The following is a 144,179-nucleotide window of genomic DNA, read 5'->3' as shown; positions in this document are numbered from 1 at the left end:
GAAGCTTATGATAGAACATAGAAATGCGTGAGATTCAGTGAGTGCTAGCCCTAGCAAGCAGAAATAGGACACCTGATGCAGAGAGGGAAAGAGCACTAGAAGGAAACCTCACATTGAGTGAGCTTCTTATGAAGCAAGTGCTAGAGAACTCGTCAATAGAGCGGAGCGATGCTGCAATGGCAACCTCATTGCTTGTAGGTTTAGGATTTAACCAGCACTCTAAGAGCCAATCAAGAATCCCTATCATGGCTAAGCAACTAGACAAGTACCAGTCAAACAATGACCCATATAGCTTCGTAGAGCAATTCGAGCACGTCTGCAAGGCCAATGGCCTCAGTGACCTTACTCTGCACTTGCAAGCTTTTGGTAAGGGTAGGAGCTGGTACACAAGCCTGGACGCTACTGAGCAAACTAACTTCAACAACCTCAAGAGTCGCTTCATTAAAGAGATTCTCTGAGTTAGGGTACTCCGATAACCTTCTAGTGCGATTATGAACATCAAGCAGAAAGATGAGGACATCAAAGACTAGGTCACCAACGTGCAAAGTCTCTTCAAAGAATCTCAATTGGTGAGCGACCTAGCGAAAGAGCGGTCTCCACAGTCTTTATCAATGGGATACAAAATGAAAAACTCTATAAGGCCTTGGCAGGCAATTCAAGCTTGTAGTGAGATGTGCTAGCTAGGGTCTTTGATTAGGCAATCAGAGTGGATGACCTACTCAAAGAGAGAAGCTCCAAGAGGTTGACTCGAGAGGAGACTAACACTAGAAACTTTGAGAGATTTTCAACTTCAAGTAAAAAATCAAGCCCAATTACTTAGGATAAAGGAAAGGGCATTGACACAAGTCAGAAGCTAGTGGAGATGAAGATGAAGCTAGCCAAATTACAAGAAATGATGAGACAACCAATACGCCCTCATGTCCAATGCATGTATTGTAGCGGAAACCACCTACCAGCCAAGTGTCAGGACTCAAGGTTTTGACCTTGCGCCAATTACGGTAGGTTTGGCCATGATACTCTACATTGCAGGGGCTACCAAGGAGACTCCTATACTTGCAACCATATGGACAGCCTTACCTAGCAAATAGGCCGTAAAAATTTTTCGAGAGGGGAGCCCCATTGGCTCTCCTGGCACCTAATGATGCCAAACTGGCCATTCCTAGGATGGAGATAAACCCCATAGGCATACCTAGATCATTTTGACCCTACGTAACCCATCCATCGAGTGATGGTCTAGTCCACTATGTGGAGGAGCCAAATGAGAAGAGCCTTATGTGCACCCTTACATGTCATATGACATAGAGAGAAATGCAATCCTTATGGATTACCAACTTGTACCGATGATGGAATTAGGAAGGGGTAGAGGCAGAGGCCTAGGGGGCAGAGCCAAGAATCGATTTCTTGTTGGAATTGTGGTTACCCACCAGAATATATCTCCTCCTGCTACCCCAAATGGAAGCAGGCTAATCAGAATCTTAAATATCCAAAGTGTGGAATCACTCACATGTTTGCCAAATTCCCTAGTCAAAGGCCACCATTTAGTGCGGCAAACAAGCCATATGTACCATTGGGGCTATTTGGAGTTGAGACATTTAATGGAGATGACACACCCATTGCGTTGCATGTCATGACCTGCGCACAAAAAAAGCAAGCAGGCATATCACTACCTAGACCCAACAACTTAGATGCAGCCTCAATAGAAAACAAGAGTCATAGATGAAGGAGAAAGAAAGCTAACACAAAGGTCACATTAAAAACTGAGATTTCCACTGCGCTACTTATCGAAAAAAATGTCACTTTGAGTATGATTCCTTCCCTTGGGCTAGCCTGGGAATGGTGTGCTACCCCTTGTGAGAGCCTCATATAGACAGATTTAGCTTATAATTATACCTTTTTGACTATCCGATGTCTTTATTGTCAAGGTTTCAAAGCCTTAGATGGGGAACATACATGATTATGTACACATTTAGGAAGGGCTCGTGTGTTTGTTGCAAGCTATGTGTTTGTAATAGCATTAAGTGGGCTATGCGTTGTCGTGCCACTATGCGGACACATTGTGAAAAACTCTAGAGTGCATTGTCATTCAGCTTTCTTATTGATCTAGAGAGTCAATGCCATATTAGTCATTAGTGTCAGTGTCTGTTGTGTGTGCAAAGGTCGGGGAGTACCCTAACCCAAAGTGCCAACTCAAGGCCATCGAAAAGGTCAAGGAGTGGGTGAAAGAATCCCAGGAGCACTTGAAGGATGAGATTGATGATCTCTCAAGCATAAGCACACCAGCCTCACCTCCACAACCAAAGTCGAAGAACACGGCCAAACCACAAGCACTACTGCTTAAACAGAGCCTACACACTATGGGCCAGCAAACCAATCGAGGCCATTGGTCAAGAAATGTAGAGTTGAGAGAGAGATAAGCAGCCAATGACCTCCTCACCATGCTAATGACCACCCCAGTGACTCTAAGCTTAGGAGATCTACTTAAGCAACATCCAATACTATGGTGAGAACTAAAGCGGTGGGTTAAAGGACCAATAGAGCAAGGGGAAACTAATCTACACGATCATGATGTGGTAACTCAGATACCCGATTTGATGTTGCACTCAGTGTCCAAGTCCTTGCACATCAATGCTTTTTGGAAAGGCACCAAAATGCATGCAGTCTTACGGGTCCTAGCTCTAGGAGACACCACGAGGAAGGGAATTATGGATACAGGAGTAGGAGTCAGTGTGATGAGCCAAGCAGTACTCCAAGGCTGGGGTAACCCACCTGTTGAGAATGCTAATTTCAATGTCACCCTAGCCAATGGAATGAAAGTGCAGCCATTTGGAGTATTAAAGAATTGGACATTGAAGATCACAGGGATCCAATTCTTTGTTGACTTTATAGTCCTGAATGGAGTGGACTATGACATCCTATTAGGCCGGCCTTGAATGCGCAATGCACGGGTCATAGAAGACTAGGGTAAGAGGTTGATCTTCTTAGGCAATCAAATAGAGGCAGTAAAAGTAGAGATGGATACATGGAAGACCACATCTAGTCATCCTAGATGCCATCTCCACCATGCTAAAGGGTGATGTGCAAATTAGAAAATCTAATGGGCCACTAACCAAATATATCCCCTACCCTGAAGATGAGTGAGATTGGATGCACGTGCTCGCCATGATCGATCTACCATTCTCACATAATGAGGAATACAAGCAAGCTGTAAGGAGAGCCGATAAGCCTAAAAACACACCCTCAATGCCAATATACATGACGGCCAAAAGCTCGGGCCAAAATCTTGAGCAAACAATCCAACCTCATCGAACTCCACATTCCGAGTAAGAAGCGAGAACTCTTGGAGATCCTAGAATATCTGACAAGCAAGCTAGCTGGAAATATAGCCACTAACCTTAAACCTCTCCAAGATCTCTTGGATGAACCTAAGTGGCAATGGAAAAAGTACACGACTTAAACTTAACATACAATTGGGCCCTATCAAGACCTAGGAGATGATGAGTAGTCAAAGGAGGATGGTTCTAGCAAAGAGTATGAGGATTGTTGTTCCTTCAGTGATGGAAGCGAAGGAGAGATGGACATGGTAGAATATGACACTGAGGGAAGTGTGATAGAGCAAATTCAAGCTGACTCCAACCCATGTGGGAAGAATACCTTTAGAATTGAGAGAGGAGTCATGCACATGGATTGCGATCAAGCTTGGCTGGAGAACATAGGGGCAATTGACTACAAACAAGCAAGCATTTCTCAGCCAAGCGCTTCACTAATACTTAGGACAAAGTCACCATCCGAACTATGACCACCGGGCAAGACTCCCTCTTCTAGCGAGGATGGAGAGTTTCATTAGGAATTGGAGGTAAGTTCAGATAGTGATCCTGAGGTGCCACAACCAATTAAGACCAAATGCACTAAAGGGGACCTACCAGCCCACCGGAGGCACTGAGAGCGGAATTTAGGAGACGGAAAGTGCTTAAAAATAGCTAAAAATTATGAATATCAAGGGAAAAATATTCACTGTCAAAGGCGGCGGCTCGATCTAGGACGATTTTAAGCGCCAAAGTGCTTTAACGGCGCCCGAGCGACACTTGGTGATTTTTCATAATTTTTCAGACAGTCGTGTGGGTTGACACAAGCTACTGGCCAATGCGGGATGCTAAGCCAGACGCCCAGGATTTTTCAGAGCTCGATTCCGAGTCCGGATGGGGAAATGGCCAACAAACCGGTCAAGATTTGAAGAGGTGGACAAAATTTGGCCAAAATGGGCAAGTGACCCTTGGGGCCCAAATTTAAATGTCACATGAAAAGTTTGGGAGAGATGGCATGACAAAAAAACGTGGAGGAAGCGTGGAGAAACTGCGCCCGAAATTTGCGCCATCATGTTGATCTTGCAATCTTCAGCCTGCACACAACCCCCCCGAGTGATCATTGGCAGTGAATCCCCTCCGTATGCTGATCATATCGCCGCCCTTCGCCCGTGGAATGGTGGCCTGGTTTGAAATTTCTGATTCTAGTCTTTCTCTCTCCTCCCTCTCTCTCTTCTAAGAGGCAGTTCATGTGGGAAGAAGGAGCAATGAAGAAAGAATGATGGAGACTTGTCCGGCATGGACCGGATTGCTACACGGGCTGAGAATGGTGATTTGGGATGTTGCTGGACATGAAGTGTTGCTGTTTTCCAAATCTACAGCCATGGACACAAAACCCGAAACACGCGTTTAAGCGGTAAACTAAAAATTACAAAGAAAATTTAGTGTTTTATGCTTTTGATTGATGGAATGCCGTTCATATGGACTAAGATTTGATTATGCTGCTGATTCTTCTGAGTTCTTACTGTTTATAACCAGAAATTATGAAAAACATGCATTTCATGGCTCGAAATAATGTCAAGAAACCCGAAAACGCATGAAAAATGGGAAAAAACAAGGGTTTTGGGCATATAAATGGGGAAAACCGTCGATACACATCAACTAATCTTTCAATTTTGTTGCAAATGAACTAAGGGCCACAGCCCACAAACTGGTTTTCATTTTCAGCAATTTAAAAAATACAAGAAAATGAAGAAAATGGGGAAAAATGATAAAAACACCATGAAAAATAGGGGAAAAATACATTTGGGGCTACGAAAACTATAGAAAAATAGGATTTATGTTTGTTGATGTATAGCAAGGCTGGGGCATGAAGTTATGCTTCAGTTCAGCCTTGTTTATATGTTGTAGTGTGTGTTTCCTTCCTTTCTCCACATAAAATGACAAGGAAACCCTAAAAGAAATGAATGCAATGATGCACCATCAACGGGGAAGGGTAGAGTTGTGGAAAAAATGGTTAAATGCCGCTGGGCATGAGGAATAATTTGCTGATTTTATATGCATTGCATCTAGGACGGAATAATAATGATAAAAATTAAAACCTAGTAGCACGAAGATCACTTCGGTGCTAGGTGTTGCAACGAAGCACAAAGCGGTTAGAAAGAAAAGCATGAAAGAGATGTTTTGCACTTGCACGCTGGTGGTTTTTAAAATGTTTGAGCACTAGGCATCCACCTCTTTGCATGATCATTTAGAGGAAATTAAAAGTATCAGAGTTAGCTCCTGGATATGCATAGCAATTGTTTTCAGTAGGCCTGTGACCCACCGTTGAGAGTGTGAGGTTCCTATGCTGTAGGCTAGTCGTGGGATCCTAAAGGGGAAATTAAGTAAGGACAATGGTACATTCCTGGATACGTTTATTTGGTACCTTGAGTGACGTTTGTGCGAAATGTCTAAATGTTGAGCGGCGCATCGAGGGGCCAATCCCCAAGGTGTAGGAGAGTCGCAGAGGGTTGACGGCATTCAGCCGTAGGAGGAACCCCATGTGTATGTGATTCGAGCCTTTTGGCTATGTGAAAGGGACTCCCTCTGAGGAGCAATATTGGGTTAGGATCAGTTGGACTACAACGTATTACAAACGCAATGTTTAGGAAGGCAGAGATTTTGATAGACGCTCCTGGCCGCGAGGCCGAGGGGGTTGTCTTGCGCATAGTGACGAGGTCCGGCTAGTGCATGAGCCAGTGCCGGCCCGTTTTTAGGTCCATCAGTGGTGCGTCTGCCGGGAGCTGCTTAAAAGTGGCGGTTCTCGAATCCTGGTTTTCTAGGGACCAACTAGCAGTTTATGCCAAAGGATACTGAGATCGATCCGTTATTTATTGATAAGCATCGTCTAGCAGAAATCCAAAAGCAGGAAAGAGACGAGAGAGCTAGGCGACGTGCTGAAATCTTTAGGAGATATTCCCCTAAGTGTAGCGGTGCTGAACCCTTACGAGGGAGTGGATCTAGTGGTCTTAGGACCCCAAGCAATAAGTTAGGAGAAGGTGGAAGCTCTAGTGCTCCCCTTTCTGCCATAAGCCAATCCACGTCAATTGCGGGAGGTGTAACCCCACCATTCCCTATTCCTAGTGCAAATCCAATCCCCGTCATGGCGCAGCCTATTGCAATTCCAGCAGGAACGACGGATTTGCCGGCTCTAGGTTACCCGCTACCCATTTTTAATGGGCTAGTTGAGGAAGATGCGGAACTCCACATTAGGGAGTTTCAAAAGTTGATGTTTAACTGTCGCATTCAAGAAGAAGGACGTTTAATGATGTTCTTCAACATGACTCTCAAAGGAAGAGCCGCTATATGGTATCATGGTTTAGAAGCCGGAACCATATTGAACATTGATGCATTTTATGGAGCTTTTCGAAGGGAGTTTGCCCCTGAAAGGGGTGGGCAATATTGGTTGCGTGTACTCAACGTGACCCGCCAAGATCCACACGAGGATATTCGTGCTTATGCGAAGAAGATAAAAGAGGTCTTCCGTAAGTTGGACACCTCTATTCCTATCCCCGCAGCTGCCCAATTGCAATATTTCCTACATGGGTTGGACTTCAATATCCAATTGCAGTTGAGTAGTGTCCCCTTGGGGGATATAGATACTGCCATTACACGAGCACAAGAGGTGGAATCCCGACTACAAGCAGCCTATGCTTCTCGCGGCAATTCGAACATGGGTTTAGTATTGGGAAACAATATGGCAATAGCCAATGGCAGTAGTGGCCAAGGGATAGCGATGGCTAACCCTAATGGGAGAGGGAACATGATGCCGAGTGTCCCTTTATTACCCGCTCCCCCTAGCATGTCGATGCCTACGGGCAGCCAAATGGCTCCAAGTGGTGGAGGCCAGGCGGTCAATTCCAATACCATGCCTGTGACTCAACAGCCTGTGCCTAATCGAATTGTTAGGCCGATTGAAAGACACGGTAATGACCAAGGTTATGAGTCGAGTTCTTCCAATGTTCTTGGCGAGGTTAAGGACATGATGAAGCATTATACCGACATGATTACGGAGCAGTATCGACAAATAGCCGTTGATGTCAACTTCCTTAAAAAACAACAAAATTTGATAGGAAGTAGATACCCAGAGGAGGGTGCACCTTCGAGGTTTAGTTGCAAATGGTGTGGTGGGCAGCACTATCCACGAAATTGCCCAAATGTTAAGTGCGACATTTGTGGAAAATCTGGCCATCTAGCAGCTACTTGCTGGAGTAAGATCAGTTCCCTCCAGCGTGGTAGTCGGCAACCAGGGCCTGTTAATCATCGTGCCCAAGGAAATGACTCCCAGCCAGAAAATGGGCCTAAACAAATACTTCAACGACCAAAGACGACGGTGGAAGAACTACCAAGTGGTAGTGGGGTTAGTTTGATTGAGGCTGTACGCGTTAATGATGCTGAAACCTCTAATCTACGAGCTGTCCTTACAAGAGGTAAAAAGGGTAGAGAAGCCGACATGGATAAGCCTGTCGACGGAAACCCTAAACAAGGCGACAAAGGAACGCAAGTTTTGGATCCTGCCCTAGAAGGGGGACCTTTGAAGCCCGTAGAGAGTAAAGCCGATAAGGAAGCACCAAAGAAGAAGGTGAAAGTTAAGAAAGAGGCAATAAAGCCAGTTCAGCGACCTAAAGAGCGGATGATTTGGCGTGAAAAGCGAGCTCTTTCGAACTATCATGAATTCGATTTGGCGGGCTCTCTTTGCGAAGTCAAGCCGGATGTGAACCTTTTGCAGCTTATTAAGCTTTCCCCAGGAGTACGTAAGGAATTTAGAAAGATCCTACGTACCGGGTATATTGTAGAACCTTTGGGTATTGCGCGAGTTGGTGATGACTGGTTCGAGCATGCTGAGAAGCATTGCCCAAGGGTTGCAGCCTATGTCGATGGGATATTAGTAGATTATGCCATTGTCGACACAGGATCATCTGTTAACATTATGAGTTCTGAACTGATGGAAAGGTTGGGCCTTGCGATCCAAAAAGATACCTCCACAATTCTCAGAATGGCAGATGACAGTTTGAGACAGCCGGAAGGCTGCATTACTAAGGTCCATGTCACTGTTGCAAATGTAGAATGCCTGTTGGACTTTAGGGTGATTCGTTTTGCAGGGCGGCCAAGTTACCAAGTATTACTTGGACGACCTTGGATCTTGCAAGCGGATTGCCAAGTGGATATACATGCCGGTCGATTAATATTCGGCAGAGGTGCCCAGCGTGTGGTGGTTGATGCTTATCCTGAGTCCCCGCAGAGTGAGAGGGCTCCTCTATCTTCTACAGAATTGGAGACATTAGAAGATTTATCTGGCAGTGAGACATCATCGAGTGATGAGTCCAAAGAGGAATCCACCACGGAGGACATCTATCAGATCACTTTGAACGAGCCGATAGAGGCCCAAGATCGTATAAGAGATGCAGATGTTATCGAGCTAGACCTTGGTACGCTTGATGATTCGCGGCCAATCAAATTAGGCTCTATGCTCAGCTCAGCAGAAAGGGAGGACTATGTGGCCTTGATCCAGGAATTCCGTGATATCTTTGCCTGGAGTTATGATGAGTTGAGAGGCATTCCTCCCAGTCTTGCTGTTCATACAATTCCGTTGAAAGAGGGCAGTCGTCCTGTACGGCAGAAAGTAAGGCGTATGCCTTTCGAATTGAGGGACGGGCTGTTTGAAGAGTTACAGAAGCTTCGAAAAGCAGGTTTGATTTTTCCTGTGCAACACACAGAATGGTGTTCGCCAGTTGTGATTAGAAAGAAGAAGAATAATCAGATCCGTTTATGTGTAGACTTTAGGGAGCTGAATAAGCAGACAGTTAAGGACTACTACCCATTACCATTTATTGACCAGATTTTGGATCAATTAGCGGGTAGGGAGATATATTCGTTTATGGATTGCTTTGCAGGATACAACCAAATGGCAATTGCAGAAGAGGACAAGTTGAAAACAACTTTTATCACTGTATTTGGCACTTTTGCTTACCACATGATGGCTTTTGGTTTATGCAATGCGCCTGGTTCGTGGCAACGAACAGCCGATAAGACATTCGGTGACATATCCCCTGAAGAGTTGAGGGTGTTTATTGATGACTTAGGGGCCGCCACCGTGAGAGAAAGGCAGTTGATCATTTTGAGAAAATGCTTTGAGCGCTGTAGACAATTTTGCATCGCCCTAAACCCACGGAAGTGTGCTTTTGGAGTACCTTATGGGCTATTGCTGGGTCATGTGGTCAGTTCGGTAGGAATTGCGACAGACCCCGAGAAGGTCAAAGTTATAGTTGCCATGGGTCCACCACGCACTCCGAAAGAAGTTCATAGCTTTCTGTCTTCGGTTGGTTACTACCGTAGATTCATTAACGCCTTAGCAGAAAGAACGTTGCCGCTTACAAATTTATTGTCCTTTAGCTGTTCGTTTGTATGGGGTGACCCTTGTAAGGTAGCATTCGAGGATGTGAAACAAGAGCTAGCAAGAGCGCCCGTTTTAAAAGCACCTAAAAGAGGTGAGGTGTTCTATATATTCTCAGCAGCCACCATGTATAGTATCAGCTGCTGTTTAGCCCAAATTTGGGAAGAGAAGTGGTACCACCCGATTGCTTTTGCTAGTCGGAAGCTGGGGGTATCCGAAATCAATTACACCTACATGGAGAAGCTGTGTCTAGCGATGGTCTTTGGGACCAAGAAATTCAGGCACTACATTCTCTATGAGAAAGTCGTACTTTATACGAAGGCGGAGGGACTTCGACTATTGATGAATAAGTTACAGCCGCCTGATCGTTTAGCGAAGTGGTTGATCACTTTGCAGGAATTTGATTATGAAATCAAGAGTAAGCCACCAAGGTTGCAAGGCATCGTGGAATGTCTAGTGGACTTTGGGGAGCCGAAAGAATCTGTGGCTGAAGGTAGTGACATGGAGATGATATTTAAAATAGATACGGCATCTATTCCCTCCTGGTATGCTGCAATAACGCATTATTTATCAACAGGAGAGGCGGGATCCGAATTATCTAAGGCTGAGAAAAGGAAAATTAAGCAGCAAGCATTAAAGTTTGCCTTGATCGCAGGTACATTATATCGGCAAGGGGTTGATGATATCTATCGCCGATGTGTGACGCCTGACGAGGTGCCATTCATTTTGGAAGAGTGCCATGATTCTGCTTGCGGTGGCCATTTTGCTGGACGGCTTACAGCACAAAAGGCTTTAAGAGCAGGTTATTGGTGGCCTGCCATCTTCCAGGATGCGTTTGCGTATGTTACGCGATGCGATATTTGCCAACGACATGATAGTCGAGAGAATAGGAAACGACCACTCACCCCTATTATGGCGATACTTCCATTTGAGAAGTGGGGAATAGACTTTGTGGGTCCTATTACTCCGTCATCGACTACGCAAAAGAGGTACATCATTGTCGCAACTGACTACTTCACAAAGTGGTCAGAAGCACGTGCAACAAGGAAAGATGATGCTAAAGAAACTGCTAGTTTCCTTTTAGAGCAGATAATATGCCGGTTTGGTCCACCGAAAGAATTAGTGTCGGACCGCGGAACTCATTTCCTGAATAAGGTGATCAAAGGTTTGACAGAGTTGTGGAACATCAAGCATAACAAGACAACCCCATATAATCCGCAAGCCAATGGGCAAGTTGAGAGCACCAACAAGCAGCTTGTGGGCATCCTGTCCAAAATTGTGTCGGAAAAGAAACGGGATTGGGATAAAAAGTTATACGTGGCAGTGTGGGCTTATAATACGACTTTCAAACGAGCCACTGGCCATACCCCGTTCAAGTTAGTATATGGGGAGGAGTGTGTCTTGCCTCTAGAAATTGAGCTGCCGACTATTCGGTTTGCCATCAATCATTCTTTGAGCGATGAAGACGCTCAAAAACATGTATCTAAAAATGCATCGAGACAGGATAGAGATGACAGATGGTACATTGACTCTGGAGCGTCAAACCACATGACCCCGCATGGAGAGTGGTTTGATGAGATGGTGGCAGGTACACATGGTCATGTATGTACTAGGGATGATACCCAACATGACATAAAGCATAAAGGGATTGTTCCATTGATGATGCCTGATGGCAAGAAGAAAGGCCTGCATGATGTCTTACATGTACCGACCATAACAAAGAATTTGTTGTCTGTGGGTCAAATGGCAGAACAGAATCTGCAAGTGAGGTTTAACAAGGATGGATGTTTCATTGAGGAGTATGGAAATGGCTGCAAGCTAATTGCCAAGGGCAGAAGGGATGGCAGGATGTTTACTTTGGAAGCGACCATTCCTGAACTTAAAGCAGCTATGTTTGCTCATGATGAGAGTGCCATCAGAGATGTAGAGATCTGGCACAAGAGAATCGGACATGTCAATGTATAAAAGCTGAAATCTATGCAGCAGAAAGAAGTAGTACTTGGATTACCTAAATTCAAGTATAATGATTTTGGTCATGTACGCCCTGTATGTTAGTTTGGGAAGCAGGCACGGTTTCCTTTCATGAGACATGTAAAAAACAGCACTAGGCCTTTACAGTTGGTACACTTTGATGTCTGGGGTTCTTCACATAATGCTTCCTTTGGCGGTGCACGATATTATGTCTCATTTATTGATGATTTCAGCAGGTACACTTGGCTTTATATCTTGAAACATAAGGATGATGTGTTTGATGCATTCAAAGACTTCAAGAAACATGCTGAAAATGAATTGGGCTGTTACATATCATGTTTGAGAGCAGATGGAGGAGGTGAATATGTCTCAAACTACTTTGACAGGTATCTTGCTAAACGTGGGATCAGAAGACAGCTCACATGCAGTTATACACCGCAACAAAACGGTGTTGCAGAGAGGAAAAACAGGGTTTTGATGGAGTCAGCTAGAGCTATGCTGAATGAAAAATGTCTGCCAAATGGTTATTGGGCTGAAGTAGTGGTGACTGCTGTATATGTGCTGAATCAAACCCCTACAGCAGGGATTCATGAGGTCACTCCGTATGAACGGTTGTATGGTCATAAACCTGATATTTCACACTTGAAGGTATTTGGCAACATTGCATATGTGCATATACCGGATGAGAAGAGGAAGAAATTGGATCCTAAGGCAGTGAAAAGTGTGTTTATTGGATATGCACAGGAACGGAAAGCTTATAAGTGTTATGTACCTTCTACGCATGAGACACTCATAAGTAGAGATGTGGTATTTGATGAGTTAGCATCTTGGTATGGGAATCTTGTTGCAGTGCCTACTGATGGCTCACCCAGTATGAGTCATGCTGAAAATACTCCTACAGAGAGTACTTCCATGACTGGTCAGACAGGTGATGTATCATCTACAGTGAGTCCTTGGATAGGATGATTACGGAGTTGCACTACTGCATCCACTGACACGGATATGTCAGTGAGGGGGAGAACAGATAAGGGAAAAGAAAAGGTTTTTGAAGATGTAACAGGTCCACTCACTACAGGTTATGATTCATCTAGCAGTGACAACTTAGATAGTGAATTGGGGATTCTGTCTGTTATGACGCTAGGTGCTAGACAGAGCCGTTATGTGCCGCCTCATGAGAGGCAAGCTCACAGTGAGCCACAGCTCAGGAGATCAAAGAGGGTCAGACGACTTGTTGACAGGTATACTTACACTGGATATTCAGCCCGTCATTATGCTTATATGACGAAAGTAACAGGTTTTAGAGAACCAAGTAAGTTTGATGAGGCAGTTTCAGATGAGAATTGGTGTGCTGCTATGGATGAGGAATATTCAGCTTTGGCTGAAAATTGTACATGGGATTTGGTACAGTTGCCTGAGGGCAAAACACCTATTGGATGCAAGTGGGTGTATAAGGTAAAATGTAAATCAGATGAATCATTGGAAAGATATAAGGCCAGGCTGGTTGCAAAAGGGTATGCGCAGCAGTATGGTCTTGATTATGAGGAGACTTTCAGCCCTGTAGCAAAGATGGCTACAGTTAGAACTATGATTGCTTTGGCAGCAGCTAGAGGCTAGAAACTATGGCACATGGATGTAAAGAATGCATTTCTCAATGGAGAATTACAAGAAGAGGTTTACATGGAACAGCCTGAAGGCTATGTACATCCAGAATTTCCAGCACATGTATGTTGGCTGAAAAATGCATTATATGGGTTGAAACAGGCACCCAGAGCATGGAATGCTCGCATCAGCAGTTATTTATAGCAACATGGTTTCCGATTGGGAGATGCTGATCATAGTCTGTTTGCGAAGAAGACAGATAGTGGCTATGTTTTTCTAGTTGTCTATGTTGATGACTTAATCATTACAGGAGATGATGAAAATGGGATTGCAGAAATAAAGACATGTTTACAGGCTGAGTTTAAGGTCAAGGATCTTGGAGAGCTGAAATATTTTTTTGGGGATTGAGGTTATTTCTACACCTCAAGGCATATGGATGCTACAGAAGCAGTATGCTCATGACATGTTACAGAAATATGGTATGGCTGATTGCAAGCCTATGGATACACCTTTGGAGCAGAATGTCAAGTTGTAGATTGATGTTGGGACAGAGATTGAAAATGTTACTATGTATAGACAGATGGTAGACATCTTGATCTATCTCACGATCACTAGACCTGACTTGAGTTATGCTGTGGGGCTGATCAGTCAGTTCATGCAGAAGCCTCGCAAACCACACTTGGATGCAGTCAGAAGAATTCTGAGATATGTAAAGGGTACCACAGATCATGGGCTGTTTTATGCATATGGGAAAACCCTTGACTTGATGGGGTACACTGATGCTGACTAGGCTGGTTGCACATATGACAAGAGGTCAACCAGTGGCTATGCATTTGGATTGGGTAGTAGCATGATAAGTTGGCAGAGTAAGAAACAGCCTACAGTTGCATTGTCCAGTATGGAAGCAGAGTATCGTGGTGTGGCCTTAGCAGCCTGTGAAGCTAAGTGGTTACAGAAGTTACTGAATGACTTGGGAGTACACTTGGACAGCAAAGTCAAGCTGTATTGTGACAATTTGAGCAGTGTTATGTTAACAAGCAATCATGTTTATCATGCAAGATCAAAACACATTGAGGTTCACTACCATTTCATCAGGGAAATGGTTTTAGCAGATCAGATTGACTTGGAGCATGTGAAGACTGAAGACTAGGTAGCAGACATCTTTACCAAATCACTTGGTAAAGATAAGTTCATTCACTTTAGACAGCTACTTGGAGTGATGCAGATGATTTGAGTTTTGTTTTTGAGCTTGAGGGGAAGTGTTAGAAATCAAGCTCACCGTCAGTGTGTCTTCATCTATGACCGACATCTATGACAGCTAGTGTGTATAGCTGTCTACATGTGACTACATTAAATAAGTCGGGTTAGTAGTCCTGACTAGAGTTAGTCACTCTAGTCTACATTTACACTAGGTCACTTTATCTTGTAGAGTGTGTGTGCTTTTCAATTTAGTGTGTGGAAATGAAGGAATGAGCTTGAGAGCCTGAAGTCTCATGGATATGGAGTCTTTCCCTTTCTCTCTCTCTACTCTTTGAACAGAAGAGTGCAAGTGCTCAAGCTTGAGTCCTTTGGTCCCAGCAATGGGACCAAAATGCAATGGGAGCTCATGCTCAACCACTAAGACTCATGGACCGCTTATTGCTGAAGTGTTTCAAGAGAGCTCTAATGGCTATCTCTCACCTAGCCAATGTGCCTTCAATCCCATGGGTGTAGTGAGCTTACCTTGATTCCCGAATGAGTTGCCTCCTCCCACAACAAGCAGTCTGGTGTCGTGATGCTATGCAACCACCACTGCGAGCCTGAGGGCATTCACTTTAGATAGCTACTTGGAGTGATGCAGATGATTTGAGTTTTGTTTTTGAGCTTGAGGGGAAGTGTTAGAAATCAAGCTCACCGTCAATGTGTCTTCATCTATGACCGACATCTATGACAGCTAGTGTGTATAGCTGTCTACATGTGACTACATTAAATAAGTCGGGTTAGTAGTCCTGACTAGAGTTAGTCAGTCTAGTCTACATTTACACTAGGTCACTTTATCTTGTAGAGTGTGTGTGCTTTTCAGTTTAGTGTGTGGAAATGAAGGAATGAGCTTGAGAGCCTGAAGGCTCATGGATATGGAGTCTTTCCCTTTCTCTCTCTCTACTCTTTGAACAGAAGAGTGCAAGTGCTCAAGCTTGAGTCCTTTGGTCCCAGCAATGGGACCAAAATGCAATGGGAGCTCATGCTCAACCACTAAGACTCATGGACCGCTTATTGCTGAAGTGTTTCAAGAGAGCTCTAATGGCTATCTCTCACCTAGCCAATGTGCCTTCAATCCCATGGGTGTAGTGAGATTACCTTGATTCCCGAATGAGTTGCCTCCTCCCACAACAAGAAGTCTGGTGTCGTGATGCTATGCAACCACCACTACGAGCCTGAGGGCAGAGTTTTTTGCCAAGAATGTGAACTCATTAGTTAGCATCATTAGGAATTTGTTTTTCATTGTGTGCATCTTTTTTGTTTGTTGTTTTTTTGAGCTCTCACTTTGAAAATTTGATTGCTTGGTTCCATCCTAAATTTTTTATATTCATTGAATAGTACTCAGCCATAAATAACCTACAAGTATGTCTAGTTTGTAGCACCCTTGTGACAATGTATGGTAAATGTGGTAGCCTTTTGGAAGTAGAACTTGTGTATTTGCTCATGGATCCCAACCATGATCGTACTGTGGAGTGCTCTACTTTTGATATATGTGGAATAGGATCAGGGAGAAAAATCTTTACGCCTCTTTAGGAAAATGGTAGAGGAAGGTGCAAGTCCAAATCTACAGACATACATACTCATTTTGCAAGCACGTCTCACCCTTCTAGGAAAGGGGGAAACTCTACTTAAGAACCTAGAAAAAGTGTGTGATGACTTGGTGCAAGGAGCAAAGGATAAGAGGCTGAAAGTCAAAGGTCCTGTAAGGATGCCAACTAAGGTCTTGCACATTACTACCCGTAAGTCTCCATAAGGTGAAGGTACAAACACATGGGACAGGTTTGAACTGCCTGTCCATAAGCAAGTGATTGATTTGCATAGTTCTTCTGAGATTGTGAAGCAAATCACTTCTATCACAATTGAGCCAAGTGTTGAAGTGGAGGAGGGTGCTGCTATGAAGGAATCTCCTCCCCTTGATTAACATCATTGACACAGTGCCAACTTTTTGCAAGTGAAAGCTACTATTAGCCTTAGAAGACTATTATGGAAAAAAGGTGCTTATTATTGAAGGAAGGATCATCAAAACTGCGTGCTTTTTGGGATGCCGCATGCTAAAGAGTATGAGACAGAGATTTGAGGAGGCGGTTATTATTGGGGTGCTAGAGAGTAGCGTGGAGAGAAAGGTAATAACAGGAAGGAGCCTTTTTCTTTGGGCAACATCTGAGGTGGCTAATTACAGAGCCAACCATAACAAATATCACATGGACTATGCATAGGAGCTCATGAAAGTCACTCATCGTAGGGATGCTTTGTGAGATGGGAGCAAAGGATGATGAAGAGAGTACTCATCTCAAGGAAAATACATGGAGTAGAAGAATTGTTAGGTTTCACATTCAATCAAAATCATATGTGGGCAAGGTAAGGCGGAAGAAGTCATGTAAGTGTTCAAACTTGCTTTACATTAAGATACAAAGAAATTATCTTCCAATGTAAGAGATCCACTTCATGGTATAAGCATTAAAATATGGAAATAAAGTGGAATTATGGAGAAGCTGTGGATAGAGGATATCACAATTTGTATGATAAGTGGTGAATATGGAAGAAATTTTTTTTATGAGTCAGTTGGATGATTAGCACAAAGATGAAGCATCTTTGTTTTACTGCTTTGGTGAAAGTTTTGAACTTGCTAAAGCCTTGGTCTTGTTGTGGCCTTATGTTGTCTTCATGTCCTTCGTTTATCTTCATAAAGGTGACAATCTTCATCTACAAAGCCTTTTTGAAATCATTTGCATAAAGGTTTGGGTTGGTAGGCATTCCAAGAACTCCAGGACCCCCATGATCCAAATAGAATATGAAAATATGATCGTTGGGGCCACTATTGACTACCTTTATATTGCCTCTAGATAGGGAACAAGGCACGGATTAAACTTGTTATCTGCTATGTCATCATACATGAAGACAATAATATTGGCATCCTCAAGACCACCTCGTTTTAGTACTTATTAGGCATGGCAAACATCAGCCTCGAACTGACGACTGCAATTGTTAGCATCACCCCCCCCCCACCATATCTAGTTGCCATCTTAGAGTGTAATAATCATTGTAGCTTATCTGACTTTCTCTCATGTTCCTCCATGAACACTCTCTCCTGTGGATGCCCAGCTATGTGCCTTCATGAAAATCCTGCTGAAACACAATATTAGTGAGTTTGGGAATCTCCCAATTCCCATTTTTCGAATACTAAAAGGTGGCACCTGGATAACATGCCCATAAGTTACTTAAAACCATATGACATGACCTATCATTGAAAGTGTTTGAAAAATGGAATATATTGAGATATAGAGCACTCAATTTGGAGTTATAGTGTTCAGGTTATGACAAAGCCAAATATTTGACCACGTGTCCCAAACTTATGGAAAATTCCCATATTCCCCAATATAGTGTTCTAAAGTATTAGCACCAGATGTACGTGAAGAATAGTAGCAAGGTCAATTGTAGTGTAGCATTGGATCCATTCAGGGCAACTACAGATGGTATCAACTATGCTACTTTATCTTCACAACAACTACTACTCATTATTGACCATAAGCACTTCCTCTAGTCAATTGTCGACTGCTCTACTGATGATGATCAACAGGCCACCTCCTTTAGAGCAAGTGAAGAAGACACGTCTTCTAATGATGAAGAAGGAAAACAACTGCTTGTAATCAGTGTGTTCATGGCATTATAACTCCACACGTCTTCTTCAACAACTGTCAAAACTATAGTACACAGAGAAGGTGTGGATGATATTAGCATTCGTTTGGAGAGTGCTTTCTTTCTAGCTATTCGAACATGTAGAAGTCGTTCTCTCAGTAACAAAGTTTAATTGTAAGTCAGTCACCTTCATCTTGTGCTCCATTTCCCATGCTGATGGTGACATTGAATGGTGTTATTGTTTACCTTCGAGTTGATGTAGTGTCTCCCTCTGATATCACATTGAAGCAAAGGCAAGTTTGCACTCAAAAACTCTGCTGCTTCTCCCCCAGTTAGTGGATTTTTGAGTCATTCACCCTTATCATGATCAATCAACAAAAAATTGCATACATCATTCAAGATATGGTGATCCGAAGGTCTTCTCTGTCGTCTTATTCTTGCTTTGATAGTTTTGAAATATTAATCGATCTCCTACACAATGGATGGTCGCACTTTTGGTAGGCTTGAGTTTCAACAAGTAGCTCACGGTAAAGTAATGATCTCAGCATAGTCACAAGCTGTGAGTTTGTAGCATGCTACACTTGCACGTTCCCCCCATCGGCTTTGGTGCCTCTTTTTTAGCCTTTACCTTCTTTCTTGGCAATCCTTTATCCTCCTTGGGATCAACTTTACTACCAATAGGTCTTAACGGTCCACCTTCCTTATCAGGATTCAGGACTTGCTTTTCCCTAGTGTCTTGCTTAGGGCTTCCCTCGACAGGTTTTACAATTCCTTTGTTACCCTCTTTAATATTTTAACCTCTTGTTACGGCTCATAGATTAGAAGTTTCAGCATCATTGACACGTACAGCCTCAATAAGGCTGGCTCCACTGCCATGAGGTAACTCCTCTACAATAGCCTTTCCTCTTTGCAGCATTTGCCTTGGTCCATCATCTTGCTGGAGATTATTCCCTTGTGTGCAATGGTTAACTGGGCCTAGTTGTTTACTCCCTTGTTGGAGAGAACTAATCTTACTCCAACAGGTAGCAGCTAAGTGGCCAGACTTCCCGCAAATATCACATTTGACATTCGAGAAATTCCTAGGGAAATGTTGGCCCCCACACCACTTACATCTGAATCTTGAGGGGCCACCCTCTTCATGGCATCGGGTCCCTATCAAATTCTGTTTCTTCTTAAGAAAATTGACATCCACAGCTATTTTTCGATACTGTTCAGAGATCATATCGGTGTAATGCTTCATCATGTCCTTAACTTCACCAAGGACACTAGAAACACTCGACTCATAGCCGCGATCGTCAATCTATCATCCCATGGGCCTAACCACTTGATTATGAATTAGCGACTGACCAACTAGGACAACATTAGGATTCATTGTTTGATTTCCACCACTATTTAGTGAGGCCGCCTGACTAGCCATGGGCATAGTCATGCTAGGAGGAGTTGGTAACATAGGCAGATTCGAGATAATACTGCCTCTGCCACTCGTATTTAACATGGGGTCCCCTTGGCTCCCATTGGTCAAGGCCAAATTACTATCATTCCAATTTATCCTTCTGCATAAGCCGCTTGCAAGCGCGACTCTACTCCTTCTACTTGGGTAATGGTAGTATCAATATCGGCCAAAGCAACACTACTCAACTGCAACTAGATATTAAAATCCAAACCATGTAGGAAATATTGCAACTATGCAGCCGCTGGAATGGGAATACAAGCGAAGTTTGCGAAGAACTTGCTTTAGTTTCTTGGCATATGCCTGGACATTCTCATTTGGCTCTTGGCGTGTTACATTCAAAATACGCAACCAATATTGTCCACCCTTCTCAGGGGCAAACTCTCAACTGAAAGCCGTAAAGAATTGGGCACTGCTAGTTATGGTTTCGGCTTCTAGACCGTGATACCACACTATCGCTCTTCCTTTTAATGTCATGTTGAAGAACATCATTAGGTGTCCTTCATCTTGGATTCGATAGTTGAACATGAGCATTTGAAACTCCTTAATGTGGAGTTCTCCATCTTCCTCTACTAACCCATGGAAAATGGGCAACGGTGCTCCTAATGCCGATAAATCTAGTGTACCTACTAGAATTGCGGTAGGTTGTGTCATGGCTACAACCGGATTGACAATGGGAGTTTGTGTAGGCAACACTACACCCCCACTTGTTGTGGGTTGATTAATTAGAATTAGGGAAGTACCAAGACTTCCACTTGCACTCAAAGAGCTAATCATAACACCTACCACTTATGTGTAACGGGCTGCTCCTTTGAGGAGAATAGCATCTTACAATCTCCAACCACCGTCTAGCCCTCTCAGTACATTCTGTTTTTTGTATTTCGGCTTGATGGTCCTTGTCAGAGGACATAAACCAACTATTTGGTCCCTAAAAACCCTAGATTCGAGAACCACCACTTGTTGGCGGCTCCCAACATATGCACCATTGATGGAACCTAAAATGGGCCGGCTCTGGCTATAGCACTAGCCGGACCTCATGCATACGACAAACAACCCCACCACATGGCCTCGCGGGCTAGGAGCGTCTAAGACTCACTTTGCACTAAATGCTTATGAAGATTTTGCATTTGTATCCAATATGTAGTCCAACGTTCACCTTCCCTTCTCCTCAAAGGGAGATCCCATAACATATAGGCATAATGCCTCGTAATACACACTTAGGGAAGCACCTCTCAGCTGATTGCCATGGCTCCACTGCGACTCTCCTACACCTCGGGGATTGGCCCCAAGAAGCGTCGCTAACACATATAACATTTGCACAAACTCCACTCTTTCATAATTCAGCATTCCATGAGATTTTGATTTGCCTCACAAAACTTTCCCCAACGGAAGCGCCCGTCTAATCGACGACTTAGGTTTCCTGTCCTCTCAGTGTTGGTCAAAGTTTATCAATCAATTGCAATGCATTCCAGGAGATACCATGTGGCATGCTTGATGCAAGGTGTATGCCGATTGTGCACAACCATTTTATGATTAAAAAACCAGCCATGTGAGGTGCAGAAAATAGCCCTTTCATGAATTTTAACTAAGCATTACGTGTTACGTTGCTTTAGGGACTAGCACTGGAACTTCCGTGCTACTCGCCTATATTTAATTATGGAACGATCCCTAAATGCTATGCACAAAGAGAGAAATCAGAATTTGTATATTTTCAGCAATTAGATTGTCGCACAAACTTCATCCCCCCCCCCTCTCCGTTTAGGTATTGCTACCTTGCATAGGTGTAAATGGTTGTCTTGTGTCATTTTTGTATGTAAAAAATAATAAATACGTACTGTAACACAATGTATAAGGCCAAACTGAGGCTTGACCTCATACTTTAACCTCGCCAAACATTCATGCATATAAATCTTATTTTTCCATATTTTTTAGCATAAAAATCCTAATTTTCTCTATTTTTTTACTTTTTTCTATTTATTATTCATGGAAAATAGGTATTTATTTATGTATTTATGTTGCTTATTATTTTGACTAAAAATTAACATTTTCTCTGAGTTTATCCCATTTCCACCCCTTGTTTCCAACTCAAAATCGGAAAAACCACTAATTTCCATTGAAAAATGACATTTTGCAGGTTTTTAAAAATTAATAACAGCTCTAAATCATTACAGGTTCTGCATTTCTATAGTTACAGCCCTCATACATGATGCAAACAAGATTCAAACAAACATTCATTGCATATAAACAACATTTGGACCGTGAAACAATAAAAACAAATAAATTTCTTCATAAATTTGGAGCATACCGTGTGTCTTGCGTGTTGCAGGTTTTTTAATAATTATTCTGGGCAGCCCACAGACTGACCAGCAACTATTCTTCAGTTCTGAACCTCTTTCCTCAACCTCCTCTTCATCTTGAAGCAATCCGGACAAGCATCCTTCAACCCCTCTTCTTCTTGATTTCTTGCACATGAATTGCCTCTATGCAGGAGAGAGAGGGAGAAGAAAAAAAGACTGGTTTTTTATCTCTTTGCTCAGTGCATCATTCCTTGATCCATTTGTGGCGATGGAGGGCAAAGGATAGAAGCATCTTAGGGCAAGAGGATTCCTCCTGCCTCAGACCGATCAGAAAATGATAAAAAATGGGGAAAAAATGGGTCACCAAAAATTGATGCCCCCTCCTCCCCCACAACGTTTCATTTTGTGAGCTTCTTTTAAGCTCTCAATTAGAGCTTAAGCTTAAAACCCAAATTATCTAGTTTATGACTTTTACTTTCACACTTTCGACAAGTGGTTTTTTCATTTTTGGAGGGGCAAAAGACATCGAATTCGAGATCCGTCTGGATGCATGGTTCCGTGGCATCGAAATCTACAAAGTTGGGTCCCCCTCACCCTCTTCTCAACTTCTAGATCCAGTAGCCGCTTCACAACCGTGAACCTTGCGGGGATTAAATGGGAAATCAAACAACCTCAGAATTGAGATGTGAGACTTGCATTGGATTCCTGGCATCGTTTTGCATCTAGGATAACTCCAGCTCGGCCATCCGCCATCATTCGATTTTCCATGAAAATTAGCACTAGCGCTTTAGGGACTTGCCGCTTAAAATCGTACTAATTGCCACCGCAACCTTTGACAAAGTCTATTTTTCCCTTGATGTTCGTAAATTTTGGCTATTTTTAAGCACTTCTCAGCATCAAAAATCATCTATCAAGGTTATGTGCAGACGTTTATACCACCCAATTTCACACATTGGAAAGATTCCCTTGTCCTTGCATGATGGCCAAAAAAAGAGTCTAACAGATGTATTACATGTGCAATCAATCACAAAGAATCTAGTGTCTATTGGCCAAATGGTAGAGCAAAGGTTGCAGGTTCAATTCAATGCAAAAGGTTATTTTGTAGAAGACTTTGATTATAAGTGCAGGTTGGTCACAAAAGGAAGTAGATTTGGCAATATGTTCACTTTAGATGCTGGAATTCCTGCAATGGATGCTGCTGTGTATGTTAAAAGAAAAGGAGTGGTTGGAGACATTAAAATATGGCATAAACATATTGAACATGCAAATGTGCAAAGGCTGAAACTAATGCAGTCCAAAGGATTGGTTACAGGGTTGCCTTCTTTTAGAGTTGCAAAATTTCATAAAGTCTATGAAGCATGCCAATTTGGTAAGCAAGTGAGACAACCCTTTTCGCATGACGAGAAGTGAGGACTCATGAGATAAAGAGGTAATTTACTTGCAGGTATATGCCACATCAAAATGGGGTTGCAGAAAGAAAAAATAAGCATATTACAGAAGTTGCACGGACATTGATGGCTGAAAAGAATATGCCTTTTTTTTTTGTCTTAAGTTGTTCATATTACTATCTATATTATGAATAGAACTCCCACATCTACAGTTCATGGGATGACCCCCAAAGAATGCTTTATAGGCAAGAAGCCCAAAGTATCACACTTGAAAGTATTTGGCTATGTTGCATATGTTCATGTGCTAGATGAGATGCAAAAGAAGCTTGATCCAAAGGCTAAAAAATGCATTTTTATTGGATACTCTTTAGAGCAGAAAGGGTGTCGTCGTTATAACCCTGTCATAGGTGAGTTCAGAGTGAGCAAGGATGTTATTTTTTATGAGATGAGTAGTTTGTATACACTTGTTGGTGATGTATTAGATGATAATAATGATCATGATAACTATGTGCAAAAAGAAAAGTAAGAATCACGGAGTCTTAATGGACCAGAAACATCATCTGGTGTACTACACCTACAATGAGCCCTTGGTCTAGGAGTCTAAGGAGTAACCCCACATCTTCACATGGATCTATAAGTGTTGCAAGCAAAGACAAAGGAAAGAAGAAAGTGTTGGATGGTAATGATGCATCTACTAGTCATTTGGGACTTGATGGAGATTCTAGTGGTTTGGAGAGTTTAGATGATGAGCTTGATATTTTTTCACTCAGGCACGGGCAGCTAGGTAGAGGCGCCTTTACCCCCAACAACCTCCCACTTAAAGGCAAATCTTCCCTAGTGAGGAGTGAAAAGAAAAAGAAAAAGACACTACAACATGTACACATGTACAACAAGATGAGGAAAGATGTCATCTCATCCCACGCCCATCAACCTCCTGAGGAAGGCAAAGCGCTCTGTAGAGAGGCTTTTCGTGAGCAGATCTGCAAGATTCTGGTCAATCGAGATCTTGACGAGATCAACAGACTTGTCCTCAACGACCCCACGTATGAAGTGATACCTCACCTCAATGTGTTTCGTCTTCGCATGGAAGTCCGGATTCTTGGCTAACTGAGTAGCACTCATAGAATCCGAATGCAGTGTAGGGATAGCATCAATACTAAGGTTAGCAACCAAACGACCCAACCAAATGGCCTCCTTGCAAGTCTCAGTGGCTGCAACATACTTGGCCTCTGTAGTAGAAAGGGCCATGCATTTCTGCACCCTGGACATCCAAGAGCAGCACCTCCAGCATATGTGAATACATAGCCAGAAGTGGACTTCCTACTATCTGCATGTCCTGCATAATCAGAGTCGGTGTACCCCACCACTCCTATATCCTGGCTGCCATAGCATATGCATATATCTGCAGTGCCCTTCAGGTACCTCATGATACCCTTTACGGCATCCCAATGCTTCTTGCCAAGTGTAGCCATATAGCGTGCCACAACACCAACTGCAAAGGCAATATCTGGACGAGTGGCTATCATGGCATACATAAGACTGCCCACTGCGGATGCATAGGGAATCTTGGACATCTTGGCCCTCTACTCATTTGTCTACGGACAATCAGCCTGTGATACCTTCACATAAGAAGGCAATGGACAACCAATAGGCTTTACATCCTACATGCGGAAGCGCTCAAGGACTTTATGAATGTATTCCCTCTGTGACAAGTAGAGGAGTCCCTTATGCCTGTCGTGTCTAATGCGCATACCAAAAGTGTGAGCGGCCTGTCCCAGATCTTTCATCTCAAAGCTCTTCTTGAGCTGAGCCTTAAGAGCATCTAGCTCATCATGAGTTTTCCCTGCTATCAGCATATCATCTACATAGAGGACCAAAATCAATAAAGAACCATCACGGGCTTTCTTCGTGTAAAGACACAGATCCATAGCACTCCTGCTATAGCCCTGTGACTACATAAAGGCATCAAACTTATGATACTACTCCCTAGGTGCATGTTTCAAGCCATAAATACTTTTCTTCAATTTACACACTAGGTGCTCCCTGCCAGGTTCTGCAAAGCCCTTAGGCTGCTCCATATTAATCTCATCATGCAAGTCCCCATGTAAGAAAGCCGTCTTGACATCCATTTGGTATAAATCCAAGTCAAGCTGAGCAACTAAAGCCAAGACTAAGCGCAGGGTGGTCATCTTAACCACAGGAGAAAAGGCCTCATCAAAGTCCACACCATGCTTCTGCTTAAAACCCTTTGCTAGCAATCTAGCCTTGTATGCCGGCTTGGGGTATCCAAGGGTACTTTTCAGCTTGTACACACACTTGCATGGCAAAGCCTTCTTGCCCGTAGGCAAGGAAACCAAATCCCAAGTGTCATTCTTATGCAAGGAGTCTATCTCAGACTACATAGCCCTCTCCCAAGAGTGACTGTCACCCATGCGCATAGCCTCATCATAAGTGAAAGGCTCTCCTACATCTGTAACCAAGACATAATGCATCGAGGGCTAAAATCTATTAGGTGGACGTTTGTCTCTAGTAGACCGTCTCACGGCAGGCTCTGCTGCCTGTCCAACACCCTGACCATGAGCATCTGCTACAACTGTAGGCTATCCAACTGGCTGTGTGGGAGCTCTTGGCTTCTCCTGAAATATGACCCTGTGGATCTCAACAACTCTCTCAGGCTGCCTATGCATCTTGTCTTCATGGAAGACTACATCATGACTGTGGATGACTTTCCGCGCTTGGGGATCCCAAAGATGGTAACCCATCTCGCCTACATCCCCATAACCAAGGAAAATGCATTTGACACTCTTAGGATCCAGCTTACTTCTCTTGTCCCTAGGCACAAGGAAAAATGCCTCACATCCAAAGACACAGAAATGAGCATAAGAGGGAGGTTTTCCAGTCCATACCTCCTCTGCAACCTGGAAATCCAAACCACTAGAAGGTGATCTGTTTATGACATGCACATCTGTACTAACTGCCTCAGCCCAAAAGCTCTATGGTAGTCCTGTGTGGCTAAGCATACTACGTACATGCTCCTGGATGGTTCTATTCATCCGCTCATCCTAACCATTCTGGGGGGTGTCATCACATAATTGCTCAAAAGCACGTGAGACATACTCACTCTCATTATCTGTCCGTAGGCATTTTAGCCTATACCCAGACTAGTTCCCAGCCAATGCAAGCCATCTTTGAAACATAGCCAAGACATCGGATTTCAGCTTAATGGGATAAGCCCAAACTTTTTGTGAAAAATCATCTATGAACGTAACAAAATACTTTGCACCACCCATAGACTGACAAGGCATGGGCCCACAGACATTCGAATGTACCAATGCCAAGGGCTCACTCATGCATGGCCTACCAGACTTCTTATGTGTAGATCTTGTCTGCCTGCCATAAAGACAATGCTCACATGAATCAAAACATGCATAATCAAGGGGCGGTAAGTACTGCAAACCAGAAAGCATTTTCGTTCCCTTCAAAGACATATGGCCCAAACGGGCATGCCAAAGAGATACATGTGGGATAGAACCCACAGAAACATGATCAAGGGAAGAAGCTGATACAATCAGGGGATAGAGGTTGCCAACCTTGGCACCTCTCGCAATCACAAGTCTGCCACGAGTGATCTTCCAAAACATATATGATATCCTGCATCATCAAACTGTCCAGCTGACATGAGACTGCGTGTCAAAGCAGGTACATGATGTACATCCTGCATAACAAAACTCCTGCCAGAAGGAAACTGCAACCTAACATCACCAATGCCCACAATATCAAGAGAGCTGTCATCATCCAAGCGCACAGAACCCGAAACAGTACGGTATGAATGAAACCACTCTCGACAAGGTGTCACATGAAAGGATGCACCTGAGTCCAAGAGCCAACACTATGCATACATAGAGTGTATCTCTATCATCTGCAAAGCACTAGAAGAAGCTGCTAGGATATAATCATCATCATCAACATCCTTAGGCTGCATAACATTGATCTCTTCAATTTTAACACTAGACTTTGCAAGCACTATGCTGTGATCAGAAGACTTATCCTGCACTTTGTCTTTCCCCTTATCTGTGCGCCTTTCATTGCGTAGTTCATGGCATTGTGGCCTAATATGACCCTTTTTCCCATAATGGTGACAAGTAATATCTACATTCCTGCCACGGGACTTGCTACGTGACTTCCCACGAGACTTGGACCAAGATTTTTGAGAATCCCGTCCACAGCTACTGCCATTGCCATGCTTTCCATATCCATCATTGCTGCCTCTAACTGTCATAGCATGCGACACACGAGAGGCATCCAAATTCTTACGGTTAACCTCTTCCTGCAGAAGAGCACCCTCAACATCAGATAATTTCAAGGTAGCAGTAGAGGCACATAATGCAATGTGAAATACATCCCATGACTCATTAAGAGTACCAAGCAAGAAAAGAGGAGTGACATCCTCTGCAAAAGTGATGTCCTGTGAAGTCAAGTTCTTGAGTACAGCATGGAACTGGCTCAAGTGAGCAGACATGGTCACATTCTCCTTCATGCAAAGATCCATAAGCTGCTTCAACCAATACATCTGACTCGCTGGACTTTTCTTGTCATAGAGGTTCTTGATTTTATCCCACAACTGCCATGCACTCTGTTCTTCCTCAAATACATTGTAGTGAACCTGTTCTATGAGAGATAATACAATAGTGGACTTGCATAACTCATCAAGCTCAAGCCATTCCTCATCTGGCATAGTTGTAGGCGGATGCCCACTCAACCTCAATGGTTTGGTCTACGATTTTTGTACCAACACCTACCAAATATGGCTCTTCCAATAAGAGTAATTCGTACCATCAAGCTTAGTGATGTTGAAAATAGCATAATCAGTGGACGAACTTGCCATAATGCAGGCTGGAAGACTGTAGATAGTTCAAAACTGCTTGCTATTTACTGTAGAAAATGACCAAAAAATCACCAAAATCAAGAGAAAATGGCGAGAAAAGTGTATCCAAAGCTGCTACCCACCAAGTACTAGTGAAAGTATGTCATTTCAAAATATTTTAGCATGAAAAATCCATGTCAGTTCATACATATATGCTTGCTAATAAATTACAGATTTCAGTAAATGAGAGCTAATAGTGCCAAAATCGGATCCCAGGTCAATCATATACTGCCAATACCAAATCCGGAATCATGCAGGCATAACATAGGCATATGACAGTCGATAAGCATGAATCCAACACCCAAACATGTCATACAAACATCTACCAGTGAGCAGGCACACCCCCCAGTCAACAGGTAAAGTGTTCCTGCCACTACTAAGACTTGACACAAGTAGGTGTCAACTCACAAAGAGAGGGACCCAAAGCAAAGAGTCAGCTCATAAGCATCAAAGGAACCAAGACATATGAACCATGCATCATCCTAAAGGGTAAAAGATCCCAAATAGTCTCAAAAGCTCAAAGAGTATAGACCGCCTGCTCAATGGTTGTCAAGCATCCAAAGACACTCCCACTTGCACAAAAGCCATAAATATCAAGCAACAAAGCTCGAACAAATCATGTACAAGCACCAGTGACAAGTGTCTAAGATCAAGCATCAATTGTACATCCCAGACATGTAGGCGATAGAGCATCCGTATGTAGCATCCATAAGCATGTAAGACATCAAGTACATCCCAAGATACAACTCTGGCAAGCCAATAAATAGCTCAAGTAAGCTCCGGGAATCCAAGGTCAAGCAAAGACCAAGCTCCAGTAGCAATAGGCTCCAAACAATGTAATTAGTATTTAGTAATGGCATAGGCTAAGCATGTCAAGACCGGTCAGACATAAGCAACATACATGCCATAAGTACATCCAAGACGGAGCATCCAAATGCTTTGCAAAGCAAGCTCAAGCTCAACCAATGATCCCAAATTAAAACCAAGCTCTATGTCGAGCCCCGAGTGTCAATACATCACCATATATGCCTGAAACATAGCTCGAAAAGCATAGGCATAAGCATACATGACTAAAATGACTTCAGCCCAACTATGTACAACAGTGATTTACTTTTCAAAACTAAGAATTTCAGCACCAAAATCAGCTTCAAATGGTTGCCAAACAATAGGCATACATTCCCCTAACATCCGGGCATCAAACGTGACCAACTGGGCATCAAATGACAATGCCAAACAAGCTATGCCAACCATCAAAACCAAGCATCAAAGCATGTTCATATGCCCAAAATGGAGCCTTTCCAAGTGCCAATGGAGGGGGAGAGCTGTTGTTGTGACTATCAATGCTAAAGACACATATGGAAGGGATGTGTGATTCTGCCAACTATAAATGCTGGTCCTGGGGCTGCAAAAAACTGCAAAAAATGGTGGCCAAGCTTCGAAGGGCTCCGGTTAAAGCCAAGGACGGCCTCAAACAAGCTCCAGCAAGGGGAGAGCAGCCCACATATGAAATGAGAGCTAGGAGTGTAATGACTACCCTATTTCAAGAGGGGTGAAAATTGAGGTAAACCCTGTATAATGATCAAATACCTTTGCTTGAATGCCTTGAGGGTGCCTCAATAGGCCGGGAAGAAGCTCAGGAAGCCGGGGAGTGATGGGAGCTCGAAGGAGTCGGATATGGCTGTCGAGAAGGAGACCCAATGCTAGTAGGGAGTTGATGGGAAGTTGAGAATGCCACAAACCAAGTTCAAGAGTCGGGAAGTCGATCTCTAATACCAGTTGAAAGGGAGAGAAGGATCAAAGCTAGGACTCGAGAGCTATGGCGGGAGAGCAAGAGCAAGAAAGAGAGAGACAAGAAATGGGAACTCCAATAGTCACAATGTGTGACCGGGCCTTCCTTTATTCAAACTGTCACTAAAAGAATAAAGAATAAAGTGACAATGATGGGCGCCCGCCACCTGCAATGTGCAATGGCGGTGACTGTCAGTGTAGTAATGCACGGGCGGCTAGGCAAAGGCGCCTTTACCCCCAACAGGTTGGAGTTTGCAGCAAATGGATGTTAAGAATGCCTTCTTGCATGGTGAATTGCAAGAAGAAGTGTATATGGAGCAGCCAGCAGGTTATGAGGATTTAGAGCATCCCACATATGTGTGTAGGTTAAAGAAAGTGCTTTATGGGCTAAAGCAAGCACCTAGAGCATGACAAGATCAAAGAGTATCTTGTCAATATTGGATTTTGTATTTTCGATGTTGATCACTCACTTTATGTGAGAAAGGGAGATGCAAGTTTGGTCATCATAGTCATCTATGTGGATGACTTGATTATTATAAGTGATAGTGACAATGGGATTGCTGAAGTTAAGGACTTCTTGAAGAAGAAGTTTGAGATGAAGGATTTGGGTAAGCTGAGATACTTTCTTGGTATTGAGGTGATCAGATGTGATGATGGTATGTGGCCATCCCAAAGGAGTATGGCTTGGATATGTTATCCAAGTATGGTATGAGAGCATGTAAGCTCTTTCAATACCATTGAAGCAAAATGTGAAGTTGAGTGCTGACGTTGGGGATGAGATAGAAGACCCTACTATGTTCATGAGGATAGTAAGGAGTTTGATTTACATGACTATCATAAGGCCAAACTTGAGCTATACTATGGGTATTGTTAGTCTGTTTATGCAGATGCCTAGAAAGCCTCATTTGGATGCAATTAGACGTATATTGAGGTATATGTGAAGCCCACTTTACATTATGGACTTTTTTATGAGGCATGTAAGGATATACAAGTCTTTGGATACACAGATGCAGATTGGGCTAGTAGCATGTCAGACAGAAGATCTACTAGTGATTCATGTTTTCCCTTAGTAGTGCAGCATTTACATGGAGCAGTAAAAAGCAACCTACAGTTGCTTTATTGAGTGCATAGGTTGAGTATAGGGGTGTTGCTATGATAGCATGTGAGATGGTATGGCTACAAAAGTCATTAGGTGATTTGGATGTGATGATCTAGTTGTCATTCATTGTGACAACATGAGCAGCATATAGCTAGTTAGTAGTTCATTGTTCCATGCTAAGACAAAACACATCGAGGTGCACTACCACTTTGTGAGAGAGAAGGTACTTGTAGGAGATATTGACTCGGTATATGTCAGCACACAGGATTAGATAGCTTATATTTTCACAAAGGCATTGGGTGCAAAGAAGCTTCGAAAGTTTCAAAGCTTACTTGGAGTTGCAGAGATAGAGTTGAGCTTGAGAGGGAGTGTTCAAATGGCAAGCTCAACACGTGCAGACATTAGTGATGGACCGCCTAGCTAGATGGGTCTGCATGTCTACACTTAGCATATTGGTGGTCATTATGATACGCACATGGCCATTGACTTATCACTTATTATATTTAATTTATTACACCTACCTATAGTTGGCAAAGATATAGCGCGAGTCAATTAGTGTAATTTGTTATGCATTGTTTGACTTAGTAGACCACTTTCCTTTATGTTGTATCTTATCTATACTTTGTGTACATTGTATAGTGTGTGGAAGAAGAAGAAGAAGAAATCATCAAGAAAACGTTTTGGTCTCCATCTCTCTTCTTGTGTCGTTGAGTGAGCTTCCTCTTGTGAATACAGTGTGTGTTTGATGCAACAGCTCAAGCAAGTCCCTCCACCACACGATTCTTAACATAGTCTTATAGCTTGGGATACCTTACACTCTCAACGTCGGTCATCACTCATACAAACGGATACTATGCATGCGGGATATGATACCATATGGTGCATCAATGCAAGTGTGTATATGACCATTGTGTTCAAACCAAATTATTCATTAAAAATCAACAACGTGAAAGTGTGAATATAATTTTTTTCATGATTTTCTTCTACTATGATAATGCTTCATTGCTTAGGGCTAGTACCGAGCTTCCTTGTGCTACTAGTTCCTTTTTAATTTTCAACAACCGCGAACTCTATATGATATGCAGCATGAAACATCAGAATTTCACATACTTCATCACTCAACAATCCCCTACTCCCTACCATGTAAAGTTTTGCATATGTTGATAGGTTTAGGGTGTGGTTTTTAATGTATTTCTATTTTATGAAAGTGATAAAAACTCACTTTAAGAAACAGGGCTGAGAACTAAGACTAAACCTCATGCTTTAGCTCTATTATACCTTCACAAACATAAATCTTATTTTACATTATTTTTCGATGCAAAAAATCTAATTTTTTTTATTTTTCCTTTTATTTATAAAAAAATATTGATAATTACTTATTTTCTAGTTTAGATTGAATGAACTTATAAAAAATGATTTTCTTAGCTTGTTTCAATCCATAAGAACAGCAAATGCACACAAAAAACCCAAAAATTGCATATTTCCCTTTAAACTGTCTACTCTAAGGTTTTGCATGTTTTGCATAAAATTATTATATGATTGATATTTTTTAAATGATTCTTTCAACATGATTGATCAAACAAAGCATGGGCAATCAAATACAATCATTGCTAACCATTCTAAACAACAATTGATCATAAAACGATATAATCTACCTTTTTCTCGTAAAATCACTCATTATGATGCGTATTTTTCAAATTTTAGAGGCGCGTTGATCCTCTTTCATGGCTGCTAACGATCTATCCAACCTCAATTCACTTTCTTTCCACTCCCACATCATCGTACAATCAAAACTGTCCATCTCGGCCCATCCCCCTCTCTTTTGCCTTGATACTTGAGAACAAACCACAAGAGAAGAGAGGAGAGAGAAGAGAGAAGAGAGAAAGACTAAAATCAAATCTTGCTATAGAATGTGTCATTTTTTATCATTTTTGAAGCAACAAAGGGTGACAAATTGATGGAGCTTAATGCAAAGAGGATTCCTCTAACGGTGCTCAATCCAAAAATCATAAGAAAATGCAAATTTGGAGGCGCTGAAACCCCCCTTCCCCCCATATTTTGCAAATCGTGCCTCTTCAAATCATGAGGCTAAAACAAGCTTAAAGTTTTGGTTTTAAAAAAATCAGTTCAAAGTTTTGTGTTCATACTTTTTGCCAAGTGGTTTTTCCACTTTTGGAGGGCCAAATAAGCTCGGATTTGAGATCCATCTCGACTAGCTTCATGACGCAACCAAGACTTGCATTGGGTTCCTAACATCAACCTCCATCTAGAAAAACTCCAACTCATTGATCTGCAATCATTTTATTTTCTATGAAAATTTGGTATTTTCTGGCCTCCCGGGCTCTTTTCCGCTTCAAAAATAGCCTTTAAAATCTGCTCAACAAAATAAAGCTAGCTTCACTCCTATAAAGAGATACGATTGTTGCAATGATAGTGATAGATATAAACAGAGGCACAGAGTGAGAACACAAAAATAGAATAGAAGTTGTAAATATTAAGTAGAATAGGCTGAAGTTTAAGCATCAAAATTAGCATTTGGATAGCACATTTCCTAGCTCTCAACATGTATTTTGTATTCTGGAATCTTTTCATACTTCTGTCCAAGACTATCTTTGCTGGTAGTTTTCTCTGTCCAAGTACCAAAATTGGTAGTTTTTGGTACTTCCTTAGTACCATTACTATTGGTCTCATTGTACCATTAGTAGTAATCTTGGTACTTCCGAGTCCCATATTTGGTAGATTCACAGTACCTTTCTATGGCATCTCGGTACTTTCTATATATGATAAATAGCTTGCTAAATGCAAGTTCCTTGTGCCTCATTTGACTAATCTCTCACATCAATATATACTAGTCTACTTTTGGGTCATGAGTAAATCACATTAGATCTAAACATCATTTAGAGTGGCACCAAATTTGAGTAGCCTACATTTGGAGTATCGCAACCAAGCAATACGAGGGCCATCACCCCAACGAGGTGTTGGAAGAGAGGGAGAGAGACAGAGTGGAGCGAAAGATGAGCCTCAGCTCATTGTTGTTCTTCTTTCATTGTTCTTCCATCATACTAACTAAAAGAGACTTACACACATAGGTATGACTAACCAAGACAAACTGTGGTTAAGTCACTGACTACACTGACTTATTGAATGTCACACACATGTACAACTGTATCCGGCTAATGTCGATCACACACATAAAGATAAACTGACTGAAGAGTAATGGGAGCTTGATATTCTAGCACTCCCCCTCAAGATCAAACCATCTAATAAACTCCAAGTAGCTGTCTGAAGTATATGAACTTTTCTTTACCAAGAGACTTGGTAAATATGTATGCTACCTGGTCTTTAGTCTTCACATGAATCAAGTCAATCTGCCCTATAAGCACCATTGCTCTGATGAAATGGTAGTGAACCTCAATATGTTTGGACCTAGCATGGTAGACATGATTGCTAGCCAACATAACACTGCTAAGGTTATCACAATGCAATCCCACTCTGTTTTCCAGGTGTATTCCCAAGTCTTTCAGTAGTTTCATTAACCAAACTGCTTTGCAAGCCGCTAAGGTAGCTCCTCTATACTCAACTTCTGTACTAGACAATGCAACAATAGGTTGTTTCTTACTCTGCCAACTGATCATAGTGCTGCCCAATCCAAATGCATAACCACTGGTTGACCTCCTGTCATAGGCACAACTAGCCCAATCAGTATCAATAAACCCTATCAAGTCAAGAGATTTTCCATATGCATAAAACAGCCCATAATCTGTAGTACTCTTTACATATCTCATTATCCTCCTGACTGCATCTAAATGTGGTTTGCAAGTGCTTCTGCATGAACTGACTAATTATCCCCACTGCATAACATAAGTTAGAACGGGTAATAGTCAAGTATATAAAGCTGCCCACCATCTGTCCATACATGGTCACATTTTCTTTTGTCATTCCCAGCATCAATATGCAGCTTGACATTCTGATCAAGAGGTGTCTCTATAGGCTTGCATTCAGCCATACCATACTTCTGTCACATGTCATGAGCATATTGCTTCTGTAGCAGCATATACCTTGAGGCATAGAGACTACCTTAATCCCAAGAAAATACTTTAGTTCACCAAGGCCTTTGACTCTGAATTCAGCCTGTAAACATGCTTTAATTTTAGTAGTGCCCTCTTCATAATCTCAAGTGATGATAAGATCATCTACATAAACCACTCGAAACACATATCCATGATCTGTCTTCTTCGTGAACAAACTGTGATCTACATCACCCAATCTAAATCCATGTTGCTATAAATAACTGCTAATCCAAGCATTCCATGCTCTAGGTGTCTATTTTAGTCCATATAAAGCCTTTTTCAGCTTACATACATGTGTAGGAAAGTCCAGGTGAATATAGCCTTCAAGCTGCTCCATGTATACTTCCTCAACCAAATCACTATTCAAAGAATTCTTAACGTCCATTTGCCATAATTTCCAGCCTTTCCATACTGCCAAAGCAATGACAATCCTGACAGTTGCCATTTTAGCCACCAGATTGAAAGTCTTCTCATAGTCAAGGCCATATTGATGTGTATACCCTTTTGCAACCACTCTGGCCTTATAGCGTTCTAATGAATCATCTGACTTGCACTTAACCTTGTACACCCATTTGCAACCAATGGGGACTTTGCCTTCTGGCAACTCAACCAATTCCCATGTCTCATTTTCAGCAAGGGCTACATACTCCTCACCCATGGCAGCACACTAGTTATCATCTGTAACTGCATCATCAAACTTTGTAGGTTCGTTGTAACCTATCACACTAGCCATATATACATAATGGCGGGCAAAATAATCAATGTATGTAAACCTGTCAACTGGTTTTCTGACTCTTTCATATCTCCGTAACTGTGGCTCACTCTGAGCTTGCCTCTCATGAGGCCGTACATAATGACTCTGCCTTGCTCCAGGCGTCATAACATATGAAATGCCCAACTCACTATCCAAACTATCACTATAGGATGACTCATAACCTACTGTAAGTGGACCTGTCACATCCTCGAGCATCTTTCCTTTTCCCTTATCCAATCTCCCCCTCACTAACATATCCGTGTTAGTGGACGTAGGAGTACGACTCTACAAGCATCTTGACCAAGGACTTACTGTAGGTGACCCATCATCGGTAAGACCACTCATAGATGTACTCACTATAGGTGTATTTTTAGCATTACTAGTGCTGAGACTAATCCATCAGTAGCCACTACAACAAGATTACTAATCAATGTCTCATGTGTAGATGCTACATAACACTCGTAAGATTTCCGGTCTTGTGCATAACCAAGAAATACACACTTGATAGCTTTAGGATCCAATGTTTTCCTCTTTTCATAAAAAACATACACATATACAATGTTGCCAAATACCTTCAAGTGTGAAATGTCAGACTTATGACCATACAACCTCTTATATGGAATTACATCATGAATCCCTATTGTAGGGGTTCTATTCAGCACATAGACAGTAGTCAGTATTGCTTCAGCCCAATAACCATTTGGCAAACTCTTCTCATTCAGCATAGCTCTTGTTGATTCCATCAGTACCCTATTTTTCCTTTCTACTACACCATTTTGCTGTGGTGTATAGCTGCATGTTAACTGTCTCCTAGTCCCATGTTTAGAAAGGTACCTATCAAAGTAATTAGAGACATATTCTCCACCTCCATCTGATCTAAGACATGAAATTTTACAGCTCAACTCATTTTTAGCATGCATCAAACACATCATCCTTATGTTTCAGTATGTAAAGCCAAGTATACCTACTGAAATCATCAATGAAGGAAGCAGGCACCTAGGGAGTGGTATCATAAGTTTGATGCCTTTATGCAGTCACAGGGCTATAGCAGGAGTGTTATGGATCCACGTCTTTATACGAAGAAAGCCCATGATGGCTCATTGCTTATTTTGGTACTTTATATGGATGATACAGTGATAGCAAGGAAAGCTCATGATGAGTTGGATGCTCTTAAATCTCAGCTAAAGAAGAGCTTTGAGATGAAGGATTTGGGACAGGCCTCTCACATGCTTGGTATGTGCATTAAGCGCAACAGGCATCAAAGACTAATCTACCTCTCACAAAGGAAGTACATTCATAAAGTCCTTGAGTGTTTCCACATGCAGGATGTGAAGCCTATTGGCTGTCCATTACCTTCTTATGTGAAGGTTTCACAGGTTGATTTTCCACATACAAATGAGTAGAGGGACGAGATGGCCAAGATCCCTTATACATCAGCCGTGGGCAGTTTGATGAATGCCATGATAGCCACTCGTCCAGATATTGCCTTTGCAGTTGGTGTTGTGGCATGCTATATGGCTACACCTGGCAACAAACATTGGGATGCCATGAAGGGTATCATGAGATACCTAAAGGGCACAACAGATATGTGTATTTGCTATGGCAGCCAGGATACAAGAGTTGTGGGTTACATAGACTCTGATTATGCAGGACATGCAGATAGTAGGAAGTCTAATTCCGGCTATGTATTCACCTATGCTAAAGGTGTTGTCTCTTGGATGTCCAAGGTTTAGAAGTGTGCAGCTCTCTCTACCACTAAGGCCGAGTATGTAGCATCCATTGAGGCTTGCAAGGAGGCTATATGGTTGGGCCATTTGGTTCATGACCTTGGGATTGATTCTATACCTACGCTCATTCAGACTCTATGAGTGCTATTTAGCTAGCCAAGAATCCATAGCCAAAGAATCCGATCTTCCATGCGAAGACAAAACACATTGAGGTGAGATATCACTTCATACGTGGAGTCATGGAGGACAAGTCTGTTGACCTTGTCAAGATCTCCACTAACAAAAATCCTACAGATCTGCTCACGAAAAGCCTCACTACTAAGCGCTTTGCCTTCCTCAGGAGATTGATAGGCATTGGATGAGATGATGTTTTTCATAATCCTGTTGTACATGTTTACATTGTACTATCTTTTCTTTTCTTTTCACTTCTCACTGGGGAAGATTCACCTTTAAGTGGGAGGTTGTTGGGGGTAAAGGCAACTCTGCCTAGCCGCCCGTGTATTACTACACTAATAGTACCCACCACTGTACACTGCAGGTGGCAAGCACCCGTCACCGTCACTTTATACTTTATTCTTTTAACTTTTGAATAAAGAAAGACTTGATCACACATTGTGACTGTTGGAGTCCCCATTTGGTCTCTCTTTCTTGCTCTTGCTCTCCCACCATAGCTCTTTCAAGCAAGCTTTGATCCTTCTCACCTTTCAAGAAGAAATTGCAAAGTGCAAGCTTCAACTATCAAAACAAGCTTGTATCATAAAAACCATTCTTATTTGGAAGATTAGATATAATCTTCAAAAGAATAAATGCATGGAGGCACGTTCTCCATCCACAACTAATTCTTGAGGGCCTTGTTGTTGTGGGACCCGCACAATCTTTGTAGTTATGTTTCATAAAAGGGTTGTTACAAAAATAGCGCCCTCTCCATGTAGGCCACAAGTTTGCACCTAGCCCCAAAGACATAGGTGAAGTTAGTTTTATTAGAAATGAGAGAGAGAGATGGACAAAGGTCAGTCCAAAAGGGTAGCAGACATGTTCCCTATTCAATCCATCATGTTCCATATAGTAAAGTCAACTATATACAACACACTCATACAAAACCAAGTAACCTAGATCTAATCATGGTTGAATTAGTATGACTTAACCTTATTCAACTAAGGTAGAACACTAGACTACGAGCTTGAATCTCAACACTCCCCCTCAAGCTCAAGTGGGGTACTTCACTCCAAGTAGCTCTCTAAATTGCACAAACTTATCTTTGCCCAATGACTTGGTAAATATATCTGCAACTTGGTCTTATGTCCTCACATGGATCAAATCAATGTCACTTGCAATCACTTTTTCTCTGATAAAGTAATAGTGTACTTCAATGTGCTTAGTTCTAGCATGATAGACAGGATTATGGCTAGGAGCACACTACTCATGTTGTCACAATAGAGTGTGATAGGCCTGACTTCTTGCATGTCCAAATCATCAAGAAGCTTCATGAGCCATGATGCCTCACATGAAGCTAGTGCAGCACCTCTATACTCTACCTCAGTACTAGAGAGTGCAATTGTAGGTTGCTTCTTACTACTCCAGTTGACCATACTACTACCAAGGGAAAAAGCCAACCCACTAGTAGGTCTTATGTCATAGGTACTTCTTACCCAATCACCATCTGTATATCCTGTAAGCTCCAAGGGCTTACCATACTCATAGAATAGACCATAATTTGATGTAGCCTTCACATATCTCAAGATCCTCCTTAGTGCATCCAAGTGAGGCTTCATAGGCTTCTGCATGAATTGGCTAATCAACCCAACTGAATAGCTAAGATCCGGTCTAGTAATGGTAAAGTAAATCAGGCTACCCACCATTTGTCTCTACATAGTGACATTTTCAACCCAACATTTGCAAGTAGCTTAACATTTTGTTCCAATGGAGTGCTCAAAGACTTGCAATCCAACATACCATATTTGGTTAACATGTCTTGTGCATACTGCTTCTACAAACAACCAAGTACCATGAGGTGTAGAGACAACCTCAATCCCAAGGAAATATTTCAATTCACACAAATATTTGACCTAAAATTCAACATGTAACATTTCCTTTATCTCTCTAATTCCCATGGCATCATCACCTATAATGATCAAGTCATCCACATAGATGACTAATATCACATAATCAGCCCTTGTCTCCTTTTTGAATAGGCTATGATCAACCTTGCCCATAGTGAAACCAAGCTTCTATAAGCATGCACTTATCTTAGCATTCCAAGCTCTAGGTGCTTGCTGCCCATATAATGCTTTCTTCAATCTACACACATGTGTAGGAAAATCTGGATGTACATAGCCCTCGGGTTGATCCATGTATACTTCCTCAACTAAATCACCATTGAGAAAAGCATTCTTCACATCCATCTGATACATACTCCATCATCTAGATGCTGCCAAAGAAATCATAGTCCTCATGGTTGCCATTTTAGCAACGGGACTAAATGTCTCCTTGTAATCAAGACCATATTGTTGTGCATACCCTTTTGCCACAAGTCTTGCCTTGTATCTTTCCAATGTGCCATTTGATTTGCACTTCACTTTGTATACCCATTTGCAACCAATAGTCATATTGACTTTAGGCAAATCAACCAAATCCCAAGTATCATTTTCAACCAATGTTGAATATTCCTCATCCATTGCCTTACACCAATGATCATCCAAAATAACTTATGAAAACTTTGTGGGTTCCTTGAAGTTAGTGACTTTTGCCATATATGCATAGTGCCTCACTATGTAGCCACTGTATATAAGCCTATCCAACACAAGCTTCCTGACTCTTTCTTATCTCTCAATTGAGGTACAGTATGAGACTCTCCTCTCTCATGAGGTGATACGTATCTATGTCTCACACTAGGAGTCACAACTGATGGAATACCAAACTCACTATCCAAGCTATCAGTGCGACATGAATCATAACCACAATTGAGTGGCCCTGTAATATCATCAAGTTTGCCTTTGCCTTTATCCACATTTCTCCCCCTCACTAACATATCGGTGTCAGTGGAGAAAGATACTGAAGTCCTTAATCTACCTGTCCAAGGATTAACTGATGTAATAGCATCTTTAGAAGGCCCAAAAAATTTTGAACTTTCATTTGTACCTGCATGTACATAAGTCTCCTGACAAACATCATGATCATTCATCAAGGTGTTCTTCTTCTCATGCCATGATTTCAACTCATCAAATACTACATCTCTTGAGACCAATGTCTCATGAGTAGAAGGATTGTAGCATTTGTACTCTTTTCTATCTTGTGTATACCCAATAAAGATGCCATTTTCTGCCTTTGGATCAAGCTTCTTCCTCTTTTCATCTGAAACATGTACATATGACAAGCATCAAAAAACCTTAAGATAGCTAATGTCCGGCTTTATCCCATAAAGCCTCTCATGAGGAGTCACCTCATGTATCCCTATTGTTGGTGTACAATTTATGACATACACTACAGTCATTACAACCTTAGTCCAATATGCATTTGGTAGGCTCTTCTCATTCAACATGGCTCTAGCCTATTCCATGATCACCCTGTTTTTCCTTCCTGCCACACCATTTTGTTGTGGTGTGTACTCACATATCAATTTCCTTTTAATCCCATGGGCTACCAAGTAGTGATCAAAGTCTTTAGAAACATATTCTCCACCACTATCAGATCTTAAGCATGAGATGTAGCAAGCCAATTCTTTCTCCACATGTCTCTTGAAGTCCTGAAAAGCATCCATGACATCACTCTTGTGCTTCACCACATACAACCATGTGTACCTACTATAGTCATCTATACATGACACATAGTAATGTAATCCCCCAAGAGATGCATTCTGTGAAGGTCCCCATACATCAGAATGTACAAGCTGTAATGGTCTAGTAGTATTGCTTACATTGCCTCATAAATGGAAGCCTTGATTGCTTCCCAAATTGACACGACTGACATACATGTCCCAATTCCACATGCATGAACTTAGGGAGTCCAATTACAACTTACTTATGCTGCATATTCTTCAACTTTTGAACATTTACATGACCAATCCTTTTATGCCATATCTCAATGTCCCTTATTGCAACATTGACATGTGAGTACATAGCAACATTCAATGCTGGAATTTTCATATCCAATGTAAACATCCTACCATTTCTTTTGCCTTTAGCAATGAGTTTGCATCCTTGACCATACTCTTCAATGTAGCATCCATCTCTATTGAATCTAACTTGTAGATTTTGTTCAGCCATTTTTTCCACAGAAAGCAAGTTTTTGGTTATGGAGGGTACATGTGACACATCATAGAGACTCTTTTTCGTGTCACCATGCATCATCAAGGGAATAGTACCTGTATGCATAATGTTATGTTGCATATCATCCCCTGTGCAAACATATCCATGGGCACCTTCTACCAATGTGTCAAACCACTCTCCATGAGGAGTCATGTGGTTAGATGCCCCTGAGTCTATATACCATACATCATCTATTTTGCCTTGTGTAGGTAACCCTTTCTTCACATGTTGCATAGCAAACAACCTGTCATCCTCCTGCATACCACTAGAAGAAGCATAATTACCATGCTGCCTCCCTCTTGCTCTTTGATCATTCTACTTCTTGTGATGCTCCCATATTGACCTTTTCATTCCTCAAAACATAGGAAAGTGCTACCCATCTTCACTATTAGTAGGCTCATCTATACAAGCTCATTAATACTAAGAACTAATAGAAAAATAGGCTTTTATCTAGGCTTACAAGGATATAAAACCTTAGCATGAAAAATATGCTTTAAGATCCAAGGAATCTTATGGAGACTAGTCGACATGGAGGCATGACATCCTTGGCACTAATAATTATGACTCGTTAATACCTAGGGCAGCATGGAGCTTCACACAAACTTGACATGTACAGAAGGTAGATCTTTCCTAAGATCCATAATATCAATGCCAAGACCGTATACATCCTCCAACCTAGGGACTTGGTGCCATCCTCAACTACTTTTCTAGGACATCCACTAGTGGTCCATATTCTACCTTTTTTATCACTTGTGACTACCTATAGTTGCTTATCAATTTACAAAACACATGGGACACTTGTGTAGCAAATGATATTGTTCCACTTGAGAAAGGAAATCTAAAGCCATGTTGCTAGGGATGCCTTTATGCCTCCTAAGCTCTTGTGGAGGAGCATTGGGAGTGCCTTCAAACCTCATATTCCTTTGAGACTCCTTCACATGCTCCACCTCAGGAGCATTCATATGCAAACACATAACTATATAAGAAACTTCAATCAACATTGGGCTCAAGGACGAACCCACACAAAGCAAGAAGGGGATGCATGGACCCACATAATGAGGGATTCCAAAACCTCAAGTTCCCCCCCCCCCCCCCACCCCACCCACATTGTGTGGATTCTTGCCTCATGGTGCGGGTCCCCCCCAATACCCACACAACGCAAGAGGGAGGATTTTCAAAATCTTGAGCTTCCCTCCCCCCCTCCCCCTTGTGTAGGTCACCCCTATAACCCACACAATGTGGGGGGAAGGATTTTTTCTTGGAAAAATCTTGAGTCCCCCCCCCCCAAATATCATGTGGGTCAACCCTTGGGACCTACACAGTGTAAGAGGGGAGGGCGTGAAATCTCAAGAGACTTGAGCACACAAAGAGATAGGACTTAAATCTTCTTCTTTCTTTCTTTCTTTCTTCTTCTTCTTCCACACAAAAGAACTAAGTCTACAACACGATAAAAGACTAATAAGAATGTACCATAACATATGTGCATGCAGTCACAGTGTGAACCCACTAAAGAAAGAAGGGGTGGCACAATGAATGTGCCATAACCAAGGATAGACTACATGGGTGTAGTCCAATTGTAGTATCACTGGTGTACCATCATGTCAACCAACTAACACACCATTGAATAATACCTTACCACATCACCAAGGCACATATGGATGCCAACTCATGTAGAGCTCACCATCTCAACACTCAACTTGATCCTCTCTGTCGACATAAACCAAGTCGATATCACCTGCCTAAACCCACTCTCAAATGAAATGGTAATGGACCTCTATCTGTTTGGTCTGCGCATGATACATTGGGCTCCTAGCCAATTGAATGATACTAAGGTTATCCTAGTAGAGGATAATCTTCTTATCCATCTACATCCCCAAATCACCAAGTAGCTTGCATAACCAATCTATCTCACATGCTGCAATGGTAGCATCTCTATACTTTGCCTCTATACTAAACAAGGCAACTATCAATTGTTTCTTGCTACTCCAAGTAACAGCACCACTGCCAAGTGAAAACATAAAATCACTAGTAGATCTTCTATCTAAAATACTACTAGACCCATCTGTATCTGTGCAACCATGCAAGTCCAATGTTCTATGGTACACATGTACCATAGAATAAGGCATGGGCTTGACATAGTGCAATGTGTGTCGCACTGCATCCAAAGGTGGCTTTTGTGGAAGCTTCATAATTAAATCTCCAAACCAATTGTGTAGTTTAGATCTACTAGCTTAGTGATTGTCAAAAGCATTAGCATCCAAAGGTATAGAAATAGGCCTGTAATCAGCTATACAGTACTTCTTCAACATATCCAATGCATGTTGTCTCTATGACAACCATATACCCTTTGGAGTCATGGTTATCTCCGTATGCCAAGAAAATAGCGGAACTCTCTCAAATCCTTCATCTCAAATTCAATCTTGAGGAGATGCTTCATAAGGTCAATCTCTATCTCACTAGCACCCACAACTATCTAATCATTCACATATATAGTAATGACCATAATACCTACATCATTCTCACATACATAAAGTGACTAATCCTGACAAGGTATTTTGCAATCCTATCATGCCATGCCTTGGGTGCTTGTTTTGGCCCATACAAGGCCTTACAAAGGCTGCACACATAATTTAGATGATTCTCATCTACATAACTATGTAGTTTCTCCAATAAACTTTATCTTGCAATTCCCTATGCAAAAAGGCATTTTTTACATCCATTTGATGAATGATCCAACCCTTTGATGCAACCACTACTATGACAACCCTTATAATGGCCATTTTAGCTATTGGGGAAAAAGTCTCCTCATAATCAATACCATGAGTCTACCATACCTGTTGGTGACCAATTGTGTTTTATAGTGCTCAATAGATCTAGTTATTGACCTTGTAAATCCGTTTGTAGCCAATAGCTTTCTTGCCTTCAGGTAAGGGCACCAACTCTCATGTGTTATTATCCATAAGTGGATCCATTTCTTCATCCATAGGACAATCCCAATACTCATTACCCACTACATCCTCAAAATAAGTGGGTTCCACATCATACACAATCGTAACCATGTATGCACAGTCATGAGCTACATAGCTATCATATGTCAATCATTACATTGAATTTCTCACTCTACTTGACCTGTGTGGACGTGGATCACTACCAGGTGCTTTAGTATCCTCTTGTGCCCTCAACACACCAGCTTTTTTAATGGATAAAATCCCAAACTTCTCACCCAAGCTCTACTCAAAGCTATCTGAATCAACATCAACACGAGAGAAACTTGATGATAGATCTATCACAATAGGTGAGTCTCCAACTTTCTCTTTACCTTCTCTTGACATGTGTGATGTACTTGGTGGAGTAACCTGTGACCTCAATCTACCACTCCAGGGTCTACCAACAAAACCATGACTGGGAGACTCTTGTGGTCCACTCAATGTCTATGATTCCTAACCTATTTTTTTGCATAGACGCACTTTTTACGCTTATCAATCCCAACCTCATTTTACACATTACTATACCAACTACTCATTTCATTAAAAAAAATATCCATGCTAACTCTCAACTCATGTCTAACAAGGTTATAGCATCTATGTCCCTTCTACTCAAGAGAATATCCAACAAGTACATATTTTTCTACTTCAGGATCCAATTTATTGCACAACTCATTAGGAATATGCACTTAAGCAATACATCCAAATACTTTCAAATGGAACAGATTTGGCTTTCTACCCATAAACTTATCTTCAGGTGTCATACCATGTATAGCAATAGTGGGTGGCTTATTCATAATGTATATAATAGTAGCAACTACTTCAACCCAATAGTAATGAGGCAAGTTTCTTTTTGACATCGATGCATGAGCCACCTTTGCAATATGCTTGTTTTTTAACTCAGTAACTCCATATTGCTATGGAATATATCTACATTTATACTGCCTCTGTGTATCATTTTTCTGTTAAAAATAAAAAAACCAAAAAATTCATTGGAGAGATATTCTCCTCCTCCATCCAATCTTAGGCATTTAATATGTAACCATATCTCCTTCTCAGCTAAAGCTTTTAAAGTGTGTGGCTGCGGGAGAGGGCATTTGCCCTTGGTGACCTTGTTTTTTTTATTTGAGGCCATTTCGGGGCCTGTTTTGGAGGCGGAAGTTTTCTGCACGCACTCAGGAAAAGGCCCAGTTTTATGCTGTGCAGCCACTGTTCTACAGGTCGGTGAAAAGTTACTGTAGAAATTGCATCATATGCTTGTGCGCAAAGACATTGGAAGTTACAAAATCATCCCTGTTGCCTGTTGATGCAAAATCGTCACTAGGAAGTGACTGTGTGGTCAAATACCACTTTCGTCAGTTTTGCAGATTTGCCTTTGTGAGGCTGAAGCTGTGTTCTTTGCAGTGACAGAATTTTTTGCAGTGTTCTGTAATGGCGTCTGATTCTGTCTCACAGATTGTCACTGAAAAGCTTGACAAGAACAACTTCCAAGCATGGAAATTTAGAATGACGAATTTCCTTATGGGAAAAGGATATTGGGAATTTGTTGCAGGAAACGAAGAAGAACCAGTTCTTCCTGATGTTTCCAATCAACAGCAAATGCAGGCATTTAAAGCATGGCATGAGAGAGCCAGGAAAGTTATGTATTGGTTGTATTTCAGCATTTCAGACTCTATGATTGTGCATATTCAAGATGCAAGTACACCAAAGGAGGCATGGGATACTTTGTCAAAAATGTATAGCACAAATACGCAAGCCAGGAAAATGCAACTCAAGCAAGAGTTGCACATTGTGCAAAGAGAAAGTATGAGCATCAATGACTACCACATGAAGGTGAAGAAGATTGCAGATGCACTTGCTTCCATTGGGTCGCCAGTGGAAGATGATGATTTAGTCTCAGTGACCTTGAATGGTCTAGGAAAGGATTATGCACAGTTCCGAACATCCATTTCCGTCCGTGAAAGATTTCCTGATTTTGAGGAGTTGATTGCTCTTCTAATTTCTGAGGAGCAGAGAAATGGTGGTGCATCTTCTTCAGGAGGAACTTCAAAAGAAGTTGTCTTCTACTCAAATGCTGGAAGAGGTAGAAGCAGAGGTAGAGGAGGCTGATATGGAGGCCGTGGTAGAAATCAGAATATACAACAAACTCAAGAAAACCAGTCCTATGGAGGAGGATGTGGTAACTCTAGAGGCAGGGGGAGCCAAAGAGGTCGTGGTGGATGGCAAAGAGGCCAAAATGCAAACAGTAATGTTGAATGCTACTACTGTGGTAAAATGGGTCATATGGCTAAAAACTACTATAAAAAGCAAAATGACATCATGAATGGAAAACTGTAACAAGGGAATTATGCATCTTCTAGTAGACAAGGTGATGACAGAAATGAGCATTTGTTTATGGTACAGCACATGAACAATTATGTGACAAGTGCAGAAGAAAGCAATGATGTATGGTATGTTGACTCAGGTGCATCAAACCACATGACAGGTCATGCAGAATGGATGGAGGATACAAGGAAAATGGAAAAACCAGGATTTGTGGAGACTGGTGATGATACTGCACATCCTATTGTGCAGATTGGAAAAATTCCTTTGTCTATGCAGGATGGGAAAAAGAAATACCTGTCCGATGTATTTCATGTCCCGAATATCACCAAGAATCTGGTTTCTATTGGTCAAATGGTTGAGCAAGGCTTGCAGGTCAAATTTAATCCTCATGGATGCTTTGTTGAGGATATGAAAAATAAAGGTCGCTTGATAGCAAAAGGAAAGAAGAAGGGCAGAATGTTTACATTGGATGCAGACATGTCTGAATTGAGTGCAGCAATGTTTGCACATGGGACCGGTGTAGTTGCAGATATTGATATCTGGTATAAACGCATTGGTCATGTTAATGTACAGCGACTTAAATCAATGCAGGCCCAAAATATTGTTGCAAGATTGCCCAAATTCAAGGTTGCAGAAATGCATAAGGTATGTGAAGCCTGTCAGTTTGGAAAACAGGCAAGGAAACCATTTCCTAGACATGTTCAAGAGAGTGAGAAGCCATTGGAATTAATCCACTCTGATGTGTGGACTACTAAAGCTGCATCTCTTGGAGGCTGTCATTATTTTGTCACTTTTATTTATGACTATAGCAGAAAAGTTTGGGTGTATTTTATGAAAAAGAAAAGTGAAGTTTTTGGGCATTTCAAAACTCTTAAAGCTATGGTTGAAAAAGAAACAGGCCTGCAGTTAAAATGCCTAAGGTCAGATGGAGGGGGAGAGTACCTCTCAAATGAGTTTGCAAGGTTCCTGCAGGAGCATGGCATAAAGCAGCAATATTCATGCAGTCATACCCCACAACAAAATGGAATTGCAGAAAGGAAAAACAGGCATATTGGAGAGGTATCTCGTGCCATGCTCAATGAAAAAGACTTGCCAGTTTTTTATTGGGCTGAAGCGGTTGCTACAGCAGTCTACATAATGAACAGGACTCCCACTGCAGCAATACATGGAATGACTCTAGAGGAGAGGTATACTGGTAGGAAACCAGATATTTCTCATTTGAAATTTTTTGGTTGCATTGCCTATGTACATGTGCCAGATGAGTTTAGATCCAAGTTGGATCCAAAAGCTGAGAAGTGCATCTTTATTGGTTACTCTCTGCAGCAAAAAGGGTATAGATGCTATAACCCTTCTACTCATAAGTTTACAGTGAGCAGAGATGTTTTTTTTAATGAGATGAGTAGCTGGTATAAACCAGTAAATGTGATTGATGATGTAGATGCACAAAATGGTAATACTGCACAGAATTCACAGCAGCAGTCACAAAATATTAGTGGACCTGGAGCGTCCTCTAGTAGTGGTTCACATTCTTCGCCATGGACAGGCAGATTGAGATCAGGAGAATCTTCTCAAAGCAATGTAGATACTGGTATGCAGGTATCACGAAAAGGAAAAGAGAAGGTTGATCAGCCCATGTTTGATGTGAATGCAGGTCACTCTTATGTGGATGGTGAATCCAGTGGCTCAGAACAGAGCATTGATGATGAGTTGGGTATTCCTTCTATTGTTACACGTGGAGTAAGGAAGACCAGGGATATTTTGAGAGCACCTGGGAGTGAACCTACTTTGCGCAGGTCTACGAGAGCTAGGTATCCTGTGGATAGGCTGAAATATGATGGATTTACAGCCATTCACTATGCATATATGGTTAAAGTGATACAAGAACCAGAACCCACTTCTTTTGAGGAAGCCATGGGAAAAGAAAAATGGGAGAAAGCCATGGATGAAGAAATGGATGCCTTGGAAGCAAATGCTACATGGGAATTGGTACCTTTGCCTAAAGGTAAAAATGCAATTGGCTGTAAGTGGGTTTATAAGGTGAAGCACAATGCAGATGGTTCTGTGAACAGATACAAGGCAAGATTAGTAGTCAAGGGGTATGCACAAACATATGGCATTGACTATGAAGAAACATTCAGTCCGGTTGCAAGGATGGCAACCGTAAGAGCAGTCATTGCTATGGCTGCATCAAAGGGATGGTCTTTACATCAGATGGATGTAAAGAATGCCTTCTTGCATGGTGATTTGCAAGAAGAGGTCTATATGGAGCAGCCACCAGGTTATGTGCATGCTGTTCATCCTGAGTTTGTTTGCAGGTTGAAGAAAGCCTTGTATGGCTTGAAGCAAGCACCTAGAGCATGGTCTGACAAGATAGGACAGTATCTTGTCACTATTGGCTTTCAGATTTCCAAGGCAGATTTCTCACTTTATGTGAGAAAAACAGAGAAATGTATTATGCTACTTGTCATTTATGTTGATGATTTGATTATGACAGGTGACAGTGATGAAGATATCCTTCATGTGAAAATGCTATTGAAGCAGAAGTTTGAGATGAAGGATTTGGGAGAGCTGCGTTATTTCTTGGGCATTGAGGTGATTAGATCACCAAGTGGGATACAGCTATTACAGAGGCAGTATGGATTGGACATGCTGTCCAAATATGGGATGACAGGCTATAAGCCTATTTCAGTTCCTATGGAGCAGAATGTGAAGCTGAGCACAGATGCAGGTGAGCTTCTAGAAGACCCTACTATGTACAGACGCATAGTAGGAAGTTTGATTTATATGACTATTACCAGGCCAAATTTGAGCTATGCTGTTGGATTGGTAAGTCAGTTTATGCAAGCTCCAAGGAAACCACATTTGGATGCGGCTAGACGCATACTCAGGTATGTGAAGTCCACATTGCAGTATGGACTATTTTATGAGACTGGGGTTCAGATACAGCTGCATGGATACACTGATGCTGATTGGGCTGGTAGTATTTCTGATAGAAGATCTACCAGTGGATATGTGTTCTCTTTTGGGAGTGCTGTAGTCACTTGGAGCAGCAAGAAACAGCCTACAGTTGCCTTGTCAAGCACAGAGACCGAGTACAGGGGTGCAGCAATGGCTGCATGTGAGGTAGCTTGGTTGCATAAGCTACTTTATGATATGCATCAGCCTACAGATGGGCCAGTTGTCATTTATTGTGACAACATGAGCAGTATACACTTGGCAAATAACCCAATCTATCATGCTAGAACAAAGCACATTGAGGTGCATTATCACTATGTGCGGGAGAGGGTTTTACTAGGTCTTATTGATCTAGTTTATGTCAGCACAAAGGATCAGGTAGCTGACATATTTACGAAGGCATTGGGCGCAGAGAAGCTGCACAAGTTCAAAGACCTGCTTGGTGTGCAAGAATTGGGATTGAGCTCGAGGGGGAGTGTTGAGATATCGAGCTCCACTCATGATATGCCAGGGTGACCGTTGTGTATTTATGTCACCGACGTGTCAGTTGCAGATGCAGTTGGTACACCGCCCATGAATAATAGCTACATGATAGCTATCCTTATCTACTCTAGTTCGTGGCTCAGTTAGTATGCCACCTTAGTTAGTTGAGTTTGGTTTGAGACCCATATATAGGGTTCTTCTATTTCTTTGTACTAGAGTTCTTTTGGCTTACACAACTAAGAAGAGGAAAACTGTTTTCAGCCTCCACCCTTGTGTGTATTCCCCCATTGTGCAAGCAAGAAAGCTACAAGTGAGACTCCTTCCTTCTCTCCCAAAATCTTGACATCTTCTACATAACAACCATCGGATGTGAACCAAACCTACAATTCCTCTTCTACCATCTGACTAACAGAAACCAAAATTTTTATAATATTTGGTACATGCAACACATTAGTCAAGTATTTAATTTTGTCATCCTATATACTCAAATAAACATTTCCAACATGAGTAATGGGGTGAGCTATATTATCACCTATCTCCACATATCTTAGAGACTCTAGACTGCACCCCAGGTAAGTTACTTATGAATGTATGTGTGCATCACGTGGGTTCAAAGTAAGGTATTTTTAAAATACCATTTTTATACATTTTTTACATACAAAAGGTGTAATATAGAGGGGTTATTTACAAATTGAATAGAAAAGGGTTATGTTTTATGCATGAAAAATTCACAAATAAGAATATTTATAAATAGGCCTTGAATGCATGTGATATAGAGGATATATATATATAGTAACTTCCCCGAGGACTGCACATCTCTCTAAACCACTCTCATGAGAAGTCATGTAGTTAGAAGCACTTGAGTCTACATACCATACATCATTCAAACCATCCATAGTCATAGTATTCATAAACTGCTACATAATAAATAACTGTTCACTTCTATCATCACTGTTTCTTTTGCTGGATGCATGATTGCATTGCTACCTTTTTCCATTTCTAATTTTGACCTTCTTTTTGAAGAAATTTTTAGAAATGTGGTCTTTTTAACCATAATGTCAGCATCCCCTACTATCACTAAAATTATGTTGCCTATTATAATTTACAACTTGGCCTCTTTGACTCCCCCTTCCTTGGGACTCTCTTCCTTTATTTTGTTGTGCATCACAACATTGACCATGGCCATCACCTTTGGTCTTTGCCACAAGCTCTACCTATGCTAGTAGAGTAAAATACATGTTTAGACTTGTTCTTGCTTTGAGAGGAAGAGAAATCCAAGTGAAGGTTCTTCTCCTCAAGTATTAGCATAGAAATCGAGTCTGCAAAATCAAGGATATCATCCCTTATATTCACATATGACTTGAAGCTCTTGTATTCATCTCCAAGTTCATTTAAGCATACATGCACAACATCATCATCATCAAATACCACATTGATAGATCCAAGAGCTTCCACAATACTCTTCATCTTCAAGGTATAATCATTAATAGACGTTCTCCCTCTTTTCACTTGGTTCTCAACTCTAAGTTGAGCTGCAGCTTTCTAGCCTTTGTGTTTACTTGAACAACCTTGCCAAATTTTTCCATACAATAGCAAAGGCTTCATATCCTTGCAAATAGCCCATAGTACTATCCGTGACACTAACAGACATCCAATACATGACTTGACTCTATGTTTGCTCCCAATCTTTCTAAGCCTTTATATAAGGTGCTATTGCCATGTCTCCTTCAATGCAATTCCAAACACCTTTGCCCTTTAAGAAATTTATTGTCATAAACTTCCATGTAGGATAATTGTTCTTATCAAGCTTACTGCTAATAATGTAGTTGAAGTTGTTAGACATTTTGACAAAACAAAAAACCTTACAAAAATTTGCAATCTGCAAGCAAGTTGATACTAGGTGTACCACAACAAAACACACAGCCTTTTACATTAATTGCACAACAATAATCGTAATATGTAATATGTATATAAATGTGTTATGTGTCTACAACCTAGCAAACACTTGAAACCTTACAAATTCAAGATCTATAACCTTTGTAACTGTAAATGATCAAAATAGTTGACACTACAGTATACCCAAAAACTAATGTCGAGACCATTGCAGGTCTAGAACAAAGGCAAAAAACAGATACCAAATATCACAATGGAAAAGCCTTAAAAGGCTAATCTATAGTATATAAACTGTTATTTCTACTCACCAAGTTTCACTACAATCAAAGATACAACCCTGATAGTCTTAGGAGGCTCCTACGGCTATAACCTAAGACAAATTGAGTAAAGTGGAAGAGCTTGTTACCTATCACTTGCTTGCTTTATGCTCCAATGCCTTCACCTCAACCTTCAATTGAGCTTTGTGCAACCATGGAACGACTCTGATATCATGAAAATTGATAGGAGGGGAGAGAGATGAAGAAACTAAGATCACACACAAAACAATGGAAATTTGATTACACAAAGAGATAGGGCTGAAATCTTCTTCTTCTTCTTTCTTCTTCTTCTTCCACACAAAATCACGAAGTCTACAATATGATAAAAGACTAATATGAAAGTACCACAACATATGTACATGTGGTCACTAAGTGCGAACTTGCTAAGGAAAGAAGAGGTGGCACAATGAATGTGCCATAACCAAGGATGGACTATGTGGGTGTACTCTAGCTATAGAATCACTTGTGTATCCTCATGTTGGTCACCTAACACACCGATGAATAATATCCTACCACATCACCAAGGCATGCAGTGGATGCCAACTCATGTAGAGCTTGACATCTCAACAATATCAAGATTGGCTACCACCTTGTCCTTTGATGTGAATGCAAGGGTTGACCAAAGCACGAAAGCAATGCTCATACTCCAAGCTACATTTTTACTAGCATATAACATAATCGAGAGTCCATACGAATTTCTCTTATCCCTTCCTCAAGCAATCCCCCATTCAAATGCATTTGGACATCAAATAGTACTTAATGAGTAAGGCTTGCCTTGCTTAAACATCGCACTTACTCCCTAAGACAAAATTCTTTAAACAAAAATAAAAAATGTAGAAGCAATAAAAGAGCGAAAATAATTAATTTTGTTAGGTGCACACACAATCATTGCATCTAGGGCTCCTTAAGCTAGAGATTCCTAGTTTTCTCTCACATCACAATTCAAGGGGCCTCAAGGATAGGATGACCTTGAGCTTACTCGATAAACCTATCACCTTGAATTTGACTGCACCATACCAACCCCTTCCATTGATTGGATCCTCAAGGGTGAAACATATCTAGGAAGTTTTGACTTGCCTAGCATTAGACTCATCTCCTAAACAAACTACCTAAATCACCCATCACTTACTCAATTAGATTGGAATTACCCCTAGGAAGACAGGATAAAGTTTTGTTTTACAGAGCCACGCCTCAAATACACACCCCAATCATCAACATCCACCCTAGTTCCTTTAGCAACTCCATCTTTACATCATCACTTCTTTAAATTTGCATCCCAAGTACTACTATCTTTGGTGCTTGCCATAGCTTGCTACCTCAAATTGAAGTACACATGGTCATGTAGAGAGGGGGTAATGTTAACCCCAAATAAAGAAGGTTACAAAAAGGCTACACTAGCCAAAGCCAAGGTAAAAGGAATCAATGGAGGCCAAGGAGAGGTAGATCAATAGTGGAAATGAAGCTAGAAGTGAAAGAGCTATTGAACATCATGGCAACAATTTTTTTGGAAATATTAGACAATCTAAGCATCAAAACTATCCACAGATATCTCTTTTTAGTCAACTATATTCTATCGTATCCTACATTGATGTACTTTTGTAAAAAAGTGAGAGTTGGGCTCATTCTTGTGGAACTTATAACATCTCATAGAGTCACACACTTGTATTCTGTAGATCTAAATATGTATGCACAAAAGATTCACAAGTCATGTATATGTGTGAGCAAGTCTATCCATTATGCAAAAAGTCCATACCACAAATCTAAAGAGATATGGGCATGTAAAAGCGAGATGACTAAACTTGAGAGAGACTAAGGTTGTGGCTACCCACATGGAAAACCCTATGCATATAATGTGTAAAACAAATAGAATCTCTCACTCTTTAGCATACAAAAATTTGAACTCTTGCTTTAATCTCCTTGGTTATTACTTCCACCATAACCAAAGCTTGTGTGTGTGTGTGTGTGTGTGTGTGTGTGTGTGTGTGTGTGTGTGTGTGTGTGTGTGTGTGTGTGTGTGTGTGTGTGTGTGTGTGTGTGTGTGTGTGTGTGTGTGTGTGTGTGTGTGTGTGTGTGTGTGTGTGTGTGTGTGTGTGTGTGTGTGTGTGTGTGTGTGTGTGTGTGTGTGTGTGTGTGTGTGTGTGTGTGTGTGTGTGTGTGTGTGTGTGTGTGTGTGTGTGTGTGTGTGTGTGTGTGTGTGTGTGTGAACAAGAGGGAGAACCCTCTACTTGTTATTCTTCTATTCTTCTTCTTCTTCTCTTCTAGCATACATGTCTAGCTTTGAGGCAACCATTGCAACCATGAGAGAAAGACTCTAGTGAGGAACTAAGAAGTATAAACTTCTTCTCCTCTTTTTCTTTACTACTCTCTTGGTAGCATTTTGGGGTGAATTGATTGGACAAGGTTCCATAACTTGAGAGCTTGAAGGAGCATATCTTGAATTGTGAGACTATCAATCTTCCTTTCGATGGTGAGATTACAACAAGAAATAGATGCATATATATTTGTTGCACAAAACAATTGTAGACTACTTAAGGAGTTCCAAAATAAAACAACATTATCATCATTCAACTTTCCTGGATAAACAAAATGTTAGCTCCATTGAATCTCATTCAACTTATCCATAGCCATTCTTGAAGCACTTGATAAGTTTGAGAGAGATTGCATTTGCTTTAGCCATCTCTAACCACTACAATTTGAGATCTTGAGACCAACCCTACTTTACATTTTGTGTCATCCATAAGATGAAGATATTATATCATGATAACTATGTTGATTAGAATGGTATGAGACATAGACATATTATTAATATTCTAGGGTAAGTTTTTTATGGATGTATCAACTTGGAATAGCTTGATTTTAAGAAAAATCTTAAGGTGATCGATTTTTTATGATCTATAGGTGGGTGTTAACCAAATACACATGGCACAAAATCATTGTACATATTTACAAAGAAACAAAGTTGCTTCATATGAGAAACCAAAGTAAAATTACTCAAAATTGTTATCATGATTAATCCTATAACACATATATGTTGCTACACGGCTAGTCAAACACAAACATCCTAAGTTTACCCATTTATTTTGCATTTGACATCTTAAAATGATAAGGCTCATTGTTGCTAATTCAACATTATACTTACACTATATTAATTCAAATAAGCTAATATGCATAAAGCTTTCTAGACTATTTTTTAATAATGTTTAATGCCTTTCAATAGTTATGTATTGATGGGTAACACCTACCTTTCATCCAAACATGTAGCATTGTGGAGCCATCCAAATGTGGATTTGGAACCTTTGACCTCCCATTGCTCATATACACTCCCTACCAATCCGAATGCTACTCGTTGCTTGGCCTTCCAACATGTTTGTGGAGGAAACAGCCTAGTCATTTTTTAAGTCACAAATGTTGACTTTTGATAGAAACCTTTAAGCATGAGCCATTTTGTGTTGACTTGTGATGATATAAAAGAGGCATCCTCTTATACTTAACACTCTTAAATATAGCCTAAACATCTTTCCTTGTAAAGAACATTGCATGCATCTCGAGATGCCAGTTAGTATATTAAGCTATCATATCCCTTTGTTGGGTAACATTGTTTTTATCACACTCTTCATGTCAACAACTCCCATATCATTATCAATCAATACAATGTATTTTAGTTAAGATTATTTTGACTTCTTTTACACTTCTTGCTACTTGTTACCTTGACTCCTTTGCACTCACCTCCAACTTGTAACAATTTTGTCATTGCTATTCTTTAAATATTAACTAGAATTTGTTGGTTATGTACTTGGCTAGCTTAAACATTATTCATGAATCAATCATGGATCTTTATGCCACATGCTTTTTTATCTTTGTTGAAATTTTCAAACACATAGCTTAGTGATTATGCACTCAAGGGAAACTTGTCTTTGTCAATTGCATGTTCCCTACTTTTCTTCCTTAAACTATAACAAGTGTTCCATCACATTCATGTTTTTATCCACAAAATGGTAGTGCTCTCTAATTTATTGTAAACCAAGGCATTTTCAATATTTCCTCTGATTTTTATTATGTTGTGATTGACACATTTGCATCTCCAAAAGTTAAATACTAGATTGTCATTGTTTGCATGGTTTTAAAGTGTAAATATAATAGATGAGCCTTAGTCATTACATATTCCAACAAACATTCACCAAAGTGTGCCTAGTAAGTGGTGCACCATATGATACATGACAACATTATTATAAGCATATTAGAAAGTGCCTAGTAGTTGACCTCTCAATGCCTTGATGTCCTTTTGTGACCATGTTCATTCAAAAAGTCATTTGTTTTAGCATGCTAGCACCTACAATGACTAACCAACTTGCCTAACTTGTTTCACAACTCTTCTTGAATGTACTTAGGCGAGCTCATATGCCTTTATTGAGCAAGTGACTTGATGTTATTCGAAAATAATTGAGATGGTGGGGTAAAAGGCATACACAAAACCTCTTTACTTTTTGAAAGGATCTACAAGCTTGGGAGCATATACATAAACCTTACTAACACTTGAATATTTGATTTTACATATCCTATACAATCCAAGTCTAGCATATGAATGTGCAAAATTAACCACTCTTGTAGGCCATAAATTTGTTGAATACGAGGGCTTAGATTCCTTATATGAAGGGACCTTTAGTTTCCTCTTATTAGTGAGCATGGGTTTATAAGTGATGATGGATATAACTAATGGCTTAGCATCTTATGATTTATACTTGGTAGATAAAAAACTAAGGGTGCTTGATTTGAATAGTTTTTTTTTTTTTTTTTTTTTGCTTTTGACTGAGTCAATAACTCCTTTGTAGTTTATACAAAATAATGGTGCTATCAAGAGTTATTGATATTCCTGCAGCAATCTATTAAAGATCATGCACATGAAGAGCACTCTATCTTACCTCACATGATATGTTGTGATGCACAGTATGTGTTGCTCAAGGTATCATTTCTTGATTAGCATGTTTAGGAGGATGCTAATATTCTTTCTTCACAAAGACAATTTTGGACAAATTAGTGATTTCACTCATATAAATCTAGTGTATCAAGTCATTATTCCCACATTCTGCTAAAGGAAGGGTTCTCATACTGTATTCAAACTCGCTCCATCACAACAATGGCCTTTCAATTGCTAATATTTGCATAGATACTCAAGGAACAAAGAGAGAGGCTACCCTTTCTTCTTGGAAATATAGGGCAAATTCAAGTGCCAATGTTGATGTCATTCTTTAAGGATCATGACGGAACTCTTGTGGCCTTAGATTGAATAATATGTAGTACACCATGTTGCTTCAAAGCATGGATGAAATGGCTTATGTTTGGTATTTTCCTCTTTATCTTTTTGGTTTACTTGAGTGCTCACTATATCAAATACCTATAAGCTTGACACCATGCATTTTTGTTGCCCTTTATAACTAGGGTTTAATGAAATTCTTGTTAATCAGCTCATGCAAATGTTTTGAATTTATTGAGTTGGGTTGCGATTGGTACCTTTCTTGATTTGGACCTTTACGCGAAAGCTTCCTTTGAACTAGGGCTACCATTCGAATCTACTTTCAAACTCAATATGTTTACCATTGTCTGTTGATGAGTGTGAACACTGAATAGAGAAACATTGCCAAACCTAAGATTTTTGAAAGCTTGCGAGGATGTACTAGAAATTTGCACAAACATTCTTTCTATGTAGGCATACCTTTTGCATTTACATTGTTTTAGATTAAGTTAATTTGGTATGGTCGAAAGTTAATGAGGGGATGTCCAAGAACCCTAGGTTAAGGTTTGTTTCCTAGCACACCATAACAACACCCAAACCTCATTTATCCAACACATGCACTTGCACACAAAGGAGCACAAACATTTTGGTGAAACCACTCTTTGTTAATTGATCAATGTACAAAGGGGATAATCCTCATGTCAAGAAGTATTGAAAATAATATGTTAGCAACATTTGTAAACACATACGTAAGAGAATTACATATCACCATCCTAACAACTATCACATATGGATTGCTTCAATGAGCATCTAAAGAAAATACACGTGTTAGAAGATTGGGGTCTAAGGGATGCATGATTCCTTTCTTTTTGCATTGTGCAAAATGCCTAATATCTAATCTAAGTGAAGAACTTGGAGTATTGTCTCTTTACAAGTTTGGAGATGGTGTATTGTAGATAATGCAAGAATCAAATTTATATTTTGTATATTTTCAACCTACTCTTCAAGAGATTTCTAATGTTATGTCATAAGAAGGGTTTTTGCCAAAAGACTGATGGACTTTACTTTGCTTCCACTCTTTGTTTGGAAATTATATTTGCAAGTTAGATAGAGGTTGAGGAGAATGTGAGATTATGATATGTTTATGCTACTGTTGACGTTTTGTAAATATGCACACACATAGATGTCCCCTCTCAAAAAAAAATATTGTCTCTATCACCTTGCTACATTTGCAATAACTAAATGTGATATGCCACCATTTACTAGCATTGAAGAATCCATTATCCATCTTTGACACATACAAATGACTTCATAAAGAGGATGGTTAGTCTCATAAGAAGGGACTAGTCGATTGATGATGAGGATGCTGGTAGTATCTCAACTTGAGTTGGATATTACACTCTGACTTGTCCAAGATCCATCACTTATCTACCATGAAGGGTACTTATCATGAGAAGGGATATTTGACCAACTCCAGGGAAGGATGTGAGCGCTCTCCAAAATCTTCTCATGACTTGTTGGAGAGGCTTAGAGGCTTTAAGATGGATGAAAACCAAATGACAAGCTAGTGCTTTCTTAGGAATAGCAACAAGATGAAAAGTAGATGGGAGATGTAAGATGGGCAAGCACACTTAAAGTTCCCTTTATGTCTTCTAGTGAATACTACAAACATGTGAGAAAAGAAAAGGCTAAAGAAAAAATGTAGACTTGTGAAGAAAGAATAGAAACTTAGAGAGGACAAAACCCATGCATTACAGTGAACTAGAGTTAAAAGTTTGAGCATGTAATTGTTATCAAAGCATATGAGTTCATGGGCAATTCTGAAAAAGCCTCTTCATTTCTTAGTTGTGCCAAACACAAGCCAAAATTTAGTAGATATTTTAGCAGCTTTTTTTTTGCTTTCTTTTCTTCATTGTGGGGTTGTGTGAATGATTGTCTATGTAGACTTGGGACCAAATTCCTTCCTCTTGGAATTTGAACAAATCCTTCCGCAATGAGGCCAATCTTAGACTTATTTGGATGGGATAAAAACACACGAGTGTGTAGACAGTGGGCCAAGAAACAATATATAAAAAAATTTGACCTTGGGAAAAAAGAAAGACCAATATACCCCCCTCATAGGTTATAACCTACACAACATTTGGGATTGTGAGGTGTGAGCTAATGGCTTTCCTATCCTCATTCATATGACTTTCTAGCATACCAACTAGCTCACTACATTTGTAGAGATGTATATAAAGACACTTCACCTTTCAAGAGTTATTTGTCTTTTATGTCTCACAAAGCACCACGACCATTATTTTTCCGAAAAAGGCCAAAGGTTCAAACTCATGTGAATTCAATCTTCTATAAATCGTAGTTGTGGATAGCACAATTCTTTACAGATCAAGGTTTAGTGTCAAACAAATTCTAAGATTGGAAAAAAGAAACTCAACATATTGGAAAGAACTGTTTCCAAATTCAAAAGTTAGGGTCATTTTACTTATAATATGACACAAAACCTACAAAATGTAAAAATAACTTGGAAATTGTCAAAGTTAAAATGTTTGTGTTGTCTTTGACAAATGTTTCCGAGAGCACATCGTGCATTCTTTTCGGAGACCAAACTAGGTTATCGGGCTGTTATGAAGAAATTTTGGTACTAGACACAAAAACTTGTAGCTCAAAAGTCTCGAGGGATCTTTTGAACGCAATTGTAAGTATTTAGTATTTTCATGACAAAATATTTTATAAAGTCCGAGGTTTTAAACCTTAGTTATCATTTTACATATTTTTGGCAATTCGAAAAATTCAACATCTAATCTCACCCAACATAGCCTTTCTGTACAAGACGAAGAAGAAAAGAAGGAAGAAGAAGAAGAAGAAGGAAGGAGCAGCAGCCGCAGCATCATTCATTATTGAGAAGGTAACGCAATTCTCCTGTTTCTAAGGAGCTTTTTCTCACAGAAGACGAGACGCGGTTCTGTCAAAATACCGCACGTGCAGTTCAGACGACCGACCATGGCCATGCCTTGACTTGTCCTGTAACGATCTCTGCTCATCAGGACCCGCAGAAGAATGTTTTGGGCTTGTGTTTATGGGGCCGTTTGGATTGGATGGATCACCAGCCGTCACAGGGGCCGTGACCTAGGGTTTTGACCTTGTATGAAGTTGTATTGTCTCAGGAGGCTCTGGAATATTGAAAGATCATCTTGCTCTTGCCTACGCACAGAATTGGCATTCAGGAGACAATGGCCTGAGAAAAAGCAAAGGATTGACATCTTGCAGACATGTGAAAGATCGTCTCATTCTAAGGACTAGAACCGCATCTTATAAAGAAGATGACTTTGTGAAGGAATTTGTAGTTTGGAGAGAGTCATGTTGATATTTGTTACACAGTCTTACATATGAACAAAACAATGGAGGGCTAGGGACAAAAAGATGCAACCACACATATCGGTAACACATTCAGAGATTCGGCATATGCGTGGGTACTATGGAGAGCGAGACCAGGGACGCCAGCACTAGAATGAATGTTCGAGATCAACCACCACATGTGCGGTTGCCTGTCTTTCATTTTGTTTCTTTCAGATTGTGCAGTCTGCCTTTCATTTTTGGGGAGTTTGAGTTTCATGAGAAATGCCATCCAAATGTTAGTGCAGGCATGGACCTTGGTCTGTTTTGTGACGCAAGACAGATCCTATAGTGTGATGGGCTGTCATACTGTTGTGCATTGTCCAGAGCTTGCAGCAGGTCTCTTACAGATAACCCTTTTCTTCAGATGCCTCACAAACCCAAACTCCTCTTTCATGCCATACATAGTGAATGCATGTGTGTGGGCATAGATTGCACAGTTGCTTTTGAGTGTAAGAGGCAGATTGTAGATATGATTCATGAGACTGTGTATGTAGATGACCTTCTAACACTGAACTGTGCTATTTCAGCGAAATTGGAGAGGCTATTGGAGCAGATTCTGGTGTTTTGGTGTTCAAAAGCGGGGTAAACAGGTCGTCCCTTCATTGCAAATAGATGGTCCTACAAGTGCCTCCAGAGAGTGGGCTGCTGTTGGTGTGTCTCAGGGGGTCCTCTCATTAGCACCCCCGTCTTCCCCTGCCTCAATTGTTAACTCATCCATGCAGTCTCCAGTGAGTTTCACCCTGCCATTGTCTGTGGCTTCGCAAAGTGTGTTTTCACCTGGACCTGCCAAATTGATGTTCACAATCGGGCCTTATGCCCATGAAACACAGCTTGTCTCTCCTCCGGTCCTCTCCACATTTACAACGGAGCCATCAACTGCATCCTTGACACCTCCCCCTGAACTTGCACATTTGACAACACCATCGTCACCAGATGTCCCTTTTGCTCAGTTGCTTGCATCATCCCTGGAAGCCAAATCTAGAACTAGTAAGAATGCTTCTATTTTGTCTCCTCTAGCACTAGCTTCTCCTGGTGATGGTGCAACAGGCGAATCCAAAGGTTCATTTCCATACCAAGCTTTTCCTGCTGGCCAATTGATTTCTCCTCCTTCAGGTTATTCAGATTCTGGAACATCCTCTCCATTTTCTGACGTAGACTTCACTGCCCAATTTGCTGCATCATCAGTTTTTAACTCTAAGGTCTCTCTGAAAAATGAGATTTTCCGGCAGCGAAGAGCCACTGTTTTCATGGATGCCACTCTGTTAAAAAATGACAAGCAGAAGGAGAGGTCATGTGGTTCTGATGTGGACGATCACTATCTAGTCCTTAAAGCTTCTGATAAACTGTGGCAGGCATCATCTCTTCATGCCGAATCAGTATCCAGGAACTTTGAGTTAACCAAGGCAAGTGAAACAGATAATGAGGTTATGATCAATACTGAAAGCGAAGTCCACACAGCCACAGCAATCCCTCCATTTGAGGAGGACCTTGAACCTTCCAATTCTGCTACTAATGATCCTCACCTCTATTCAAGCGTAAAACACTTATCACAGTCTATCAAGCCAACACTGATGCCTGATAACAGCTTATCAACACAGTTGCATCCAGAATTTATGACGGTTCATTTTGATACAGGGCTTGAAGATGTAATGAAAGATCCCTGCGATAAAGCCCAGGAGTCTCATCAGCATGATGTGGATGTGCAGGAAGAAGATCAATATGGGATATTCAAAGCTATGAAAATGTGACCTTAGAGAGTAATAGGGACAATCCACTGGCTTTTGACCGTACTGTGATTCCTGTTAGCAGCAGACTTTTTGTGAAGCACAGGAAATTGAAGGAAAAAACCCCCTTTGTGGCTGCTACATAGGGTTGTAATATATTATGTGACCCTGATACAAGCGAAGATATAATCCCAAGAGTTAACTATGCTTGAAGTACATTTTACTGTTTCCTTGTCCTGTCGATGCAGGTGCAGCAGCAGGTCTCAGAAGAGCAGTAGTGGTACAATTGGTTAAATGGATCTGATGGAAAACACCTGGGTTTTCTTCATGGGGCTGAGCAAGCATTATGAGTGGGATGTGGTGGGTCTGAACATGAAAAGCTTGCCAGTGTTTGATGTATATATCAGGGCTCCATTGTCATTCTGCAAGTGTATGAGCTACGCATCAGCTTCTCAGCATGATGGGCCTGTCTTACGCAGGTAAAAAAATGCTGCTTATAATGCCATGGTTAATTGCATCTATAAGCACTTAAACATGCACACAATTTGGATCTTTTTAATGGTTGAGTTTTCTGTGTCATGGACCAGCCCTTTTTGATTCTTCAGTAGATTAAGCTTGAGGTATTATGGTAATTGTTCTCTGCTTGCATGATGCAATGACCTATTTGTGGGATGTTAAGGCCAATAGCCCTATTTATTTTGATGATACTTAGGTTGAATTATTTTGATTAAGGATTTAGGCAGAAGTTTGTAAACTCTTGAGAAATCTCAGCTGGGATTGCTTGGAGCCCAAGCTTACCTCGCACTACTAAGATTAGTGTCATGCCTGTGTCTAGCTAGGATCATGATTTTACTAGTTTTATTTCTATTGCCAGGTGAGATGGTTAGCATAGAATCACTCGTTATAAAGGCATAGTCTCATTTTGTTTGTGTTGTTGAGTTCCAATGGAAAATTGTGTTTTGGCACTAGAATTCATCCTATCCCTAAGTCCTTTTTTGAGCATCCCATGTCTTGTGTTTGTGGCATTAAATTCTTTAGTAAAGCATAATGTATAGGATTGGAGGTATGTTCTATGATGTTTCTTCAAAGTATTTATTATGATGTGGGCCACTCTTGTCACACTCAACTGTATTCCTTGAGCATCTTTCTTTAAGTAGAATACTACCATTCGCACCATATTTTCTTATCTAGATATTAGACTCTCTTCAATATAGTGCTTGTGCATCAAGGGTGAAGCAAAGTGTTATGCTACTCCCAGTTGCATTCCTACAAGCGTAAGTGTTGTACTACTTGTGAATACATTCTTGCACTTGTGCTGTGGGTGGTTTGCTTATAAGCTTGTGTGATAGCCTAGTTTTAGTGCATCCATTCCTTTCAAGGATTTCATAGAGAAGCCCATATGTTAGTGTGCATGAAAGTGAGGTTAAAAAAGTATCACTTCTTGTCTTGAAGGGATGTGCATTGTCACGGGGATGTGAAGTTTAAACTTCATCAATTGGAGAAATGAAGTTGTACATGTGAGATGCACATATGAAGATAAGTTGAAATATGGGACTTGGGCACATTTACGCAAGCTTGGGTAATGAAAGATAGGTGCTAGTGGGTGTCTCATATGAGATCTTGGTTGAACACATCAAATATGCTCTTGGAAATGGCTTTTGGTATCATGGGGATTAGAGTTAGAACATTTAATGTTTTGGACTAAGTTTAATGAAAATTTTAACAAGTTCAAAAGGCTTAACAATTTAAAATAAGGTAGTGGCTACTTCTTGGGTAGGGTCAAGCATCCTTTTAACTTTTACAATTATTAATTGTTGAAAGTTAAAAGTTAAAAGATTATGTGAAGGTAGGTTTGACACATGGTAGCCAAGGAGGAAACATGCTATGTAAGGTTGAGGTAGCATGTGGGGGTAGTTTGGGCTAATTGAAGGAGATATTATTCTTAGTTGGATATTTGTCCATTTGGGGGACTTTTTTTTGTTGTTGATCACCAAATTACTAAATGTGACTTATTGTTGGCATTCTCCTATTGTTAGCGATATCATTTGGATCCTTCTTGTTGGAGGTGGTTCAATCTTTTCATAGATTGTAGCTTTTATTGATGTTTTTGAAGTGACTTTCAAGTTTCACTTGTAGCAAAATGTCAAGGCCTTGACCCATTGACTTAAGGGACCTATGATCTAGCAGTCTTTGTAATCAATCTAATGCTTGGCTAAGAAGGATCGCTTTGTAATCAACTAGGATGAGAGAACACTATTATCGAATTTGGTTCAAAGAGAGAGAGACAAAGGGGAATTGAGCTCTATCTCTTTGGTATAAGGCAAAATCTCAATGTAGGCTGTGAAATGGTGTTAGGCAGGTTTTACAATATAATGGTAAAAAGTCGATATTTGATCCTAGTCCTATGTAATAACAATTAGAAAAGTACTCAATTTATGGAGTCTACTCATTTATAAGATGTAATTGTGATGAATATGCACCCACTTTCCATTGACTACATTTGGCATTCCTAATTATTTAATTAGAGCTCTATCATGTTGTGAAAATACATAAAATTGAGCTTCTTAAGTATCTCGTTACATGAGGTTCATTGAACGCCTTTAAGCACAATATGTAAGGAGTGAAAATATTTTCTAAGGAATGCTTGGAATAAATTAACTAGTCTCAAATTTGAGATTAAATGGATGCTTGAATCTATCCCAATTCCTTACTAGCAATAATATTCCATCATTGGATATTTTGACTCCATCTTGGTTCCATCTCACCTTTATCCCTCTTTTTATTGGAGTCTCTTTAGTGTCCATCACCATGCATCGTGCCTGTTAAGGAATTCTCCTCTCATTATAGGATTAGCCTAGGTTTAAGGTTAATAATTAGAGCTTCCTTTTGGTCCCATGTTGTCATAGGAGGGAACTTTACTTGGCAAGATGTAGGGGGAGAGTACAAAGCTAGTAAAAATTGTTTTCAACTTATATTTCCAAATCCATGATAGATTTTTTAATCACATCCATGAATAGTCATATTGAGGCATAGGGATCTCTTTCATCATCGGATCCAAGCAATTCACTTGCAATAATTCATTTGAATAATTTCAAACATACTAAGTTAATGGCATTGTATTATTCTTATCTTTACATAAAATATCAACAACCAAGCACTAAATGCTCATCAAGAAAAACCATCACATCTTGATAAGTATTGTTTACTACACAATTATAAATAATTCTCTACTCATGCATGTAATAACATATCAACATGAATTAGTTATGGTTCGTTAGAGTACTTAGCTTAAGCCCATCCTCTTGAGATTCATTATGTCCAAAGCTTTTACTTCTACAACCTACTCTATCATCCGTGCAACCAATTACATGATCATGATCTTATTTTAGAAGAGATGATTTTAGTCGTGAAACTTCACGAACAAAACTGTCAACCATGATTAAAGTGTTGAATGGAATGGCCTTTAGAGTATGTCTTGGATTTGATAGACTTATTTGGGGCCATTATTGTATCCCTTGTAAGTTTTTACAGTATGTCTTGGATTTGATAGACTTATTTGGGGCCATTATTGCATCCCTTGTAAGTTTTTGAGAGCTTTCCTTGGCTTTTGAAAGTGTGAGGGGTCTAAATAGTCTTTGATAATTTGATTAGTGAGGTATGTTGATGTTGAAGTACACAATGCCAAGGTAGTTGATGATAGTGTGATCTCTCTCTTTCTCTCTCTCTCTCACACACACACACACACACACACACACACACACACCCCTTTTCCTATCCCTTCTTTGTATATTACTCTCTTGTTTCTTTATTACTCTCCTTTCATATTCTCACTTACACTTTGTCACTTCTATCCTTGTTTCCTTTGCATCTATTATATATTCTTTCACTCTTTCTCTATACCTCCTCTCTTCCTTTATATATATGTATATATATAACATGCGCATGTGCATGCTGCACAAGTGTGTACGCACATAGTTAATAACTTCATGGATTTAGTATTAGAGAATGATAGAAATAGAGAAGAGGGGATTTTTGTGCACGTGTGTGCGCGCGCGCTATTAGCAATCTCATAAACCTTAATGCGAAATAATTAACCTTGACTTTAATAATAGCCAACATACTGCTCATACGATCCTAATGTAAGTATATTCTCACTCTTAGCCTATTAGCCTATTTTTTTCCATGTACTTAGGAAGTGAGTGTGGGGGAGAAAATGGCTATCAACTTATCATGGTGTATTGGGAAGGGAGATATTGTTTCTCTCTCTCTCTCTCTCTCTCTCTCTCTCTCTCTCTCTCTCTCTCTCTCTCTCTCTCTCTCATGAAGGTTGCTACCTTGCAAATATGTGTGGATGGCTTGCAAGGATAATGGAGGAGTGAGTATACATACTCTAGGAGAAGGGTGGGAAATGTACTTATATATAAGAGGGGTGGTGGAAAATGGCATGGGTTGTGGCTTTACTCAATAGCCTTGTGGCTCCCATGGAAGCCATGTTATCATTGTGGGGAGGGTTGAGTCATGGCATAGCTATCTAGCAGAAAAGGAAGGGTAGTGGGAGGAAACAAGGAGGGAAGCCTCATTGTTCAAGGAGGAAGGGTAGCAAGGTGGATTGTTGTGGTTTTCCATTAGGGCAAGGGATGAGATGGTAGTGGGCCCTTTGGGTTGCATGACAATGAGGGTGGAGTAGGTGCCACATGGTTGTTGGGGGAGGGGGGCGTCAATACTATCTCCCACTGGGTCTTAAAGACCTTGGAGAGTTGGGATCTATTGTCCAAACTACACTTGAAAAAAAGTAAACGATTGTGATTGTTACTCTTTAAAATAGTAAGCCCATCTCAATAAGTAAACCTAGTCCAAAATGTAAACCAAGCCCATCAGAAAGTGATTACCAAGAAATTGTTATTGGAAAATGGCTCGCCAAAAAGTAGTTGCTTCAAAATACCTTAAAACTCATAATTTTAAACATGTGTATAGTATATTGAGTGATGGTGGAAATCTTGACTCTTATAAGATGTTATGGGTTTAAACCCTTGAGTGATGTGGAAATCTTGACTCTTATAAGATGTTATGGATTTAAACCCTTCAAACTTTTCTTTTGTTATTTTTAAAAGTTTTTAATTTTTACTTAGGATTTTAAATATTTAAAATTTACCTTTTTATGAGTCTATGTTTTTGTCTTGAAGCCCCCTTTCAAACTTTCAAAGCCTAAATATCTTTCAAAAAATTAAAAAATGTCTAAAAATAGCTTGCTTCTTGTCATTAAAAATTTTAGGGAGGAATAAAAAACTTAAGGAGAGAACACAAAGAAAGAGAGAAAAGTAGAAAGGGTTTTAATCCATGACCTCTTATATAAGAGTCAAGGTTTCAAGCTTTGCACCATTACATGATATACTATACACATATTTGAAATTAGGAAGTTTAAGGTATTTTGATGGAATTACTTTTTGGTGGGCTATCTTGCAACAACAATTTCTTGGTAATCACTTTTTAGCAAGCTAGGTTTATATTTTTGGATAGGCTTACTTTTTATGTTTTTGGACATGCTTTCTTGGTAATCATAATTGCTTGCTTTTTTTTTTTTGGGTGCGATTTGGATTGTGTGTGTGTGTGTGCACACACACACACACATAGATCCCAACTCTCTAGGGTCTTTATGACCTTGTGGGAGAGAGTGTTTTTTTGGGGGGGGGGGGGTCATGTGGCAAGCCATGCCTAATGATAACAAGAGGATGAAAGGGGGTTCTGGTGGTGGAGTTCCTTGTGTTGACAACTATTGGTTGTCATGGGGACCCCTTTCCCTCTTCTTACCAACCTTTTTATTCTTTTTAAAAAACTAATTACTTACTGAGTTGATCTAATTAACTTAGGCCACTAACCTATGTAACCATACTTACTTCTCTATTAACTAATGTAGCTAATCTATTAGCTACAACTAACATATTACCAACTAATGTGACTAACCTAATCAACTGCTTGATTACAATTCACTTGGCTTTGCAATTTGTTGTTAAAGGAGTTGTTACATACCTAGTTTCAATAGAAGTAAGGGTTTACCAACTTATCTTGGAATGCATTCACGAAGGAATTAGGTATGCATGAAGCTCTACCATTGTAAATTAGAGAAATATCAATAGATTTGAAAACACTCAACCATCTACAACAAAAAAGACTTGCATGCAAAGTTGAAGACCCAATTTGGCTCCTTAGGTGCTTAAAATCAAGGAGTAGATTAGGGATAATTGGCACTGGTCGTTTAGGGTAGTAAAAGGTCCCATATTTTCAAGAGATTACACTTGGTAAATAGAAGACTTTGAGAACTCGGATGCAATCCTTGAGTCTATGGCAAGGCCCACAATTTATTGAGGATTCAACCATTCTCTTGGTTATACAACAAGATCTTGTAATACAAATCAAAGAATATTGCAAGGAGCATTAGTTTTGCGACCAAGTGGTATTGATTGTCTCTTATGATTGGTGAAGTATTAATTTTTCTATTCTTAATTTATACTTGATATAAATTGTTGGTGAATTAAGTAGATCATTGTCCTCTTCATCAAGGTAGGTTGGTTCCATGGTTTCTTTGTTGAAATATATAAGCTCTTTCAAGTAGGTGGAATTGAGGTACGTAATTGGAAGCCAAAAATGCAAGCAAGTTGTTGAAATTGTTAGATGTGGTCATTTTAACAAGCATGTCTTCATCTTGTAGTGAAGAATCTTACTTTGATGATGCATCACTCTTTGAAGAGTCCTAAAGCAATGGTAATAATGCAATGCCCAATCTTGGAATGGGCACTTAACATGGGCAATATGATCTAAATGCTAGTTTGGAGCATGAAGCTAGGACTTCAAGGCCATGTGATGCTAAAAATCAACAATAGGAAGAAAAAGACTTAGATGCTTGATTCAAGGCATATTTAATTTGAGTGGTGGGTACTTTATCATAGCTTACAAAAGACCCATGATTTGTTGAATTTATGTAGTCTATGAAGGACAACAAAGGGAAAATAGAAGTCATCTTCTAAAGCTTAGGGGCAACATGAATCCTTGAGGTGGCATGCAAAATTCTATGTATAACTATATTGATATAGTCCTTGGTGCACATAGATTGTTATTTGGCAATGTATTTAGATTTCTTGGCATGTTTAGGGCACATGACATTGGAGCTACCTCTCAAAATGTAACATTTTATGTTGGTTAGGAAGGAATGGTAGCAAATGCACCACTTCATAGTCACCTATTTATGATAATGTGGCACAAAGGGCAAGAAAAATGACTTTAATGAAGGGGGATAATTAAGTTTTATACATTTAGTAGCACACAAGATATATTGAAAACTTTAACATTTGTTCAATAGCTTGGTGCATCTTATTTGAGGGGCAACTTCACTAAGTCATTGAAATGGTAAAAGGCTATCACTTTTCGCAAAGGAAATACTTTGCAACGGTGGCCTTCTTTGTTAAGCACTATCCACTTGGATTCAATTTAAGAAAGTGTTTGTTTTAGCTATGTTAAGCACATTCAAAGTGGATGTAAAGCTGCATGGTATAAGCTTGGACACGTTGTTCAGTTCCTTTATTCAAAGAAATGGAGTAATCTTGTGGATTTCCTATGAATATAGGTGACTTTTGCATAAAAACAATTGTGACTAGTATGTCTCAATTGAATGAGAGTGCATGTATAGCAGATGCATGGGGAAGCCATTTTGCTTCAAAGATAATGAGGGAAAGTTCAATAAAAGGGCATCATACACTCAAAAGTGTAGCAAATATTCTTTCGATGCCAAAAAGAAGCACAATGGAACTTGGAGAATTGAGGAAAAATGTAATAAATTGTTTGTTAAATAAATGCTATGTATGTGAACTAGAGGGACATGTTGCGAGGGATTTTCAAAATGGACAATCTAAAAATGCTCAAAATAAGGCTAATTATAAGGATAAGAAGCCCAAACTGGAGCGAGTTTGGTTCTTAATGTACTTAGTGAATAGCAAATGATGAAGATATGGAGGAATGCAAAGGATGGAGTAGGGTTAGATATTAGTATGCTTTGATATTATTTAATCTTGGAGCTCATGTAAACTTCACCTTGATTGACATGGTTGTAACACTCCATATTAGAGAGGCTTAGATATGGGGCTTATCCATGAGGTGGGTATGGCATGTCAACACCACAACCTCTTGCCAATGAGCTCCTCAAGTGTAAAACATAATTTTGAGCTTGCTTGGAATTCAACCCAACTCCTAGTTGCACTTGCATGTACCCAAAACCATTGCACAAGCAAGGTAGACACACCCCATTGAAAGAACACAAGTGACTTAATGTGTACAGTGGAGCTCCTCAAGACTATCAACATTGGTAGCCTATAACTATCATGATCCCTCTAGCATTGGCCGTCACTACTCCTTTTCTCTTTAAGCTAACCTACCTTGCTTGGAGTTCCTCAGTGTACTACCTTGAGCCCACTCCACACTTCTACCACAACACATCATCCTTCCCTACAAAATCCCTCATTAGATATTGCAAAGTCTCTTACTAGTAGCAGCACCATACCTTTAGCATAAGTGCCATGGTACTGGTACTCATCTAGGAGAGGAGATAATGTTAACTATAAGGAGGAAAAAAAGAAAAGAGCCCTACAAATTTTTGACAAAGAAATGGTTTTGATAATATATTATGTTATTTTTTTAAATAAGAGCTAGCTCTTACCCACATGTAGCTTGCAATAACTTGCCAACACTTGAACTTGTCAAGTACATTAGTACATTTTGTGTTATAGAATGAGGTCTATAAGCATGAATAGAAGCCATGACCAACTAGAAAGGCCACAAAAGGGATAAGATACTCAAGGGGGATGGAAAAACTCTAACCCTAAATTTTATGTATTTAAAGAACAAGAAAGAATATAACAAGCTATTCATGTGTGTGGAAATGTTGTGTACTTGGTTTCTTGCTTCCATTGTGTGACAGAGAGTAAGGGGGAGAGAGATTGAGAGTGAGAGTGAGGGGCTAAGTGAGTGAAGCCATTTCATCTTCTCTCTAATCTCTCTCTTGCCATATCCATGCTTTTTCTCGTGCATGTGGAGGATTGAGAATCGAAGTGCATTCATTAAGATCGTGGGGTTTTCCATGCACTTCTATCATTCTTGATGGGGTGCATAACAAGCTCACTATAAGTGAATCGTTGAGTTTGTTAATTGTGTGAGTGGTTAGGTGAGTGATAGACTAAGCACTTTTTAGATTAAATTTTTTGATATAATTGGAGTGTGTCCATTGCTCCCAATATTCAGCTTGGGAGCACAACATCGATAAATCGAGTGCTTCTCAACTAGAAACTGAGTTAATAGAGCTAATGATTGATTGACATAAGTTGTGTCTTAGAGCTAGTTCAACACCATTTTAGGGAAATGGGATGAGATTTTTCCTTACAGGTAGAGAGCTTGACATTCTATGCCCCATTGTCTCTCACTCAGTGAATCGAGTACGATGTAAGTTGCTTTAAGCTTTGAAACATCATACAAGTGATCTCTCTTAGCTCAATGCTAAATTGTTGTTGGGTAACTTAGTTGAGTCATTACATATCTTAGTTCAATCCTAGTGGATCCACCCATGAACTTCTTCAGCAAGGTAGACCTAGAAGCAATCTAATATGTCCTCTTCCACTAGGGCAAGGGATGTCTCACACACCCAACTCACACCCTTGGTGTATGCATAACCTTTGGGTTGTGAATCCTAAAGTTAGCTTGGGATGACATAAATCCATATATATCTAAGTGTAATTTATGCATACTCTCACCTAGGTGATTGCCTTAGAAAAAACCAAGTCTAGGATTTCTCCCATGTACATCCCCTTAGGACCCATTGACTTGATCCTTTGACCACACACCCCCACAAGCTTAGGATTCAATATTTCGAAGATCTTTGATGACCTTTAACTTGAAGTTATGGATGGTTTCATCATCGATATTATCCCAACTTGTTACTCCATTGAGATTAAGTGAATTGAAGATTTGGAAGCTGAGATTAAGTGAATTGAACCTTTTCCAAGCTTCCAAATGCATATGCTTTTATTGGAACAACAAAAGTTGTAAAGCAAAACTATAATTTTTTTTCAATGAAGAAGGATAGCATATAATCAAGGTAAATGAGATTACCAAATTCAATATGCATGACACTAAATAAATGTACTTGTGAGTAACTCCAATGGGTGGTTGCCATTTCACACATTATGAAAAGATGTGGAAGAGAGAGGGAACTTGAAGCCTTGCAAGACACAAAACACACAAAGAATGTACACAAAACAGGAAGCTAAAAATCATAGTCTTTCTTCTTCGTCTTCTCCTTAAGTATATAGTCTACCAAGAATAAGAGAGAGTACAACATACATAATATACAAGTGGTCCATAGTGTGAACATGCTAACTAGAAAGGTGACTAGATAGATAACTTGTAACTTGGATAGGTAGACTAACTGATACAACCTACAAAAGTATCACTGGAATGATATATTAATGTAGGTACCAATCATGTTAGTGATATGAATGGGGAAATGGTCCACCCATCTATGTGAGTGTTAGTTCATGTTGAGCTTGGTATCTCAACACTTTGCCTCAAGTTCAACTCTACGGTCTATACTTCAAGTAAGATTTGAAAATTCTAAATTTTTTATGCTCTTAGGGCCTTGGTGAAAATATCCACAGCCTGCTCCTTTGTGCTCATATATATGAGGCCAATGTCACCTACCAAGACATGCTCTCTAATGAAATGGAAATGAACCTCAATGTGTTTTGTATATGCATAAAACACAAGGCTCTTAGCCAACTGTATGCTACTCATGTTGTTAGAATAAATGACAACCCTCCTAACTATAGGCATCCCCAAATCAGCAAGTATCCTTCACATCCAAGCTACCTCATATATTGCCATAGAAACATTCCTCTTGTAGTCTTTGTACTCGATAATGCAACATCGAGATGTTTCTTACTGCTCTAAGTCACGGCCTCACTCTCAAAGGAAAATACATAGCCACTGGTGGACTTTCTGTGGTTAGACACATTGCCTATTCAATCTACATCAATATAACAAAATAAATGTACCACTGAGTCAGCCTCATAAAAGATACCATAATCCAATGTGTCCTTTAGATACCTCAATGGATGTTTTAGATTGTCCAAATTAAGCTTTCATGTTGAGAATTTAGGCAAACACACATAGTGTAGCCTCTTTGTATGGAGCAGTTGGGCCAAGGGAAATCCAAGAAATCTAGGAGAAGGATGAGAAAGAGCTCCACGAAAGAATTGAACCACCTACCTACCCAAAATACTATAAAGCATTGTACTTACCTATCATTTGAATGCAATGCCATTGTACTTTTTGTTCTTTCAGTTAGTGTCATTGTCTATACACACAAGCTTGTGTTTATGAGTCCAAGCTTCCATCTTGAAACTTAATTCACTTGTGTGATAGTCATTATCTCTAAGTCAATGTTATCATGAGTTTGCTTTTTCTTTTCCATCCGCCATAGCCATGCTCTAGATCCATGCATTACAACATGGTATCAGAGCCATGGTGAGTATGGCTAAGCTTATCAAACTCCTCCTTCAGCTCCTCTTTATCTCTGGTCAGCTTATGAGTTCATTCGTCACTCCAACTCCACTCTTTCCTTCATGGTAACCATATCCAACCTACACTTACCTTGCTTGGAGCTCTCATATCTCTTCTTACAAGCCAAATCTCACTTGACTTTCTTCTGTGGATCTCTTTCTCTACTCCGAGGGAAACTTTCTATCATGTTATACTCAACATTGAGCACTCTAGAGCTCAACATTGTAGAAATCAGAGCTTGCTGGCTGATCTATGTCTATTTTTGTTTGTATTGCTGTTGTGCTGTGTGCATGTAGCAATGTCAATGATTAACATAGGGAAATTGAAGACCCATACCTAAGCTCTCTCCCACTCAATCACCTCTATGAGCTGCAATCAGTGAGAAACTAGGTCCTTGTTTGAAACCCTAAAAGGGTAGCCATAGCCAAGTTACTTCAAGCTCATAAAACACTTCAATTTCTCACTCCTCCAAACCTATTGGAGTTCTTGTCATTTTGATCTGAGTTCCTACTCAGTTCCTGGCAAACATTTGGGCATCAAACCAACAAGGAGGGGAATATTTACGAAGATTAAAAGACTCAAGCAACAACAATCAAGTTCAACTAGTATCTCTTGATACTATTTACTACTACCATTGCTTGTGTCTCTTTGTCGGGATAAAGGGTAGTGTTCGTGTCTCCTTGTAAGGGCAAGGCTATAAGGCTGTACATAGTACATATACCTATCTAAAATCATTATCGAGGTACACTCTTTAGTACCACAAATCGTGTGTCTCTATCTCTTCTCTCTCTCTCAACTTGCATCTCTACACATAAGCTCCATTGCAACTACCTCAACAAACTGGTATCAAGGCTTGGTTCATGCAATCAGGAGCTTGGCATTTCTTCAGATGTAGGAGCTTGATGTTGAAAAAGAGTTCATTGTGAAGAGTTTACGTGCAGGAGGGTAGCAAGGTTTGAAGCTTTTTCTTGAAGCTTGAAGCTTCTCTCTTCATTTGAATTTGTTGGTAGCCATTGTTGGCCAATTGCGGACCCTCCTCATCATCTCCAACACTTGGACCAACATTTTAATCCCTTCAGGGTTGAAGGCGCCATCAACATAGGTATGCAAATCTAGTTTTTCAGCATGCTCAGGGTCTACTGTAGCTGCTCCTCTTCATTTGGCATCATGGTTGTGCTCCAAACTTTGTATCTAATGCTTAGCATTGAGAATTGATGTGTAGTATTACAATTGGGACTGATACACATTCAGCTTCAGGTCTGAAATACATAGTATTCAGATATGTAATAAACATGGCAGGACCTGCTCTCTTGAGATTGATGCTCATTTGATGGCTATTGGATATCTTGATGCTGGATGCTTTGGGAATCATGTGGCATTATCTTGAGGCCATTTTGAGCTAAACTTGGTAAGGATTTGGATAAGTTTGCATATGTGCTTGTGGCTGGAATACACAGTCCATAGCTTGCAATTTACAGGCAGCTCTCTGTCCTTTAATGACATTGGTCCTTGGACATGCATGTTGATGCGTATACATGCTCAAGTGATGTTAAGACACTGAGGAATGATCTGCCTATGTATTGAAGTGCATTTGGGCTGATTTTGATTGAGATTTCTCTCAGTTTTGATAGAGATTTGGCTGTTGGAATGATAGGGCTGAATGACATTTGGAATGTGTATGCATTATATCTTGCTTCTAGACTTGGTTTCGGGCACTCTATACCATGTATTCATGCTTATGGTTGATGCTACATGCTTGGATTTCATTCCGAAATGCATTTGAGCAGTGATTAGAGCTCATTTTTGGATCAGCTTTACTTACATGTCTACTGCTATACATTCATGACAGTTTTCTGAATTACAAGACAGCCACCTGTATTGTCAGGAATTTCTGAATTGCACTCCTGAATTGCAGGACAACCATCTGTATTGTCAGGAATTCACCATATACACATAATGGTGAGCAATGTAACCATCATATGTTGACTTGTTTATGGAGTACCTTACTCTCCTTGATCTGCACACTTGTTGAGCATTCTATGATCCCTTTACATCAGCCTTGATTTTCCTCACACTAGGTGTATGAATCATTGGAATACCAAACTCCTCATCCATACTTTGGTCTAAGCCATTAGACTCGCCATCTACATGTAAGTAGCCTACGGAAGCATCTAGCACACCAAGTGAATCAACCACATTTTCTTTTTCCTTGTGTGATACATTTTTTGCACCTATAGTAGTGCTATTCACATGCAAGTTGCACTCCTTGGTCTCTCAATAGATCTAATAGAAGATGACTCTTCTGGCCCACTCAATGTCTATGACTTTGGAACCACATTTTTTGCAACCATATTTTATTTTACATCATCTATAACAATCTAATTTTTTAGCAACATATCGATTGCTCATCTCATCAATGACATCTTTGCTCACCTGTAACATGCACATCATTGGATTATAGCACCTCTAACACTTTTTCTTAAGGGAATAATAAAAAATACACTTTTTAGTTTTCAGATCCAACTTCTTTCTTAGCTCATCCTCAACCCAATAATAATGAGGCATGCTTTTTTCAACCATTAAGGCAATGTGTCTATTCTTCCCTTCAGCAACATCGTTTACTTCCAGAGTGTACTAGCATGTAAACTGCCTTTGAAATCCATGCTATTTTAGAAAATTACTAAATTCATATTTAAGCAGCATTGAAGATACCTTAGGTCCTTATCTCATATTTGTACTCCTCCAACAAGCCTAACAATGAAGAGGATGCATTTCTCATGGTGGACAAATGATCGAATCAAAGCTTTTCATGTGCTCAAGAAGATGCTAGTTGTTACTCTAATATTGCATCCCCCACAGTGGAGCTTGCCATTTCTTGATGTCTTTGTTGATGCATCAAATGTCACTGTGGGAGCTGTTCTAATGTGGAAGAAGGTACCTGGCTGGTTTTAAGACTAGTATACTATGTTAATAGAAGGTTATCAATAGCAAAAAAGGATTATTAAGTGAAAGAGAGGCTTTAGGCATGATATATGCTTTACAAAAAATTAGGTATTACCTATTAGGGAATCATTTAGCACTTCATATTGGTAATCAAGCTTTACTCGATAAACTATATCAACATGTTGATACCATGATCTTGACATATTAGCTAATGTTTTTACCCCATAGGCTAAGAAGGAGCATAAAGGGAAGTTAGCTAACATTTTGGAAGATGAGAAAAAAGAAGTCATAGATCCTTTTCAGGAGCATGCACACAAAAGAGAGATATATCTACATTATTTAACTCTAGGTTTTGGTCATCGATAGGTTATGTAGCAGCAACAGCCAATGCATCAACACAGTGTTAGGATGTACTCAACATCTCTTTCTTGAAAGCTTGAGGTGGTGCAAGCACTACAATAACAAATAAAGGAGTTGAAAATGTAGATTAGAGGATTGGAGTAGGAATCACAACTTAAAGATTTACAATGGTTACAATTGACGATGTTTACAATTAAGGGATGAGAATAATGTATTATTGCATGACACAAAGAGCATGATTTAAACAAAAAATTCAAGGAATAGATTGAAGAGCTTGCAAAAACAATTGAAAGAGGTGGAATCTATGGTGGAGTAGGTAGTTATATTGCCTTTGCCCACTAGCATGGTTAAAGTAAGTGCATAGAAGTTTAACATTAGTTAATTAGTCAAAGTCATACCTTTTGGAATCGATAATGGCATTTCACACTCTTATCTTTTAGGAGTTCCAAGAATGTATCACATGTGAAAAAATCTAATCGAATTCTATGTGCTTTGATGATTTCTATTCTTTATTTATTGGGTTCAATATGTAAGATGTTGTTAGAGATTGTGTGGATAATGTTTCATGCTATCTATTTTTAGTGTCATGAAACAGGCAAAAAAAGCAAGAAGTGGAGCCCAAGCATGGACAAGGATGTGGAGTTCGCCTCGAGCATGGACAAGGATGTGGAGTTTGAGCCTGCATATATACTGTCATAGGTGATAAAGCAGATCCTGCCCCTTGAGGACGAACTGAAGAGAGATTTATCTATATTTCTATAAATAACCAAGGTGCTCCCTTCAAAATGCTCATTTATTACAAGGGCATCCACTCATTTGTTTCTTTTAAGTGTGCAAAAAGATTGAAACTAAGTCTAGAACATACTAGAAAACTTCTAGTGGAATTAGCAAACTCATGTAGTCAACTACATGGAATTTCGAATGGGAGGGAAAGCCAACCAAAAAGAAATTTAGAGTTATTCACTAGGAGTTTATGACTATCTTTAAGGGATGGACTAGCTTGTTCCTAATTAAGAAAATACATTTAGGGGGTCAAGTTACATTCAAGGATCTCTTTGGGAAAACGGTTCAATCACAAGCAAAGATGGGTAAACCTAGAATCCAACTAGCCAAGGCAAGCTAGATTCTTAAGTGAAGAGGACTTCTTGCCTATCTAATAAAAACCAATAAGGTAAAGCACACTAAAGATAATAATGAGCTTTCATGACTAAGTGATTACATAGATGTTTTTTCTAAAGAATTAATTGAGCCACCTTTTGGAGTACAAGGCAAATCGTTGTTGGGAATAAAGGCCTTGTGCCTTTAAATGTGCTTGGGTGTGAACACACCCTTAGCACTTGTGCTTACACATATATATCTATCTAAAAAAACCTAAAGACACACACTCATCATTGTACCTAAGAACGTGCTCACTCTCTTCTCTGCTCACTCTCGCACTCTCTTTGTCTCTCACTGCGCGTAGGACAGTTTGTCTCGATCATTGTACTCAATCAGACCCTACAAACTAGGTTGTTGGGAATAAAGGCCTCATGCCTTTAAATGTGCTCGGGTGTGAATACACCCTTAGCACTTGTACTTACACATATATATCTATCTAAAAAACCTAAAGACACACACTCATCATTGTACCTAAAAACGTGCTCACTCTCTACTCTGCTCTCTCTGTCTCTCATTGTGCGTCGGATAGTCTATCTCGATCGTCGTGCTTAATCGGTCCCTACAAATTGGTATTAGAGCCAATGGCTCACTCAAGCTGTTGAGGGGTAAATCAAGAGGCATAGTAGTCTCGTGTAATAGTCTTGTGGACTGTTGAGAGGTGCAAGCGACACGCAGAGTCTCGTGTAACAGTCTTGTGAACATGTGGCGAGTAGACGAACAGACAGTCGAGCTGTGTGATAGATGACAGGAGACAGTCACTAGTCGGACAGAATGGGAAGTAGCAGGCGTGACAGGCTGCAACTGGTTGGGGGTCTAGCGTCGACCACGGCGACTGTAGGCATAACGCGACGAGGCTGCATGACGATAGCAGGCGTAACGCGACGGGTGATAGGTCATCCCGTCACACGAATGGGGCAGAAGGTCAACGGACCCCCTGTCACGTTCCTAATTTTTTCTTAAAAAAAAAAGAAAAATTCAGATTCTACCCCTTTCTTGACGGGGTTTCGCATACGCAAGCACAAAGTCTCAGATGTGTGCAAAATTGGCCTAGAAATTTGGGGCTTTTCTCGAATTTGGGGATCTCAACATAGGATTGGACAATTTGACTTAGAAATTGCAAAGTCGGTGCACATTTGCTTGGGAATTTTGGGGCTTTTCACATTTTAGTGAAATTCTTTTAATTTCACTGAAATTAATGCACACACGACTTGGAAAATTTGGGGATTCGTCCAGATTTGGTGTGAGCAAGATGAACAGTGATATTTGTCTCAGAAATTGCAAGAATTTGTGATATTTTGTCCCCAACGTTTGGGGCTTTGAATGTACATGCACAAATTGGGCTGAAATTAACCGAATTTCTTGACATTGAGGCACATTGGACCCCGTGCAATTTGGGGCTTTTGTAGTTTGGGAAAAAATTGTGCAGCATTTGGTCATTTTATATACATGTAGGTTGAATTCTGCGCAATTTGGACATCAACACTTGGTAAAATTTGGCGGTTTTGTTGAAATTGCTTTATTTTGGAAAAATTGGATTGTCCTATGCATGACAGAGGAAATGCAGATGTGTGTTTGACACTTTGAGCACAAAATTTTGTGGCTTTTGACAGTTCATGTCAAATTTTATGCTTGTGGGTACATGTACAACATAAATTGCAGTTGAAAATTTGGGATTTCTCATGTAATGTGATGCATGTGCCCTTGGAACAACTGTAATCAGTTGGATAATGCTGTAGTACATGGTTTGGTGCTTTCGAAAATTTAATTATAGATCTGAAATCTGTACCTTTGTGTGGTCATTTATTGCTGATTGGTACTTGTTTGTACCTTGGCCACTTGGGTGACAGTTTGGGCATGCATTTGCTAGTTTTTTTGTCACATTTGGGCTGAAAATCATGGCTGGCAGCAATGACAGCAGTAATCTGATGCACATAAAGAAGCTTGAAGGCGTACATAATGTAGTGTGGCAAAAATAGTGCTACAATATCCTGTTACAAAAGAAGCAGGCAAAGCCGATCAAAATCAAAGGGGCAAAGCCTGCGAACATGGATCAGGATGATTGGGATGAGTTGAATGAGCTTGCACGCTCAACCATAGAGCTATCAATTTCTGATGCCTTGCTCTTCAACATTGAAGGTTTGGATTCTGCATATGCTATATGGACTAGACTAGAAGAACTGTATGCACAGAAGAGTGCCGCAAGCAAAGTGTATTGGCTGAAAAAGCTCATGGATTTTCGTATGAAAGAAGGTACAACAATGTCTACTCACTTGAGTGAGTTTAACTCCATTTTCAGCCAGCTGGTTGCCTTGAAGTTCATGATGTCAGAAGTGGAGCAGCGGTGGAAGCATAAACATGTGCTGAAATAAACTGCTGAAACACAAGACAAAAAGAGAAAAGAAAGAACACGATACAGATGAGAACTCAGATGTATGCACGGGAAATGGAATCCATATATCTGAACACGAGACAGTCGCATACAACAGTGAGTCACTGGCTGCGTGGGCACTGGCACTGGCTCCTCTCTCCACAGAGTCTGCAGATGGTGAAGATGAAGTGACTGACTGAGGAGGAGCCACTGAGTATAAATAGGCTGAAAAAGTGGGGAGCAATAATGCTGGTCGAACAGCATTTAATGCTGGCCGACTGGTGCATAAAATGCCCCAATGGCATAAAATGCCACACCAGAAAAATACCTAAAATACCTAATAAAAAATGCCCAGCCCAGATCAAGCTCAGACTCACACATGAGCTGACAAATACTCTGCTAACACCCTCTCTCAGATCATGAGTGATCTGATACAATACAATAGTACAATGAATAGGGATCAGAAACTATACAACATAGAACCACCAAGTAGAACCATGGATACCCAAGCAGTGGGTGATCAAGCCACCACCAAGGTGCCTCGGAGAGAACCTAATGTCGATGTCGATCGTACCAAACACTTGAAAATAGAGAAGATCATAGCATGTCTCTGTGTCCATCACCAATGTCTCGCAGGAGCATACAAGACCATCCTGTCAAAAAATGCCTCTGAACATAGGTGACCATGAATTCCTGCCTTTGGCCAGACCGCCAAAGTGTCCCCTCATGTGAGCTCCAGACGAAAGCATCCCACTCTCTGTCAGATAACCAGCTCAGCATGAACCTGGATGTCAATCCCAGCTCTAGGATTTGATTCCGCCAGACTGAAGTCGATGCGTCAGGGATGTCCCTCTCTGGAACCTGTGCACCTGTATAAAAATATAGATGAGGCGCGGCTGCCCCATTTGAACACCCGCTCACACTCCCTCTCTGGCACAAGAGAGTCGTGAGGGATGACCTCATCACCATCACTAGAAAGCAGCTGAGGAAGGGACCACCAAGCCCTTCTCGTGATCCGAAGAAGAGGATCCCTTCCACGCCTTGGACTTCACCTTGGTCAGAGGATCGGAGTCGGAGTCTGATGAAGGAGAGGACTCATTGGTAGAGTCAGCATCCCTCTTTGTTTTCTGCTCCTTCTTCTTGGAAGCCGCTAACTTCTTGCAGTCCTTCCGCAAACGTCCCTTCTTGCCACAGTGGTAACACTGGGCCTTCGACTTCTTCTTCCTGTCACCCCTCTCTGAAGCTACATAAGCCTCACCTCCATAATGTGCTGGAAGCCGCCCCTGTAATCTCAAGGATGTCTCATGCAACTTAGTATCAGGGGAAGTGCACGGAGGAGCCATATGGAGAGGATAAGAAGAGAAGTAGAGAAGAGATGGAATTTAGAGAGGAAACACAGCCAAAACACAAGCACAGACTACAGAAAAAGAGAGTTCACATGCAATATAACCCAAAATCTGATCAATAGAAGATAAAATCTGCTGCAAAAAGTCAAAAAATCAGTCAAAAACTGCCAAAAACAGCAAAAACGGCCTGAAGGAACAGTCACCCAGCCACGAGAGATGCTGAATCAGCAAAATGCAGGCTGTAAACTGGAGAAAATAGGTAGAAAACTGTCGCCAGCAGCTGCAGATGAAAAACGCAGGCAGCAGAGGGTGCATAGGCAGCAGAGGGTGCGGAGGCAGCAGGCGATGGCAAAACTGCAAAAAACGCAGGCTGAAAACAGCCCCAAAACAGGTCGCCTGGCTGCGATAGCAGTCGTCTGATCAGCAGGGGTACAAAACAGTCCTGAAATCAGCAAGAAAACACAGCAGAAACACAAATCCTGAGCTCTGATACCATGTCAGAAGTGGAGCAGCGGTGGAAGCATAAACATGTGCTGAAATAAACTGCTGAAACACAAGACAAAAAGAGAAAAGAAAGAACACGATACAGATGAGAACTCAGATGTATGCACGGGAAATGGAATCCATATATCTGAACACGAGACAGTCGCATACAACAGTGAGTCACTGGCTGCGTGGGCACTGGCACTGGCTCCTCTCTCCACAGAGTCTGCAGATGGTGAAGATGAAGTGACTGACTGAGGAGGAGCCACTGAGTATAAATAGGCTGAAAAAGTGGGGAGCAATAATGCTGGTCGAACAGCATTTAATGTTGGCCGATTGGTGCATAAAATGCCCCAATGGCATAAAATGCCACACCAAAAAAATACCTAAAATACCTAATAAAAAATGCCCAGCCCAGATCAAGCTAAGACTCACACATGAGCTGACAAATACTCTGCTAACACATGATTGATGAGGAATTTAAGGCTACTTTCTTACTTTGCACTCTACTAGAGAGTTGGGATACAATCAAGATTGTTATGAGCAATTCTAATGTGATCCTTTTGTATGCTGATGTAGAGAGTGCTCTACTTATGGAAGAGATGAATCAGTAGAAAAATGCATCCAATAAGTCTTCCAGTGCTTTGCATACTAGGGAAAGATCATAGCAAAAGGGTAAATATGATGGCAAGGGACGCAGTAAATCATGTGGCAAAGATGTTAAATGCCATCATTGTGGCAAGAAGGGTCACTTTAAACATGACTGCTACAAATGGAAGAAAGAGAAAGGAAAAGGCAAGAAGACAGATGATAGCAAGGAAGAGAAGAAGGACAGTCAGCCTAAGAAGAGCAGTGTAAAAATTGAAGAGGTGAATGTAGTCACTCATGACAGTGATAGTGGGAGTGACGTAATCTTTGTCTCTTCACACTTTGGTGCACTTGCTTTACTTACAGATACAGATGATGACATGCATACCTGGATTCTTGATTCAGGTGCTTCCTTTCATGTCACCCCTCATCGTGAGTGGTTTTCCGCCTATACAGGGGGTCGACATGGTGTTGTCCATCTTGGGGATAACTATGCATGTGAGATTACAGGTATTGGCAGTGTGCAATTACAGTTTCAACATGGCTCTGTCTTTACACTTCAATATGTATGGCATGTACCTCAACTCAAGAAGAGCTTGATTAGCATAGGGCAGCTAGATGATGATGGTTTTCATACCACCTTTGGTGATGGAAAATGGAAGATCTGTAAGGGATCTAGGGTTATTGCCAGAGGTTGCAAGAGTGATACTTTGTATCCACTTCATGTATCTAGTGTGCGTGACCATGTTGTTGCCATGATTGAGCAGCCAAGCATTTCTTTGTGGCATGGACGGTTGGGACACATGAGTCAATCAGGAATGAAAGTGATTTCTCGCTTGGGTTACTTGCCTTGTCTTCATTATGCTGATTTTGAGCATTTTGATCATTGCATTTATGGCAAACATGTATAGACGTCACATAAAAAGTCTCTTTCATTGAAATCTTCTCCTCTAGAGTTAGTACATTCAGATGTATGTCAAATGCCAAGATTATCTTTAGGGGGAAATAAATATTTTGTCACCTTTGTCGATGATGCTACATAGAAAGTATGGGTTTACCCTATTCGTAGCAAGGATGAAGTGCTTGATAAGTTTTAAAAATTCTTGGCATTGGCTGAAAATCAGACAGGTAAGACACTTAAGTGTCTTCGCTCTGACAATGGTGGGGAATATGCATCCAACGCCTTTTAGGCATTTTGTGACAGCAAAGGGATAAAGAGGGAGCTCACTTCCCCTCATAATCTGCCCCAAAATGGAGTTGCACAGTGTATGAATTGGACCATATAAGATAAGGTCCGTACGATACTGTCTCATGCTGCATTACCCCATGGTTTTTAGGCAAAGGCTGTTATGACAGCCATTCACTTGATTAGTTGGTCAACCAAACAAGTCTTTGGGGGGGGGGGGGGGGAGGGGAGCTCCCCAAGAAGTGTGGTCGGGCAAGCCACCTTCATATGCTCATCTGAAAGTGTTTGGCTACGAGGCTTTTGTGCACATTCGTAAAGAAAAATGCAACAAACTTGAGCCAAAGTCGTGTAAATGCATTTTCCTAGGATATGGTGACGAGGGTAAAATAAGGTATAAATTGTGGGATCCTAAGAAAAGGAAAGTAGTACGCAAAAATGACGTTCTCTTCCTAAGAAAAATGCAACAAACTTGAGCCAAAGTCATGTAAATGCATTTTCCTAGGATATGGTGACGAGGGTGAAATAAGGTATAAATTGTGGGATCCTAAGAAAAGGAAAGTAGTACGCAAAAATGACGTTATCTTCCGGAAAGATCGCATGCACAAACAATCCGAAAAGACTGAGGAGGTTTGTAGGGTTGTATTTCGGGAAGAAATACCTTTTGGACATCAAAATGTGCCCGCTGTATAGGAGCAAATACCTACTGTAAATGAACCTGTAAATGCAGGAAATGATGTTGGAAATGATCAACCAGCTATTGCCCATGAAAATGAGCCATTACATGTGCAGGAAAAGCCAAGACAGCAAGCTGTTAATGCTGATTTGTAGGCTAAAATAATAGGACATCATGCTGAAAATGGAGATTTGTAGGAACAACTAGCAAATAATGACTGTTGGGTTAGGAGATCGTCTAGGGCTACTAGAAAACCTGACAGGTTTGTTCCTGGTGCAATTAATGTGACTGATTATGTCATGTTGACAGACTGTGGCGAACCGTCTTGCTTCAAGGAAACAATGGACAGACATGACAACAAGAAATGGTATAAAGCCATGCTGTTAGAGATGGAATCTCTTGAAAAAAATGGCACTTGGGACTTGATGTAGTTGCCTAAAGGGAAGAAAACCCTTCCATGCAAACGGGTTTACAAGATGAAGGTCACTTTTGGTTCTTCACCAAAGTACAAAGCAAGATTGGTTGCAAAAGGGTACAAGCAGGAGCATGGAATTGACTTTGATGAAATTTTCTCTCCTATAGTCAAGATGACTACATTGAGAACCATTTTGGGCTTGGTTGCAACTGAGGATATCAAGCTCATATAGATGGATGTAAGACTACGTTTTTACATGGTGATCTTCATGAAGATATATATATATGCAGCAGCCTGAAGGGTTTGTTGAACAAGGGAAAGAAAAAATGGTATGTAAACTCAAAAGGAGTTTGTATGGGGCTGAAACAAGCACCAAGAGAATGGTATCATAAGTTTGATACATTCATGTAGTCCCAAGGCTTTCATAGAAGTCAAGTGGATCACTACTTGTACACCAAGAAGGCAACAGATGGCAGCCTGATTATCTTGGTTTTGTATGTTGATGACATGCTGATTGCTGGTAGGGATACTCATGCCTTGGATTCATTGAAGCAAAGTCTTCATGGCAGCTTTGACATGAAGGATCTTGGTGATGTAAATCACATTCTTGGCATGCAAATACTCAGAGATAGATTGAAAGGCTTACTCTATCTATCTCATCAGGAGTATATCTCCAAAGTTTTGCATCGTTTCAATATGGGGGGGGGGGGGGGGAAACAATTGGGGTTCCATTTCCTCCATATGTGAAATTTAGTGCAGAGGACAACCCTACATCTAATGATGAGAAGGTTGAAATGGCCAAGATACCATATGCTTCAGCTGTTGGGAGTTTGATGTATGCTATGGTTGCTACACATCCTGACATTGCCTTTGCAGTGGGAGTGGTTAGCAGATACATGGCAACCCTTGGCAAGAAGCATTGCGATTCAATGAAAGGTATTATGAGATACCTCAAAGGCACAAAGGAGTTGTGCATTTGCTTTGGAAAGCAGAAGGCATCTGTTGTTGGCTTTGTAGATGCAGACTATGCTGGTCATGTGGACTGTAGGAAGTCCACTTTTGGGTATGTGTTTACTTTCACAGGAGGAGCAGTCTCTTGGATCTCCAGGCTACAAAAGTGTATTGCATTGTCTACTACAGAGGCACAATATGTGGCTGCCACTGAGGCATGCAAGGAGGCTTTATGGCTTTCATGTCTGGTGGGAGAGCTTGGCATCACAGAGTTACCTGTTCTCCATTATTGTGATAGTTAGAGTGCTATCATGCTAGCACGGAATCCTGTCTTTCATGCAAAGATAAAGCACATACAGATGAAGTACCACTTTATTAGAGATGTACTTGACATCAAAAGCATTGAGCTTGTCAAAGTGCATACAGATGCTAACCCTGCAGACCTTCTCACAAAGGGTCTTTCAGCAGAGCGGTTTGCTCATTGCCGACAGATGATGGGAGTTGGATAGATATATGTATTTTTGCTTTGTACATACCTAGACTTAGCTAATTCTTTTTTTCTCATCTTAAGGCACATTGCCTTTAGGTGGGAGGTTGTTGGGAATAAAGGCCTCGTGCCTTTAAATGTACTCAGGTGTGAATGCACCATTAGCACTTTTACTTACACATATATATCTATCTAAAAAACCTAAAGACACACACTCGTCATTGTACCTAAAAATGTACTCACTCTCTACTCTGCTCTCTCTCGCACTCTCTCTGTCTCTCATCACTGCGCGTAGGACAGTCTGTCTCGATCGTCGTGCTCAATTGATCCCTATAATCGTGAGATTAGGCTAACATTTGGAGTAGAGCCAATCATAAAAAACTAAATAAGATGTCTATCTTGAAGTAATCAAACTAAAGGAACAATTGAAATAACTATTGGACTAGGGGTTCACGGTAATTGGTACACCCTAGGGAGCTCTTACCCTCTTCTAAAAGAAAAAGGATGGAACCCTCAAGCTTTGCATCAATTATAGGGGATTGAATCACATGACTATTAAGATTTTAGTATCCCATTTTCCATATCAATGAGTTTCTAGAGAGGTTGCAAGATGTTATGATATTTTCAAAGATGAAAAGATCAACGTAAGATTTGGATACTAAAAGAAGAGGACAATCCAAATCTAGCTTTCAACACCAAGTATGATCATTATGAATTTATCAAGATGTACCTTTACTAGATATAAGATATTCTCAAGTTGTACCTTGAAAATCTTATCATTTCCTTTATTGATGATATCTTGACCTATTTCAAAGAAGAGGAAGATCATCTAGGTCATATTTAGATTTTTAGAGACTCTATGCATAAAAAAGCTCTTTGCCAAGAAGACCAAATGTGCACCCTTCAAAAGGATGTTTTGGGATTTATTTTCTGATAAGAAGGCACATTAATAGATCTTGGGAAGGTCCAAGATATCCAAAATTGGTCTCCATTGCAAAGAATGTAAAAAATCCAATGATTTTTAGGCCTCAGAAGGTGGTATAAGATCTTTATTGAAGATTATTCCTTGATAGGTACACATTGATTAAGTACTTGTGTATTCTTCAAAAGGAGGTTTGAGAATACTTAGGCTTTATCATCTCAAAAGAAGGCATATCAATTGATCATGCAAAGATACAAAATGTCCAAGATTGGTCTCCATCTCAAAGCATTAAAGAAAATTGAGGATTTTTGGGCCTCACAATGTAGTACATGATATTTTTCAAAGATTGTTTCTTGATAGCTAGAGCTCTCACTAAGTTGCTTAAGAAGTAGGTGAAGATAATATGGAAATTTCAAGAGCAAGAAGGCGTTGACAAGTAGAAAGAATACCTTATTACTATCCCGATCATGAAGCTTCTTGACTTCTCCCAAGATTTTCGAAGTGATTATCACAGATGCCAACATTATGGTGCTTGGATGCATTTCTAAGGTGATTGAGAACTCCAAGTATAGGACCAAGTAGGGACATGACACAAGAGTCAGACGTGGCAAGGACCGACACCATTGGAGGAGTGGATCTACCCGACTTGATCAATCTTAGTAATAACTTGGTGGAGCATGAGACTGTGGATATGGTGGAGTCAAGCACTAATCACAGACATAGCAAAGAGCTTGATCTTCGAGGTTTCTCGACAAAAATCTAGCAGCTAGTCACCAATTACAATTTGCAAGCCCAGACGGACTATCACAATAGGCCATCTAAGGAAATCATAGCAGGCCTTCAAGAGGAGAGGAGACCAATGCAAAAGGCCCTTCAATGCATAGCGGCCCACAATTAGGAACAAAGCTAGGAGCTTACATCAAAGTATAGAAATGCACGAGATTCAGCACAAGTGCTAGCCCTAGCAAGTAGAAATAGGACAGTACCTGACGTAGAGAGGGAAACAACACTAGAAGGTAATCTCACGTTGAGCGAGTTTCTTATGAAGTGACTGCTAGACAACTCATCACTAGAGTAGAGCACCGCTGCATTGATAACCTTGTTGCTTGTAGGATTAGGAGTTAACTAGGGCTCTAAGAGCCAATAAAAAATTCTTGTTGTGGCTAAGCAATTAGACAATTACCGGCCGAATAATGACCCATATAGCTTCATAGATCAGTTCAAGCAAGTTTATGAGTCCAATGGCCTCGCTGACCTTACTTAGAATGAAGAAGAGAGAAATATTGTTTTGAGAAAGGAGAGAGAAAGACAAAAAAACCAGCATTCTTTATTATTCATATCATGGTATGAAATTTATATGCTTACATGTAGAGGACGGCGAGGGGGCTTCGTTTAATCCATCACACATGAGAAATAATGAGGATCTCATATGCAACAATCATCAAAAGCCCAACATGATGGCCTTTTTTTTTCTGCCCACTTTTTCCCCTTCTTTCTCTCCTTGGTCCAAGCGACTAGACACATAAAGAGAAAGCATCCCTTTGAGGCCTACTATAAGTGCCCCTTCAAATTGGGCATGCCCACATGATTTTGGAGCTTTTCTGGCCTCCTTGGTTGCCCACTCTACATTCCCATATAAATTAAGGTCTTACGACCTTAAATTCTACCTCAAGCACATGGAATTAATGCCCAAGTGATGGCTAGATGCTTCTTCATTAATTATAGACTCAACTTGGTGCTTTATTACATCTCAAACTTTAAAATGATGTATATTGTGCCTTGATCGCTTTGCATCACAAATCACTTTGGAGCCTAAAATCTTCATTTTTGCCCACAATGTCTTTTGAATCCATCTACAATTGTCAAAAATCCCAAAAAGTGTGCCTCTTTTCTCCCAAATCATGAAATTTTAGTCATTTTAAGCAGCTTAAGCTTAATTACTCAAAATCTGGTTCATGTTCTTTGTGTTCACATGGTTGGCAAGCGATTTGCTTAAAATCGGGGGCCTAAACAGACTCAAAATCGCAATCTAAAAACACAAGGGAATTCATGGCATCAAAAACTACTAGCATGGCCTCCTAGATATATTTTTTGACTTCTAAATCAAGTAGTTGTTTTATAACACCAAACCTTGTGGCTATTAAATGGACGGTCAAATGGATGAGATTGACACATTTTCTACTAAAACTGAACTTTAACTCCCAAGCCACTTTTGAGCTTTAAATTTGCTCTTAAAATCAACTCTCTCAATAGCTTTTAAAAATCTAAATGATCCAAAATACATTGAGATAAAAAGAACATATAAATTAGAATTTCCACCTCATATCAAAGTCCACAATGTATTTCATATGAGCCTTCTAAAATCCTATATCTCTAAACCTAATTACATCCTTGATGATGGACAAATTGTAATGCCAAACTCAAGGAGTCCTTGAGGAATAGCTTGAGAGAATACTAGAAGTTAAGGAGAAGTCCTATAATGTCCCCATTACTTAGTGTGCGTATACATTCCAAAGAAAATTGATTTATATTGTACATTTAAAATGACTCTCATTATAAAGATAATAATAATTATTAATGAGGTATTATATTCCAGTTCATGGAAGAAAGACTTGGGAGACCCTCCCAAGACTATCTTATTAAAACTATGTTTGTAGTATAGAACAACAAAAAGAACTAGCCTCGTGGATAGTCACTTGGCAGTCAAGAGCACTTGGGTGACGACACTATTGGGATGGGTAACCTCCCGGGAAGATTTTCCTACAAGCTAGTGGGAGCTTCTCACATGTAGCCAATAGTGCCAAACAAAGCCTTTGTAGCCCATTGTCAAGTATGCCAAGTCCAAGATACCAAGGTCTATGCCTTAGTCGCTGCCTTAGTTGCCGCCTTGGAGTGACGGCCGCCCAACTATGCGCCACACAATTCTCACCCATAGATTCATAAATTTTTATCTTCGTGCTACAAAATGGAGCTCCCTCTCTAACCTCATCGATGATGTCATCAAAAGAACTAAAAGAAAGTGTTCTCTCTTTGTCATCGATGATGTCATAAAAAAATGCTAAAAAGCAAGTGTCCTCTCTTTTATCCCCTGCAAAACTATAAATTGAGGGCTTGGGGATGACTAGGAAGAGGGAACAAGAGCAATCTTGACAAAGATGAGACACTGATCGAGAAGGAGGAAACTCTATTCTACAAGACTAAGAGACATCATTCCATTCAATCCAAGGAAGGGGATACGCAGAAGGTCTCTCATCCCCTCTTCTACTCTAATCCGAGAAGAGAAAACATTGAAGAACTTTATCCTATTCTATCAATCCGGTTAGAATTCATACCTCTACTCTCGTCCCTATTCCGTCTACTAGAGAGAGAGAAGTATTGCTCTCCACAAGGCAAGAAGAACCATATGCAAGGCTTACATAATTGAATCCCACAATAGCCATCATCATCATCAAGATTCTTACACCTTTGCCCGTGTTCTTCTTCTACGAATCATATTTTCGTCATGGCCCTGAGTAAAAAGAATTCAAAAGTAGAGATTGTGAATGACTCTACTAATGTGGAAGCAACAGTTGGAGTTGCGAGCACGGGAGTCACTAACAGAGTCATGAGCACGGATAACAAACCCTTTACCAATTGCGATACCACAGGTTTTTCTAAAAATTTATATCCGAATCCAATAGAAATAAGATAAGTCTCTTGAGAAATAGTGCGATCTTAGAGTATTCACTTGGTAAATTATTAGAACAACTTATAGGCTAGAAATTGTTAGGGGAACTATGAAAACCTAGAACTCAAGAGAAATCATGAGGAATTTTAATGTTAACCCCATATAAAAGAAGACTAGTGAATTCAAGACGAATTTACTAAGGACGAAACCCTGAAGAAAGTAGCCAAGGATATAGTTTTAATCTAGAATCTCTGATAGAATTAAAAAAAAAACAAAAATAAATCTAAGTTAAAGAAATTGACTTAAGGCCAAGAAACTTGGTTACAAGAATAAACCTTAAATTGGGAAGTTAGAGACCCCAAAATCTAGATGCCCTTAGTTAAATTCCAAGGGGAAGAGTTTATTATGTGAAATTCAAGTGTCTATTGCTACTAGATTAATCATCACTTGAAAGTTGCATGATTGATTGAAGTCATAACTGCTTGAAGACATCAATCTTGTTTATGATTTTCTAAATTAGATCTTGATTGAATTAAGAATTGGAACATATAAAAATTGAGGAGCCCTATACCTCCCTCAAGAATAGGTACTGAATTCCCCATACCAAGAGGGGATGTTTTTACCACCGTGGAAGCATGGACCGGCTCCGATGGCATCTCCTAGCAAGGATAGTATTAAGTAGGAGGTGGATAGGGTGCCAGGGGGGCTCTAGCTAGTAAATCCTTTATGCACCTAGGAACTACTTGGTCCCCTGTATGGCCCGACTTCTACTTGTGGGACACCTAAAACACTAGCTATAGGTGGATTTGATATTGGTGACGTGCAAATGTGCCGGATGAGGCAGCACATGACATTGTAAATTTTCTCATGTATGGGTGAGAGAACACACATTATGGAACATAATCAATGATTTTTTTTAATTCTGATTGTGTGTTTGTAAGTAAATTATGCAAATAAACAACTGTGCATAAAATGATTCTTTTTAATTAATGAAGTTGTTTTTATATGTTTCACATAACGTGGTAGGTAATTAGATAACTAAGAACTTCCATAGAGGGAAGCAGGTGGATGGATTCCAGACGAATCTAGTCCTATGGCAGGGTGGTCTCAATTAGCCGAGAGGTTTCCCAAAAAACAAACGATAGGAAGAAACTCTAGGGAGGGCTGATTCGCTAACTTACCTAGGGTTTGGTCTCAGAACCTAAACTATAAATTATCTTAGGGAAAAGGTATAGCAATTGTGCTAGAGCACTGCAAGGGATTTCATAAATCCTTAGTCTGCTACTGGAAAAAAGTGTTGTACTCCATGAACCAAGGGTAATGGCAGTCGCTCCTTCCAGACAAGAAGCCTCTCAAAGGACACCTCCGGATGTGAGCTAGTTGTTGATAGGTGAATGTTAAGTCAATTAGGAACCTTCAGGTTGGTCCTCTGTGGATAACTGTAGGATGCTTCCTCTACAAGGTAGACCTAGGGTTATAGAGTTCGACAAAATCCGATCATTCTGGTTAGACTACGAATGTCGCCAGCTAGAAGGTAAACCCTGGGCGACTACTAAAACGTTAGTCGTCATGTAATAAAGGCAAATATGCTACAAGCCCCTTAGAAACTACACTTTGATCCTTGTACAATGGAGAGATTTTTTAGAAGAAAATATAATATGGATTGAGGAGTCCATTATCTAGAGAGACCATCCCAAATTTCTCTCAAGATGAGGACATCTCAATTTCTCTAAGGGGAATAGAATGTAATATATAAGCTTGTATATGGATACTATGCTAGGTCCTTTTGTTAATTTACACCTTTGGATCTCTTATTCTCTCCAGCACATAATCTTCAATATCTAAGTGCTTCAACATGAATGTCCTTGATGTATGTGTCCTAATCTTGGAATCATTAGAATGTGAAAGCATCCAAAAGAAAATGCTTAGAAACTACATGTGAGTGAAATTACAACCAAATAACTCGAAGATGCATTGAGACATGAGATTTTTGCACTTTGCTCAAATTTATCAATAAGATAGTTCTTAAGTAATAATAATAATATTATTATTATTATTGTAAGAAATGGATTACCTAAGCTCTTTATAAAAGGGGGTAAGGAGGAGGGTGTAGGTGGCCAAAAACCATTGCCAATTATCAAATGCACCCTCCCCCTAATAATTATATATCCCCCCAACCCAAAAAAGAAAAGAAAAGAAAAGAAAAAGATTAGGCTTTAAAAAGCCCCTCTCAATCATAAAAGGTGATCACCCTTGGCTTCGTAGCAATCCCCTCCCCATTGAAAATAAATACCCTGCCTCGTGCCCCCTCCATGTGATTGAGTGCTCCCTTGCGACATTAGCAACCACCCTTGGCTTCATAGCGATCCCCTTCCCATTGAAAATAAATACCCTATCCCCTTCCCCCTCCATGCGATTGAGTGCCCCCTTGCCACATTAGCAACATTGTCCCACCAATTGTAAAAGTCCATGTGCATGATAGAAGAAGGTAGAGAGCACATTGATAGGTTGTTAGGGAGAGAAGTGTGCATGTGCACAAACACACACATGCACGCACACACACACACATGCACACACGTGCACACACACATGCATACATAGAGAAAGAAGAGGAAGGAACACGTGCGTGTGTGTGTGTGTGTAGAGAGAGAGAGAGAGAGAGAGAGAGAGAGAGAGAGAGAGAGAGAGAGAGAGAGAGAGAGAGAGAGAGAGAGAGAGAGAAAATGAGAGTGAGGATGATAATAGAACAAAGATCATGAATCATATGATGTAGCCTTTGTATTAGGTTCACATGTGCAAAGAAACAATCTTTTTCTCATTTTTTCCCTCTAAAACTTCATTCCCTTTTATGAAAAGGCCTCCACAGAAGCATAAGGACATCATGGGTCCCTTGACCACCACTATGAGGCCATCATGGACCAACCAATGATGCAAGCATGCATGAAAACACCTCAAATACTAGCCAAGTTTTTCTAGCATCTCCTTTTGTTATACTTTAAATTATAGTGTCACAAATTAATAAATTAGAGAATAATTTATGAGTAAAATAATTGAAAATATTTAGCACAACAAAATAGTTAATTAGGAAATTATTTGTTATTTACATAAATATGACAAGGAGAAGAAATCACTTATAATTTAATCACAAGAATTGATGCATCAATTGCGTAGAAATGATTTAAACAATTATATAATAATAACATCAATCAATAATTTTTACCAATAACACAATAGAAATATTTAAGGCAAATGTTAGCAAAACAATTAATAAACTTATAAATCAAAATGCTAATAGAAGTTGTCTAAAAAATTATCATTAAAAATAAGTAGGTGAATATTAATGTTTTTAATACAATTATTTTTAAATAATATTTTAAAAAATCATCATTACCAATGAAATTAAAAGAAAACATTGAAAAAATTGTTAGCAAAATTTATTAATAATTTAGTAAAATGAAGCACTATGTAATTTATAATGACATTACAATAGAATGACAAATAATTCAATACGTCAAATCGACTATACTAATTACACAAATTTTAGACCCTAGGAGAGTTTATAAATTTAAAAAAAACATGAAAGAAACAAAAGCTAGAGTAAGAAAATTAGAGTTAATGATGGAAAACCAATCCCCATTAATTCAAATTAGGTGAAATGATAGAACATTAAATAACGATAAAATATTTAGAAAATGAGAGAATAGACTAGATAAATTTAGATAAACATGAGATGGTAGAATTGTTGACATTGCATGTAACATTGCTTGTGTTTTTAATCAAGAAATGTTTTAATTAAAGTTGGTGCTTTAGATGCCAAGTAGAATCAATTAGTATCACACTTGCACAAGGGCTTTATTGAGGCTCTTACTTACACATAAGATTATTATTGCTACCTATGAGTTTCTTGACCAAAATGTAGGTAGGAGGCCATATGCAGAAGGTTCTCCCTTAAGGGGCAAAGCAAGAACCATGGTGCTTTGGTTGGATTTGGTAATACTCATTGTCGATCCTATGATTGGGAAAAAATCTACACAACTACGATGGAATGGACATCAGATCGAGTATTACCTACAAGCCTTTAGGGCAGATTTTTATATTTGTGACTCTTATGAGAAGAACTGGGAACTATAGATATTTGAAACTATTTTAAAAACTAGTTGTGAAAGGAATGTCTTCATTGTTTTGTTTACGTATTCCTAAAGGAGAAATGAAAATGAACCCTTTGCCAACAATTAATCAATGAAGCTTGTTGTGTATGACAAATATTGCATGTAGCATGCTCTATTGAGTGTATGCATGGAAAGTGGGTGAGCACTCCCCCCCTTTCCCCCTCCCCATTAGAAATGCTTGATGGTTGGTTTGACCCAAATAATCTACAAATGATGAAAATAGGAAACAAAACCGAATGAAGAATACTTAGGGTCAAGTTCTTAGAACTAATTGAGCATCATTTTAGGGGGGGCCAAAGTTGAGATTATACCTTGTGGGTAGGGGGTTGAGTTTTGATTTTCTAGTTTAGCTTCTCCTCATCTCTCACTCTCTTTGAGCCAAGTGTAGTGACTAGTCTTCTCATGATTAGGTCTGATTGCAAAAAGTGACCTCTCTTGGTTGGGGTACTAGAATGCTCTTGAAGTCTTTTAGGCCTCGTAACATTTAGGTTGATTCTTCAAGAATGGATCCATATGCTTTGTTGTGAGGTATTAGCAAAATACATGCATCTAATAGATCTAGACAACACCAACTAGGATGGGACCATGAGTGACCACAAAAATGATACCCTTGGGCTACAATTCTAATGTGTATGTTTCTTGTGTTGTGCAACCTCAACATTGAAATCATTGGACACTCTTATTAATTCAAGGGTTGGATGCAAAAATTCTATGACTATCTCTCATCTCACCTAGTCTACTCACATGCACAAGTGCAATGAATCAATCTACCAAATGAGAGATTGATTTGGGACAAAAATGTATTGATTTGAACACACTTACCAATACTTACCACATTGTAGTCACAAGTTGTGGGTGCAATGTGTTGACAAGTGACAATCCACATGCATAGCTTTTTGCTCATCATTTTGCTTGTGTTCCTGCACATGTAAGAGAAGATTTGTTGATAATGAACTTTAGGAGATAAAAAGAATGAGAGAACTTCATGTAGCCATATCCCTTACTCCCTCACACTCTCAACTTCACACTCTCAATCATACATTCAACTCACCAAGAAGATGGAATTGAGAAGAAGAAAAAAGAATGAAAAGAGCTTCACAATACCATGTCTCACTCAATACCATCTCTCACACTCCCTCTTCTTCACTCTCATACATAGAGAATCGAGGAGCAAGAAGTTCATGATAAAAAATTTGCACACACATGACCAGATTGTACCATTAATTTTATCCTTTACATATAACTTTTCTAGAGTTAGGATTTCCACATTTTCCTTGGGCACCCACCCCACTTTTTTGGTCATACAACTGATCTTCCCTCATTTGCATTCACCTAAACCTTACTCCCAATGTGAGAATTCAATTTTGCACACTCTAACTTTATGGTGCTAGTCAAAATTGTGTACATTTTGCACAAGAGGGAGCCCAACTCTCAATTGTTAATAAAAAAAGATCAAATATAAATAGTACAATAGTTTTGAATTTTCTTCTCAAAAATTTGTGGCCTTATACATTTTGTGATTAATTTTCTACCGTGCTCTTAAACGAGTGCCAATCCCATGGTACTAAAGGTAGCAACTAGCATCGAAGGCAAATAATTGTGGGACTATTGATGAAGAGTCATAGTAGAGGAGGAACAATTGTTGTCACTAAAGAATTGGAGCTAATGTGGGTGGATCTTATTGGAGTCAAAGATTGTTTGTATTTTGGTGATGATGGGTTGGGCTACATGTAAAGGTGATTGATGGACAAAGGAATGATAAATCATGGGTGATATGGGCTACTAATGTTGAGGGATCTTCAAGAATTCCATCATATTTGTAAGCTCACTTGCACTTTTCCTAAGGGGTGTGTCTACCTTACTTATGCAATGACTAATGCACATGCCAGTGTAGCTAGGAGTTGGATCAAATTCCAATCAAACTCGAAATAGTGTCCCACACTTGAGGACCTAGTTGGTGTGAAGTTATATTTGGTATATAGGTATTAAGGTGACAAGTTATCTGAGTGATATCCTTGTATCCTCCCTTTTATTTTATTTTCTTTATATTTTTTATTTTTCATTTTTAAAATAAAATATAATTAAACGTGTATGGTAGATAACATACTACTTAGAAAGTGGGCGGTGTACCCTTTATAGGCATCCCTTAATGAGGAGGTATTCTTTTACATATTCGTAAAACTGCAAGGATGACAGAGGGAAAAGGGATGTGTGGACTTGGTGAACTTGTTGTCCACCATATCCTCTAGTAGTTGTACACAATACCTAGATAACAAACTTCTCAAAGGTGGAGGCAGACCATCACTACATGATTAGTACTTGCATTTATATAAAACAATAATGGTGGGAGCCCATCTTTGTAAGGTGCAATGGGTTGTTGTAGTAGCTTTGGTAAAAAGCTTGTGATAGTTTAAGTTTGATGAAGAAGGGGATTGAGAAATTGTCAAATTTCCACAAAAAGTGGTTCAATGAAGGCAATAAGCCTAAGGGCTAGAACAAGGAGGTTATTTTCAAGTGAGTGGCCATTATATTCAAAATCCTAGGGAATATATTTAATGCTTACTTGCTTTGTACTTCCTTGCCATGTATTTGTGGATAGGGACCATAGAGTGGGTTTGCCCTCTCATCTTGATAAGAGTAAAAGTAAGCTTCTCATACCCTTTTGTTATTTTTGAGGATGGAATATCTCCGCTCTATTGACTTGGCCATGCTTCCCTTGGTTTCTCCTTAATATATCTACCCTTGCTTCCTTGTGTATGGCAAGACATATGGTAGGCTATGAGATCTAGCTAGTTGAGCCACTTACTTGCTATATTCTTGGTTGTTGGATTGAGCAACCATACTCTGCAAAGGGGTAGTGGCCTTTGAAATATACTCTCTTCATTTACTTTGAATTTAAATATTACCAAAGTGCTTGACTTGTGTCTTTCTTGATACCTTTACATAATCTCTTTTGGATTTTCCTATTTTTATTGTACTAGAAGCGCGTGGTAAAGAGGATATTCAATTACCTTTTGGGACTATCCCTCAAGGACTCCACCATAGTAGAATATGTCTCTCTTTTCTCTAGATCCTCTCCTTTTGTTGATTGCTCTTCAAGTTCATCTACATCAAACTCAAGTGGTTCTAGCAAGTTTGCTAGGGGCATCATGATCAAGGGTGGGTTTGTAGCTATAGGAGATTGTGGGTGGAGTGTTTCTAGTTGTCATAGACTGATTGAATTCAACTCTTTATCCTTTCATCCTTTTTTCCTCAACTAAAGAGCAAGTCCTCTTTTGTGTGCTCTAGAGATATTAGGTTGATCTCACAAGCTTGTTCCATACTCTCCAAGGTCCCAAATGATCAATTGTAGTCAAAGATTTAAGCTCCTCGAGATCCTCTATTTACAGAGTATGGCCTAGCAAATTAACTTCCTCGAAGAGTTATTGCTTGCTTAGCCATGATGTCACTATATGCTTTTATTTGAAATTTATGTTGAATCTCCCATTGACACCACTTTTGCCAATCCAAAGTGGCAGCTCATGGTGGAGCACTGCCAAGCACTGGAGTAGTGAAATGCCAAACCAAAGGAGCGGATCTAGGTGCTCCAACAAGTGGTGTTGGACCTGAATCGAGACTAGAAGGAAAATTTCAACCTTATTTGGTAGCACATTTGAGAGGAATAGTGGGCTAGAGTCACTTAGGACATGAAAAAGGAAAGTATTCCCCCTTCAGCATAGCAGACCCACATCCTGCACCAAAGCATCACCAAAGTGCCCATCTCTGGCCCAAGGTCAAATTCAAGAGGGAGCCATGAGGGAGAAGGATCCCTAAATCTTAATGACCTAAGCAAGGATCGAGGAGGCAAAGATCCCAATCCTGATGATCCACTCTCTGAAGACCCCTCCGTTGCCACCGCTGATTATCCTAAAGTTAACCACCAATATTAACCAACTTGGGGCTTGCCTCACCCTAAGTCCAAAGCCCTCTCCCTCAAGCAATGGCACTATATCCACACCCTCTTCAGTGTTGATTCCAAGCATAAACTAAAGCTTGAAGGGCTCCAAGCCTCCCTTGTCCAAATTACCTTCGAGCATGACCAATTGCAATAGCAAATCTAGCTCCGCACCATCTATCTAGAGAAGTTGATGATTGAGCTTATCTACCATAACATCCCATAGCCTCCCCTCTAATCTCACATGGAGTTTGGCTGTATCAGCATCACCTACAATATAGCCCACTCCCACCACTCTAATACCACCCCCCAACCTAGCAACACCTTGCCTCTAGCCTCCACCAAACCCCAATCCACCTCACCCTTATTGTTGCCCAACCCTTGCCCTTATCACTACATCTCTACTCTTGGACTAGATCTAAGAGGATGATGCGCCTGACATAGAGGATGAAGGTGACATAAAAAATGTGTGATTTTGTGGGTCAAACTCCACTGTGTGTGCTAATGTTAAAGGTGATGGCAGTTAGTAGCCTTTAAAGGATAAAATATCCAAGGAAAATTAGGATTCACAGGCAAAGGGCTCTCATGCTGGATGGTTAGACCCTTTGCAAGTCCTTTTGGTTAGTCCCTTGATTAGCATCCTAAGTGCTCTCTATTAGCAAAGCTAGTTCTTGTATTGTCCATAGTCACTTTTCCACACTCACAACATATGAAAATGGTACTACCATTGTTTTGTATTCCATAGTTGTCTTGTATTCACGATGATTCTATGATCCCACACTAGTTGTTCCCTAACTATTGTATCACTATCACTTTTTGTCTTTGCTAAGATAGTTGTATTGTTCTCTCATATAGTAATATATTTTTGGGTTGATCATTTGAGCACACTTTAGTATCTAAATTCATTGTTGTGACCATATCAAGCTATGAACCTTGGATGCTAATTGTGGAGTATGATGTTAGTGTCCACCTCTGTTGAATTGCACTCTTTTATGTGTGGCAGAGTAGTTGAATCTGATTATATGGAGGGGATAATGACAACAATTAGATGATCCAATTGCTATCTTGGTGATACAAGTTCATAGAAGCAAATGAATATCAACTCTTGCAAAAGAAACCAAATGAAAGTGCTAATGAATTGGCTATAGATATGAATGAATCATGTTTTATCACTAAAACAAGTCCGTGTTATGATACCTTGAGTGCCAAAGAAAACCATGCTAAGTGGCTATAGATAGGGGTTTGAGAAGGGCTGTATTTTATTCTTTAAAATAGAAAGAGAGTGTGCACATCTATGTGAATGAGTCTTAAAGTTTAAGCACGACATATTAGGAGTTCACTTTATCTTATTAATTGAGTTTTCATATCTCTTGCTATGTAGAAAAGATGGCTAGGCCTAAGGTGGCTACAAAGGAGCTTCCTCTCAAAGCCCCATATCACGTTCAACTCAATGGAGGATCTACTAGCTCAAATGCAATCTTGGATAGGGACACTTCATAGACTACCAATGGACCACCTCCTTCTCAACCTAGCCTAGCTTCCTCAAGCCACCCTAAGAGGGGTTCTCAACATCCCACAAGAAATAGAAGTGGAGGCCATGTACATGACCCTAAGAGAAATCAAGAAGTTTCGACACTCTTTTGATCTCATCATTCCAAAGGCTAGTTTCTCAAAAAATAAAAAAAAAAGCGACATTGTACAAGGTCTCTCTCAAACAAAGAGCAAAAGGTGGTTCTTGGTACAGGGGTAGGATAGACCCAATCACTTTACCAAAAAAAATAATTTTCTTATTATTATCAATTTCAACATAAAAAACATGTAAAAACTTGTGTAATATCTCCGCACAATAAAAGTTAGTTGGTTGGTTCGAAAGTTAGTTAGTCAATTAATAAGTTAGTAAGTTTACTAACTAAAGGCTAACTAAGGTAAAAACTAAGTAACATTAATTATTAATAATTTTTATTTAATTTAAAATATTTTATTTAGAAAAATCAAGAGTCGTAAAATTTGATATTTTTCTCGAATTGGCAAGGACCGTAGTCACCCTTCACGTAAATTACAACGTGAACAAAACTTATGAGTTATATTAATCACTAGGATAATATGTATAGTTTGGATAGTCTAAAAATATTAGATTTTGGACAAAACTAGTATATTTTAGATATTTTAGATATTATCCTTTAAAAAAAAAGATATGGAGATTTTTAGAACTGGATGTCATTTAAAAGGAAAGACAAGTGATATTTTAGTTAGTTTGGAGATTTTATAAAAAGGAAAAAAAAAGAGAGAATTTGCAAAATCGCGCGTGCCACGATCGCAGTTTACAAGCAGTACACAGCACTTCGAACAGAGAAAAGAAGAAGGAGTGAACTGAGAGCTTTCTAAGCAAGTGTCTTGGAGTTTTACCCCCCTTTCGGAGCCAATAGAACCATCAGATTTATGATCTGAGCATCAGATCACTGATCTTTCCAAGATCCCCCTCCACAAAGAGCTCCACTCCTCAACCACAAGCCCTCTTCTCTAATTCACTATAAATATGAGGCATGGGAGAGGCATAGAAAGCATAAGGAGACCCCGAGAGACTGCGAGAGAGAGGTAGAGAGAAGGATACCCCTCCAAGAGATTGTGAGGAAGAGCTTGAGAGAGAGAGAGAGAGAGAGAGAGAGAGAGAGAGAGAGAGAGAGAGAGAGAAGAGTCACCGCGAGAGGCTGCAAGGAAGAGAATTAGCTCAATTCCCTCTATTTAGATCCTCGACTTAACCATCTTCTCTTACGATCTCCCATCTTGAATCTATTCTACCTTCTTAATCTCTTGAGTCTACCTGCGGTGAACGATGGCCTCCAAGCGAAGAATGTCACATGTGGATGACAATCCTGCAACTAGCAACAAGGCTTCGGGCAAAGGCATCACTGTCAATCCAACTGCGGTTCCGGTTGTAAGTAATGTATTTTAAAAATTGATAGATGCTTGCTTTGATTCTCGTATGAGATACGTTAGACTCCATACTATTGCACGAGAATAGGTCATGAAAAATGATAAATTTCATCTCACCTACTCGGAAGATGGAGTTTGTGAAGTGCATATATCAAGGGAAGATAATTGCACCCAAGTACATATGACTTAATTGCTAGTAGAGCAATTACAAGAAAGAATTAGTCAAGCGTTATGAATGACATAGTCATCAAAAGAACGACATTAAAAGATTATGCATACAAGTGCTAGATTAAAGTATAGTCAAGGGTTATAAATAGCATAATTACTAAAAGAATATGACATTGAGAATCATGAATAGAAAGTACTAGTTGAAAGTTAGATACTTCAAAAGTACTTAGCCTAAGAGCCCGAATATTAAGAAAAACTAGATTCTAGCTCAATGCACGACCTATTGGAGTCTAATTACTTGAGATCATCTTGCACTTATCTTATCAAGTATTTATATGTTATGCCTATGACATGTTTGATATATGAGGATAATTTTCTAGTTGCCTCATGACTTGACTAAGAGCTAGTACAAGAAATTGATCATAAGGGTTAAAACTAGGATGTCTTGAGATCCGTTGGATAAGGATGACTTTTGCCAATCCAAATTCAGGGTTGGGTTATCATTCAAGGTAAGTGACCTATAGAACTTACATAATGAATAGCGTTTGAACCCTTAACATATGTCCTAGCCGAAGGAAGGAAGTGTTAAGAACATGTTTGCATAGTATTGCTCTTAGATTCCAAGGGAGAGAGCAAATATACGATGAACATGTTATATCGTCTATTCTTGCATTGTTTGGAAAGAATGCAATTGGTTTTGTTGATTGATCGAACAACATCCTAAATGTTTTTACATTCAATTGGTTGTTAGTTATTGTTTGGATAATTATTCCAAGTGCTTGTGATTTATGGTAAATGCATGGCAAGGGTCTGTGATGACAAGTCGCCATGGGATTAAAGGAATGTTTTCTTGGAAAATGATATTAGGCTGATTGCCTTGTTTGTGCTTGATTCTTAAAGGATTTAATTAAGGAATGATATATTGTACGGGTGGATCACCTCCATGGTCGCACCGCGTAGTAACCCGAGAGGGCACTGCTCTATTTATGGGCCGAAGGTCGAGTGGTGAAAAGGCCAACCACCACGGGAATGATGTTTCGCTCCTAGACAGCTTGCGGGTCAGTTGGAGCACTAGACACCCCTTGCTAGGTCTAGAATGGAGTTGAAGACCTCCGTGGCCCCCAACATCTGGGCATGTTGGGAGATCCTATTCTAGATAAAGGACTGAGTTTTTGGTGCCATGTGAATTGGACCAGTTACTTCTACAGGGCAGAAGGGATACTTCTATTGGACAGAAGCGAAACATAATTTATCCAGTATGGGCGGGAGACAAAGATTAACTTGAAGATAAGTTAAGGAACTTGTTTGATCTTGTTTGTCAATAGATTGCTTTGCTCTGTTTTCGTGTCTGTGCTATAATTTACGCGAACGAACCTTGTTCCCTAAAAGGCTTAATTAATGAAGCTGATTTTAAGTGTCACACATAAATGTGGCAGGACCTAATTACAAAACTAAAGCTATTAAGGGAAGCGGGTGAGCGGAACCCCCGACAGGTCCGTCCTATGGCAGGGTGGTCCCAGAGAACTGGGAGGCTTCTCACAAGTTTTTATCGTCATTCAACCTTTAGGTATTGTTAGGTTAGAACCTGATTCATGCCGTTTTAGGGGACCGGAATGGGACTATGTCCTATGGGCAGAGAGGTTGAGCAGCGCATCCCTCTCGTTTCCCATTCTCTTTGAACCAAGTGCGGCATGGATCTGCTTCGGATTGGGTATCTCTACGTAAAGTAGGATGTCCAAAACCCAACGCTAGAATGCTAATAAGAGACCTTGACAACTAGGAACCCAAATTTTGGGGTCGATCCTAGTGGGTTCGGTCGTGAACGTTCCGTTGCGAGGCGGATTTGGGAAACCCTAGGCGACAAAACTCGAAACATTCCCTGGGAGTGCCGGGCAGCGACGCTTAGATTCGTTTCTCGATAGACTGCTAAAAGAGTGCCTGGAAAGCTGATGGGCGGGCACCTCACAACTTGTCATTTCTTATTGCACACTTTACTCTTGGTGTCTTTACATAGTCTCTATCGTCCTGTAAAATTTCTAAGTGGCAACATTGATTTTTTTATTATTGATCCATCCGTAATTTTGTTTAGAATAAATTTAAAAATACCAAAATTTATCAAAATATGATGAAGCTTCACATCTGCATCTATTAGATAGCTAAGAGTCCACCTCTTTTTTGGGAGAAAAAAATACAAGTAGACCATTGGCATGCTCTAGATACCCAACTTTAGACTAGGGGTCTATTAAGTTTTTTTTTTTTTTGCTTTGGGAAAAATGATGGGCTCTTGATCATCTAAGATGTGTGTGTGTGTGAAGTTTCATCCTATTTTGATCAAAGGTTGTGGGTTTATGATCACACGATGGATTGCGCATATGAAGCTACATTAACTCAAGTTTAGGAGATTAAATGGGTTAAATGGTCATTCTTCTTCTCATTTTCACATCTTGATTTCATTATTTCCTCTATATTTCACATCCTCAACCTTTGTCTCTCCTCCATGCCACCCTTCGAAATATTGCATGGTGCACACTAAGCCACTCGTCGTTTCCTCGTGGCAAAGACTATGCACCAAGTCTCACATGGAGCACAATGTGGAGCCTCCTATGGTGCAACGACAAGTGCTCTCCCTAAAGCATAAATAAAAATACAAAAGAGGAGGAGATGGAGACTAGGCCTTGTTGCCTTACAAGAGAGAAGGCATATTTGGTATGGCTATGAGCTTGTTATCCTGAAAACATCCTTCCAAAAAGTGACTTGGAAAATTATGTAGGACTTGAAGTTGACTAGGATGGGAAAGTATTAGGCATGAATTGTTGATTACCCATTTCCATGCAAGTGGATTGCCACAACCATGGAGGCTTTGCAAACAACTATAGATGGGTTTCCCATCAAGATGTTTGATGATACACAACTGGTGGACATCCATGAAAAATATGTTACAATCATCACCAACAAAGTTATGAACTTTTTCATTTAGCTTTGTAGGACAAGGAAACTCCTCCATAGGCTTATGACACTAATGACACAAGGTCTTGCCATGAATGCAATAGGATAATAGCTTAGAAAGCCAAAAAAAATTTATACTCTATAATAATTTTGTGTGTGTGCGTGTGTGTGCGTGTGGGTGTGTGTGTGATCTCATGCAATGTACCCAATTTAATTGGTTTAAGTAATTTTTTTTGTTTTGTTTCTTGAAACACATGACTATTAGTCTATGTTTAACTTATTTACACATCAAAAGTAGTAAAATGCATATAGATACGGGTTACATTATTTTTTATACACAATTTCAGGTGTATATACCTAATGTTTACATAATTAAATTGAATTACAACAATGTACGCAATTGCATTGTTCACATACCACACATTATTGCCACACTTACAAAAACCATACATTTATTTAATAAATTTATATTTATTGAGACAAAGAAAAATGTATTGTATTCATTAAGAAAAATACATGTGATAGCTGATAGTAATGATTAACACAAAGAGTTGATAGCCAATAAGGACTCTCATTTGTTTCTTGGCTTTTCAACAGTGGAGAGGAGAGGTCTTCTTTGGATAATAATAGAAGTTCATTATTTGCTTCAAAAATAACATGATTTTCCTTCAACTCTTCCTCCAAGAGAAGCATGTATGATAGATTTGCAAGCTCACCTAATGTAGCAAGCACATACATTGCTCCACCATGCACTTGGTCAAGTAAGTAAAGAAGCTTTGACCTTTCGAATAGCACCACCTTCTCCAAGCTAGATATTACACGTATTTCTTAAAAAGGTCCAAACTTGGTTAAGGCTCAAATTTTCATGATTTCTTCCTCCCCTCATGGTGAGCATTTCTTGTGCAAGACTACCATATTGGTGACAAGGTTGCCAATATACTTCTTCAAAACTAAATTGTTTCATTTATCTACATGCCAAGATCCTCCTTGTCTCAATGCAAACTTATCTATGTATAATATAACTTGAACGATATATTCAAATGAATAATGTGATTAGCAATTGACCTGGAGTTATCAAAATGTGATGAAACTTGACTATATGGTGCAGTGGGTTCCCAGAGTTCACTAGTCAGATCTTGGGTGCATGAGGTTCACCAGTTAAACCTTGGGTTGAAATGACTTCGAACAAGGTATGTATAAGAATGATTTTGATCTAAGATTTGACTAGTGCTCCCAAGGATCCAATGCAACCTATGGTCAAGTTTCATATGTGAAATATATGGTAATTAAAAATCTAACCTTTTTAAACTCATCCTATATCTTCATTTCCTAGAACTTATTTTTACAAAATTCTCTAAGTATTATTGTACTATTTTTTCCATTCTATTTCATGCAGATGGTATTTTAAAAGTGATGCCATGAAATTAAATCTACGCTTTGTGTCAATCTATATACCTATATGCATTTCAATATTGATGTTTGTTTCTAGTTTAAAAAGTGTAAACATTGCTTAATACCATAATTTATTTGTATGATATATTGATGATTACTGGTCAGACTTAAAATGCTTATTCTTTAGCATTTAATACATACTTATTTACATATATTTCTTGGGTTATAGTGCCTAAGAGAAGAATGACTATTCTCTTAATAGAAGTATACAATAAGAAATATGAAGAATGAAATTGGATCATTGATATGTATCATTGTTGCTGATCTCAGGTACATATGCATCCGAGTATGGAGGAAGCATATGCAATTGCATATATATCAAAGTACTAGAAGGGTAAGATTTTAGCTCAAACAAAGAAAGGTTGTTTCTCACCTTATAATAGAGGCATTGGTACAACATGTATTCATGCAAAATAAATATATATTTTACCTACAAAAATGGTTCAACAAAACATTGCAAACAATAAGTCTTTGTAGCATATTGAGAATGAGAAATTCCATGATATCTATATAACTATCTATTTTGTATTTACATTATTATATTCTTCAAATTACTGTGAGTGGCAAAGTGTCGAGATTTTCACAGGCTCTTTTAAGTGTTACCACAACATTGAAATTTGTAGATTGCTTTTTGAAGGGCATACAACCAAGCTGCTCATAGAAGACCTTGGTTTGTACCAATTGTAATTTTTACTTATATATTCAAGGAATCTAAGGGTTTGAGACATATTAAAGCATGTGCATCATAACAAGTTGTATTCAAGGATTATGTGACAAGGATTCTAGGCAAAACATGGATATAAAAAATACTCACAATCTTAATGCAATAGAGTGTCAAGTCACACTTCCCAATTTACAAGGGTTTTGGTGGTAGCATTGTTAGCAAATATGTTACTTCATGGTTAAGTTTGTGCATGTCAGGGGGCTATGGCACCATGATATTTTGTAGATTATTTAGGCATTTTATCTGATGCCAGGAGGCATATTCCACGATGGATTCCGTGCCACGGTGGATTCCGTGAGGTTTTGCGGTGGATTCCGTAAAATTTTATTACCGGGGCTCATACACAAAGTGGATTCTTTGTGCAAGAAGTCGATGGGGACACCTATCCTTTTCGGGCGTTTTGTTAATTTTATGTGTACATGGGTGATTCCATAGCGGGTGATTTCGCAAAATACATATTTAAATTAATAAACGTTTATGAGTTTAGAGTGCGCACTCGTAATAAATTAAGGTTAGGATTAATTTTTAACCAATTTATTTTTGTAGCTGAAGACTGCTAGGTATTTACTTTTGTCGGTTTAATTGTATTATTTTTTCTAACAATTGTGAATGCTTCAGTTGATGTGTAGAGCGAGCAGTGGTGGCATTGGAAAGCATTGGAGGATAGTGTGTATTCAAATTATCATCAAATTTTTATGGGCGCATATCTTAAGCATGGCGCCTATATTTTGATGCGCTTATTTATCAAAGCACTTGATATTTATTTATTATTTTTATATGCACATGGGCGCACGATTTAAATACTTGTATTGGACATTGTATTTGGGTACCGCCTGACTTCTTGGGCGCCCAATAGCTTTATTTCTTTATTGGCACAAAAGTAAACTCAAAAGCTAAAGCATGTTATTTTGTAAATTGGGCTATTATTTGAGTTTGAAGATGAATAATATATTAAATACATGCTTTGTGGAGTACTCACACAAGGCATGGGGGGAAGATTTCACCCAATTGGTCTCTTGTTCATGTCATGCAAGCTTTCTTCATTGGTTTTTGTGTAAAAAGTAGAGTTCTTTTGTTCTTGGGGACCTTCTGACGCTCACTACGCGTGCATATGGTGTCCGATTTGTGCACCAGTGGTATCAGAGCGAAGCTGAGATCGAGAGCTTTCAATCACTTACCATCTCGCGTGAAGACGAAGCTCCTGGAACAATCGAACTCTACAGTCAGTCTCATCGCGAACGGTCGATACCAGCGTGTTCCTGGCAGTCAAGAACCCCCTTCTGCACCCTCTAATTGCGAGATACCAGCCTCTGTAGGTGAAGGACCAGCGGCAAAGTTTCTTCATCAAGTCGTGGACTTACAGATAAGAAAATTTTCCTCCATAGCTCAAAGCTTTCAAAGCTTTAACAATAAGCTTACTAAGCTTGATAATAAGCTTATTAAAAAGCTTATCTACATGAATTTTTCCACTTGCGGCGTCAATATAAAGTGACTGCCGCCGATTCCATCGAAAAGATACTGACGTCCTCAAAATCATGATTTGTTTTATCCACTAAAGATTCCTAGTACTCCAAGTCTTCAAAGCAATCTAAGTCACAAAGATCAGTAAAGTCTTCTTCAACAACTATTTAAGAGGCAATTCGTACTCAGAAGCATACGAATTAGTCTATTGCTCTCTAGAAGTCCGTGTTCACACTCGCAGACTTGTTGAACCAGTTTCAGCAAAAACAGAAGTTCATATGCAGTTTCTACGCAACACTATTCTCTTGGAAGACAGTTGTGTCAACGAATTCCGCAATCGTAAAGGAGAAAGACTACAAAAGCCAAATAAAATATACAAGCCTTGTAAACCCGCCTTTGAGCTACGCTCATCCTGCTAATAAGATTTCGAGAGTGTGAGGTCTTTTGGAATTTTGTAGGATGACTGAACATAACATGGACGATCTTATGGCTGAAGGTGATTTACCTGAACCAACGATGGAGCAAAAGTTGGATTTGATTATGATGCAGCTTGAAGAAGAATGAAGAGCCCGACAAGATTGGCCAATTTGCAATGATCTACTACTGACCAAGATGGATCACAACCCGAAGATCTTATACAACGTACCATCGATGCAACACTTGAAGCCCAATCCATCCGTAAAGAAACAAAGATAAGTAAAAGAAACTTCAAATTTCGTACTTTCAATGGATCACGCGATGGAAAGGCTATACTTGCTTTTATCAGTCAATTTGATGATTACTTCTATGAAGAAATATATGCTGAGAAAGACAAAATTAAATGTGTCATTAACCATTTAGTTGACCGAGCATCCTTATGGTGGACTATGGTCCGCAAGAGCGTTGATTGCCCCACTACATGGGAGAATTTCCAAAAGAAATTTTTGCAGAATTTCCTTCCTCCCCAATTCCATGAAAAATCCATCAAGCAATGGGATCTTCTACAACAAAGGGATCGCGAACCTATTTCCCAATACACTGAACGTTTCTGGAATGCTCTATTGGAACTACGTATACTCAAAGATGTGCCTGAAGCAACTCATAAACGCAAGTTTATGTCTGGCGTACTTGGACATTTCTATGTGGAAGTCAATATGTTCAAGCCAACAACACTTGAAGATGCAATTTCCTTGGCCCATGACACTGAAGATAAGATTTGCGGACGAGACAAGCGACCACAACAATTTCCAACTAATGGTAACTTTGGTTCCAAACAATTCAATTCAAATTTTCAAAGATTCAATCAAAGTCGTTTTCTTCCATCTTCATCCATAAATCTTGGACACGACCACTTGCCTTGCCATCAAACACCAATCCAAACCCTAAGCCATCCCCACAGTCAAATCCCAACATTCCTAAACTTCCTATCATTACCAATAATGTATCTAAAGCAAAACCCATAGTTTGTTACAAATGCCATCAGCCTGGACATCTAGCAGCCAATTGCCAATCCAAAAAGCCACTTGTCCATATCAATTATTTGGGAGCAATAGAAGAAGAAGAATGTGAGGAAATGCCAGACTTTACGGAAGATGATGACGACATTGGTACTACTTTGAATACTTTGCCAGGTATGTCAACTCCCCATTCTTTGTTAACAATGAAATGTTTTGTGCATGGTAAAGAAAAGATTATTTTACATGATGATGGGAGCACACATGACTTTATTTCTGCAAAATTAGTCAAAGAATTGAATTTACAAACTGTTTCTACACATTATCGTATTAAGGCTGCATTCCTAGGAACGTGATATAATGGAACACAAGACGTGCATAATTTAGAAATTAAAATTGGTGATTATATTGAACGAAGAAATTTTCTAGTTGTACATTTGCAGTCTAGTGACATTATCTTAGGAATGCCTTGGCGTCATCAATACAATCCTGATATAGATTATTCTACGCATTCAATTAAAATTTATTTTCAAGGAAAATAAATCACATTGCATGGTATGCACACTTCTAATAATTTTCCACTGCTTACTCATACTCAAGCTAAACATGCATTACGTAAAAGTAGCAAATCCTATTTAATATGGGTGAATGAAATTCAAGCTAAAGAAAAACAGATGCATCCTAGGCATACACAATTTCTTGTCCAATTTCAAGATTGTTTTGTTGATGATTTACCACCTGGATTACCACCTTCACGTCTTGAAGATCATAAGATAGATTTAATTCCTGAAACACAACCACCATGTAAAGCACAATATTGACATAACCAAATTGAACAAAAAGAAATTCAAAATCAAATAGAAAAATTACTTAATAGAGGATTAATTAGACCTAGTAGTTCTCCATTTGGTGTACATGTTTTATTAGTGAAGAAGAAAAATAATAATTATCGCATGTGCATTGATTATCGTGTCCTAAATAAAATTACTATTAAGAATAGATATCCGATTCCTATGGTAGATGATCTTATGGATAAGTTACAAGGATCTGCCATATTCAGTAAGATAAATCTTAAATTTGGATATCATCAAGTAAGATTGGACAAATCTAATATATTCAAAACTACATTTAGAACACAATTTGGATACTATGAATTTCTAGTTATGCCTTTCGGTTTAACTAATGCACCAGCCACATTTAGTCGTATGATGAATCACATATTTTTGAAACATCAGCATTGCGTCATAGTTTTCTTTGATGACATATTAGTTTTCAGTAAAAATGAGAATGAGCATTATGAACATTTGTCTTTAGTTTTTAAGTTTTTAAAAGACAATCAATTATATGCTAATCCAGAAAAGAGTGAATTCTTCCAAACAGAAATTGAATATCTAGGACATATTATTTCATCAAAATGTATTAAAGTTGACCCTAAAAAGATAGAAGCAATTTTAAATTGACCCATACAAAAAAATGTGCATGAATTACGTTCTTTTCTAGGTCTTGCTAACTTTTACAGAAAATTTGTGAGGAATTTCTCATTACTTGCATTACCTTTGACAAAACTTTTAAAGAAGGGTATTGTGTATAACTGGTCTGACAATCAACAAAAGTCCTTTGATTTGTTGAAACATGCTTTAACTCATGCTCCTGTATTACAATTATCTGACTTCAATAGACCATTCTTTTTAGTAGTTACTGACGCTAGTGGATCTGGAATAGGAGTAGTCCTTATGCAAGATAATAATCCCATAGCCTACTCTAGCTATAAACTCAAACCATCTGAACTTAAATATTCTACCTACGATAAAGAATTGCTAGCTGTAGTACAAGCTTTACGTCAATGGAAACATTATTTAATGGGACCTGAATTTATGATCAAAACTGACCAACAAAGCATTAGACATCTTCTTAGTCAACCACAAATATCTGACTGACACATTAAATGGGCCGCTTTTATTTAAAGTTTTCATCCCCTTATACAATATCAACCTGGAAAAGAGAATGTTGTAGCTGATGCTTTGAGTAGAAGATTGAAAATTCATAATATTTCTGTGATATCATTTGATTCATTTATCCCTATGAAAGATACTTATCATCAAGATCCTACTTTTCAAGCCGATTGGAATAAATTAGTTGCAAATAATTGGATTCCTATTGAACACCATATTGGGGAATATGGGAATTTCCCATAAGTTTGGGGCATGTGGTCAAATCTTTGGATTTGTCATAACTTGAACACCATAACCCCAAATCGAGTGCTCTATAGCGCAATAGATTCTATTTTTCAAGCGCTTTCCAATGATAGGTCACATCATATGGTTTTGAGAAACTTATGGGCATGTTATCCGAGTGCCACCTTTTTAGTATTCAAAAAATGGGAATTGGGAGATTCCCAAACTCACTAATATTGTGTTAGTGATTCACTGTCTTATACTAATGGATTCATGTTTTATGAAAAAAGATTATGTGTGATAGTTCCATTTCGATCATTTGTTTTGCATGAAATTCATTGTCCTCCATATCAAGGTCATAGAGAAATTATATCTACTTTGCGTACATTGACTGAAGATTTTTATTGGCCACATATGGACACTGATGTATCTAACTTTGTATCTTAATGTTTAATTTGTCAACGAGTTAAAAGACACCATGGTAAACAATATGGTTTACTAATGCCATTATCTATTCCATCACAACCATGGAAACAGATTTCAATGGATTTTATCATTGGTTTACCTAACACTAAAGCTAACCATGATATGATTTGGACTGTTGTAGACAGGTTTAGCAAACAAGCATATTTTATTCCATGCAAGAAAACTTTAACTGTATCTCAAGCTGCTCAATTGTTTTTTAAAACTGTTTTCACTAACCATGGTTTACCAAAAGTTATTATTTCTGATCGTGATTCTAGATTTTGTAATAATTTTTAGATTACTTTGTTTGCTAACTTAGGAACAAAGATTGATTTTTCATCTGCATTTCATCCTGAAACAAACGGTCAAACAGAAGCTACTAACAATACTATTTTAGATCTTTTGCGTGCTTACACCATTTCAAAACCACATACATGGGATACACATCTACATTTACTTCAGTTTGCATATAATAATACACCACATACAGCTACAAAGAAAGCACCATTTGAAGTTATTTATGGATATCGATTGCCTACACCTGTTGCATCATTATCAAACAAAATTCAAACTGCTGATGATATTGTTAACAGGCATGCTACTATTTTTTATGAAGTTAAAGATATGATTGCCAAAGCCCAGAAATTATATACAAAACAAGCAAACAAGAAAAGACAGGCTATGAATTTTAAAGTTGATGATTATGTTTGGTTACGAATAGAAAAATGAAGATTACAAAGTGTAGATAAACACATTGTTATCAAATTAGCACCTAGATTTTATGGACCATTCAAGATCATACACAAAATCAATGACAATGCATTTAAACTAGAACTACCACAACATTGGAAAATCCACAATATCTTCCATATCAGTTTATTATGACCCTTTAGAGGCCAATTACCTCTACACCCTATCTATGAAAACCCTCCTTTGCTAGATGATGAAACTGAAGTCCTTGAGCCTGAAACTATTATAGATACTGACTTTATGACCACTAGAACTGGCCGTAGATATTCTAGATATTTGGTCAAGTTTAAAAATCATCCTATCGAAGAGGCCCAATGGATGCACGCTAGAGACTTAAATGCTTTCCCCACACTGTTAGCTCCACATTGAGCTAATGGCAATTGAGGACAATTGCTATCCCACCCTGGGGGTATGATGCCAGGAGGCATATTCCACGGTGGATTCCGTGCCACGGTGGATTTCGTGAGGTTTTGCAATGGATTTCGTAAAATTTTATTACCGGGGCTCATACACAAAGTGGATTCTTTGTGCGAGAAGTCAATGGAGACGCCTATCCTTTTAGAACGTTTTGTTAATTTTATGTGTACATGGGTGATTCCATAGCGGGTGATTCCGCAAAATACATATTTAAATTAATAAACGTTTATGAGTTTGAGTGCGTACTCGTAATAAATTAAGGTTAGGATTGATTTCTAACCAATTTTTTTTTGTAGCTGAAGACTACTAGGTATTCACTTTTGTCGGTTTAATTGTATTATTTTTTCTAACAATTGTGAATGCTTCAGCTGATGTGTAGAGCGAGCAGCGATGGCATTGGTGGATAGCGTGTATTCAAATTATCATCAAATTTTTATGGGTGCGTATCTTAGGCATGACGCCTATATTTTGACGTGCTTATTTATCAAAGCGGTTGATATTTATTTATTATTTTTGTATGCGCATGGACACACGATTTAAATACTTGTATTGGACATTGTATTTGGGTATCGCCTGACTTCTTGGGCACCCAATAGCTTTATTTCTTTATTAGCACAAAAGAAAACTCAAAAGCTAAAGCATGCTATTTTGTAAATTGGGCTATTATTTGAGTTTAAAAATTAATAATATATTAAATACATGCTTTGTGGAGCACTCACACAAGGCATGGGGAGAAGATTGTACCCAATTAGTCTCTTGTTCATATCATGCAAACTTTCTTCATTGGTTTTTGTGTAAAAAGTAGAGTTCTTTTGTTCTTGGGGACCTTCTGACGCTCACTACGCGCACATATGGCGTCCGATCTGTGCACCATTATCTAGCATTTAATGATGACTATTTTAGCATTTATTACTAGCCAATCAGTATTAAATGTTGGTCAACCTAATATCATTTGTGGCATTAAATTTTCCTATTTATTTAGGCTTCTCCTCCATAGTCATTATCATCATGCATCATATGGCATTCATCATCTAATAGGTTCTAGTAGAGGAAGAGGAGCAAGTGCTAGTGCCTTCACAATCGGTGACTCACATTGGTTATATACTATCTCATATCCATTTACCATTTCTTGAGTATCCCTTTGTTTCTGAGTTCTTTGTGCAACATTCTTTTCTTTTGCAACGTTTCCCTTTCTCTTTCTCTCTTTTTTTCCTGTCTCTTGTGTTCAGCATTCTATTACAGTAGTTTTCCATGCTTCCATCACTACATCCACTTCTGACATGGTATTAGATTGCAAGATCATTGTTTCTACTACTATTTTACACTATTTCAGGTTTGAGTTTTGAATTTTCATCTATTGTTTGGTATTTACTATTTTTCAAGGTTATTTTAGGTCTAGGGACTTGTTATTGCGCTTCCACATCAACATTTTGATGTCTATTGGCTAAGGCAAGCTGTTTTTCTGCCAACAAGCAACTAGATTTCCTACAAGTACTATTTATGTTTTACCTTGTTGCTTCTGTTTAGGGTTGGGCAACAGGTTTCTGGTTGTTTTTTATCTACATTTGGTATGTATTTTCATTTTGTGATACATTACTTAGCTTTAGAGAGGGTTCATGTGCATTTGGTTGTCGTGCTCTCATCACTACGCTGGTTACTATTGATCTTTCTCTATGTGCTTTCTTTACTGCTTTCGTACAATCCTTGTGAGTTCATATTTTTGGTATACTTTTCTCACTGAAGATCCCTTATCTTTCTTCCTCTTCTCTATATCTCCCTCCTTGTGGATTCTCCAACCTCTCCTCTTGATGGTTAGTATGTTGATATTATTTACTCATCTACAAGTGTTACGTTAGAGACTTGGTATGTTTAGATTCAAGTTTCTGTGAGGATCCTATCTCTTGGTGCTTCCAATTCCAAATTCAGAGAGGGGTACCATATAACAAATGAAGAAGAAGTCTCAATGCCACTATTATAGCAAGACATGACACCTCCAAAAAGAGTGCAATACATTAGCAAATTTATGAAAAGAGCAAGAGTAGATGGCAACAAAGCGTAACAACTCTCTCGGTAAGTCTTCCTCATCTCCTAATCTAGGATTAGTCTCCGACTCTGTGGCCTTGGTGATGGCTACAGGGACCTCCCTTATAGGTTGCTAGTATAGACGATAAAGTCATCCCTCACAACTCTCAAGTGCCATAGAGGGAGTGTGAGAGGGTGGTGTGATGGGGTCACAAAGCCTCATCTACACAAGTATACATCTGCACAACTTCTTAAGAGGTTTTTCCCTAACACATCGATCAAAGTCTAGCAGGTTCAAATCCTGGAACTAGGATTGACATCCAAGTTCATAATGAGTTGTAAAGAGCAGGATAGGCTCCTAGTCTGAGCTCACATGAGGGGACATTTTGGCAGATTATTGGCCAAAGGTGGGTAGTTCATGGTCATGTATGTTCAGAGGCATTTTTGACAAGCTGGTCTTGTATGCTACAACAAGGCATTGTTGACAAATATTGAGAGCTACTATGATTCTTCTCTATTTTTAGGAGCTTATACAAATGACATTGACATTAGATTCTCTCCAAGAAGGCACCTTGATGGTGGCATGTGCACCCATTGCTTGGGTATCCATGGTTCTAATTTGGTGGTCCTTGTTGTATGTACTATGATGGGACATTATCATTGTATATTATATTGTATCAAATCACCCATGATTTGAGAGAGGGTGTTACCAAATATGTCAATTTATGGTTCAGTCTATGCATACTAGTGGGCTAGGGCATCATGACATTTCCTCGATTATTTAGGTATTTTATTTGAAATTTTATGGCAGTTATTTTAGCATTTATTGTTGGTCAATCTGACATCATTTATGGCATTATTTTGGCCTACTTATCCAAGCTTCTCCATAATCATTATCATCATGCATCATCTATCCCGTAGCAAGTGACTCACATTGGTTCTATACTATCTCATATCTTGGTATGTGGATTCCATTTCTTGAGTATCTCTTTGCTTCTTAGTTCTTTGTGTCATGTTCTCTTCTTGTAGTGTTTCTCTTTCTCTCTCTCTTTCCCATCCTTTGTCTCTTGTGTTTAGTATTCTATTATACATTTTTCCATACTTCCATCATCGCATCCACTTCTGATAAGTTTTGTCTAGGCACCATTCCTTCCATGATAAGCATACCTCACCTATCAACTTTAGCTTGCTAATCATAGCCTTGTTAGCTACACTTATTGGGGGAAAGGGGGGGGGGGGTATTCCTCCTCTCTCAATGCTACCAATTCCCTTCTCTCTCCCTTATCATCAATGGCTATCCTTTCTCAGGTCGCATGGCAGTTTGCAATTGATCTCTGATGAGCTGTGCACTCGGATGGTGGAGGTAGGAATGAGCTAGCCAATGGCTCTTTGCATGGTGGTATGTGGTAAACCATGGTAGCAATGATTCGTGAGGATGATGTTTATGGCAAAAATTTGGCAGCAAGGGGTTGATAGCAACAAGGTAAGGTTAAAATTTTAACTTTTAAGATTTTTCTTTTTAATAATACCCCCATTTATGTAGGGTGAGGGGAAGATGTGGCATCCCCTCCCCCTTAAAGGAATCAAGATGTCATCATCTTAAGCAAAACTTAGGGTTTATAATCTTCTAAAGTAATTTATTGGTGCATTGCAGGACGTGTGGGTTAGGCCCACCGCACTTCCACTGTGCTACTTTGGTATGATACAATGATTATATACACAGGGTACAATAGCTAGTGGAAGATAGTACTATTAGAAGGAGAAGGATTATTACATGTGGAATGCTAAACTTGTGTGGCCTTGCTTTGTTGCTAGTTCCTCCTCTTCTTGATCCAATTTAGGAAATCAACTTGGATATATCCTATCTCATTGCAAAGGAAGCATCAATGATTGGGGCATCTCTTTTGAATGTTCCCTATATCACCGCACTCAAAAGACACTTCATTCCCTGGTCCTTTGAGTCATCATAGTCTTCTTTGGTGTTCTAGAAAGTAGTTGTCATCAAGAAATTAATCTCCATTAGGCTTGATCAAAGCTTTGGCGGCTCGTATGAGAGCATCTTGTAACTTATTCAACCTTAGGGACCCTAGGAAGGTGTCCAATGGCTAGACCCACTTACATCCAATAGATTTCTTATCCTTGAGCAATGATACTAGATCCGATGTCATGTTGGCCTCTAACATCCCAATGAGCATGACCAATAACCTCCTCAAAACATGTGGCCTCAACATCCTCTATTTACCATATAAGCTTAATAGTGAGTTTTATAATCCTCAAAATCAAATTTTCTAATAAGATATCTCAACTTGCTAGACCTATATACCACTAGATCACTCAATGGAGCCTTTACATTACCATATGCTCTCTTTACCTAGTGTCTTGACTAAAGGAATATCAAGCTTTTCATCCAAACTCTGAGCCACTAAAGTCTCCATCAAGAACTAAATGACTAGTAGATACTTCATTACTATTTGACACTTTCTTCTTCCCTTTGTCATTACCTACAAGATTAATAAATGCACCTAAAGATATAGTGCTACTCCTTAGTATCCTAGAACAATAACTAACTATAGGTCTACTAGCAAATGATATCTTTAGTCTACCAAGGGTCCATGATTATTGTTTTTCTATTTGCATATGACCATTATGATCATCAACGTCATCGAATGCATCTTCACTTGATGCATAACAACTACTCATCTCATTAAAATAACATCTCTAATTATCTGAAACTCACCACTAATAGGGTTATAACAATGATACCCTTTCTGCTCAATAGAGTATCCAATGAAAGTACATTTTAGAGTATTGGGTCTAATTTCTTCCTTAACTCATCAACCACATGAACATATGTATTAAACCAAATACTTTCAAGTATGATACCTCAACTTTTTGTCTATAAAACACATTTCAAATGTCATACCATGAACCACAACGATAGGAGATCTGTTCATAATGTAAATAGTAGTATGGACAACCTCAAACAAAAAATTCTTGGGCATATTCTTTTCAACCATTAATGTCCATGCAACTTTTACAATATGTTTGTTTTTTCTTTCTACAACTCTATCTTGTTTTAGGATATACCTGCATGTAAACTATCACTTTATCCCATGAGACCTCAAAAAATAAGTGAACTCACAAGAGATGTATCATCCCCTCCATCTAACTTCAAGCACTTAACTTTCAAGCTTGTTTTTATTTCAACAATAGCCTTGAAATTTTTGAAGTGCTTAAATACTTCACTCTTACTCTTTGTGAAATATGCCCAAAGTTTCCTAGAGCAATCATTAATGAATGCAATAAAATACTTACATCACCAAGAGATACATTTTGGGTACTAGGCCCCCAAACATCTATATATACAACATCAAGTATATTCTTGCTTACATCTCTATCATGCAAAAATGATTGCCTTGATTGCTTCCTAGATTGACATGCTTCACACACTTTGTGTAATTCTACAACTCTAAATGCATTCAAGCTTGTAACCAACCCTTTAGATTACATTAATTTTAGCCTTTGTAGATTTGCATATCTAATATATTTATGTGATATTTCAATGTCTACACCAAACCTTTGCCTTTAGTATACATATAAGAATTTATAGAAGGAATTCTAGTATCCAAGGTAAGCATATAGCCAACTATGTTTCCTTTTGCAACAATTTGTACTTATTATTAAAGTCTCCAACAAAACAAACATGTGTACTAAATCGAACATGTAACCCTTGCTATACCATTTGACCAACATATACTAAATTCTTTACAATGGATGGCACACATAATACATCTAATTGACACTTTGTCTGAGTATCATGTAAATATAAAGAAAAATTTTCAATGTGTGAGATTAGGTGACATAAATAATCACCAATCTCTACATAACCTGGATATTATAAATTCACATTTCTCCAAACCATTCAACATGGCTAGCCATATGATTAGATACACTTGAATCAACATACCATACATCATCACATGTCCCCTTTCCTGTAACAGTATTCGTAATATGTTGCATGAAAAAAATGATAATTTTATTATTTATTTTGTCTTGAAGATTATGCATACTTTTCTTACTACAAATATTATCCTTCTTATCACAAAAATGGGTTGCAATATGACCCGTTCTTCCATAATAATGATAGACAAATCCAGAATTGCTAAAACCTCTATTCTACCATTTACCTCTTCCTCTAGAGATCCCCTGGATCTATAATTACCACGGCCTCTCGAAATCTACATGTCACCAAACTGTTGATTTGAGCTATTTGATAGGTTACCACCAATACAATCCATACTCTAGCCTCTTAAAGAGGATCTACCACATCCCCTTCCTAAAATTGAGTAAAATTCTTAGACTTATTTACCAATTCTTTTAGATGATTCACCCTCCATGTTGATATCTTCAATGATCATAAGAGAAACTAGCTTATCAAAATCTTGAAAAAATGTATGTACATATACATACATAGAAGTAACAACATATTTTTAGGCATTTGGCTATGTTGATAGTTTTTGCATGTCTACTCTCGTGTCATCATCATCTATCCAATAATTTGATTTTTTTCTACCTCATCTTGATTTGGAACATGATATACATGTGCTAATTCCATTACAGCATTGCTAGTCACATGACCCCTTGCATGAGGGGTGGCCACATGCTCTTCCATGGCTTCATTCACATTTTCATTATTAATTTTCCACTTCATGAGGTGGCTCTCAAAGTAACATTACTTCCTAGGATCATTGTTGTGGTCCTCCACAAATGTAGCCCATGTAAATGTTATTGATTTTCCCTAAATGGATGATGCTCGGGCTGAATTGGCATAGCATAACCTATTGCCAAGGAGATATAATCTCTATGTTAGTAGGCTATTTCTAGTATATGATGTTGTAGAACAACATCATGTCCTAAAACATTTCTAGTGAATCTTGTTGCACTTGATCCAATATACACTAAGAACCCTAGTATGCTTGGAGACTAACAACCAGTTAGCTTTAGGCATGTCACATTCTTGCAAGACTCTCAATTCTATCCCATCCTATCACAAGGCCACAAACTTGAGTGAACTCTTTTATCTAGAAAAATGTAATTTGTTGTGGGTAATGCACTTTAGGAGCCCTCTATCTACCTATAAAGGGAAATAATAAAACATTAACTAATTCAATAGAAGTAGCACTTAAATTCACATAGATGCTCACTAACATACATGAAATTCCTAATTGACCAGTCCCCAGACTATCCTTACTTTGCATTTGGATTGATGTAGTAGGTTTTAATGATTGCCTAAATTATCTATACCACCCTAATGATTTTGATATTTTTGGCTTAGTTGTAGACCACTAGAGTGTGCATCATTAATCATCAGAAGAGGCTTCTATTTATAGACCTTTTTCTTGCTTATTGTTGGTATTGACTTGCCATGCTCCTTAAAAAAAAATTTCTCTTCCATATGGTGGCACCCACAGACTCTGGGCCCACATTTTCTGTCAAGTTTAGGACCCCACACAGTCATGATGTCCAACTACTCAAGACATTTATATATTGTCAATGTTTCGCTTTGCATGCTACCAATAATCAAATGTATTTAGATTTCCATCATGCAAATATAAGATCAAAGGGTAAATTTTTTATTTCATGGTGCGCAGATCAGATGCTATATGCATGCGTAGTGAATGTCAGAAGGTCCCCAAGAACAAATAACTCTACAAAACCTTTATAAAAGCAAAAGGGAATTTGCATGACATGAGACCAAAAAGACAAATTGGGTGCAATCTCCCCCATGCCTTGTGTGAGCAAAGAACTCTACAAAACCTTCATAAAAGCAAAAGGAAATTTGCACGACATGAGACCAAAAAGACAAATTGGGTGCAATCTCCCCCATGCCTTGTGTGAGCACTTCACAAGGCATGTATTTATAGATTTATTTATCTTTTAGCTCAAAAATAGCCCACTTTGCAAATAGCATGATTTTGCCTTTTGCGTTTGCTTTTGCCCAAATTTAAAGTAAGGCGTTTGGGCGTCCAAAACGAGCTATGCCTACATACAAATATCAAATAATGAAATATTTAACCAAGTGCCTATGTGCATACAAAATAATAAATATTTTATCAAGTGCTTTAATAAATAAGTGTGCTTAAATACATATTGGCACCATGCCTTTAGTGATAAAGCACGTGCTCATCAAAAATGGTAATTTTTCTAAGCATTTGGATTCACACTATCGCCCCGTGCTATCCAACGCCATCACCACCTGCTTTACACATCAATTGAAGCATTCACAATTATTAGAAAATAATTAGATAAAACCTGATAAAAGTGAATACCTAGCAGTCTTCAAATACAAAATAATTAAATATGCTGGAACTCTTTCCTAACCTTAATTTAATTCGAGTAATTAAACATCCATTAATTTGATATGTATTTTATGGAATCACCCACCTATACATTAAACTAATCTAACACCCAAAAAGGTTAGGCGTCCCCATCAACTTCTCGCACAAGGAATCCACCTTGTGTACGAGCCCTGAAAAATAAATATAATCACGGGATCCACCATGGAATATGCCTCATGGCATTATACCCTTGGGGTGGGATAGCACATGTCCTCAATTGATGTTAGATCAATGTGGAGCGAGCAGTGAGGGGCAAGCACTTAGGTCATGGGAGTGCATCCATTGGGCCTCTTCAACAGGATGATTTTTAAACTTCACCAAATATCTAGAATATCTACAGCGAGTTGTAGTGGTCATAAAGTCAATGTCTATAATAGTTTCAGGTTCAAGGGTTTCAGTTTCTTCTTTTAACAAAGGAGGGTTTTCATAGACAAGGTAGGCAGGTAATTGGCCTCTAAAAGGGCGTAACAAATAGATATAAAAAGTATTATGTATCTTCCAATGTTTTGGTAGTTCTAATTTAAATGCATTGTCATTGATCTTGTGAATTATTTTGAAAGGTCCATAAAACCTAAGTACTAATTTAACAATAGGTTGTTTCTCAACACTTTGCAATCTTCTCTTTTCAATGTGTAACCAAACATAATCACCAACATTGAAACTCATGGCTTGTCTTTTCATATTAGCTTGTTTAGTGTATGATTAGTGGGCTTTCGCAATCATATTTTTAACTTGAGCAAATATAGTAGCATGTATATTGGCAATATCATCAACAACTTTAACTTTGTTCAACAATGATGTAACATGTGCAGGCAATGTATGTCCATAAATGATTTCAAAAGGTGCTTTATGCATAGCTGTGTGGTGTATTATTGTATGGAAATCGCAGTAGATGAAAATGTGTATCCCATGTTTGTGGTTTTGAAATTGTGTATGTACGCAAAAGATCTAGAATTGTATTATTAGTAGCTTCTATTTGGCCATTGGTTTCAAGATGGAATGCAGATGAGAAATCAATCTCAATACCCAAATTAGCAAACAAAGTAGTCCAAAAATTATTACAAAATCTAGAATCATGATCAGAAATAATAACTTTTGGCAAACCATGATTAGTGAAAACAGTCTTTAAAAACAATTGTGCAGCTTAAGATGCAGTAATGTTTTCTTACATGGTAGAAAATATGCTTGTTTACTAAATCGATCTACTATAGTCCAAATCATATCATGATTAGCTTGTGTATTAGGAAAACCAGTTATAAAATCCATTGAAATATGTTTCCATGAAGGGTCAAGAATTGAAAAGGCATTAACAAACCATATTGTTTACCATGGTGTCACTTGACTCTTTGACAAATTAAACACTCAGAAACAAAGCATCAGATTCCATTTGCAGCCAATAAAAATCTTCAACCAATGTTCTTAAAGTGGAAATAATACCTCTATGACCTTAATATGGAGGACAATGAATTTCGTGCAACACAAATGATCTAAATTGAACAGCGACATACAATCTTTTCTCATAAAACATAAATCCATCAGAATATGACAAAGAATCAATTGGAATTCAGGTATGGATACTTGGTCTTCTACTCAATGCATCAGCAACAACATTTTCTCTTCCTGACTGATATTGGATAAGTGGATGAAAACTCTAAATGAAAGCAACCCATTTAATATAATAGTAAAAAATTTGTGGCTGGCTAAGGAGATGTTTGATACTTTGCTAGTCAGTTTTAATCATAAATTAGAATCCCATCAGATAGTATTTCCATTGACGTAAAGCTTGTACTACAAGTAATAATTCTTTATCATAGGTGGAATACTTCAACTCAGAAGGTTTAAGTTTGCAACTAGAATAGGCTGCGGGATGTGAATCTTGCATGAGGACAACTCATATTCCTAATCCACTAGCATCGGTGACTACTAGAAAGAATGGTCTATTAAAATTAGGTAATTGCAAAACAGGTACATGTATTAAAGCATGTTTCAACAAATCAAAAGAATTTTGTTGATTATCAGATCAATGATACACAACGCATTTCTTTAACAATTTCATCAAAGGCAATGCAAGCAATGAAAAATTTGTCACAAATTTTCTATAAAAGCTGGCAAGGTCTAAGAAGGAATGTAACTCATGCACATTTTTAGGGATTGGCCAATTCAAAATTGTCTTTATCTTTTTAGGATCAACACGAACACCATTATAAAAAACAATGTGACCTAAGTATTCAATTTGGGTTTGGAAAATTTCACTCTTGTTAGGATTAGCATACAATTGATTCTCTTTCAACAATTTGAAAACTAAAGATAGATGTTCACAATGCTCATTCTCATTCTTACTGAAAATCAAAATATCATCAAAGAAAACAATCACATAATTTTGATACTTCAAAAATATACAATTCATCATACGACTGAATGTAGCTGGTGCATTGGTCAAAACCGAAAGGCATAACAAGAAATTCATAATGACCAAACTAAGTTCTAAATGCAGTCTTGAAAATATCAGGTGTATCCAAGCGTACTTGATGATTTCCAGATTTGAGATCTATCTTGCTAAAAACAATGGCCCCTTGTAGTTTATCCATGAGGTCGTCTACCCTAGGGATCAGATATCTATTCTTAACAGTGATTTTGTTTAGGGCATGATAGTCAATGCACATCCTGTAGGTATTATTTTTCTTCTTAACTAATAGAACATGTGCACCAAAAGGAGAACTAGAGGGCCTAATGAGTCCTTGGTTCAATAGTTTCTCAACTTGTGTTTGGATTTCTTTTTGTTCAACCTAATTGTGTCTATAAGATGCTTTGCATGGTGGTTGAGAACTTGGGATTATGTCTATTTTATGGTCTTTAGAACATGTAGGTGGTAAACCAGGTGGTAAATTAGTAGCAAAACAATCTTTAAATTGTGGAAGAAATTGTGCATGCCTAGGATGCATCTGATTTTTCTTAGCTTCAATTTCTTTCATCCATACTAAATATGATTTACTACCTTTGCACGTTTAGTTTGTGTGACACTAAGTAGTGGAAATTTATCAAAGATGTGCAATCCATGTAATGTGATTTAGTTTCCGTTAAAATAAATTTTCATGGAATGTGTGGAATAATCTATGCTAGGGTTATATTTGTGATACCAAGGCATTCCTAAAATAATATCACTAGCTTTCAAAGGCACAATCAAGAAATTTCTACGCTCAACATAATCACCGATTTTAATCTCTAAATCATGAACTTCTTGTGTACCATTGTATCTAGTGCCTAAGAATGTAGCCTTTATGCGATAATGAGTCCAAATAGTAGGTAAATTCAATTCTTTTATCAACTTTGCATAAATAAAATCATGTGTGCTTCCATCATTATGTAAAACAATCTTTTCTTAACCATGCACAAAACATTTCGTTGTTAATAACAAATGAGGATTTGGCATATGGTAAAGTATCTGAAGCATCGCCGATACTATCATCATCTTCAATGAAGTCTAGCATATCTTCATGGTCCTCGCCATCAATTGCTCCCAAGTGATTTATTTGAACAGCTTGCTTCTTGGGTTGATAGTTCGCTGCTAAGTGTCCAGGTTGATGATACTTGTAGCAAACCATCGACTTTGCTTTGGAGACATTGTTGGTAAGGGCTAAAAGTTTGGGTATATTGGGATTTGGCTGGAGGGAAAGCTTAGGGTTTGAATTTGTATTTGATGGTAAAGTAGGAGGTCGAGTCCAAGGTTTACGGAAAGAAGAAGGAGCAAAGCGATTTTGATTGAATCTTCGAAAGTTAGAATTGAATTTCTTTATACCAAAGTTGACATTAATCAAAAAAATTTGCGGTCACTTTTCTCATCCACGAATTTTATCCTCAACATCATGCTCTAAAGAAATCGCATCCTCTAAGGTCTTTGGCTTGAACATATTCACTTCCGTATAGAAGTGACCAAGCAAACCGAACATATACTTACACTTGTGTGTCACCTCAAGAACACCTTCAAGCATTCAAAGTTGAAGTAAGGCACTCCAAAAACACTCAGTGTATTGCGGGATGGATTCATGATCTCTTTGTTGCAGGAGATCCCACTGTTTAATGGCTTTCTCATGGAATTGAGGTGGAAGGAAATTGTGCAAAATTTTCTTTTGAAAGGCTTCCCAAGTAGAGGGGGGACAATCAACACTCTTGTGGACAACATTCCACCATAATGATACTGTGTTTGCTAGATGGTTAGTGACGGATTTAAGTTTATCTTTTTCAACATATTTCTCTTCATGAAAATAGTCATCAAATTGACTAATGAAAGCAATAACAAATTTTCCATCACGTTGCCCATTAAAAGTACGAAATTTGAAATTTCTCTTACTGATCTTGGCCTCTTTTCTAAGAGTATGTGCATCGAGTGTCGCATCAATAGTACATTGAATAACATCTTCAAGTTGCGCTCTGTCTTGATCGACAGTGGATTATTGAAGTGTAGCTAGTTTGCTTGCAAATTTTGACGTGCTCTTCACTCTTCTTGAAGTTGCATCATGATTAGATCTTTCTACTCTATAGTCGGCTCTGGCAAATCGCCTTCGCCCATAGAATCATCCATATTATGATCCGATGTCCTGCAATAATCTCAAACAATCTCACATACTCAAAATCTTGTTAGAAGGATGAGCATAGCTCAAATTTGGGTTTACAAGGCTTGCTTTTTTTTTTAATGGCTTTTGTTTTTTACAATCTTACTTTTCTCGGGTATGGAAATTGATAACGGTCTTCTTCAAGCAAAATAGTATTTCGTATAGATTGCACGTGACAGCCTTCTTGTTGTAAATCAACTCAGCCAAGTTGCAAGTGGGAACATGGGCTTGCTGAAACTTTGAAACTAGTTTGGGAATACCATAGTGTGAATGCCCGTTATGGAAGAGATTGTTAATTGAAACTTTAAGCTTGAGAGTAAGCTTAGTAAATAGCTTAAAGCTTTTTAAAACAAAAGCTTAAGCAAATCGTTGGCAACGCACAGGACGTCAATATAGCTTCATTGGAATTGCCGCCCATGAGTACATCCTTCTGCCACAAATCGTTGAATTGTTGAGGCTTATGCCTCTTTTAAGCTTATAAACTTCAAACTTCATAAACTTATTGCCTACTTCCTTGTAATAAAAAACGACTTGTAAAGGAACTTCATGAGTGGTCCTCCGCCTCCTGGGAGAGGTCCTTCGCGATCAAAGGGTACAGAGTTGGTTCTTCACCGCCAGGAACATGCCTGTATTGTTAGTTCCTTGCTAAACAACCTACAGAGCACATTCGTTCCAGGAGCTTCGCCTTCGCGTGAGATGGTAAGTGATTGGAAGCTCTTGATCTCAGCTTCGCTATGATACCACTGGTGCACAAATTGGATGTTGTATTTATGCATGCGTAGCAAATGCTAGAAGGTCCCCAAGAACAAAGAACTTGACAAAATCTTCATAAAAGCAAAAGGAAATTTGCACGACATGAGACCAAAAAGACAAATTGGGTGCAATCTCCCCCCATCCCTTGTGTGAGCACTTCACAAGGCATGTATTTATAGATTATTTATCTTTTAGCTCAAGAATAGCCTACTTTACAAATAGCATGCTTTTGCTTTTTGTGTTTGCTTTTGCCCAAATATAAAGTAAGGCGTTTGGGCGTCCAAAAGTCGAGCTGTGCCCAAATACACATATCAAATAATAAAATATTTAACCGAGTGCCTATAGATATACAAAATAATAAATATTTTATCAAGTGCTTTAATAAATAAGCACACTTAAATAAATATTGGTGCCACGCCTTTAGTGATAAGGCGTGCGCCCATCAAAAATGGTAATTCTTCTAGGCATTTGGATTCACGCTATCGCCCCGATGCTACCCAATGCCATCGCCACCTGCTCTACATATCAATTGAAGCATTCACAATTGTTAGAAAATAATTAGATAAAACCCGACAAAAGTGAATACCTAGCAGTCTTCAACTATAAAATAATTAAATAGGTTGGAACTCTATCCTAACCTTAATTTAATTCGAGTGCACACTCTAAACTCATAAACGTCTATTAATTTGATATGTATTTTGTGAAATCACCCACGTACACATTAAATTAATCTAACACTCGAAAAGGATAGGCGTTCCCATCAACTTCTCGCTCAAGGAATCCACCTTGTGTACAAGCCTAGACAAATAAATATAATCACGAAATCCACCGTGGAATATACCTCATGGCATCATTTCAAAAGTATGATATCTTCACAAAGCCAATCAATTTTATGCTAGTTAACCCATGCTTTGACCATGAGTTTATCAATAATTTTTAGAAATATGATTTTTTAAAGTAACAATTCAAAATAATACTTTGAATGTTTCATGCAAGTTTATTTAAGATAGAGTTGGCAAGCTTTCCACCTAAGTATTGATATATCTAGAATTGTTTTACAAATGTCAAGTCTTTTTATTCATTTGTATGATCACTTTTCCAATTCATCATCAATGAGTTGGTGATGTCCTCTTATCATTTCTTTCAAAACACATGATGAATAAAGAGTGACTAAAAACTATATATTAAAATGAATATCCCATTTCCTAGCTTTTCTTTAAACCATAATTTTCCAATTAATCTTGTGCCTTGTTTCAACTCAAATAATTTTCCTTGGGAATTCTCTCTATAAAGAATTTTTATATTTTAATAATTATCCATTTTGATTTTTTTCTAATCTATTGAGTAACTATTTATTTTACCCATAATCCCCTTCATAATTATTATGATTTATCCATATAATGATTTCACCATTATTTCAATGGTATACCTTATTGTTGCATATTTTTCTTTTAAACCAAATTTTTTAATATTTGTACTTATTACTTAATGAAAGAAAATTCTTTGTTTCAACCTAATTAAGATTATGCCTAGAAACTTTTTCTACAAAATACTTTAAGAATCTAAATAACACACTCTTTGCTTTCTTTGATAGAATTCTTCTAGCTACCTTGTTTATTACTTCATTTTCCTTAATTAAATTATTATGATAGATAATGGGTTAAGAAAAAATATGAAGAGCACCTAGTCTTCATTATTCAAAGTGAGATGCATGGTTGTGCTATTGACAATCTGGGATGGTCCCATCATAATCAAAGGTTCCATCACATTGATTCGCTTGTGTGGGGGCATGATGAAAAAAGAGTGGAGGGAAAGAAATATAAGAGAAAGGGCTCTCCTTGATGCATGCTTTTTTGGTCTTACTTCACCTTGGACATCGCTTTTCTTCTTCTCTCTCTCTCTCTCTCTCTCTCTCTCTCTCTCTCTGTGCGTGCGCGCGCGTGTGCATGCAACCTCACAGCTCCAATTCACTTATAAGATTCTCATCCTAGGTGAGGGGATGACTTTATAAGAATTAAGATAGGAAAATAAAGTAATGATTACTTCCACAATCTATCAAAATCTTGAAGGATTTAGCCTAATTGGCTTGCAAGTGTTTGAATCATTGAGAATTGGAAATTTGGTCCTTTCTTATTGAGAGTGATAAACACTATTCCTCTTTCCATTTCTACTTCCATTGTGGACTCTTCCTCTTCTTTTTTTATCTTATAGATAATTATAGTAGTCTTTCCTTTTTCTTTCATTGTTGCTCCTCTATTTTACATAGGAAATTGCCCTTAATGGAGAGTCTGATTGGGCACTATCCTCTGAAGTGTTTGTTTCTGTTGCAATGGTAGAATCTTAAGGTATGATTGTTTCAATTAGTTGGGACAAAGTTTCAATTTGTGTTAAGCATATCCTTCTTTCTTCCACTAGCCTATTCTTGGGATTGGGTCCTCTTAAAGAAAGCCTGGGGTCCTTTGTGTAGAGAACCTTGCCCCTAATATCTTCCACTTCTAGATTTCTTGGTAAATAATTTTTTATTATAGTAAGGAATCCTAAAGATACAGGGTTACATAGCCTCCAATCAAGCATCCAATGAGGTTTCAATCCTTGGCAAGTCTTGGGTGGTATCCATGGGCAAGGATACTTTTGAAGTGTAATAAATGGAGAGTAGTAGGCTTCCCAAACTCACACAGGCAAAGAACTCATTTTTCTTTATAGCACAATAAGAAAGCAGGAGATATTTTTCATGCACATCTTCCTTTAGTTGCTCCTCTGTGGTGAACAATTCCAAGATTCCATTGGCTTAGCACCATTATTTCAACCATAGCCATAACCATAGGCATGCTTCTCCTATTCATTTCAAGTTGGCTATCATTTCTTGATTTGGGATTCCAATCCCATTTGTGAGAAAGTAATGCTCCATTGTTTCAATCCACACTTCAACATCCATTTTGACATTTTTTTCCCTTGCCATCAAACTCAAATGGCTTTAAGAGAATTTTCTTCTCTTGCATTTTGGAAGGGTTAACAATAGGTGTGACACCCTGAATTACAACAAAAGAGAGCATTTAACACAAGTTATTAAGATCTCAAGTAAACCCTTCAATGTTTTAACATAAGATTTAAAGGTTCATTAATTACTATATAAGTGGAATAAAAATAGCATATTTTATTCAACTTTCAATAGCCAAAGTGGTGTTACATCATGATAGGGATCTTTTTACAATGGTGTGTCCATGAAAATTGGATACATCAATAGTATTATAGACTGAAGGCTTGGCATACATATCTAATGACCTAGAATAGTGACACACTTAATGAATAAAACTTGAATTACTGTAAAAATTTAAAATTAGGAGCATATAAAAGGGAAAAGGACACATGTACATGCAACCAGTTTTTACACAATAATGCATCTTTGTCCTTCCTATCTCTCTAGCTTCTCTTGTCCTTTCATGGCTTCCAGCCATCTCACTTATTTCCTGTCTTTCTCTCTCCATTTCTAGTATTTCTCTCTCCTCATCAATCTCTTTCTCTCTCTTTTGCACTCCTTATTCTCTCTCTCTTGCAATCTTCTCTCTCCTCTTTCTCTCTCCCCAGTCCTCTCCTTGGCAAGTGGTATAATGTAAATAACTGAATTAGGGTCATATAAAAGGGCAAAGGACACATGTGCATGCAACCATGTTTTTACACAATAATACATCTTTGTCCTTCCTCTCTCTCTAGCTTCTCTTGTCCTTTCATGGCTTCCAACCATCTCTCTTCTTATTTCTTGTATTTATCTCTCCATTTTTAGTATTTCTCTCTCCTCATCACTCTCTTTCTCTCTCTTCTGCACTCCTCTCTCTTCTGTAGTCTTCTCTCTCCCCAGTCCTCTCCTTGACAAGTGGACTTCAGAGAGCAGTTGTAATTTCAGCATATTTGTGAAGCAAAAATGGCAACAGAACTTCATCAACATCAGTTGGATTATGATACAAGAGATGCTTCAACAAGGGTATTGCTTACATGGTTTTGATTCTTATCATGTACCACAAGGTAATATGAAGTGTCTTATAGGAGGCAAGTGGCATCTAGTAGCAATATTATGAACATCATAAGAGTATTGGAATTCAACAAGTCAGTTGCTCACATGCTTGACATGATTGGCATGTTGGCATATTCACTTATGCATTTTGATGCAACCATGATGACAACTGAAGTGATAGATGTTGTCTGGATAGAACAAGCACTTGCCAAACATTTGACATCTCATATGGATCAGTTGGTACAACCGTGCATCTTGGAAGCTCTCATCAATCTTTATGGTAATGTTGTTTTGCAAGAGGGTTTAGCACATGTATGTGACAAGTATATGCTGGTTGTATCGATTGTCATGGCTAATGCAATAGTTCAGCAAGACTTATTACAATCATTGCTAAATATATACAGCAATGAGTATAGCCAATCACTCTCTCATGGACGTCGATACCTATATGGAAAAAAATATGACCATGAGCAGCATTCATGTACTTCTCAGCCATATGCTTCTCATGAATACCATGGATAGCACTATGATTATTCTATTGTTGATCTATATAGTGATGATATGGGCAACATTGGGTCTAAAACCCGTAAAGCTCAAAAATTAACCAATGATCAGATCGAAGAGTTTCATGCTCAAGGGTTATGCTATAGATGTGCTGAACTGATGCATTCTAATCATCAAGACATCTGCAGAGCAAAGAATGCAAGGATATTTGTGGTACTTGAATATTCAGATGAAGAAGATACCGAGAGTCATGCTGAAGACAATTTTGATGATGATCCATAGGAAAATAAAGGGTTTACAACTACAGCCTATAAAAATTCAATTGTTGATGAAGACCATGACCATGGGCTTCTCTTTGACTCAATTGTTGCTGAAGACTATGACCATGGGCTTCTGTTTGATTCGGTTGCTTATGCTTTTGTGGATTTATTCATATATGTATATTATTTCATGAGTGATGATATCTCTGATTTGGTAATCATGATGCATGGATGGGATATTACCTTTCCTTTTGACTCGAGAGGTTAAGAGCTAAACTTAACTCTCTGCATGGACCAACATTACTTTGGGGATGATGTCCTTGTCTTCAAGAATTTTGTTGCAACTATCATGCTAACTAGTGAGATTTGCTTCACTGCGAAATAGATCTTTTTTTGGACTAAATTTAATGTTGAATTAATGACAGAGATGTGTGAGTCATATGGGCTGAGAGCACTTAATGAGAGCTTCATCTAGAGCTATAGTATGTTTGATTTGGATCAGCCAATCCAAAGTTATTACAGATTTAGTACAGCAAGGTCTGCAATGGATAGCACAAAGTCTCCATCTGGGATGAGCTCTTAATGGCAACATTTTGGTCCAAGATTTCATTTTCATATTCCCCAATGGTTGTCAATGCTTTATCCTTGATCCTCAGCCCTCTAGTTGTACTTATTTTGTGAATCCTTGAAGATTAGACCATTTTATTTTAGTCCATGCAGAGTACCCTGCTCCTTTCCACCACTTGGCAATTTGTAATAAGTCCTATTTTGTTTTTGAGGACAAAAACATCCAAGTGGGGATGGAATGTAAAGAATTGAATTAGGGGCATATAAAAGGGAAAAGGACACATGTACATGCAACCAGTTTTTACACAATAATACATCTTTGTCCTTCCTCTCTCTCTAGCTTCTCCTGTCCTTTCATGGCTTCCAGCCATCTCTCTTCTTCTTTCATGTCTTTCTCTCTCCATTTCTAGTATTTCTCTCTCCTCGTCACTCTCTTTCTCTCTCTTCTAGACTCATCTCTCTTATGTAGTTTTCTCTCTCCTCTTTCTCTCTCCCCAGTCCTCTCCTTGACAATCGCTTGCTCATAGATATAGTGGTTTTGTTAATCAACTACCCATCTATGTGGATGGTAGAGTTTAACCTAGATTCTTAAAAAACAAATAACTTAACAACATCAATACTTCCTATCCACTAAATTTACCTCACATGTGCCTGATATAACTACAAAAATCAACATGATGAAGTAGTACATCCCATCATGCATCCAAATCCTTTCATAATATAGTGGAGATATTTTATAAATCCCAAGGTAAATATGGATTGATCCCTCCAACTAAAATCCCAAGAGTATATGGCTAAAGTAAGCATAGCACAAAGTACTAGGAAGCACTGCCAAGCTTTGTCACTCTAGGAAATCCATCATTTATTAGTGGAAAAAACACATCACAAGGAACTTATCAACTTAACCATAGCTTTTTAACAAGTTTACAAATAATTCTTCCTAGATTTATAACTATGATTTTTATTGTTTTGATACCATGTATAACATGCCTATTTCATGAATCATCGATATGACATATAACATGCCTCTCTAGCAAACCCTTGATTCCATGTATAATATGCATATCTAATGAGCCCTTGATATCATGTATAATGTGCCCATCCAAAAAACTCTTCACATCATGTATAACATGCCTGTCCAACAAACCCTTAATAGCAAAATTTTCATAGCTCATCAAGGGATGAATCTAGGTGACTCCCTTTGAAACTCCCAAGGAATATCCAAACTTCATGGCCCATGATCTCTGGAGTCCACCCTTGTAGAGGAAGCTTCACCTCATCCCCATAAGGATTTCCTGAAAAGGGCTCTTAAAAAACTTCTAAGGACTCCGACTAAAATTTCTAACATTGATTGTGGGTAGCTATTTATACAAGACATCCCAAACCAAAGTAGACTAGCCTTGTACTCAATTCAAAGAGTGAGAAATAAAGATAGTTGATGTGTATCAACCCCTCTACCTATAGGATAGAGTCTCATTCCAATCCCCTAAAATGACACAGATGATATTCAAGGATTTTCAAATGTTTAGCTTTTCCTAGATCTTGTAATCTAATGTTCTCATGGGAAACTCTTGGCTAACCAAGACCATCTTGCATGTAATGTACCCGCCTTTGATTACGTGACGAGTAACATTCTAGTAGTCCCCCATAGTTTACCTTCCAGCCGTCGCCATTTGTACTCTAACCAGAATGATCGGATTTTGTCAGGCTGGTTAACCCTAGGTCTACCCCGCAAGGGAAGCGTCCTATCATTACCCACGGAGGACTGACCTGAAGGTTCCTAATTGATCTAACAGTCACCTATCAACAACTAACTCACATCCAGAGGTGTCCTTTGAGAGGCTTCTTGTCCGGAAGGAGCAACTTCCATTACCCTTAGTTCATGGAGTACAACGCTTTTTTTCAATAGCGGACTAAGGATTTATGAAATCCCTCGCAATGCTCTAGCACAGCTACCATACCTTTCCCCTAAGATAATTTACAGTTCAGGTTCTAAGACCAGACCCTAGGTAAGTCAGTGAATCGGCCCTTCCTAGAGTTTGCTTTTGGGGAAACCTCTCGGCTAACCGAGACCACCCTATCATAGGACTGGATTCGTTGGGAATCCATCCACCCGCTTCCCTCTATGGAAGTTCTTAGTTATCTAATTACCTACCACATTACATGAAACATATAAAAACAGCTTTATTAATTAAAATCATTTTATGCACAGTTGTTCATTTACGTAAGTTACTCACGGACATACAATCAGAATAAAACAAGCTCATTGATTATGTCCCATAATGTGTGTTCTCCCACCCATATAGGAGAAAAATTACAATTTTACATGCTGCCTCATCCGGCGCATCCGCACGTCACATGCTGCCTCATCCGGCACATTTGCACGTCACCAAGATCAAATCCACCTATAGCTAGCGTTCATAGGTGTCCCAAGTAGAACTCGAGCCATACAGGGTATCAAGTAGTTCCTAAGTGCAAAAAAAAAAAGGATTTACTAGCCAGAGACCCCTGGCACCTTTCCACCTCCTACTTAATACAATCCCTACTGCGAGACCTCTCGCCATCGGAGCTGGTCCATGCTTCTGCGGCGGTAAAAACATCCCCCTCTTGGTATGGGGATTTAGCACCTATCCTTGGGGGAGGTATAGGGCTCCTCAATTCTTATTTGTTTCAATATTTAATTCAATCAGGATCTAATCTAGAAGTTCACAAACAAGATTGATGTTTGCAAGCAATTTATGACTTCATTCAATCATGCAACTTTCAAGTGATGCTTAATTCTAGTAGCAATCGACACTTGAGTTTCACATAATGAAATCTTCCCCTTGGAATTTAACTAGGGGCATCTAGATTCTGGGATCTCCAACTTCCCAGTTCTTGCAACCAAGTTTCTAGGCCTTAAGTCAGTATTTCTCAAGAGACTTATCTTATTTGGATAGAACTTTTTTAGAAAAACTTGTGGTATCGTGGTTGGTAAAGGGTCATCATCCGCAGTCGTGACTCCATTTGTGACTCTTGTGCTCACAACTCCAATGGTTGGCAAGGGTGTAAGATTCTCGATGCGATCAGCATCTTGTCCTCGTCAAGAGTATTCTTCTCGCTCTCATGTGGGAGCCATGGATGAAGCCTGATGGGTTCGGGCAGCACTTCTGCGTAGGGTTGGAGAGAGAGAGAGAGAGAGAGGCTCAGCTGATTACAGTAGAGCTTCGTTGCATTAATAGCAGCAACATAGAGAATTCTACATGGGTCATTGTGTGTTTGTGTGTTCTTACGTGATGCTCTACCCATCTTTATATAGTAGTGAGAGAGGGGAGGAGTAATGAGAGGACGCTTGCTTTTTGGCATTTTTGATGGCATCATCAATGACAAAGATTTTATTTTTTTCTACCTTGCAACTTGTTTGGATCATAACTTCATCATATGGATTCCAAATATAGACATTCGAGTACTTAAAACAATTAGAATCATCTGGTCGACAAGCCCACACAAGCAAAATTATGAAAATCTATAAAAAATAAACGAAAATAATGATTTTCGTAAATCACATTATTTTTATCTCTTTTGTCTTGGATGACTTATTCCCTTCAAAATAAGTCGTAGTATATATTTGAATCTATCTAAAGTGGAAATTAAGTTATCTAAACATGATACTAGAGATTTCAGACTATTCTAGTAAATTTTTATTTTTTTTTCCATGTGTGGACATGCAACACCACATATACGCACCTTAAAATAAACTAAGTAATAGGGACATTACATTGCCATAAGATGAATCTATTAAGATCCAATCACCCGCTTCCCTCACAAAAGTAGTTTCAGTTTCCTAATTATCTACATAATAGTTATGCTTCACATTTATAAATAGTTTTCTTAATTAACCTATAAGAAAAATTTCATTCATGTAATATTATCATAGATACAAATACAAGTGAAAAACAGTCTTTGAGAAAACATGAATATTTATTTCATGATAAATTTTCATAATCCTTGGTTTATTTCATCAATTTCTAGTCCATAAAGAGGACTCCACCCAAACATAAAACCACAAATCCATCCTCAACAACTAGCATCAAGGCCTTCCTAGAGTCCTATCCTAGGCTCATAAGGGACTAAAATAATCCTAGCATGCCCAAGTCTCTACAAAGAAACCTCTCATGTATGATGTTGGTCTTAGCGTCTCAATCAAGCAATCAACTCCTTGGTGAAAGAGCTCAATGTTTTGGCCTCGGGGAGACCAAGCATGCTTCTCAAAGTCAACCTACATTGGCATAACTTAACTTATAATACACAAAAAATCAAGCAATACTTTATGATACAAACCATGCATAGGATTTATCTAAGTATCTTGCACTCTAGCATGGGGTTCCATTCAATCAATCAAGTTGCCATACATTTGATATATGCCTTAACCTACCTCCTAGAAGGAAGTCGATCTTTTGGGATTGTTACCACATCTTAACTCTTCCTTGGAACTTTACTTGTTCTTGACTTAAAGTTTATATATTGTCAAGGATCCCACAAATAGGATAAAGAGTATCACAAAAATGTATTCCAAGTATATAGACCTAATGTCTTCTTAAACCATTTTGTCTCAAGTCTTATAGCAAATATAATACCTTACTAATTAGAGAAATGATATCTTCTAGTCAAGAAAACAATGCTCTACTAATCAATCCTTTCAAAGAATTGGATCTATTCAAGTATGACTACTAAAAATAATGTCAAGGTTATTCCAACATTGTTAACACTTAAATATCCTTCTACGCATGAAGTGATTGCATGAAAACCCATAACATACTATCCATTCTATTAATTTCTCTTAAGAAAAAGAGTGAGTTTTAATTTTGATATTCTTTTGATTATGGCCTTAGATTATGGGTTTCTTATAGATAATTAAAAATCATTTAATCATTGCATGTAAAGAAGATCTAACCAATTTGGGTAGTAGCCTATGTATGGACTTGATTCCATCACACAAGGGGATACTCTTAATAGAAGTTCCCTCCTAGGAAACTACTATATTGTCCATCTACTCAACTCTGCCTATAAGGATCTCGAACTTGAGTATTTATTCAATGCTATCCGAATTCTTTCATTTTAGCAATCATTACTTCAACTAGTATTTTAGCAAGAGCATAAATCCTTGATACAAAGATGGGCATCTAGGCTTGAGACAATTTAGGCGGAACCTCATATGTTCATGCAATCTTTTGCCTAGCTCCAGTCACTCCTTCTCTTGGGGGCCATTCCAAACACAAATTCATCCCTTGCTCCATTCCTTCTTTGATCCTTGTAGTGCCCTCTCAACCCATTATGTCCTCTGAACTAGAGCTTGGCAAAGTAAAAAGGGTTAACTTGGCTTGGAGAGGAGGGTGCTTCTTGGAGAAAAATTAATGAGATGATAAGAAAGAGGTTGGTAAGAAAGGGGTTAATGCAATGCTTCTAGATCTTGGAAATAAAATTTGGCTCAATGTATCCCTAGATGGAATGATAATAGAGGATAAAGAGAATGGGAACTTAATACTAATTCAAATGAAGATGATAGTGAGACCAAATATGGATGAGAGGAGAGTTGGTATTAGTAAGCTAAGAAATCAATAGGCCAATTATGGAGTTGATGGATGGAGTATAGAGAGTGGTCTATAGAGAGAAGAATGAGCCAATAAAGAAGGAGGATGTGGTGGGTTTGCTTCAATTCAATGAGGGCTCAGTGCTCAATTGTCTTCCATTCCTCTCTCTCTCTCTCTCTCTCTCTCTCTCTCTCTCTCTCTCTCTCTCTCTCTCTCTCTCTCTCTCTCTCTCTCTCTCTCTCTCTCTCTCTCTCTCTCTCTCTCTCTCTCTCTCTCTCTCTCTCTCTCTCTCTCTCTCTCTCTCTCTCTGTGTATATTCTACAAATCCATCCTTAGCATTTTCCACTATTTTTTTGGCCATTTGAGGTAATTTTGAGCTCCATTTTAGCTTTGTAGGATTGTGGACAACACTTTCAAGATATACTATAATTTCTCATGTGTTGGTCATTCTCTAGTGTATAGGGTACAGATTTCAAGTCTATAAGTTCTAAGGTGTTTGTCAAGGTTGATATATATTGTTGAGTAATCAATAAAAAAGACTATCTATTTATTAATATACACATTTTGTAAAGGCTTATAGAAGTTTTGCTTATCGTTTGGTACTCAATTGCATCATAATGACTAGGAATGATGAAAATCCAATTATTGAAAAGCTAGACAAGGACAACTACTTATCATGGAAGTTCCATATGACAAACTTCCTTATTGAAAAAGGTCCCCTTCAAGTTTGTTTCAAGTAAAGAAAAGGAACCAGAGCTAAGTGATCCTATGATTGCAAAAGAATTAAAGGCGTGGAAAAAATGGAATGCAAAAGATAAAAATATAATATATTGGATATTTGTAGTCATTCATAACACTATGTTGGGGCATATAAAAAATGTAAAAAGTTCACACTCAACTTGGATAACCGAATATATTTTCAATAAATACATCAGTACAAAAGGTTCCACTCAAGCAAGAGTTGAATACTTTTAAGAAAGGGAAGATGTCTGTAAATGAGTATGTTTTGAAGGTGAGGAGCTACAATGCTTGATGATAATGATTTGATTTTATCTACTTTTGGGAGGCCTTAATAATAATGAAAAGGCCTGAAAATCCTTTGTTACTTCTATATATGTACAAAAGCTATTTTCATATTTTGACAAGTTGGTCTATCTCATGATCACTAACAAGATCAATATCCAAGATGAATCATCTAAAAGAAGTGACAAACATATCCAAGATTTTTACTCAAGTTCAAGAAGGAGTGGCAAAACCTCTTCAAGAGAGCATGATATGGGACGTGCTAGTAGTAACCAAAAAAACAAGTTAAATCAATAGTTTAGTGACATATGTATTTTGAGAGACTGTGGTAATTCTAGAGGCAAGGAGTGCTTTAGAGGAACGGGAGGGCCATGGAATTCTAAAGACAAGGGGGAGCTTTAGAGGAAGAGGTGGATGACAAAATAGAGGATCTATAAATTTTGGGAGACCGTGGTAATTCTAGAGGTAGGATGAGCTCTAGAGCATGAGGTGGATAGCAAAATAGAGATTCTAATAATTCTAGTATTGTTTGTCATTATTGTGAAGAAATAGGTCATATTATAACCCATTGTTATGATAAGAAGGATGACATTTGTAGTGGCAATTTTTAAAAATGGAAATTTACAACAAGAAAATTATGCATCAACTTCAAGATGGAATGATAACAAAAATTATCTTTTTTTTTTCATACAAAATATGATGAGCACTATTATAAGAAAGACAGTATGTGATAATGTCTGGTATGTTGATTTTCATAGAGTTTGGATGATGAGTTGGGTAATCCCTTAGTCAAAACACCAAGTACAAAGAGAGCACATGGTAATGTAAAGGATCCATTGAGTGATCCAATGGTACGCAAGTCTAGAAGGTGAGATACCCTATTATAAGGTTTGGATTTGAGGGTTATGTAGCTCACATTATGCTTATATGGAAAAGGTAGTTGAGGATGTTGAGCACACTTGTTTTAAGGAGGTTATTGGCCATATTCATTGGGATGCAACAATGGATGAGGAGGTGGCTACATTAGAGGCCAACATAAGTTGGGATCTAGTACCATTGTACAAGGGCAAGAAAGCTATTGTTTGTAAGTGATCTATAAAATAAAACATAATACAAATGGTTCTATTAGCATACATAGACTGGTTACAAAAGGCAATGCATAGACATATGGCATAGATTATGAAGAGACATTTAATTCAATTGCTAGGATGGAAACTATCATATGTGTGATTACTTTGGTAGCAACCAAAGGTTCGAGTTTATAAAAATTTGATACTAAAGAATGACTTCTTACATAGTGATTTGCAAGAAGAGATATATGGTATCCCAAAGGCAGTATGGGTTGGATACATTATCCAAATATGATATAGACAACATGTAAGCCTCTTTCAATGCCATTGGAGCAAAATGTAAGGTTGAGTGCTGATATTGGGAATGAGATAGAAGACCCTATTATGTTCAAAAAGAGGCAATAGGGATTTTGATCTATATGACTATCACAAGGCTAGACTTGAACTATGATGTTGGACTTGTGAATTGGTTTATGCAGATACCTATGAAACCTCATTTGGACATAGTCAAATGCATATTGAGGTATGTGAAGTCCATGTTGCATTATGGACTTTTTTTATGAGGCACATAAAGATGTATAGGCATTTGGATACGTAGATGCAGTTTGGAGGGATAGCAAGTCTGATAGAAGATCTACTAGTAAATTCATGATTTTTCTTGGTAGTGCAATAGTTACTTAGAGTAGCAAAAGCAACCAATGGTTGCTTTATTAAGTACAGAGGCTGAGTATAGAGGTGTTACTATGGCAACATGTGAGGTGGTATGGTTGCAAAAGTTATTGGGTCATTTGGATGTGCAAGGAGATGGATTACTTGTCATTCACTATGACAATATGACCAGTATATAGTTAGCTAGAAACCTACTATTCCTTGATAGGACAAAACACATCGAGATACATTACCATTTTTTGAGAGAGAAGGTACTTGCAAGAGAGATTGACTTCGTATATGTCAGCACACAAGATCAAATAGTTGACATTTTCACAAAGGCATTGGGTGTAGAGAAGCTTTGAAAATTTCAATGCTTACTTAGAGTTGTAGAGATACACTTGAGCTTGAGTGTTAAGTGTTGAGATGGCAAGATCAACACATGCAAACATTGATCATGGACTACCTGGTTAGATAGATCCATATATCTACACTTAGCACATCGAGGGTCATTATGATTCTCACATAGCCATTGACTTACCGTTTATTATATTTGATTAGTTGCACCTACTTATAGTAGTTGGTATTCTTATAATGCCAGCCAATTTTAGTATAGTCAATTATGCATTATTGTTTGACTTAGTAGATCACTTTCATTTATATTATATCTTATTTATACTTTGTGTACATTATGTTGTGTGAGAAAGAAGGAAGAAAAAACAGCAAGAAAATGTCTTGGCCTCCATCTCTTTTCTTGTGCTCTTGAGCAAGCTTCTTCTTGAGTATATTGTGTATATTCGATGCAGTAACTCAAGCAACTCCCCATTAGCTTGTATCTACTATATTGTAACATCACTTTTATCTATGTCTCATGATGATTACTCTAGTTGAGATCTAATGATGATGATGATTTTGATTATGAAATTTCTTATCATGAGTTGGATCTACTTCTTCTCCCATTGTTTCAACACGATGCCCTCTCTTCTTCAATCCCATTAGTCGACAAAAATAATGATGATGATAAGAAGAAGAAGCAAACATTTCAAACAATTTGTTTTGGATATTTTTACTAAGGGCTTACACAATGTCTAAGGTTTACTTTATTATCTAACCCCCCTTTACATACTAGACTAGCTCTTATACTTAATCATTCATGATTTTGATATTTGAGGGTGTATACTTGAAGTGATAATTCAATGATTGAGTCTTTGATATTTCAAAATTATTTCTTCAAAAATATAGGGATATTACAATTAAGATTCCACAATTATTGGTTAAAGTGTAG

The 144,179-nt window shown here is 38.9% G+C and overlaps 1 protein-coding gene and 1 long non-coding RNA gene across 7 annotated transcripts; both read left to right on the top strand.

Annotated features, from left to right (window-relative positions):
* The first annotated feature begins 60,695 nt into the window (after positions 1-60,695).
* Positions 60,696-68,899, top strand: LOC148030580 (uncharacterized). Of its 3 annotated transcripts, none has more exons than XM_087686936.1 (3): positions 60,696-60,863; positions 60,999-61,073; positions 62,092-68,899. In XM_087686936.1, the coding sequence occupies exons 1-3, from the start codon at positions 60,711-60,713 to the stop codon at positions 63,310-63,312; spliced, it is 1,449 nt and encodes a 482-aa protein (XP_087543062.1). In that variant the 5' UTR covers positions 60,696-60,710; the 3' UTR covers positions 63,313-68,899. The 3 variants fall into 3 exon arrangements, with proteins under 3 accessions (XP_087543062.1, XP_087543063.1, XP_087543064.1); XM_087686938.1 differs by lacking the exon at positions 60,696-60,863 and adding an exon at positions 61,213-61,703 and having other exon boundaries at positions 60,987-61,073; positions 62,092-68,896; XM_087686937.1 differs by lacking the exon at positions 60,696-60,863 and having other exon boundaries at positions 60,948-61,703; positions 62,092-68,896.
* LOC148030579 (uncharacterized) lies at positions 63,583-101,940 on the top strand. 4 transcript variants are annotated; one of them, XR_015692231.1, is made up of 3 exons: positions 63,583-63,767; positions 78,785-78,960; positions 101,923-101,940. It is a non-coding gene; the product is annotated as an uncharacterized LOC148030579 (long non-coding RNA). The 4 variants fall into 4 exon arrangements; XR_015692229.1 differs by lacking the exon at positions 101,923-101,940 and adding an exon at positions 96,353-96,550; XR_015692230.1 differs by lacking the exon at positions 101,923-101,940 and having other exon boundaries at positions 78,785-78,991.
* The last annotated feature ends 42,239 nt before the right edge of the window (positions 101,941-144,179 follow it).

This window comes from Lygodium microphyllum, chromosome 10 (assembly GCF_053477565.2).
Source record: "Lygodium microphyllum isolate KBCC chromosome 10, Lygodium_microphyllum_v1.1.10, whole genome shotgun sequence".
In the NCBI taxonomy this organism is placed as follows: Eukaryota; Viridiplantae; Streptophyta; class Polypodiopsida; order Schizaeales; family Lygodiaceae; genus Lygodium; species Lygodium microphyllum.
Note: the sequence above shows the minus strand (reverse complement) of the source record. Positions and strands in the feature narration are given on the sequence as shown.

What these genes read in the sequence shown, in the direction of transcription:
- LOC148030580 (XM_087686936.1), top strand. Translation starts at nt 60,711, where the DNA reads ATGTTTGTGTTGTCTTTGACAAATGTTTCCGAGAGCACATCGTGCATT. An exon ending in GGGATCTTTTGAACGCAATT is followed by an intron (nt 60,864 to 60,998) that starts GTAAGTATTTAG and finishes TTTCTGTACAAG; the next exon opens with ACGAAGAAGAAAAGAAGGAA. An exon ending in CATCATTCATTATTGAGAAG is followed by an intron (nt 61,074 to 62,091) that starts GTAACGCAATTC and finishes GTGCTATTTCAG; the next exon opens with CGAAATTGGAGAGGCTATTG.